Raw genomic sequence first — 130,645 nt, 5'->3', positions numbered from 1 at the left:
CCACAGCATGGACATCTGCACCATCTTCAGATGGTGTGTGTTTGCAAACACACACGCACGCGCGCAGGAGAACACGCGCGGATGCACAGTAAGGCACATGCACAGAGGGGAACACACAGACACGCTCACACACACACACACACACACACCCATCTCCCTCCTCTTTTTTTTTTTTTTTTTTTTTTTTTTTGCTCTCTTTTCTCTACGGGTCGTTTTAGAGTACCTCAGATGTGTCATCAGACACTGGTTTCCGTCTGAACCTGAGGGAAAAAAGAAATACTTGACAGAAAGGTATATAAAAAGAGGACACTCTGAATTTTTGACATTCTTTGCACAGCTGCTTCAAAATGAGTAGGATGGAGAGGCAAGGAAAAGCAACTCCAAGATGCATTTTTGTTTATTTGCTGCCTTTTCTCCCTTACCTCTTTCAGGGAGATGGAGGCTAGCATGAGGCCACAGCTCACTCATCTTTGTATAGAGAGACTCAGTTCAGGGCTGTGAAAGAGGAATAGGCATGGCTAAATGAATTCTGGGATCTGTTCTATTCAGCCAAATTAAAAAAAGGATCACCCTTTTTTTTTTCCCATTCAGATACGGAATGTAAGGTGAAACTCGGCTCAGTTTGTCAGTTAGGTGACATTAAATATGCTTTGAGGTAAATAGATCCGGTAGTAACTGCAGCTGCTAGCTGGTAATTATAATCAGTTGTGTGTTGGTTGATGTGTTCTCCTGGTTTTATATTGTCCCAGCTCACAATTCTTAACATACTTTTTTCCCTCCATCTTTCTTTCTTTTCTTGCTCTCGTTTATGTTTGTGGAATTTGCTTTCTTCCTTTTTTTTTTTGTGGGCAAATATATTGATAAATGTCCTTGATAAATAATGCATCAGAAAACATCCATTTTTATTGCTGCTTACTATCATTCAGCCACATTCTGTGTGACATTCCGATTTAAATATGAATACTACGCATAAATGCTTCAAGGGTGTGTTGAGAACAGGGTAACTCCAAGTCATGACTGCGGACATGCAGCCCTCCATCATCACTGATTGACTACCTCTGCTCACGTAATAATTAATATTCATACTTCTCTACATGTGATCTATCCTTCGATGGCCGCTGACGTTATGGAGCCCATTCTGGCTCAGCGGGGCTAATACTTGACTACAAAAGCCATTGATTGAGGTGGCACTAGAGAGATGAGTATTCTGTTGCTATTTGTAATATTTCACAGCGACTTGGAGGTTCTGTATAGATGCTTGTTTCCTTTGAAGGATGTTTCTCTGGATGTTTCCACAGCCACTGTTGGCTCCTGTCTCTCTTTGTTGACTTTGTCCTCCCTCTCCCGCAATAAACAATCCTCCCAGCTGATAGCATGCCAGGTTCGAAACAATCAGTACTCGTGCCCCTCTCAAGCATGCCAGGCCAATCAAAAGGCAGGAGAAGACAAACAGAACTGTGCAGCTGTCCTCCGAACAAAATGAAGCACTTCCGGGGCCAGTGAGGAGGACCGGGGCACTGGGTGCACCCTAAATGGACCATTGTACTCTCCCAGAAAAACCTTCAGGATCACACAGCACCCAATTGTGGGCCGAGTGACAACCCTCCACCCACTAGCCATACCTACAAATCACACATTTACCTTCACCCCCCCCTCCTACAACCCTTTTTCTTCACTCCCTCCCTCTCCTGGCCAGTGAGACTTGCTTGTATTCTTCGGGGAGGAAGAAAAGACTGCTAGAAACGGATGGAATGGCTTCTGTATCTCCACCCAACCCTTTCTCCAGTCAGCAGCAGCAGACTCCGAGCAAGGCAGACTCTGCATGTCTAGCCGCCAAAACACTCAACATGCCACAGCAGTCTGACTGGGTGTTGAAAGCAGGTCTGCATTTTAATATTCAGTGCACCAATTCATTAACATTCTGTTCGAGCCTACAATAGAAACTGGAGAGGCTCTGACCCTGCAGTTCCCCCGATCAAGGTCAGTAACTAAGAAAATAAAATCTGAATTGCATCCTGGTACACAATTGGATCCTCCAGCCCTGCCATATCCCCGCTTAAGAAAATAAAATTACTACCCCCAACATGATGAACACATTCACTGTGTTCTCAATAGGGGCACTTTGGAATGAAAAGACTGTGCTTCAAAAGTAAAAAATTATTATTTTGATCTCACAATATGAAAGGCAAATTCATCTTCAGGACAAGCATTTTGCAAAGTACTTCTGTCATCACAGTGACCCTTGTAAATTAAGGATTTGTTAAAGTTTGAAGTTTTCTATTTAGGCTCCACCATGCCCGTGCACACTCATGCACATACGGGGGTCTGTAAAGGCACTTACAAAAGCTCCATGAGTTCTGTAGTTCACCCCAGCAGCTTTACAACCCATGCCAACTATGCTGTGCAGTGTCTGTTAAAGGTCACTCACTATTTACATCCTTGCACATATGGGCGCGCACACACACATAGAGTCAAGAGAATAAATCTTGGCGACCAGTCGATTGTGTGATTGGGTGCTGTGACAAAGGGCGAGCATGTCGCTAACACGTTCCCTGTCAGTATATGTGGGCAGACACAAAGCCTCATTAAAATACATACAGAGCCGGTGCTGCTCCGGTGGGTGGGAAAGATGCTCCATCAAGATGTCGTTACAACAAGGCTATCTCCACCCACTGGCATGTATCTCCCTCACACTGTCCTCCCCCATGCCTGGACTACACAATGGCAGGCTCCTTTATAGCCAGTGAGGGCCATTCCCTCCATTCCCAGTGAGGTCAGGGCCTAATCCTCGGGGAGTTCTCACATTGTGTTTTAGCGAACTGGGGTCAAACAGTTTCAAATGAGGGGGTTTAGTTAAACATCTATTAGGCAGGCCCAGTGTGTTGGGGTCCGCTTGATTTATGTGCAAAGCTGTTGAGCTCATCTGTCCCGATGCTATGCAACGTATTGGGCTGCATGTTCCACAAGTCCTGTATGTGTCACTGCGAACAAAAAAAAAAAAATCCCACAGCATACGTCGTACGTTAAATAACACACAATGACCCGATGTTCACCTCAACACATGTCCACCTACACATACGATGTGTCTTCCTCACGGGTTGAGTGAATCTATTTCAAAATAGTGTCTGTCATCTTCTCCGCCACTGAGAGGCGCTGTGCCGGGCAAATGAGGGGGAAAAAAAAAAAAAAAATTAAAGAATAAAAGTTGAAAGTGGAGCTGTGTTGTCAGCAGTGCCGTGTAGGCCAACTGCCCTGTTAGTGAGGCTGACATTCAAAGAGAGTTGGGACGCCGACAACAATCCCACAACCTCCTGCTGTGAGAAGACATTTCGCATGGTGGCCGAGTGCTTTGATACAGCTCTTGTGATCCTGGCTGGTGTGGCTTTGAGAAAGCACGCACACACAGCACAGAGCCCAGGCCATCACCATTATATACCATTTGAACACAGTGCTTTTTATATATTCCAGAATTTTCCATTATTATTGTCATGAAATCACCCTCTTTCAGCTGGGCATTAAATGTGTGTTTGTATGGAAATTTACCATATTTGGTCGCGCTTTGTTACCACCGATATTTTGTTGCATCACTTGTGTCCATTTCTGAAATAACTAAAAAATATATTTCATAGCATCTACGCGGGTCAACAAGTCCTCCAAATTAAACGACCACATAGGTAGTTACTACCTGCACTCCAAAACGACCCATTGGAGTGTAATATACTGCTTTACAAAACCATTACAAATCACTGTAAAAAAAATAATGATCTTTTGTGGCGTGACAATGCTGTGGTCAAGGTCTGGTTAGGTTTAGGCACAAAAATAATTGGTTAGGGTAAGGAAAAGATCATGGTTTGGGTTAAAATGATCACTCGAAACATGGTTAAATGTGGCAACTGTCATCGTCATAACAACAGTAAACACCACATTACAGTTTTTAAAAAAAACGTCCCAACTCGCGGTTGAAAACATCACACTCGCGGTTGGAAAGGGGAAGCGAATAGCGATCTTTTGCAGCTTTTGCCTCCTTTTGCCATCTAACTAACTATCTAACCACCCACCCAACCCGCCTCCTGCTCATAAGGAAGTCACTTTATATTGATGTCATCTGAACTGCGTCACTTCACCGGGTCGTAATCACTACGGTTGCTAGAGGGCGTCTGTCACTCAAACGTAACTATAGTTCATTTTTTGGCCACTGAATTTATGACCCGTAGTGTCATTTTTCTTGGGAGCATAGACTCATGTAGGTACACGAAAACGTAAAGTACTCCCAGACAAAAGACTACTTCATCAAAATGCTCCCTTTTGTCATAACCGAATAGAAAATCATTAAAAATATGGCACTGTTCTCATGTCCCCCATTAATAGCAAGGCTGTCTCTATAATAGCCAAATGTGACTGCAAGCAATATGCAATAATGCAGGTTAGTGAATATACAACCCACTTTCAAGACTAAAGGCAAACAAGCTCCACTAATTACTGAGGCACTATGCAGTCATTTTTCTGAGCAAGGGTTACTGAATGGTTGCCTATTACTTCACTCTCCCTGCACCAAATGCTTAAGATAATGACCATTTACTAATTGGTGCTTATACCTTATATCAGTTCGTGCAGAATATAATTGCAGCTATTATGGTGCTAAATAATCATTGGAATTAGCATCTTTTAGCAAAAAACGTGCTAAATAGAAGTACGCAGCATTTTCCAGGAAGAGGTCTTAGTGTCGATGCACCACCGGTTGATTCATCATTAACTAGAGGGTTCAGGGCAGAGGGAATGCCTTTCCTATCATATTGTGGTGTCAGTGCATCTTCTGCACCAGCTAATGGAGGCACTGATGTAGCACATTCACATCTGTGTGCAGTCTCGTGTGACTGTTCGCGTTTGTGTGTGTGTGTGTGTGTGTGTGTGTGTGTCTTCTTCAGTAGCATATCAGGGATTTGTATATGCGTAATGTGTGTGCGTGGGTGCATGCAGATGTTTGCATGGGCGCGCGCTCGACGTGGAGTGCACAGGCGAAGGGAAGGAGGTCTATATTCTATGCAGATCACGCTCCCCATGCTTCAGCAGCCCCTCCTTTGTGTTGGCCCTTCCGTCAGCTGTTGACTTCCTAAGTGTCTCAGACAGCCGTGTTTCTGTCTGCGCCTCTGTCCACTGCCTTGTCCCGCTCACATTTCTGAAGTCCGCTGACTGCTAATGGCCGTGTCCAGACAAAGAGCCCACTCTGTGGCCACTCTGCGGGGCCAGGCCGGGGGCCAGGGACAACCAGGAGGGGGGAGAGGGGGGGGGGGGGGGGGTCCAGGGAGGAGGAGACGCGGGGAGGGCTTGGTTTGGGAAAAGGGAGGGCTGAAGCTGGGAAGAGCACCCGGCACTGCCTGCCTCTCTACACTCATGTCACGCTTGTGTGACAACCACTCCTCTGTGCTTGTTTGAACTGTCCTTCCCAATTAGCACTAATAAGTCACTCTGTAAGGATGAGCAAGCATAGTGTGCCCAATCACCCCCAGTTCACATACGCATAAACAGATTTGTACACAAAACACAAACACACACATTCTCTCTTCCCCCCCTAAGCTTAGCAGCCCATGAAAATCCCAGGAGCACAACCCCGCTAATAGACAGAGAAAGCCCAAAATGCATCTCGTTCCCTGCAAACAAGTGCCAGTAAAGAGGCAAATTAATGACAAGTCGTTTGAAGGGTTTGCCTAAGAATAATTTTACTCTGGCGTCTCACTACCACTGAAGAATTGATTAGATCCCTGCTCAATCAAAGTGCCTGAATCAATAAAGAGCGGAGCAGGCATGCTCCAGCCCAATTTATTCACAGCATCACTCTAACATAAGAGTCACAGAGAAAGATAAGAAAGAGAGAAAGAGAGAGAGAGAGAGAGAGAGAGCATCCCTGACATGTGACAATGTGAAGGCCCTGCTGAAACTAAAAGCTAGTGTCAATAACAGAAAGGCAGGTGTGCCCCAATTCATGTCAGTGCCATTCATCACATCAGCTCAAATACCTTCCAAGCCTCCATCCGGGGACTCACTACACAACATATCACTTTATTCATCTGAGATTTTGTCTCTAATATACGTTATGTTCATAAAATATGAAACCTTGAGGAAATAATTGCTGTTATTTCGTTTCATGATACAATGCCTAGTTGAAAGAGCAGATGTACTGCATGGCAAAGAAAGCCAAAGAACTCTGGAATAATGACTTCACTTGTGTTTTCTCAAAGTAGAGACTGGAGGACTTAGTCAAGCTCGGCTGTGCTCGGCTGTTTATTGTTGCTGCTTGTTTATTGTCATGCAGAAAGCAGAGGAGGTATTAAAGGCAGATTTCGCCCTTATTTTAAAATGTGGCGCTGAAGATTAGAGCGTTTGCCAAACACTGTGGAAACACTTAATTGATTTCCTTTGGACTGTTTACCTCTACTGTAGCCCTCCTAGAGCCCAGCACTCGCTCGCACACATGCACACACAAACACACACACACATAGAGTACAACCCTGGCCCCATTGACGCCAACACAGGCCTGCCAAGAGCCTCATTAGTATTCACAGCAGTGGCATTTGCCAGCCTGAGCGTTGCCGTGGTGATGCTGCCCACACAAGTGATGATAAATGGTGCTTTCAGCTTCTCTGCCTTCCATAGAGCAGAGCAGGGAGCTGAGGAGTTGCTGGCTAGGACCCAGCTGCAGCCACGGCTAGCAAGGCCTCATCCCAACCCCAGGCAACTGACGCATGACTACACAAGCCCGGGGCTGCTTGAAGACTTTGGGTTCAGGGGAGTGGTGGGTAAGAGGGGTTTGGTGCTGTATGAGTTGTGTGTGTGTGTGTGTGTGTGTGTGTGTGTGTGTGTGTTGGGAGAGGGGGAGGAGGAGGGGGCATGTTGGGAAGAAGTGTGTGCTTGAACTTGTTATTGTTGGCTGGAAAAGTGATGTCAGCTTCAGTGTTTCTCGAGTGTGTTTTGTTCACTGTATTTTTCAGTTATGTGATAATCTGATCAGAAGTTAGTGGCACAAAATATCTCACTGAAAAATGTGTGTATCTCTCAAAAAATTCACCTTGGAATAGTTAACTCTTATATACAGTATGTATATTGTACCAACAAACCTGGAAGTGAAATGTTATTATTTTATTATTTAAATTTTACTGCCTACTAAGTCATGGCTAAATACAATTCATCATTTTAAATTGTAATCATTTTAATATAAAAGTATTTTTTAATTTGCATGTGACACTAACATAACATAAAGTGCCCCCTAAAATTTTATTACAAAATTACCATAGAAATTGTTACTATAAAACATTTTTTAATGATTTTAAATCATGTTTTGGTTGACATTAACATTATACAGAACATTCCATACTATTTTTTTAAATAAAAAGGTCCTACACAAAGGTGTAAGTGTATGAATGTATTCAAATATATATGTTTTTTCATTAAAAAAATACAATTTTAATAAATATATCCTACAGAATTCCCACTGGCTGAGATAAAACAATATATATATACTTTTTGTATTCCATGTAAACTGTGTCTGCAGGTAGGCAAACCTAACACTCACTAATCACTACATACTCAAGCAAAAATAACCAATTATCGTGTGAATAATTGTTTTATAAACTAACTACTCGTCACAGCACAGTGTAACAGATTCAGCGTCTAAATGACTATCTGAGCTACTGCAGGTTGATTCAGTCCCTCTCCTGTTTCTTTTACTGCAGGTGCCACAGCGAGGATTGTTTGAGCCTTAAATCAGCGTAGACAGAGGGTTAAGGTATCCAGCTACACTTGCTTTCCCCGGAGCCCACACATACAGATGTGTAAGCAATGAGGACGAAGAAGCTGGGCTGAAATCCTCTTGATCCTAGTTAAACAGAGAAAGACGGCGTTATTCCCACATTATGGTGCACCGATACGTAGCGCATTAAGGGCCCGGCTGATTTGAAATCACACAGTGTCTTATTAGAAATAGTGTGACAGCACAGATGGACAGAGTGTCTTTATTTAATGCACATGTCTTGTGTTCTCATTGCAAAAAGTCAACATTACTTTCTCTTCTTTTTTTTTTTTTCTTTTTTTCAAATCTAAGTTCATAGAAAATATACACAAGGGCATATTTGATTTTTAAGTTCTCCAAAGATGAAAATATTCATCTTGGAGGCAGAAGAAAAAAAAATTTAATGCATTATGAAAAACTGGATGAACTGCAAAACCCACGTTGTATCAATAATGTTTGGTAGTTTTATTCTTTTTTTTTTTTTTTTTTTTCTCTCAAGGTTTCACAGTTGAGTCAATAACAGAGCAGGTCATTCCTTCCACCAACAACGTCGAATTCAAGCAAACACAATATATCCACTTTACAATTAACCCAAAGCTGGCAATTTGCATTATACAATCTTCTTATGCAATCCTGCTACAATATTCGTGGCAAGGCCAAGTACCTCCTCTTCCTCTTCTTTTTTTATGAATCTGTTAAATTCCAAACTGGGGAGTGAATATATCTGATGAAATTACAGTATTTCTTGCACAGACCACGAGCACAGCCCTCCTTGGTCGAACTTGGGGATGACCGCCCCTTCAAAAGATGGCCTGACCCTTCCAAAATCAAGCCTGATTACCCATCTCTAGGACACTAAGAAGCACCCAACTTCAAAAGGAGCAGAGACAATCACGGCTAGGGTGGGGTGTTCAGAAACCTCAGCCCTGTGCTGTGGCGGTCCAGGCCAGACTGAACGGTCTCAGCCAGGGGGCCGGGGCTATTAAAAGATAAATGTATTTCTCTGTTCCATTATTCATGATGTGAGGTGGTGGGGAGGGAGCAGGGAGCCAGAGGCTTAGCACAGCAGTGGATCCCTTCTCGGCCTCGTCAGGGCCAAGGCCCCCACTGCACCCGCTGCACCCACACCCTGATGCAAGAGAGGGTGAGTCGGATGGGGGGAGTAGGGGCGACAGCTGTGAGTAGAGAGAGGGAGATAGAGAGATATTGCAACAATATGTATTCCCACACACACACACACATATATATTAAATGTCATATAAATACATTTATAACAACTGCATATAATACAAAGATAAATTATGACATGATCTAAAATTTCATATTTTCATTATTTTATTATCATCTCAAATCTGATCAATTCATTTTTTTTAAATCAGTTTCTGCAATATAATTGATTCTGAGTGTTTTTGGCTCTCACTTTCTCTTTCACATTCATCTTATGCACACACACACACACACACACACACACACACACGTATCAGAATCCTGGAAGGAGCATCAGACTGGTGCTGAATAACCTCTCAGCCGCTGATTAAGTAAAGGGTTTGGGCAAATATTTTGGAGACATATTGGACTTCTATACCGGAGTGAATGGAAAAGTGAGCTTTTGTCCAGCTCATCTCTGATCTGCAAGAAAAGCAGATTAGGATGACCCCAGTGTCACTCATTTGAAGATGAGTCACTGTTGAGAAAAGCCAAACACACTGGAGAGAATGTCAAACAGCATCAACAGCTAAGCCTCCTCTATTTGCTGCTGCTTCTTCTTCTTTTTTCTTTTTTTTACTTGCAATTATTACTTTTTTTCTTCTTATACAACCAAATACAAACATGGTCAAATTATTATTTAAATTCCTAAAACAACACAAAATATAGCAAAACAATTCATAATATGTTTAAATTACATGTAAACAAAAATTTAAACATGATGCTATATTTCCTGTATAATATTGACGGTAAAATATATTTTTAAGTGGGGGAAAAAAAAAAACAATAGTTACATTGTGTTCAACAAAAACATTTATCTCACAAACCTCATGATGGGAGAAACTACCTGTTCATGTTTTAATCAAATGCTTTCCAAATTGTTTCATAATTGCCTATAATTGAACACACACTGTGCAATTTTGCTGTTTCATGCCAGTATCTATTTTCTGCACTTGGTAAAATCACGCTGGCATTATGCTCGTCTCAACAATGGCAATCACTGTTATCGCTGGTATTCATTTTCAAACATACTTCCGCAAATCATTTTTTTGGACAAGATCACAAATGAAATAAAAGATTTGAATTTGATTTACAAAAAAATATAACTGTCACTGACCATCATTTTTATTTTTAAATGTAAAATTCGCTGATTTAATTTAATCCTGTGACTAAGTGCGCATCCATTCAGCGGGACCGTTCTCACAAAACACCACCAATGCAGTTCTCATGTCCATTAAAAAGTACTTTTCCCTTTGGCACAAGTGGTCACCATTGCTTATATTTACAAATTTGAGATACATTATACCGGAATAAAATGCACACCAATGCTTGGGAGGAAAAAGACGAGCTCTATGACAGAGTGGAGGGTGGTCTGAACACATCAGTACTCATGACTCCATGCTGGGATCATTTGTTTCCAGACAAGAGGGCACAAGGGTGGGAAAGAAGAATATAAGACGGCCAGGAGATGTGGGAAGGGTGGTGCGGGGCGGGAGTTGGGGATGAAATGCGTGTGTGTGTGTGTATGCATGTGCACTTGGACAGATGAGTGTGTTTTATCTGTCTCTGTGTACTTGTTTATGTGGATCACTATTCTTGCTTTGCCACTTTGCGCATTAGACACAAGAGACAAAAGGCTTCATATTTGTGCTTGCATGTCAAGGATTACTTGTTCCATTGAATGTGTGCCCCCATTATCTGCTTATCACTCTCTGTGCTCTTTAATCTCTTTCTTGTCTCTGCTCAATGGCTTCCTCTCACTGTCTCCCCATCACAAATGTAGCCTTTCTCCCCTTCTATTTTTTAACACTTACAAAACTGAAAAGGCCTGGCCTGGTCTGGGCCACCTGGAAGCACCAGTGAAGCTTTCTCCCAGGCCTGGCTCCCTGCCACTAGCCAGCTGTAGCATTGTGAGTGGCCCATCTCAGTTAATTCCATGCATTGCAATTGTTGCCGGGCACTGTTTACAGCCACCTCCTACTCCGCCTGGGTAGCCTCTCCGATTGTCCCGGGGCCTCCCTTGTTTAATACTGTTTTGCAAGTTATTAAGCCCTGGAAGTCCATTAATCACAGTTCACGGGCTGTGTAAGCCCACACAAGGCAGGCAGAGGTGGGGGATGGGGAGGCACGCTCGGTTTCCTCAATGGGCTTAGACGGTGGTCCATTCAGATCCTTAACGAGATCATTACCACTAACTAAATACAAACCTGACCCCACGACCCGCTGGGAAATTACGTAGGAGCTCCCTGGTGCAAGACATTAATATACACCCCCCTCCAACTCCACCCCTCCCGTTTTCCTGCAACAGTGCGTAAACGCCCACCCCCAAAGTCTCCCAATGCAACCTAACCCCGCTCCCCTACCCCCCCATCACCCCCCACCCCCCTCTTGTCCATTCTCACTTTCTTGCCAATGGACAGAAAACTAAACCTGTCATCAAAAGGGGCCTAATCACTGCTGTGATTGTGGTAAACCAAGCCTGACAGACATTTCACTGAGGCCTCAATGGCCACATCAGTGCCACCTCCCTAGCCAGCCCCCCTTCTTTCTCTCGCTTTCTCTCAGTCCCTCGCTCTCTCTTTTTACCAGGCCTCTGGCCAATGAGCAACAAACACCCGGGGGCTTTTCAGATTACTTGACACACTGTGTCCACTTTTGGGAGGGAGACCACCTGGTAAGCTCATTTTAATACAAAACCAGTTCAGTCTCCTCTCCCTTTTTCCCTACTCCTCTAATTCCGCCTCTCAAGCCAAGCTACCACCATGAATTCTGTCTAATCCAGTGACCCCCACAGAACATTCCTGGTTTTACACTCCTCGGAAGAGGCTGGATTTGGGCGGATTACATGCTTCCAGTTCTGTTTGGAGGCACCTGTGACTGGAAGTGGAAGGATGGACCAACGATGACAGTGAAACATAGAAAGAGAGACAGAGAGAGATCCCTCCTTTCCTCTCAACCTTTCACCTTTCGTTTTCACTTTTGGAATCACGAGCAGTCACCTCCTCGCTCTCTACCTGCAACTTTCCCATTGTGGAAGGCAGGTCGGTTGTCCACAGAGCCCACAGCATGGTAGCTGTGTGGCCCTAGCGGGGCGGGGGTTTGAGAGGGATGACAGAGTGGGAGTGAAGGATGTGGGTGGAAAGAGAGGTTGGTTGGGGGTTCGCACTGACTTTCACTTTAGCCCCTCAGCTTATGTTAAGATGTTGTCACTTTCACCATCTCAAGTGTTGCCACTTCAGATGCCGGAGCTTAGCGTTCGCAGTGTGAGGGGGGGCAAGAGGGAGGAAGTCTGGGAAGATTTCCATTTTAAACAAGCACAACTTTGTCACACTGTCACCTGACTACCATGGCACCCCCTTTTCAGTGTTTCCCAACTTCCTGTCTCCTCTTTGCTCCTTTCGTGTCTCCTTCTCTTTAGTGGCCTCTCTTCATCTTTCTCAAGAACTCTTTAAGGCAGTGTTTCCGCCCTGAATTCCTCTGCCAATTTGATGAATTGTATCTCACAGCCTTTTGAGTTTTGTGGCTAAGGCGCTTAATTGTTTCGCTCTTTTTTTTAAAAAAAAAAATTTTTCATGATATCATGGCAGACGCTTAAGATGTGCGTGTTGTCGTAGATGTGCATATTTTAAATTAGGTGTAATATCCCCCACTTTAATCCGTGATAAGATCTCAATTGTTCCATGATGTGAAATGGAGATGCAGAGACAACCAAGGCTGAATTAAATCGAAATCTTAATTTACCTGGATATTATCCTCCAGTGAAATATAATCACTGACTGAATAACTGGGCACACTAGCAAATTCTTAATTGACTCTTAATGAGTGTCATGGAACATATTCTTCAGTGTAGATGCAGAGATTAGGAAAAGACAGTACAGTAAGCCCAGGAAAAAGAAAAAAAAAATATGAGCCAAAACATATGAACATGACCTCATACAAACATACACACATAAACGCACTCTAATTTTCAAATTATCCACTCTGGAAAACACAACTATAAATACAAAATTACACACAAAATCTCACAGCATAGGCTGGTTGTAGAGTGTCTACCTGGCGCTGCATTGATTGTTCCTCAACACTGACCAATTGTAAGCTCATAATGATGATCTCTGGCATGACAAGTGATTTTAACCTGCCTGTGGGCCGCCCCCGCACCGAGTCACAGATCAGCTGCCCCACGTAAACAAAAACATTAGGAGAGCGTTCCACATTTAAGAGCATGCTAATTACAGTCATTCCCATCTGAAGTACTTTCTGCTGCAATTTGCTCAGATCACCAAACCTCCAATCCCTCTCGTGTAAACAAATAAACTCTCACGCAACAAAGAGATAAAGCAAATAATAAAATAGACACTGGCGCTATCGGAACTCGCTGGGGGCACTGTGTTTGAAGTAGGCTTCAAATAGTATCATACTACTCTACAGTGTTGAGTCCTAGTGTTGTGCACATCCCCAGTGAGGAATAATTACAAGGGTTGTTGTTGATGCGCTCAGGAAAACAAATAATTTACTTTGTAATGGCAGAATGGAGATGAATGCAATCCCAATGCAGAGAAATAAAGAAGTTAATTTTTTTTTTTTGTAAAAAATTTCAAAAACAAAAAAAATATGCATATTTTGTACACACTGTGACACAAATACACACACACGCACACTAAATTATCACTCTACTTAAGGTCATAATCTCATTTCTTTTGACTCGATGTGTTTCAATAAAGAGATTGGATTTAAGCTAACTGATCTACACCCAAAAGGTGTCAAATGAACAGTCGCTTGATGATAACAATTACCCAATTACCACTTCCTACTCAGCATCCCTCCTTATTCATATTTGGTCTCAACCTCTCACCTTGGCCCATGGGCACCAGGGCCGATCCACAGCAACAGATAGGGGGGTTGAATGTCACCTCAGCCCTCTCCAGCCCTCCAGGTGAGTATGTTTCTCCAGTGGTGGAGGAAATGAAGCAAAAATGATGGAGTGTTTGTTTTCTGACATTTTGTCTCTCTGCGGCCTCATCAGGGCTGAGCCTCGCAGACGTCAAGTGTTAATTTAGGGCTCCTGCCGAGCGTGAGCCTGTCAGCGGCGAGGCTTGGAGGAGGGAGGTGAGCTCTTGCAGAAAATGACCCTTCTGGTCTGATTGTCTTCTGGCCCGCAGACTGGCACTGAGAGGAAAAACAAAGACACAAGGAGAGAGAGAGAGGTGGCTGAGTGCTAATGCACCGCGCAGCAATTAGAGAGGTTTACCTGACTGTGTGAGCACAGCACGCAAACACACACAAGGTACACTCAGTAAAGTACCCCCCCCCACCCCCACCCCACAGCCCCCACCCACCCCACCCCCAAAAAAAGCACATACTGCACACTCAGGTAAATACATACACACCAGCTGATGTCAGCACATACACCAATGAAATGAAAGACTGACTCCTTTCGAAAGAACTTATTCGCTCAACAACACACACACATAGACATACACTTTCACCATAGCCCATTCCCAGTGGATGGCTTCCTACCACCTTTTAGTCCAGTGATTAATTGGCCTGAGCTTACGATAGTACAACCCTTTATTCTGTGAAACTTAAACAAAAAAGACAGGCCTCTCTAAAGATTACAGCAGCACATTAACCACAGAGTGAACCATGAAATTGCTTTTTCCCCTCCTGCAGTGTTGTGACTCTATAGTGGTCACTGCCAGTCACGGGAAAAGGTGCACGGGCATTAGTGTTACATCACTGATAGACAACAAAACATGGAGGAGCTTAGCCTACCAATTCAGATCAGCTGACCAGCTTGGACCAATGGTAAAATAGGCACAGGTATGGCGGTGAGAGGAAATAGCCTCTGTCGAGATAATAGGTAGTGCTGTTTTATTCGTCAAAAAGAGTCAAGTTTTTTCCAAGAGAGTCCAGCACATCAAATTCATTGTGATAAAGAGGGTTTAGAGGGCTGTCACATTGGAAGGAAAGGTTAATTCCGTAATTATTTCAGTGTGAAAAATAAATAATATACCCTTTGCCGTTTCCATCATTTCCTAATTCGCTTGGAAATTCATTTTCTTTTCTTTTTTTTCACTCCACCTAGCCCAATTCAATCACTTGAGTTCATCTGTCTGTGTTATGCAAATCTGAGCGGCTGAGATTGAACCCATTTGAATACCTGGTTCAGCTCGTGAGCGGAGAGGCTGATAGAAAAGATGAATTCTTCCGTTTCAATGTGCCTCCCTTTTCACCCAGTCGTGCGGTATCAAGGCTACCTTTTTACATGGTGCTCTCATTTATTTTAGCCCATTGCACAATGCTGTTCTGGCAGTCAAATGTATGAATAAGGAGAGGGAGTCACTCTCTCTCTCTCTCATGCTCTACGGAGAGGCGTAGTCTGTATCTAAGATCATGGACACTAGCAGAGAGAGTGGAGACGGGAGAAGATAATTTTGACGAAGCGAGAGGGTTCATTTGGGGATGAGGATTGCCTAAATATCCTCGATATCTGTCACTGACATTTTTTTTTATATATATAAAAGAGAAGAAAATCAGTTTTAACTGTTTTGTTGGTATATCAGTGGTTTGCTGGAATTGGCAGCTGGCAACATGACGCCCTGTCTCTCTGGTCAGGGTTTTGATTGACAGCCAGCGCGGGGCCTGAGCAGAGCTAAGGCTGGTTTCTTGGAGGCATGCAGACATAACACTATTATTCCAACTTATCCCTAGGAATAAGTCCAGGCAGCCAGGGGCACAGCGGGAGGCTAATAGACTAGCCCGCAGGAGCCCCCCTGAAGCTTGATGCATTGTGTCAAGGCCTTGTCTACTTCACGCACATTAAGGATCACATGCCACAATTTCACAGTACAGCAGGGGGACCGGCCCCCATCCCAGGCCCTGATTGGCCAGTGATGGATGGTGTTGACAGTTACAAGCCGAGTACCAAGTGGAGCAACACAAAGGTCAAGGTTGAAGCTGCCAGTGTGGTCTGGTTAACAATGGAAGGTCTCCATGGTAGGAAAATGCTGTTTATACTAAACACTAACTATGCAGCGTGTTATATGGGTACAAAGGGCTTTAGTCATTTGAAGCCATGGTTTTTGTTAACCACAGCATTTAGCATTTAGGCACAGGGCTACTAAAATCCCTGAGTGAAAACATAATGATCATTAAAAAGTCTCAGAACAAAAGACAACAAAACTGGCAGGGAAAACTGCAAATGGATATTTGCATGAGGAAACCACCCCGTTCCTATTACAGACAACAGTGGCCGTTATATTCTGTGCACCATCACTCTGAGAAGAGGCGAATAAAACAGTTGTTCCCACTGCAGTGTCCTGCAGGAGTGAATTTTTTCAATATAGCACTTCAGGTTGAAGACATTTCTCCTGTCATTTTCCTCCAGTACTTCAGTGTAATTCTTTTTTTCTCTCCCCTCCATTTTTTCCCCGGCGACTGCAGTATGTGGCAGTCTGAATTGTGTGTTATTACCCAGCAGGAGACAATATCATTACCACATATTTGCTGTCAAGGGTCTGCAAAGAATGGTGCTGTCTTGGGCCTCAGTGATCTAACAACCTCACACAGGGCTCCAGAATTACCCACTCCTGGCTGGGGGAAGTCAAACACTACCAGTTAGAGAGGGGAGTGAACAAAAGAGAGGTACCCTCTCTCTCCCCCCCACATCCCCCCTTCTTTCCCTCTCCCTCTCTCGTGAAGATAGAAGGGGACACACCTCCTCTGCGCAAAACGGAGGATGCTATTCTCCCGCGCCTTGATAGAGATATATGTTTGGTTCAAGTGCAGAATGATATGAGACTGCAAGGTAGATGTAGACGGGCTGTATGTATGACAGTCTGTAATTTTAGATAAAGAGACAAATTGTAATCTCTGCGGTGTACTATTAGTGTTGGACGAGTAGCTCATAATTACCAGCACTTGTATCAAGTTTTTTTGCTTGATACTAGCTCTGAAATCTGTGTGCAGAAATAAGGGGACAGAGTGTCAAACTGTGCTCAGTCAATAATAATGGAGGTGTATACAAAATGTGTCAAGTTTCTTTTCCGTTTCCCTCTTAACGTATCACATTGTGACAGGGGTTTCGGCATTTTGAAACATGTAGATATGTCATATAATGTCTTAGGAAAATAGCTTCAGAATGGACAAACAATCCCTTTCATGAAAACTACTATTCAGACTTTGTAACAATGTCTTTCTCATAAGACAATTAGAATTGCTATCATTTCCGTTGACAGCGTACAACAAACAGACCAACAGTTTATGCATACTGAGTGACAAAGCTATCTATTTTCATTCCGGAAAACAGGCAATACACACTCTGGCAATTGAACCACAAATGAGGAGTGAAAAATTCAAACTTCCTCTCCCATCCACCATCATTTACACAAGCCATAGAAATATTTGATTGCTCTTGCATATCTCCTCACACTTAAGGAGGCAGCCAACCAACACACAGCCACGTAAACAGAGTCTGGGGCTCTATATGAGCCTATCATTTAAGAATCCAAGCGAATCATGCTTGCAAACAATCAGGAGGGAAAAGAAAAGAAACTCGGTGAGAGGTTATTCTTCCAGTGCTTTAAAGGTGTGAACAGAGACCCTTATATGAGATAAGATTTGGCCGTGCATCCTTGATACACCTCTGCACTGAAACAAGGCAAGAGTCCTTGGTTTCTCACAACAATAGGGGCCAACACTTGAGAGAGACACATTCATATTCATGAATTAAAGATCTATAGTGAAAAATTATGAGTATGCAGCTTTATTTTTCTTCATAAGGGGTGGAAGGTTTGAAACCTGCAAACTATTTGAATGGCAAAATCATGTCGACTATTCATGGTAGTAACTCAAAAAACAATATATCCAGTATTGTACATTTCGAGTACACCGTCATATCAGAATTTCTAATAAATTAATATTGATGAAATGTAGTGTCCTCATAGCAAAAGAGAAATTTGAATACCAAGAAAGAAAAGTCATATGAGATCAAGCCAATAAAGGAATGGTAAACAACTTGATATTTCATAGTAGTGGAAGGAGGGATTTTCATCTGCAACACAGTTACATTCACTTTATTCACAGGCTTATTACAATTTAGAGTTTAATTAATATCATGTTCCTACATTCACCGTTCTGCAAGTGATATACAAGATCATGCATCAGTCAGATACGGTATCTGACATGATATTAAATTTGAACAGTTACACCTTACAAACAGAGAGCACTCAAAGACATGAGCAGATAGGGTGATATGAAAACGTTTTGAAATCGTTGCCACTAAATTAACCTGATTCTAATAGGATTTGAGGTAGATAACATGGAAAATTACTGTTTTCTTTTCAAGCCAATATACAAAATGGAAGCGCTACAAATTGATTTCTATTTCCTCCCTAGATGCCCTCCCCCATCCACACATTTTCATAATTTGAGATGAGGCGATACGGCATTAATATTCCCTATCTTATCTTGTCACATCCTGAAATTGTTGGAGAGGATATGATTAGCTGAACAATAGCATGAGAAATGCACTTTATGAAGGCTATCCAGGTTTTTATGACAAAGAGAGTGGAGAGGTGCAGGATGGGCCAGGAAGCAGACACGATGGCAGTCAAATGCTCTCATTTCTGGATCTTGATTTGTCACAGCAGGCATTCAGAAGAGCCCAGGATTCGACGATACATGCATGCCCACCGGTGTTGGCCATTCACACATGATTAGCATTTTATTATTGTTTATAGGCCATTTAGGAAGCAGGAAGACAGCCCCGAGCCAATGGTGCAAGGAGGGCTCCAAAGCACAGTGTTTTGGACTGGTTAAATGCACCATTAAGCCTTTTAAAATGAGCTCCACCCGTCAGAGACTAAAAACAAACGTGGCTTTCTGGCTATCAATGGGCACCACTTAGAGGAAACAATGCCCTGTTGAGGCCCACCAGTTTCCTCATCAATGAACATCAAAGATGAATGAGCCCTGGCTGACAGCTTTGTTTTGACTCTGATACCCACAAAGCCCTGCTCAATATCATCCTGGTCCTGCTCCTCTGGGCTGCCCTAACAGGTGCGACCCCTCTTCTCAATGCACCGTTTGACAAGACCATGGACGGGCAGGGGCGGTTGGGGGCTTTGGTCCACATCCGCCTTAATCCATCCTACTATAAAAACACTTTGAAAAACAAACGTTTGTTTGGCCAAAGTCAAAGCCCTGGAGCCTGGGGCTCATCCGTCTGTCTGCCCAGGCTTTCCCCCCTTTATTCCTGGCCGTTTTTGTCAGAGCTTCAACTCTTCCCTGCTCATTTGGACAGGACATTAAACAAGACCCGAGAGGATCTGATTCCCAGCCATTTCCCACAAGAGGAATACATACAGTTACAACAGCCAATTGTTTGGACTATGATAACAGCGCCTGAAGAAGAATAAAGAGGAGGAAAAAGGAGGAGGAGGGGGGGGGGGGGGGGTGTCAGCCAGTCTCACAGACCAAAACATTCTGTAAACAGAAAAAAAACAACCACTGGCATCAAAAGACGCAGAACGCGGATCAAACCTGATTATCATTCACGTTAGTCTTTAGATGGGGAGCATTTTAAGCCGGTTAATTTCTGAGCTCCCCCTTTTCTGCAGTGAGAACTGTGCGTTTTTCTGCCAGTGATAGGCTCCCACTACTTCATGGGGAGATTAGAGCTCCTCCACTCAGGGATATAGAAAGGCCTTCAGCCTGGCAGAGAGAGAGGGAGAGCCAATGTTGAGCATTTTAATCTAGAGTCACAAAGATAAGATGCAATGGCAGATCAATATGTGCTCTATGGTGGCAGCTCCCTGAGAACTTGTCTCTCTGACTGCGTGCTGAGAAGCCTTTACCCTGTGTGCCCCATGGCTTCATTTCTCCACAGACCGGCTATCTGTAGTGACTGTCTCTCAGTGACATCTCACACCGGGGCATGTTTAACCCCAGACGCCACACAAAACAGACAGTGAATATCTAAATAGGATCGCCTGTGAAATTTGCAGTGATAAATCTCTCCAGGAATCACCCAGTTTGAATATTTGATATCACATCTGTCCTTGGCTACCTCAGGGGGCGAGGCAGGTATGATAAGGGATATTCAGAGGAGTGATTAGATAAAAGAAAGCTAAATTCTTTTTTTTGATTGTGAGAGATGCATTGCAATGGTATTTGCAATCTACCATGTCTGCGTGACTGAAGTAAAGTGTATAGGTAACATTCAGGATGCCATTTTTACTTAATTTGCTCTCCTTTGCATCAGTGCGGCATTCCATCATTCCAGTATCATCCGATGCACTGTCAATGTTGAGGGAACATAAAAAAAGGAAAAAAAAAAAAAAAAAGAAAATTCTTCTATGCTTTTGAGATTCCTCATGCTGAAAAGTGAGACACCTTGAACTCCCTTAATTTTCAGCCAGATAAACTGCTTCCACAGCATGCCATTATGTTTTAAGGAGACAGAAAACTCTCATTCGCATGCACTCATACAGACATCGTTAGCACACACAAGTGGGTTACGACTTCTCTCTTTCATGTCGGTTTCCAGCAGCCCACATCCCTCTGTGTTTATCCCCGTCCTTCACATTTCAGCTTCCTGCCTCCGATGATGCTTTTGACATGACTATTCTAAACAGAAACAGATCATTAAAGGGAAAAACGCAAGGTATTGTCATGTTTGTTTGTTTTTCATCCTGGGCAGCAGTTCAGATACGAAAAAGGGCTCGGAGCCAAACTCAGCCCTGACAATTCACAGCAAAAAAAAAAAAAACAAAAAAAAAACAGGAAAGTGCTGAAACAAATCTGTATTTGTGAGCACAATACATGTACTGTAAAAGACAACTGCAGTGTTTTGGGTGAGGGTGGATGCTGCAAGTTGTTTGGGCGTGCGTGCGGGCGCAGTTGCACGCGCGTTTGTGAGTGTTTGTATGCCCGTGTGTTGTGTGACAGCAGACCTCCCTGAGGAGGACTAGCAATCACTCCATTCAGCATCTGCTGCCACACAGCTCATATTGTCATTCCCCAGTTTAAAGGAACCTTGAACGGCTTCAAAGATCTTTTCAAAGCCTTAATCCTAATAGGTCGCGGTTTGTTCTGTCACATCAAAAGGGGGAGAGAGGAGGTAGGGGGAATAATGCATCAGGGCTGGCAGAGATTCTTAAGGGCGGAAGATTGGCAGAGGATTTGCAGTGCGGGGAGGACTGAAATCTGAAATATCGGACACAGAATGCCTGCTGTAATAGATATGAAATAGGTCTTCTCAACAGCATGAAAGGCTGACATTTCCAGAAAGTTTGTCATGAGAAGGCCCTTTTATTCCCCTTCGTCTATCTGCGTTTGTACTGCCACCTTGTCCATAGTGGAAATTCGCAAGTGTCACTCTAACAGGTTATAGAATAGGATTGGACATTTTAGATTTTTTTTTTTTCCCACCTCTTCCCTTTTTTTATTGAATGTTTAGTATTTCCTGTGAGAGACCAATTGAGTCTGAGCCATTTTAGAAAACTGCCTTCTGCATGGCACTCAAGTTAAAAATACACATTCAGCACTTGTTTTCTGACCCTTTGTTGTAGCCAACTGAATGAAAGTTCAGCCTTAATAAAAGGTCCTTTACCATTTCCCGGCCTTATAATATCTTATTACACATATATATGAATCAAAAATATCATTGGAGGTATTTGCGAGATAAGAACGCTTACTTGATAAGCACATATTGCCCTCAGTGTGAAATGCTTCGGTGACACCGGATGATAAAGTTCAAATCAAGTCTGCCAAAGCATATAGTGGGTGTGAGACGTGCTAGACCATAAGTGTCACTTATGTGTTTACTCCTCACCTCCGTTACACTTTATCAGCTCTGAAGGTGTCTCTCATGCATTTCACCTGATCGACTCGGCAGACAAAGAGATCTGGCCCGTGTTTCAACAGTGCACAAGTGTCCAGCTAATTAGGTGCTCATGGGAAACCGAGCATTGATTTTCTGTCAGCGTGTCTGCCCCCCAAAAGGAAAACAGGGCCGTTTGTCTTTTTCTAATGATGCACCATGTGCCATTGATAACAGTGATAAAAACAGGCCAGGGGTTGTAACATAAGCAAACCTGAACACACTATACCCGTGGGAACCCATATATAATGATGGCATTTAATTGTATGTGTATGGGGGTTTTAGGAAATAGGTAGACTGTGAGTAGGGAGAAGTAAACAAAGTTTGTCGGGGATGGAAATGGACTGAGTTGTCTGACAAAAAACATATCTTTTCAGCTCTGTAAAGGCGTGAAATCCCTCTTGTGCTTGTTATTTCACACTCCTGTGGCTCCAACTTGGGCCAGTGGTGGCACGGTAAACAAACAAACACATGTGAATTCACGCAAACCACACACACACACACACACACACACACACACACACACACACACACACACAAGTACGCACACAGTATACTGAAGAGAGGGGATTTTGTCGGAGAACTTACTAATGACCTCACATTTTCAGGATCTGAGCTCACACAGAATATGAATCCTGGAATCACACAGGACATTTTTTGCAGTTCCAATGTGTCCTCATCTTAGCATTACATCTCTAGCATAAACAGAAGCATAATCTATTTTTCTAGAATCATAAAATAGCCAAGGATGTCATCTACTCCCCATACATTCTGTCTGTGAGGTGGGAAACATGGCTTTGCTGAGCACACAGAGAACTGTTATGTATAAATAATGGTTTCAGTATCGTGTTGGACAGTGTGCCAGCCACCTGCTGATCCAACCACACACAGGTAGAGCCAGCCCGGGGTGACACAGGGCTGTAGACATGGGCATTCAATCTGCCAGCAAACTAATCAGTGAAAGGGATGAACTCCAAGCTTATCAGAAGGGGTCATGGATGTAGGTGGAGGAGGCAGCAGTGGGAGAGCAGGGATGTTTTGCACAGCCACAGCAGGGTGACACGGGCCCTAGAATGGGAAAATTCACAAATCTCAATGTAGGAGGTTGAAAGAGCACAACCCTCGAGAAGGTGAAGGAAGCTTTGCTGCCTACCACCCACACATTACCTGAACATGTCAGAGTCTGGTGCTAACACCTTCAGCTTAACTATGATATCATGAAAGCCAGGTTCACTAGCCTTGCAATGGATATCTGGCAGCTATATTATTGGTAATGGGAATTTGGGGGTCTTAATACAGTGTCATAATAGCGAGCGGTGTATATGATGACTTTAAAATGTTCGATTAAGATTTGAAAAAGAGATCCCACCAGAATTACAATGAAACGCGTTGAATCCAATGTCTGGTGCTACAGGAGCATTCTTAAGTATTGCATTGTCTCTCAAGCACTCCCCTGTTAAAAACAACAATTCGTTTTGCCAGATAAACGTCTGCCTTTGAAATGCAAGGCCCCACGTTTGAACAGTTTGCCTTTAAATTCAAGAATGTTCTTTTGCTTCCGCACAGTGATGCGCCGTTGAATGGAGGCATTATTTCAGCTCCTTAACTGATCACCGCTGGAAACCAGTCTGTATCAGCATTTAAAGGTACAAGACTGTAATTTAGGAGGTAATTTCACATCTTAACAGAATCCAATTAAAAGCATGGACATTTCAATTAAACGTCCCCTGGCTTGTCGCTACAGTGTCACACCATAAGTGAAATTGGAATCAGATTACGGGAAGAACCTGAAGAACTATTTTTCAGCGTAATATGGATCACGCATTCCAGATAGAGACCCCTGTCATACATACTGCAGGGGGAAAAAAAAAATAGCCTTTCTTTGCCAACATTAGTAATTTAATTCTCCCTCCTTATTAATTTCACAGCAGATTACCTGAGAAGATACAAAATGCTGTCAGCAAAGAGTTTTAATTAAGTATGGGGTATGTTGCAATGAGTACCTTATGTGAAACTGCTGCCTTATAATGCTCTTGTTTTAATTACTTCAGAGTGCCCCCTCATTAACCTCTGTGGAGATGTGCTCCAAACTACAGTGTGCATTACAAACACTAGACGCAGAAATTGCTTATATCCATACACACAGCTTTATTTATACTGTTACAAATAATAAGTAATGTGGATAATTCAGTATAGGAACACAAGACATGTCCTCATCTTGCTGTTTTGAATATTGTAGATCTTTTTTCAGAATTTCCAAAATAAAAGAAACAGCCAGTATAATTAAGGATATTGTGCTTTGAACTTAACCTTGGTGGCTAAGGGCACTATGACGACCCCTGGTGGGAGCTGTAATCTCAAATTATAGGCTCTTGTTTGTGCATTATTTCTAGAATTTGTTGTTAACAAATGGCACCAATTCTTCCAATATAATCCTTCTAAGAGTGGGCCCAAAATATGTTTAATTAATTAAGTATATTTTTAAAAAAATGTACAATATAATTTTTCATGAGTATTCATCAAAATAGGCCCTTGAAAATCCATAGGTAGTATAATACAAAAAAAAAGGTGCACAAAAAGCAACCTAAAATCCAAAAAGTGTTAGATACTATGAGTCTGGTTGAGTCAAACACAGATTGAGTTTGTTTCATCATTTCGTTTCTTCGTAGCTCATCTGTGTCAAGCAGCTGTGGGTGGTCTCACAGCCGGAAAATCAGAGGCACTGTGGACATTTTTCCCTTTGATCCTTTTCATCCTGAAGTTTCTGAATGGCCCAATATAAATTTCAAAAAATGCTCAGAAAGTGGGCTCCTATTCACAGTATGTGGATGGATAACTGTGCCACTGTCCACCCCAACACCTTAATGTGGTTTAACAGGATACATTAGCTTTTAATGGCACTTAATTGTACAAAAAGGAAATCCATAACCACATAAGGAGAAAAGTCAAGTATTTCCAAGCTCTTTATAAGAACAATTTAGAGCAGACAAGTGCTTTTCAAACCTTGGATTGGAATCAGTCCGACAGGCTGGCCGTGAGAGGAACGGTCTACATTTGTAAGGCTACAGTGCCACCATTTGGTCGTGAGGCCCTCATTTCACCACCAGGGCCTGGCAATTGTCAATTCTAGGCCTGTATAAAAAAGAATAAATTATTTTGTTTTATATTCTGGAAAATCCCATTTTGACATGAATGATCTCATAAAAAAATAATGTCACAGTTGGAACCATAATTGTCCAACCAAGCTATGTTCGAGAAAGGAGTGTCTGCCTCTATAAAAGACTATAAAGTCGAATTGTCTTAGCCTACAATATATGATCTCAAAAATTAGCTGGACTAAAAATAATACTTCCAGGTGCAGGACTAGAGAGGGAAGAAAAAAATTCAGTCCCATTGTTATTGTTGATAGATTATCACAGGTCCATGCCATCTTAGATAATGAGCAATAACCTGCACTTCAAGAACAGGGGAGGTCTGCCCAGAAGGAATGGTGATTACAACCAATTAAGACTGATGACAAAGCACCAACAATAACCCTGTGTGTGTGTGTGTGTGTGTGTGTGTGTATGTGTGTGTGTGTGTTTGTGTGTGTGTGTGAGAGCTTGTGTTTTATTCACGCATCCTTCCAAACTACCCTGTTTTGTGTAATCAACATCTGTTGTGACAGGCAACCTCCTCCTTTCTCAGAATGGCCCACTTCAGATAATGAGTGTCATACCAAACTGCAGGGCAAAGGCTGGTTTTACTCCTCTTTTTTTACTCTTCCTCTTTGGCCTCCGCTCTCACTACTCTCTGTTCCCTCTGCTGTCATTCAAGATCTCCATTGTGGAGAACCTTGAGAAAGAGAGGGAAATGCTCTCACAACATTGTCACAGCTCAATATGTGGGGGTGGTAGATGAAATCAAATACATTCTTGTCTTCTTAATTGAGAATACAGGATCCTATACAGTCAACTCCTAAAAACTGCCAAAACATCCATGTGAACGGCTTTATTTTACTTTTAATTGAGTTATTCAAACATATGTTACTTCTTATTGAGATTTCTCTTGCATTTTCTATGGTTTCTCCCTCCTGTCCTGCTGCATTTATACCCCTTTATTTGTTGACCAGAACAATATATGTCATTGTTAATCAAACAATTAAAACAAAACAGAAACTCAATAAAAATGTGTAGCTTGGTTTGGTTGTTTGGTTTATTTCTCTCAGTCACCATACCAATGGTTTAGGCGCCATCTCCTGGTAAACTCTTCGTAAATTTGGTCATCTTCAGGAGGGCAGGATGAGTCTCACGTGATGTTTTTGTGTCTAAAATGAATAGCCAATATCTCTGTTTATTTATTATCATCTAGAAAACAAAGTCTAAAAAAACAAAAATTACTAGATAATGTAAGATGTAATAATAATGGACGGTGGCGCTGTTGGTTTTATTTCTCTTTATATTAGTCGACATTATCTATCACTAAGTCTGAAAAGATTTCTCAGTCACAAACTTGAATTCCATTTAAACTCTACAGTCTGAGCTCTGTCTTCAATGAGATGTATCTAAAATGTGTAAATAAAATAATTTTGCCAGCTTAGCCTCAAAATTAATTGCCTGCCACAAGACAGATAGGTTCAGACAAGCGAAAGTGTGAGATTGCACGGAATGTCAGTCTAACGAATGCATCCAATTTCTTCAAACTTAAGATTCATCTCAGAACGTAAACACTTCTTTTTTTTTTTGTTCTTTTTTTTCATGATGGAATTTGCTGTCTGCACAACCATGTAGAACAAATCATTTTGAAAATCCATTAAAGTACACTGAACTCTGTTCAATTTGGCATAACCCTAAGTTTACTTGAACTGCAGGAGAGCTCTTCTATTTCATAATTCCCTTGTATTCTTATAGTCATTCATGTAAAGCTCCAGTTTAGAGTGTCAAGTGTCAGCAGCTTGAATAAGCAGTGAGGCTCTTTTACCTTTTTCTTTTTTGAAAGTTACACCACACTACAGTTTGAATATCTAAAAATACAGTTCTCTTTAATCTGAACGTTAACTGGGAGTCCCTGGTTCATTTATAACTACATTGTAAAAATGGGTGAACTTACTCTGGCTGTAAGAATTAGTGGGTAGACACAAGAATATTTCTAGGTTTTAATTATGACAGGACCAGTTTTCTCAGCTGGAGTAAACTACAGTAAGATATAGTGAGGGCAAAGGCATAGGTGTGTATTTTGTATGGCACTAGTCATGCTACAATACAGTATATTGCTGTTTCTAATAGAACACTGGATCTGATACAACACAAGACCTTTTTCACAGAAGATATTTTGATTTGTCATAGTCACCAATAACATAAACGATGACTCTGTTCCATTTAGATGTCCCAGTACGCCATGTCGGTGAACCAGCATGTATGAAACCAGAGGCCCAGAACTGAAACTCCAAAATCGAATGCAGCCATCTTTAATATTATTAATGACACCTGTGCTTGTAATGCTATGATAAGTCCAAATATCTGCAGTAAAAACTTGACAAACTTGAATGAACAAAGTTAAAAATACAAAGGTGCACACATCTTTTTTTGTTGTTAATGTATTTGCAAGTAATGTATTAATGACAAATGCTGTTGTCCAGTTTCTTTTCATGCAACATTGTTCTGCTGTTGAAGTGTGTTAAAACATACATTATAATTTGATTATGGGAGTCTATAGTGGGTGTCTTTTTAACAGTTGTTGCATGTACATTTGCATGAATCTCTTGGACTAGCTGAAAGAGGTAGAGCTGAAATGATTAGTGGATATGTTGATTTACAGAAAATTAATCAGCAACTGTTTTGATAATCCATCATCTGTTTAAATCATTTTTAAGCAAAAATGCAAAACATTCCCTGGTTTCAGCTTGTTATATGTGAATATTTTCATGTTTTATTAGTCTTCCGTGATATTAAGCTCCATATCTTTAGGTTTTGGTCTGTTGGCTGGATAAAGCAAGCATTAAAAAAAAAAATCTCAACTTGGTCTTTGGGAAATTGTTATGGATGCTTTTTTCTGTTTTCTGACATTTATGGACCAAACACTCAATCCATTAATTGAGAGAATAATCGTCAGATTAATAGATAATAGAGATTAACCAACTAATCACAAACTTGTACTTACATTGAAAGAGGGTCACTTTGTGACTCTTATGTCTGTCCTTTTCATATATGCATTTTGTTTCCAGTGATTTATGGGAATAAATTAAGTATAAAAAAGATGTATTACTTAAGGGTAATTTTGGAATATATAATGTTTATCCCCCATCTAGTCTACTTTAGTGATTTTCTGTTTCAAGACACCAGAGGGCGCTTGGGAGTTACTACAACTACCAGACCCCCAACCTCTTATTATCAAATCTCCGTTGCATAAAAGAGATCAGACCTCTCAGGTGGTCTAGGGCAGGTCTACTTCCTGACCCCTGAGTCAAAACTAAACATGGAGGAGCAGCATTCAGTTTTTATGCCCCATATATCTGGAACAAACTCCCAGAAAAGTTGAGGTCTGCTCCAACTCTCAGTTCTTTTATATCAAGGCTGAAGACTTCTCTGTTTGCCACCTGCGATTAAATCAGTTTTGAGGCTTTTCATTCATTTCTTGTTATCCTGTTTAATCTGTCTTGTTCTATTTTAGCTTATTTTTATTTTCTATTCTCTTAGATAACTATTTTTAATTGCATTTAAATGTCTTTTTCTAATCTGTTTCTTTTACATTTTGCCTTGATGCCTTTTATGTTTTATATAAAGCACTTTGGAATTGCCTTGTTGTTGAAATGTGCTATTATAAATAAACTTTCCTTGCCTATAAATCTCTGTTTTAGACTAAAGCTGGCTGCCAGTTGTCTTCAATGTAAAGTTTAGTGGTTCAAGTCCTGTTAGTGCGATCATGTGAGTCTTTCTCAATTTCAGAAAAGCTATGGAGCTTAAAGATTCAAGATGTCGCCACTCTTGATGTTTATTGCGAAATACTTTGGCTGGGAGGCTCCATTACAGAAAAAAATTACATTACAGTATGTAAATATGTATAAAAAAAGACATAAAATATAAAAAGTAATATATATATATAGGACAGAATCAAGGCAGGTTGCATACTCAACCCTTATCTGCTACACTTAAATAGTTTGGCGTTTAGCAAGTAAAGTAAATCAAAGGTGAAGTAATTCATCCAAATGCAATCATCCAAACACTACTGGAAATGCAAGGTGAAACGGTTATAAACAAGGAGGCGTATTCATACAGACCTAATGTGACCACTCCTCTCTGTCAGGCTTCCGTGTTTACACACCCACAAAAAAAAAAAAAAAAAAAAAAAAAAAACAGGACACTAGCGGCGGTCGGACGACATGTTTACCGAGCAAGCATAGAGTGTTGGTGAGGAAAGTGACAGACACACTGGAGGCTCGGTGTATGGTGAAAACACAGGTGATTTCGGCTTCCACGGTTGCATTTTTACAGCGGAATGTTCACTCGAAGGGGGCATGGAGACGTCAAGAAATCTACACAGAAAGTTCTGGACCCAAAGAAGGATGTACTGACCCGGCTGAAACACCTCCGGTCACTGCTAGGTGAGTGAAATGTCACAACACTGGGCTTTTTGATGCTGCATCGCCGTTGCTTAGCTCGACGAGCTAACGTTAGCTAGCTGGCATCAGGCGACAGCTAACGTCAAACAAGGTTAGCTGGCTGTCACTGCGTTTACTTAAAAGGAAGCGAGCTGACGGGTAACATTTTTGCAAAAGTACTGGCTTTGCAGTTTGAAGTGTTTGCCTACACTCCGCCTGTGTTCATTGATTTATTTGACGTAATAATATCAAACAAGTCAGTGTGATGATAAGGCATGGAGGCTAGCTACTGTGTGAGCTAGCTCCCCTTTGCGGCTAACTAGCCAGCCAATGCTAACTGCTGCTGCCTTGTCAGGGCATCAGTCGATGAGCAGCAGATCAGATGCCCACCACAAACCATTGTTTTCATTTAGTCCTTTGTCATCCTGACTGTTTCAGGAAACGTAGTAAGGGCAATTCTCTAGCTCAAAGCTGGGGGCAGCGTTTATGTACTTCAGCTGAAGTGAGAATAAAACCTTCTCCCTATTCACTGACTGAGCTGCTATCGAGTTACTCTAATACCCTAGAGATATTTGATTTGAAAATGATGAAAAATGTTAATGTGCCATTCTGGTCTCTGCTGGCCTTTCTTTCTTTCATCAGACAAGGAAGTACAACGTTTATGACCGTCATAAACCAGTTGTGTAGCCCTGTCTTCTTTCACTATGATAATAGTTATGTTTTACAGATAATGGAATCTATCATCAATACACTTTCAATCACTCACAATGCTCTAATGTATCTATAGTATGGTCTAAATGCTAAATCTACTTTCCAAATACCTTTTAGTAGAAGGCAAAAGACATGCATGTAAAATTGTCAATGTCCATTCGTTCTATTGACTGAAACCAGTTTACATTACTAAAGAAAAACAGTCCAAACAAAACAGAACTCATAACTTAAGTGTTATTTACTGTACGCAGGTACAAATCTTTCATCGCATCCCACTAGAGTAGACTCATTTCTTACACCCCAGATGACCATTAATAGTGTTGGTGACTGGAGTGTTATGTAGGCGTAACAACTATTCTCTAAACCAAAATCGGGTCAGTGGGTACTTTGGGGAAAGTGTAGAGCGAAAGAAAGTTGTCAAGAGGGAATTGTGGGGTATGGAAGAAAACTGCAATTAAAATTATAAGTGCAAACTATGATGTGCTTTCTTCCCAGGATCTCAGTCAAAGTAGGTCAGGACACTAATGCTCTATGCTCTAAAGTATTGCTCTATATCCTCAGACACATTTTGTTAAGCTTGTCTCTCGTAAAGATTAATATAAGTAATGTATTTTAATATGTAGACTAATCAACTTGTCATATTTGTGCCTTGAAAAGACAAAAACGGTTTCTGCTTGACATGTGTCATAGAGATGAAATTGATATTATGGTAATTATTACAATTATTATATATATATATTATATATATATATATTATTATATCTTTGTATTTGTTTGATATTTACCAAAATATTCAAAATAGCATCGTGTACAGGTGTAGTCTTTTCAAAAATACTGCATGTAGGAATCCCAAATAGTTCAAATTTAATGCTGTGACTGGTTTTGACAACTTTCAACATAGATTTATAAAGAACTGTGAACCACACAAATTTCACACAGCTGCACTTCAAGGACAGTTAAGACACTTTGAGGCAAAGCTTGACAGTGAAAGGTGTTGCAGTGGGCATCAGCAGAGGGGAGGATGCGTGCCAACTTTTTCATTGTGATATGTTTGCTTTTATATTGATTTCTTGTACAGAGGCAGCAGTACCCCTGTGTACCATCTGTGCCAGCCAATATCAGCTTAACAGTAGCTTAGAAGTGTGTGAAAAGGTGTTAGAAGTTAATATGGTTAGATTTATTTTTTTTTTCAGATTTTTTTTATGGCACACCTTCAATGTCAAGTCTAGTACAGCCAAAGTGGAGGTCAACACAGAGCTCTGGCAGTCTGCATGTCCTCTGTGTTTTTCTTTCCCTCATGTGCAGTTAAAGATAAGGCCATTCTGTTTGTCCAGCAGCTGATAGTAGGGTTTACGTGTTGATGTCCCTCAACCTCCCTGATTTCACCATGCTTTCAGCTAAGGAAGGATTTCCTCCTGGTGCTCCTGGTTCCTGTGTGGACAGGAAGGAGCGACGAGAGATGGGATGCTTTGGAGTCACACAGTACATTGATTTGAGGGAAATACAGCTTGCCTCTTTTCGTTGCTCACAGTGTTTTGTACTTTACGAAAATGATAAAATTCTTTGTATCAGCAAGAGAAGCATTCACCCTAGATGACTGTAAAATGTCAACAGTTCAAGTGTATTTCAGAGCCATTAAACAAGATTAATGTAGCCTGTGATGGCATAGGATTTACATTATATGTCAGCCTAAACGGCTCAGACTGTTTAACCTGCATGTTCAGTTTTTAAATGAGAGTCGCAAGTGTAGTTTTCCATGATTATTAACCAGACAGATTTCTGTGCAAATGTTGCACAAATAAGAGTTATTGACAGCTTGTTAACTTTGTTTCAGGCCTCCAGATGCATTTTCCGTCAGGCTATATGAAGTTTGATTCAAATATTGTGTTGTCTCATTGTGTCTGTGGCTTTGTAATACCACGGCCAAAAACATCTAGTTGTAGTGTCAGTCGGTATTGTAGTTGAAAGTACGATCTGTGGCCTGGGCTATTTTCAGAGTGGCCCTGTATTGGTTTTCTGCTCACTGAGCAGATCTGTGGGATAGAGTGTGAAAGCTGCTGCATGTTAATTTGCTGGTCATGCCTGGCTGGATTTGGCTGAGGTTGTTAATTACAGGAGCCCAGCAAACCACCTGATCACTCGCTGCTTCTCTCACTGGAGGCACAGACGGCTGTTACTCTGACTCTTACCGGCTCAAAGTCATTCTCATGCTCCTGCCCCCCCCCCCCCCCCCCCCCCCCCCCTCAAGCTCATTCTGCATTCACTTCTTTTGCATACCACTGCTCCAACCCCTCCAAAAATAAGCCTGAAGGTGATGGTCGAAATGCTGGCGTTTTAATGTAGGAAATCCATTTTTTCTGGGGGGAATACCCGTTTATTCTCAAAGGACGTATTTCTATTTTCAACTGCTCCCTCCACAGGGAGGACAGAGCGGCAGGTCAGCTGCGGACCAGTCGGTGCTGCTGGAGTTTGTAGTGTTTCAGTGTCCAGCTCAAAGATGCTTTGCTATCCGATTCCATGATTGAAGGACAAATAACTACATCACCTAATCAACTTGGGGGGGAAAATCATTAGTAGGTACTGTTTGTTTACTCTTGTTCTCTTACAACTGGTGTCAACATGCTCAGCTTGAAACTGTCAGTGAACTGCATAGGAACAACAGTGGCCGTGTGTGCAAGTGTTGTTACTGATAACAGTCATGTGACGCGTGTTTGTTTGTGGGTGTAAGTGTGACAGTTTGCAGCCAAAGGTAATGTTTTTTTGGGTTTTTTTTTTTTGGTAGGGTTGCTCTGCAGTCAGAAAAGAAGAAATGAAATCTAGTGTAATTACATCTTACTTTTGACTGTGTGTGGGCTCTTAAGTGTTGTTGGGGTCAGAGTCAGCTGAAAGCACAGCCGTTTTTATGAGGAAATCACAAGGTGAAGCAGCAGAGGAAACAATGAGCACAACATTGGAAAGGCTCTCAAGAAGGTCTTCTGTGTGGCTGAAGAGAAGACTGAGATCACTCGACTTCTGACTCTCCCCCTTTGTCAAACACTCAGGATAGACTTGTGAATAACTTTAGTATCTTACCATCTTTTAGCCCACACACTGTGTAGGCATGATAGCAACGCTGAATGGCTTTTCTCCAAGTGTAGTTCAAAATAGCAAAGGATCAGAAATGTGTTTTATTAACTTTTTAGGGGCATTTTGAGGCATTTTGTCTTATTTCCTTTTAGACTATCACACACTGAAATTGCTAATATGTATACTACTATATATAAAGGATAAAAATCCACAAGTCTGCTCTAATTATACTTGGCATCATGCAATAACAGAAATACATTATTTTCACCACATTTATTTGCAACATTGATACAGTAACAATCAAGTGTCTCGCTCAAGAGACCAAATTCACCACCCAGTCACAAAACCTATTTGAATCAAACCATAAGACCAGTGTGATTAAAGTTGTGTGAGGAAAAAAGCTAAATACAGGACCCAAAAAAACCACAGTGGATTTATTAGGTTTTTGACATTGGTCAACATAAAAAGACTCTTTAAAGTCTAAGTGAAAACAAATCTGTACAAATTTATTTAACCACCCCATTGGCCCAAATATAAAATGCCCCTGATTTTAGCCCCCCTGTCACCTTTTTGCTACACCTGTTTTTGGATAAAGACTGTGAGATAAACACTTAATCTATACCTGCGGTGGTCTGTAATGCCTGATTGATTGTATGTAAATTGTTGTATAAGTTTCAGTTAAAATCCTGGAACGTTAAAGATTAGCTGCAGCAATTTTAGACTTTAATGCTGCATAATACACACACAGAATTTGAAAGAGCTTGACACTTTTCTTCATGGGTAGAGGACACAAAAACATCAGTATTTAGGCCTTTGTCAGTGACACTGTTAATAGCAATTAAAGAAAGACCGTCAGCCGTTTAAGTTAAGAGACACTTAGATGACCATTAACACGTCTTTGTGATGTGGTCTATTATGATAACAGCTTCTAGCATTATGATCCTGGCTTTAAGCATTTCAGCTCTTGCCCTCAGAAGATTTGAAACAAAGAAATGAGGAATGAGGCAGAGAATGAGCTGTTCTAAACATTCACATTAGGGGATAATGTAAGTAATATAATAGTAAACTGTGAGATACAGCTTTAAGGACACAAAGTCAGATTGACTTTACTGGATGTTATGGTTGTGTCTCTGATTAGATCATTATTCAATGTTGCAGTGTCATTCACATTTCCTGACCAAATCTACCACCCAGTCACAAGCCAACATATACCAATACCCATATCTGTGATAAGCCAGTACAGGCTGATAATATTATACTGCTGATATCATTTAGGTTCGACTTGAGGAATCTGGGTTTGCCTACGTATCAAAATCAAAAGGAAGGCTGCCTAACTGTTTGTACTGACTGCCTAAAATTCATTGGAAGGAGGGGGAAAAAAATGAACACAACACATCACACGCATAGACGTCCCGTCCCCTTTCCTACTTAGCAAGGAAAGGTTGGATGGTAAAATATGAGGACCTCATCATTTTACGAAAGATAGAAGGAAGGAAGTATTTTCGCCAGCTCCCGTGAGGCTTTGATAGTGTGCAAACGGCGAATACTGACAGGATGTGTTGTTTAATCTCTGGTATAATGTCTGCAAACCTCAAGGACGTATAAGATCTTTAGAAAGACCATTTTAAGAAACACTCCAACATGGAGTTACAGATGCTAAAGGGCCAGAGGCTGGTTAGGAAAGGAGGTGAGACTTCTTATATAACAAGCAGCATTAGTCAGAAAGCTGATCTGTCCACAAACTAGTATGTTACTGTAAGCTTGAGTTGTTTTTTTTTGTTTTTTTTTTACAGTTGGATTAATAAAACTGTTTACTGAGGAAGTTAGGTGAATAGCTGCACGTGCTAAGAATAAAGGGGGGAAATTGGACTCTCTTACTCAGGGACTCAACTTCTGTCTACTCTTATTCCTGCTATTAAGGTGGCATGTGTGTGGCTTCCTCTAAACTGGCAGCAGCTTCAAGATAAGCATTCGGCAGTATAAAGAAGTCCTGTGCCACAATCCCTGGGCCAATTAGAATTGCAAACTATGCCACGATAAAGCACGGTACCAAGCTATGACATATTATATTTATTACTGCTGCTGGAACAACACACCTCATAGCGTCTGATGGGCTCTTCCTGGTATTGTGTTGATTCCAAAGCACATTCATAAAATGATAATGGCTATTTGTCAAATCAGTAACATGTCTCGTCACTGTTAACATACAGTTAAGAGATTCAGCAGGTATCTGTCTATGGTTATGCACAGGTACCAGTACAATGGTCAGACCGTTACACTCCATGATGGGGCTAAATGTCTACATTTGAAATGTAGAGTATTTGAATCGTCTATTGCTTTGGTATTTGCTCCAGAAGGCCAGTTGAGTGTTTTATTACCAGTCTCCATTTACCATCAAAGAGAAGACTTTGTAATGGGTTAGAGCCTTAAATCAGATGGCAGGTCTCATGTCCTTACTTATTTGCCCTGGAAAAAAAAAGAATGTCACTAACTATTTTATAACTTTTACTCACTAAACACTTTTTTAACCTAATTTTTTATTTCTTTGTCCATTATTTCTAGAAGGACTTCAAGCTATCTGATTTTAAAATGAGTTTTTATTAGGCTACTTATTGAAACACATAACTCAAAAACATAGTTAACCTCCAGGATGTTTTTATTTCTCAAAACTGTACAGAAAACATTGGTAACGTTCTTTGTCTTGTTTTTCTGTTTTCAGTCTGTGGTATTACTGTCATGTGTTTCAGAGCTCCTTTAAAACCCCAATTTCAAATATGATATAAATCACATGGTGCTGAATGAAAGGCTTTTTTCTTTTAGCTGCTGGCCTGCTGGAGAGCTAGAGATAGGAATACACACCAGTGCTCTGTGTTCTGCGGTGGATGATATCTGTGTGATTTTACACAGCACATGAAAAACCAGTTTGTCTAGTTATACTGTTTACCTGTCCTGCTTTAATAATAGCCAAACCTAGCCCAAGACCTGCAGTTTATTGTTGTACTGTTTCTTATCAAGAGCTAATCTCATAGTGGATTTTTATGTTTTTATGACACTTTTCTTAATGTTCAAGCTCCCGTTAATCTGCTTTGGGTTTCCAGGTTTAAAGCCAAAGGAAAATAAACACTTAGCTTTGGCTTATTAACAGCTTACTACAACAGAGTTGTTACAGAGCAAATTTGAAGTTGGCAACACCTGTATAATGTGTTATAATGTAGAAAGCAGATTAAAAAATCTTTACAGTACTAGTCAAAAGTTTGGACACACTTTCTCATTCAACGCTTGACTGGTAGTGTACATATACACTTGTTCTGTTTTTCCTCTAGGTAGCACATTTGTCTTTCTTTAATGTGTTCCCTTCTGTGAGCCACCAAGTGGTTAAACTTGTCAATGAAAAATCGACCTCTGAAAATTCTAATGCAAATAGAGTGTTTTAAAGGGGCAGTAGAGCGTCAGCAGTGTGGGTAACATTAGGAATTGAAATGAACTTGTGCCTTTTGACTACTTATTTACTTTATGATAATTAGGGCCAGTGTTTCTTCATCTTCCCTTAACTCAAATAATAAATGCTTTAGGCCTGCCTTTCTTTCACCACAAACTGTCTGTATTTCACCATCATAAATAAACAGACAGAAAAAACCCAAAGTCTCTTGCCAAAGCTGCACCTACTGTACATATCTGACCTGGTGTTATGGTGAGTTGTGAAACAATTGGAAACAATGGAGGAACTTACTATCTTGCTTCACTGTAAATTGAAACTGAATTTGACTTTGTTCGGACTTGATCTTCAATTTAGCAAATTATCAACCCTCCATTTAAAGGACAAAAATGACTAGATGGAAACAATCGACAGGAAAACCAAAGTAACCTTTTCTGTTTGTAAAAGATGGGGATTTCTGCTACCTGAAAAGTGAGAGTGAAAGTTGCCAGTTTAGCAGCTCTTCGGCGCTAAGCTGCCGAGATAAGCCACTCTCTAATGTGTGAGCTCAGACTGGGATAAGGTCAGGCTTTGCCAGTTCTACCATGACTGTTTCACACTGTGCTCTGTGAAGACCCATAGGCCCCAATCTGTTACACAGCTAGACGCTGACTGCAAGTCGAGAGGCATTCACGCAGCGTTTGGCACACTGGCACCATAATGAAATTATGTGCAACAAAAGTGTTGCGAGTGCTGGAAAGACCCTTTTCATAATGATTACATTTCTTGGATTTGTTTGAATGCTGTGGTTTTTACTGAACCAAATCATAAGTAATATGATGACAGTCTGCTGTAGCATCTATTCTGAGCATCACATTACTTTTTCTTTACAAAGCTGTTGACATTTCATTGTATAGATGGGCACACCTTATATGAATTGTAGATCATGCTGTGCCTCTGTTGACTCCGAGCTTGGCTGCATTGCTTTAGCCCGACAGTATGTTAATCATTCTCTGTGAATACATTGCTCAGAGAGGATGATATACGGCACGGCTAAGATAGTTATTGATGGTCCTCTCCGCTGACTAGCAGTGGCAGCTCTAAATCAGCCAGCCCACTGCAGTGTCCACAGTTGCCCTTTGCTGCACACTGAAAACTTTATAAGCTAAACCATCTCATGAAAAATGAGTCTCTTGTCAATACTGATAGAGAAAATAAGTGAATTGGCTCCATTCAGCCCCCTGATAAGGAGCATCAATTTAGCCCAGTGAGTGCTGAATTGTGATTGACAACTGGAGACTGGCACAGCTTGGAGCACATTTAACAGTATTAGAAGCAGCTGTGTGTTATCAAGGCCTCAAATGAGCTTCATGCTACCTGCTATCTATTGTAACTCTGTCAATGGCATCATGTGACAAACTTGCTCTCCTCAGCTGGTTTCAACAGATTTATGGTTAACCTCCTTTTCACTGTGGTCTAATGTGTGACTCCTCACCCGGCCATGGGCCGCAGACCACTGGCTGTAGCTGATGTGACTGTTTTTCTACATATCATCCTTATTTTCTTTTGTATCAGGTTGTATCCTGCAGTTGTTGTTCTGTTTTTTGTTGTTGTTGTTGAATAAAAAAAGACAAGACAGCACATAAAATTCAGTGTGAATGTGCTTGGCATAAAGAACAGAGAGTTTCTTCACAGCTAAGGTGTTGACTCAGCTAAACAGTCTGTCACTAGTAGCCGTGTCAGCTAACTTACCTTTTTTACGTTAGTGATCATGTTGCATAACTTAAGAACAAGCAGCAAAAAATGTAAACAAAATATTTGTCTTGTGTAACTTTCTTTTTCTAAAATAGTTTTTTTACAAGCCAAGCAGGAATTGTCTTATTTTTAAACAGCACGTGACTTATAACTTTTAAAAAATGAATCAAATAACAATAATAATTTAGGAACCAGTCAGTATATTTGTGTTTTTTTGTGTAATTTTTGAATGCTCCCATCAGTGGTTCTTTACTTGCCCACTTGCCTAGCTACCTTCAGTGTGCCTTTTGGGGTCTCCCTCATGTATAATCCCCACCATAAAAAAAAAAAAAACTGTGTTTAGTCAACCATTTATGTAGGGAAACACCATACATAGTGCATCCATCAGCTTCCACATTAGCTACCACCTCCTTCTCTTCTACGATGTGTTGGCGCCCTCCAGGCATCCCTCTGCTGGGACCCTTAAAGAGTCCTCTGTGTCTTTTCTGAACATACTGCCAAAGAAAACGTATCAGTCTTTTCTCTCTCCTCATCTCCATTCTGGCAAGAATATAGTGCACCTGCAGTGTTAGCTAGCTAATGCTAATGAGGGTGAGTCTGATCAAAGGCCTGATTAGACTGTGTTTTGAGTATGACATGGCATATTAATGATTCTGCTGCAGGTGTTATAAATGGTATATATTGTAAGTTTCCCAGGGGGTTAAATATGGTTTGAACATTAAATGTGGATTCACTATTACTGCATGTGTTGTATGTTGAATGTGTTTGAACAGGGCAGAGTAGCCTGATGTCTGGTTTTGATTGTGCAAATATACCATAGGCCTCAGCTGACTAGATGACCTTCACCCGCTTGGCTAACAAGCTCAGTTTCTTCAGTGCTTGCTGGGCAAACCCAGTTTAAAGTCAGTATATTAGAATAGCAAGCAACAGAAAGAGACACTAATTATTCATTAGAAGCTTAAAATTATAATGCGTCGCCCACCAGATGGACAGTGTCCTTCTTTCCCTGGTTACTTTATGTGAAGTTGTTATGCACTAGAGGCATGTCATACATAATACTGTGTGGGACTCAGTCGAATCCACCCTTTTACCCTTCACCCCAGAAATCACAGAGACAGACCCTCAGTGACGCGATGACATCTGAACTATCAGAATTTGATGTTTATCCAGTCAGAGGTTGGAAAATAACGGCATAATCTTTGCACTTTGACATTTGGGTGGGATATTTTTCCTTCGAGTTTTTTGTGAGAATGACAGCGAGCTGATAATATCTGCCTCCATAGAACATTTTTCAAAGGATGCTGTGATTTTCTGCACTCCAAAATATTACATTATGGCCCTCAGCTCGAGCTGCATGTAATTATTTTCCAGCTGGTCTTCTCACTTGGGGGTGGAACATCTGCCCTTCCCTGACAGTTAACAGGAAACGTATCACAATGGAGAACAGTGTCATCCAACCCAAACCTGTCAAGGCTGGTCTGTTTGACATGTGTTTATTAAATCCACCAAAGAAGATTGCAGATCTGTGCATCATTAAGTTATTACAGTCAGTAGTATCAAGACCATTGTTCATACAATTTTTTTCGGTCGGTTAACTATAAGGCTGACTTAATTATCCCCTTGCAGGATAGTCAGTTTACTGTAGTCTAGGCAGCTGATGAGCACTGAGTATGTAGCTTCAGTCAATAAGAAGTAGTCTTATCAGATTTTACAACAAAATTGACCCCTGGTTTGTTCTGTCACTGAACTCGGCTGGCTTTTCTTAGTACCCCTCCATTTTATGAGTTCTTCGCCACTCCCAGTGCTTGTGTGTGTGTGAATAAGATCATTAAGTGTCGGCCCTTAACTTTGCTTCCTCAAACAGAGGGTTTATGAAAACAAGAGAACCAAGCTATCGGTTCATTCTGCTGCAGCCACCAGTGTTAAAACCACAAGGTTTCCTCCCACCATGCCAGCTCCTTTGTGGTCACAGCTCTCTACAGCTGCTGTTCATCCAACAGTGTTTTTCCTGTCTTTGACACAAGAGTTTTGCAGGCGGAGGGGTGTCAACTGAAGGACACAGTTGTCTCGTTGGCCTCAGAGGATCTCAGTGTCATCTCCTGCATTCCCAGGGCCCAGAGAACAGGTTCTATCTCTTTCTGTCGGCACGCTGTTACCTGAGAAGTCAGTGAAGCCCATTGACTGAAGGGTATCGCCGCTCACAATGCTGTTAACCTTTGTACAACTTCATCCTTCATCCTTTCAGCCAAACCTCTACAAAAAACACAACCTATTACAGAGAGCCTGCAGATCATTATTAACACAGTATGTCATCAGTAACTGCCAATTCATGTATAAATCTTATGCATTACTGGCTTTAATTTATAGCAACTAACAGTTCACACAGTTCTCACTCATTGCTGGCTTTTATAAGGTTTGCTATAGCTGTTTACACTCATTACCTTTGGACAGCTTTTCATTAGTGCAGCTTCCACAAGTTAATCAGAGACAAAGGACCTTACAGTGCTTGTGTAATTATCGTATTTTAGGGGTTGAGCTCACATGAAGTGCACTAGACAAAAAAAGTGTTGTTAACTTTTATGCATTTTGTGTAATAAAATTGTGTAAATATTTAACATGATATTGTCCCGTTTAGTACGTATTGTCTGCATTAACACAGAGTAAACAAGTGGCTTTGCTCACCTCTTACATACTGTATATAGCATGGACAGTAGGTCTGTTACTACTCGGGAGGCTGAGTGTCTTGTCAGCCCTTTTCCAAGAAGGTTAGAGTCCACCTGAGATTCTTGCTCACTGTCAAGAATCCTCTGATCTTTTTTTTTTTTTCCCTCTTCCTCTCCCTCCATCCGTTATGCTCCAGTGACCAGTTAGGCTTATTTGAGCAGATGGAGAGCAGTGAGTCTGACGGCTATAGAGAGGAGGATGACGAGCTCTGATGCCTCTGTGACATGCAGCACGGCATATGAAATGTTCCCCACCCCCAATCAACTCACGCTACCAACAATATTCAAATTAAGTGACATCATTATTTTACAGACTTCCTCTCTGTCTCTCTTACACACACATACACCATTTGCACTGATGAGGCCTGTTTTTATTTTGGGTAATTCCATTTCTTGATTGTTTAATTAAATATGTAATCTTGATGGGTATTAGATACTACATCTTAAAGAGACATTCTTTAATACTGGCCTTTTATTATAGAACAAAGGCCAAAGCTATTCCTTACACATTTGATCTGTGTCTGTTCTCTGAGGGATTTCGTGTGAATGTGTGAAAACATGAAGCGAGTCGATGGTTATTTGGCTCAAACTTGTTGTATGAGAAGAGCAGCCTCTCACTGATATGCATGATAAACATACTCATGCTTTCTCAACAACAGCACACACTTACACTGACCCTAGCACCCTCCATATGTAGTTTCACTGAGCATTTTCTCCTCCTCTCCTGTCTTTCTGAGCTTGCTCCAGCCAGCCGTTCAGCAAACCCTCCAGCAGAGGAAAAATGAACCATGCAACGGGCCAATATGGGTGCTTTCGGACCCTGACCCTGGGGTACTGGTGTTTGCAATGCTGCTGGTCCTCAATACCAAGAATAGATGTATTGCATAGTCACATTTAGAACTTAAAGAGCAACCCTCTGTTTGTCTGCTTAAAGTGACATTTTTGCCATTTTTACAAATAACATTTAGCAATTAAGTAACAGTTTTTGTCTTTGAGAGGTGTTTTCTGGGTATACGCTCTAATCAGTTCTCGTCAGCTGGCTGCACAGTATCCCTTGGGATTTTTGGCCAGTAGGGTTGTTTTGGTACAGCAGAACAGTTTCTCATTCCAGCTACCTATACTGAAGCCTGGCCAGTTAGGTTAGCTGATGCTGCCAGCTCAGAGGTAACCCCAAAAGAGACCAGCGCCTATAACAATGGGAAGAAACCAGCATAGTTTATGTTTATCTGGTCACCATGTAAGTGGTGTATGCATTGTGTGTTTTTCAGCCAAGCAAGAGTCTGATAACAAAGTAGCCACACCAGTAGTGTTACTTTACCCCAGACAAGCAGACGTTGCCTACACCCACAGCCCCCACTTCTGGTGTTGGCTGTTGCAGCTCATGCCAGAGGAGAGAAATGCTGTAGTTTTAAAGGGACTAAGGCAGTGCATGGTCAATCATTACTCCTACCATTAAAGTTTCCTTAAAGTCTGCAGTGTGTGTGAGTATGTGTGCGCTCATGTGTGTTACTCTTAGTGCTTTAATGTGAATTGAGCAGACATGATTAGCTTAATGCCAGGAGCAAGGAGCATTTAATGAAGTGTTACTTGATTTGAGAGAGAGAGTTTGAGCATCGGATGTGTTCAAGAGACAGTGGCTATCTATATTTTTCATTGTAGACTTAGACACTGGCTACCTGTGAGTTGTAGACTTTTAAGATGTAATTGATCGCTCTTAAAGCACATCTGTATCCAGCTCCTAGTTATGTTATAGACCTCTTAATTTTCAAAGAGCCAGCGTGCCACCTGGGATCCTCAGATACTGCCTTGCTGGTTTTTCCCCATGCCAAGGCTGAGCACTAAAAGCAGTCATGTTTTTGACCCGATCTGCCCGTTATGCATCTTCATTATCTTTGCTTAAATCTCAGGCCAAAGATAGGTCATCTGAGTCTTTGTCACACACTGCATAATTCCAGCACTCCCCATGAGCTGGACAGCTTCTGGGACTCTTCCAGTTTGCCATGTGTTAGAGGGAGAATCGCAACAGAAGGTGAATCTTAATTGCTGTTATTGTGCCAGGACTCCTCCTGGCCTATATTTGATTATTCAGACCAGACCTCTCTCAATACCACGGTTGAATAAGTACAGGAAATGATAGGGCTTTTTATTACATGAAGAATTTGGGATTTTGTCAGTGCCAGTCGGTTTGTGTGCCACTTATTTCCCCTCATTACTGGAACTATTGCAGCCTGAGCCGGTGTGACCGTCAATGTACCTCAGCCTGGCCTCCATCCAGACCATCCCTTTCCTTTCCTAAAAGTCTACATGAGATAATCCCTAAATTCATCCAGGTAGAGATGAGAAAATAACATCCTAAATGAACCTTTTTGAGAAAAATGCGAATTGTCCTGCAAGCTGGAACACCAGTATGAGTTGGCTGAGTGTGTATTCAGTCATGCTTTTGCTTTTTAGTTGAAAGTACAGGAAGTTCACTGGCAAATTGATGAGATTTAAAAATGTAGTCTGAAATTATGCCTTTCTTTCCACCTAAAGCGGTATGAATTTTGGTGGGGGGGGGGGGTCATTTAGACTGTATCACAGCATCAACAGAGATGGGGTCTTTTACAAATCTCAGCACTTAGGGACTGTGAGATTATTAAATTGAGAGGTAAAGTTGTTTTCTCAACACCTCCAAAAAGTCAGTTATCATTCAAATGATGATTACAGGTGAGGGGGGAAGTTGCGCAGGGTAAGGAAGTGAAGCAATTTGCCTCAGTTTTAAAACAGATGTAATCTGCAAAAGGGGAAACAAGTACAAAGTCAACAGTGATATTAAAGTGTCTCTTTGGAATGAAAGGGACAGCGAATAGGACAGGTAGCAGCTTTAAATTAAAGAAAGACACTTAAAGGACTGTTGGGAAAGGAAGACATTTGCTGAACATTCAGGCGTCTAAAAATAGGTTGGTAAAAGATTTGTAGTGACACTTTTATTCAGCCTTCTGTATACTCGCAAATCTTGACATATGGACACATACAATTAACACGCTGACATAGATCCTTGTGCAGCTGAACAATATTGACAAAATCAAGTATTACTATATATATCAATGAAATGTGATGACTGTTGATTATGACTAATGGTTGATATAATAAACAGAAATTTCTGAGAGAAAATCATCTAATAATTAAGCTTTTATTATTAGGAAAACACTACTTTATTACTATTTACCACAATATCATGATTCTAGACAAAATCTGTTCTCATATCGTAATATCTCTGTATTTAATGTTAACGCCTAGATACAGATGTAAGTCTCATTTGACAACCGGCTACTATCAATATTAGCAAATGTTCATTCAAGATTTCATCGTCAGTGTTTCCTTTTTTTCCCCTTTTTTACAGAAATCATTGACAAGAGTGAACTGAAGGCATTCTTCGAGAGCAACTGTTCGCAGATTTATTTTATCTTCTATGAAAATTTCATTACACTGGAAAGCAACTTAAAACAAAAAGGTGAGTGCAAGCTTTTTTGTGTTTGTTTATTTCTGTAAATTGCACACTCACAGTCAACGGTGGTTCAATAATTAACCCTTTCCCTGCTCTCTATGGTATGTAAAGGTTTATTTTTCTCTGCCCCACATTTACAGAGCAATGAGTATAAGGCCATAGAAAAACAATTTCTGGTTACGTCCAGTGTATCTGTGTGTTCACCCTGCTTTTAACATTGTCACGGGTGGGGGATCCACTCCCACTGGGAGTATGCTCTCATGGTAACACAAGTTGATTTGAATAAGTGTTTACAAAACGGCCCATATCATTGATACATTATTGATGAGACTAATGCAGTATACCTCCTGGTTATATGTTTAAAACTCAAGTACCTTTCCTGTCTTGCAGGGAACAAATCTCAAAGGGAGGAGCTGGACTCTATCCTCTTTATTTTTGAAGTAAGTCATCTTGCTTTTTCTGTGTCGGTGTCTTCATCTCTAATCTCCACTGATAGCTGCTACAGCCTCAACCTGTTTACTGAACTCTGCAACACTGGGGTGGGACCATAGTTTCCATGGTGCTATACTGCAACTCTCACTACTTCCTGAATTTGCCTCAAATAGCCTAGAAATCAATTGGAGGTTGTACAGGAAGGGGAAAAAAAGGCTCAGCTTTCAGATCCTTTCTTGTTTTTACAACCAAGGCGTGTATTCAAATCAGAGGAGGTATGTTCTTTTTTTGGCGTGTGTGTGTGCGCAACACGGTCCTGGCCCCTCCCTCTGTTTTTTAGAGCACTCTTCTGTTGCACATGCAGGTTAAAGTCCCCTACCTTGTTTTCCCACCTGACTGCAAAGGTAGCTCCAGTTTCCAGTACAAACAGTCAGCTCTCCAGTTACATTTGCTCAGGGCAAGGCTGTAAGGATGACAGCAGATCCAAACGAGGTGCAGTCTGTTTGTCCCTCTTTGTATAGTATGTCTTGTCCTAGTTTTTCTGATCACCTGGGAGTGTGTTGGGAGTGTTCCCTGCATTATGTCAAACATAAAGTAAGTCATTCCAGCTAAGAAGGCATAGAAGAGGATCCTTAACTTTGGATTCGGGCCCACTGCCCAATTCATGAGTTTGTTACAGTAGCTGTAGACACCACTGTAGTCTGCCTTTTAGCTATGGATTCCTAATTTGGTAGCCAATCTATTTTTATATTATCATGGTACATTTTGGCTCTGTCTGGGTGATGCATCATGTACTTTGTAGTGCATTTCAGAGCACGCATTACATCCAATTTATTTGATTGTCTGTGTTGGCAATCTTTTTTTAGAGTTTAGACTCTATTATTTGAGTTTGTATCTATGACCTTCTTAACCCGATGTTAGCAAGATAATATTGTTCAAAATAAAGTTTTCATTGAGATCGGTTCACCCCATCTGTCTGAAAGAAGAGAAATCTAACTAACTAGGTTTTCCTTCAGCTCTTTCCACTCCTCAACAAGATAGTCTCCCTGCCTGTCCACACACATCCAGTCATCTGACCTGTAAATAAAGCCCGGATTCATGCCTTCTACATATTTATGGAGTCATCTTTTCAAAAAAGAACTAATATTGAAAGCAGCTTAACCCTCATTTGTCCCCTTTTAGCCCCTGCCTGTGACGACGTGTGCTTTTACCCGTGTACTGAGAAGATAAGCTTGCTTTGAGTGGAGTGTACAGGACAGATACAGGGTTGCTTTGATCCCGAGCTCTGCTACACTGAGCAGACTTTCTCTTTACGCCGTATTAGATTAGACATGTCGTATTGTATGTGGTTGTGAATATGATATCAATGGATACATTTGTGCTCACAAACATGCACTACTAATATGTATCATGTTATTCCAGAGGTTATATTATGTAACACAGTGACATGACGAATGTAGTAACAGACAGACTGATTTGATATTTCGAGGCAAGTGGATTGTGTATCCTAATCATTTTTTTCTGCCACAAACACCGTTAAGTATATCCTATAATGTATTAAAACTGGTGTCATTTCTATCACGACGGCTTCTATCTCAACATCTCCTTGCAGGATAATGCTTATTGTAAATGTGTGTCATTAGTTTTAGTCACAGAAGTCCACCAACCAAAACATAAGCCCTGGCAGCCTTTGTCCAACAAGCCTCAGAGCTGTGTGTACAATAGCTATGAATGGATGGCTGTTGGGACATAAGCTATTTTGCAGCTTTGTGCTTTGTGACACACTTTAATGCTGTATGACAGGTTAAGAAGAACAACACAGCTCAACATCACTGTCCCTCTTTTTCTGTGTAAGAATTTCCCTGGAAAGCCACAGTTAAGCCAGGCAGATAGGGAATATGGTCCCTCGCACTTTCCATCACCTGGGTCCCTCCTTGCATTCAAATCTGGCTGACATATACAGTACATGTCTCCAGTGTGTGTTTGCTTTGAGCTGGCTATGTGGGGATTACGTTGCTGTCATGATGAGGTATGTGACCCCTTTTTCACGGGTTGCTATGGGGGAGTACGGTCCCCCATGCTGAGCCGGTTTGAGTAATGGATATCTAGAGGGGGTAATCTTTTGTCCCTCCCCCTAAACTCTGCTGTAACACTCCACCCCCACCGCCACCAGCAGCCATCGCCATCCCCTTCCAGGATCTCTTTGTGTCTGCTGCCACGAAGGCATCCACCACACAGCTTGTGATGCTGCACCGAAACTGACAGATAAGAGACCTGATCCCTGTGAGAATGCAGTAACATTGCTGTATGTACAGTATAGAAAGTCCATTCTCATACTCAAGATCACCTCTTGTTTAATATTGCTCTATTGTAGACCTGTGTGTCCTTTTTGTAACACATAAACCAGACCATAACCACGTCATTTACCATTATAATATAACAGAAAAAGATCTGTGTTCTTTTTTTAAATTATAGGTTCAGTCTCATTGACCTAAAATGAGAAAATATATGTATTTTTCTACAACACACTTAAGTCATCAGTACTAATTGTTTTTAGAAGTTACCTAACGAGTTCATTGGAGACCTGTGTTCAGTGAAGGTGTGACAAGTATTTTTAAGTTAAATACACTTGTATATGGAACTTCTTGTTAGTCAATATCCTAGTAGCAACTGCCTCATGAAGACAAAGGAGGAGCATTCAGACAAATCAGCAATATTTATTAAATAAAATAAGAAAATATCCAATTCTGAATATCTCTAAGACACTATAAGGTCAATCAGAGAAAATGGAAAATACATGGCACCTCTGTCAGTCTGTCTAGAACAGACCATCCTCAAAAACGTAATGAGAATGGAGGGAGGCCACTGGGACGCCTATGGCAACTCTGAAGGAGCTACAGTCCAGACAGCTGAGGTGTATACAACAGCTATTGACTGGGTACCGGACCAGTTGCAGATTAATGGCAGACTAACAAAGAGAAAGCCACGGTTCAGAAAGACATGGCATCTTGCCTAATGTTTTCCAGAAAGCACATGTGCAACTCAAAAGTCGATAAAGGTTTTATAGTACGATAAGACCAAAATTGAGGTTTTTTAGTGATCATATTAAGTGCTATATTCGGTGTAAGCCAAACACTACACACCAGAAGACACACATGGGAATGCTTGAGCGCACCGAGCCTGAAAGGCTTGTGAATGTGGAGGGTTGAATTCTACAAAAGCACTGCAAATTGGAAGAATGCCCCCAAATGCAAAGCTGAAGCCTAAAACAAACATCTTTATATCTTGTCTGAGTCTAGACTTCAGTCCAATTGAGAACTTGTGTCAGGACTTGAACACTGCTGGTTTGCTCATGGTCCCTGTACAACTTGACAGAGCTTCAGCAGCTTTGTAAAGATTGAGGAAAAGGTTTTGTGTACAACTCTGATACAGACCTATCAACATAAATTAAAGTCTGTATTTGCTGCCATAGGGGCCTTAAGTAGATATTGACTTGAAGGGGTCGAATGTTCGTGCAGTCAAATTGTATTTGATGGATTATTTTAAATCCACTGCAAGTTTTACAAACATCAATACTAGGCAGGTGTGTGAAACAATGCCTTTGTCGTTTGGTCTATCTCCTTTTGACAGCCATTTACTATTGAATTGGACTCAAGGTGCATTCTCTAATTGTCTCTTATGTCGCCTCTTGCTGCTGCACAGCAAGCAGATATAAGTACGTGGTGAGAAAGGTACTGCTTTAGACGACCAGTCTGTCTGTGTTCCCGTGTGACTGTAGATGACCCCTCACTGTCTGAAAGCAGTTCAATCCTGGTGCCACTGAGGTTGTGGGACAAGTTAAGGAACAGCTCTGGGACCATCAAAACTCAAAGGGAAGTCTGTGCATATCCACTTCCCTGGACTTTCTCTCCAGGATATAACCCCACCACGACCTCTCGCATGTCATCCGGATCTGAATCAGCATCCTGAATTCCCCTTGTCATCCATTTTGCAAAATCATCTAGATTTGAGACTTGACTGACTGAGTTGCCATGTGGGTAAATTATTAATTCTAGTCAGCCCTTTTCTTTTTATCAAGAACTGTGAATTTAACCTTATTCATTGGCAATGCATAAGCTGGTGTATTTTGTTTGAAGTGCTGAAGAAGACCTTTTTTTTTAAAAAAAAAATCACTTAAAATCTCAACAATGTCTTGGCCAAAACAGCAACACAGTTATCTCACAGAAACCACAACAGATTCAACATACACAGTAAGCAAAGGAATTAAGAAGAGGAAAAAAATTAAACATAAAGAGATTTACCCATTTAAGTCAGGCACTTAACATTTAAAAATGAAGACCAATTAAGGAGGAGTGAGGCATATTATTGTCCACCTGCCACGGCTCATGGCAAACAGACGATTGATTGTGACTGATTTAAATGCCACACACTGAAATGCACCATTAAATGCTGTGTGTGTGTAAATGGTCATTACTAAGTAGGTAATTAATTACACAGTGTCACTGTATCATGCACAGCCATCAATAGTTCTCCTGTCTTTTTTCCCCTTTTTCTGAATGGTATAATAGGCACATATTCTTCTTGATCCACAGCTTTCATGGAATCACTGAAAGTCTGCATGCTGCCTAACATGTTTCTGAGAAATTAACCCAGGGCCATTAGCTAAGTGATTTTTCCCTCTCTCTCTTTCCTCTTTATGCAGTCCTAGTTATGACTGACAGTTCTCCAGCAGGGGATTTTTGGTTAATGCATGAATGCAAATCTACTGAGTGTAGCTGGGGCCTGCACATGGAACAGGTCGAGTAAATCTTGATGTCTGACGCTGCGCTTTAACCTTTGCTTATGTTTAGTCTTCAAAGCTAGACTGCATTTTACAAATAGTTTGTCACAAGCATGAGTGGTGATCTGTCAACTTTTGATGCATTCCTAATTTTAAAATGTTTGGCATGCAGTTGAGATCCCATTTTCCCCTCAAAACAATTTATGCCTGATCATAAAAGTAATTTCATGATGGACTTAGAGCAAGCCTGCTGCAGCTTTCACATAAAGCAAAGAGGAAAACCTCATGGCTGAGCCAACAGGCATTTGGAAGCCTGGGAAGGAGTTTGATTGCACTCTGCTGCTGCCACCTACTGGCGTCAGAGAATCAAATCATCTCCCAGTGATCCAGATCATAGTCGAGGGTATTTTGGTAAATAATCCCAAAGTAACTTTAAAGCAATGGAGCTCAAAGGCATTTAGGCTTTAAGCTGCATTGTATTAGAGATGTTACATGAGATTTGCATAGTCAGCTTTAATTTTCCAAGGCCTTTACCAACAAATAGTGAGGGCGAGCTAAGAAATTTGGTTAGCATGTAAATAGGTAGCCTGGTTTGGTCCACACTGTTTGGATGTACCTTACAAAGCATTTTAAACAAAGCAGCTGTGTAACTGAAGTCTTTCCATGAGGCTTAGACCCTTCAGTGAACTGATTGTGACAGAAGAAACATGATTATTATTTTCTTATTAGCAGAATTGCACTTTAATTCCTTACACTATTTACTGTATTTGACATTCCATGTTTTGCCCATAACTATTGTGACATTTCATTGTTGTGATTTCTGCTCGTACGTCTCATGTTAGTAGGTTTGCCTAATATTAGAAGTTTAGTGCTTTGTGGCTTCAGGAGATTTCATTGTCCTCAGAGGGTTTAATCATCTCCGCGTCGGATCAAAAACCATAACAATATGTAAATGTCTCCATTTCTTCCGAGAGTCCTGCTTGTCTGTCACTGCCGTCAAAAAGCCCTTGTGGACCACCTCTGGGAGAAGTGTATTCTGTGTCATGTTCAGGCCCTGCAGCTGGAAACCTAAGTGCGGATCATGTAAATGCGTTAAGGCTGTAGTTGTACCACAGTAATGCCCCCATCTTTATGCTGGAGTATGGCTGCAGATTAGAGTAACTCCACCAACCTCCAGTCCGGCAGACTCTGCATTCGCCCTGTATCAGCCAGTAAATTCCTCATTGTTGCGGCTGCCATTCCGGCTCCACGGGGAGTCTTTCTTAGCTAGCTTCTCCATCTCATTCCCACTCTCCCTTCCTGGTGCTGTGTAAGAGAGAGAAAGGAGGTGTTATTGTGTCTGCACACACACACACACACAGGGAAAGGCTTAAGCAGGCTACCCCGCTGTGTTACTGCCGAGCATAATGTGTCTGCTGCCCCAAGGAGACGGAGTGAAGGAGGCCAACGAAGAGCCTGTACGGAGATGTAATAATCCCATGTGGGATCAATAGCAAGGTGCAGCCACACGCCTGCATACGCATATCATCATGTCTGTGGATAAGAGAGAAGTTGAACGGCACAGATAATCATCCAGTGCCCCTTTAAAGTGATGTATGTCTTTCAGTATCTCTGCTGTCACTGATAATGACAGGGATTTAGTCTCAGAGGACAAGAAGGGAAAGTTAAAGATGGAACATGACAAGGGAAGAAGGAAGTTGTTGACAACTGAGACACTCAAAACAGGAGATGACTTCCGGACAACCACAGCTCATAGCATAATGCGGTGAAGCACTAAGTGACATAATGTTATCTGATGCCATCTTTCAGAGGCATTTTACTGTGAGTATATGAATATTTTACAACAGAAGATGATGATTTGGTCATCTAAAACAAAAGAAACAAGCAAACTAATGTGTACATTTTATTATGTAAAAACTCAAACAAAAGGAATATGAAATATTGTCAGGTATATTATTTAAAAACTAAAAATTTATTTAGTAGTTTCTCTCTTCTCCCATGCCACAAAACGATGCTCTATAGTCTGTACAGTTTTCTCTCACACTCTGTCATTCTTTTAGTCTTTTTTTCTTCTCACTCGGATGCTACATGACACTTTTTGGCCAGAGAGGACTAAAACAGGTTTTTTTATGCTCTGTATCCTTCTCTTTTCTCACTCTCCAGGGCAGATGAGCTTTTTATCATGCCGGCCAGAGTCGGTTGTCTGGTTGAATGGGTCAGAGCTGCATACGTATAGCAGCAAAGAGCAGGCTTGACCTCTACATTACAATCATGAAGTCTTATTGGGTCAGTGATTAGGATTTGATGAGTAGTGAGCCATTGGGGCATCAGTTGCTCACAGTGCACTGACTGTTAACGAGCCATGCACGCATGCACGCACACACCTGCCATCCCCCAAGCCCTCTTTTCCATCTCTCCAGAGGGGCTCAGTTAACCTGTCGCCGCATTCAAGAATAATGATAGGCTGCTGAAAGGTTAGAGCACTCTAATTGAGTTGTAAAGCGGTTGTTGGTGAGGTGATGACATTTCACAGTGCTGTCCTGTGTCACAGGGACCTGCAGACATGCAAGGCCAAGTGGAGGGAAAGGGCAGGAACATTGCATTCCATAAATGTATACTGCTTTGACCAAACGGTGGCACTTACCAAAAACAAAGTCAGTCGTTTCCTCCTTCTTCTTTTGATCGACCATCAAATCAATCATTGTAAAGCCTGGAGCTGGTCATTATTGAGTGACTTGATTAAAGAGACTCTAACCTGATGCAACCTCAATGCTGTCATTATTACTCAAAGTCGTCAAATTCCGCCATTTTTTTCTGGCTCCAATTTTTTGATTAACCTAATCATAACTTTTGCTTTTTTTTTCATCAGAAAATTCTACAACATCTGCCTGAGAAAATCTACAACCGGTGGCAGTTTCACAGTATAGGTATGTACTGTAACTCTATGAAATACTTGGCACTACCTTGAGTGCTAACCCTTGTCTCTCTGTTATACCTGACAGGTACTTACAGTACCAGTCAAAAGTTTGGACACACTTTCTCATTCAAGGGAACGGGAAAGTGCGTCCAAACTTTTGACTGGTACTGTATATACTGTGTCTTTCCTCCTTATGTTTCCATAACCTCTAAGATAAACCTTAGGACAAAAATGTCACCTCAACCATGTCTAAGCCTTCCATAATGAAGAGAAAATAATTAGTCTTAGAAGGGAATGTAAATGGGAAATGCAAATGAGCACTTCATTTGAAATGCAAATAAGTAATTGAATTATGCTGGCATGATTTCAGTCCCGCACAAAAAGGAAAACCCTTGCAAGAAGCGATAACCCCAATTATAACCATTGTTTGTCAGCCGTTGGCAGCTAAACAGTCTGGGTCCAGATCATTGCTGTAGATTGGCCTTCCCCTCAGGCTTGTAATTCCAAATACTAAAGCTCATCTCAGGTTGGATGCCCCAGACAAATTCACTGTTTCCTAAGTCACTGGACAACAAAACATCAGAGGTTTAAAGCTGCCTCTTGGCCTTTTTCCTGAACTCATATAGAATTTCCTTTACCGCTCATCAGTTCACGTGTCACTGGTCAAGATGCTATGCTGTCACTATGTACTTCCGGTGTCCAACATAACGTTTTTTTCCCCCACTGGCCCACTTGGCCAGTAGATCAGAGTTTTACAGGCCCCTTGTATATTTTCCCTGGCCCGGCAACCAAAAGATGAAAATAACTGTGATTAATTCATTGTATACATAATACGTACAACAGTGAAGTTCCCTTTAGATTTGGTTGTTTTCCTTTATATAATGTTGATATATTACACAAACATGCAAAATATAAAATTAGGCACATATTGGATCAGTAAATGCATGCTGTTTTTAAATGTAGGTTTCTCCATATTTTGTGTAAAGCCAGAGAGTATGGAGTACATAGCGAGAAGAGAGCAGAATTCACGATAAGACTTCAACGAGTACGGATGACCTTGATAATAAACTCTTGTTTCAAGAACTGAGACTCTGCTGAGAGATCGTCAGAAACGTACACGTCAAATCGGAACGAGAGAAAGAACATAATGGCGTTTGTTTGTGTGCGCGCGTGTTCACTCCAAGCTCCTTCTGTCTGCTTCCACGAGCTACCTGTCCACTACAGACATGGAGTCGAACTGTAATGAATGAATGAAAAGGAGAGATGCAGAGGAGGAAAATGAAACAGAAACTAAGAGCGTCTGTCTCCGCAGTAAATCATCTGTTGAGTGTTTGATGGTTACTTATATGTGCTTTAGAATGTAACCGCCATGAAACAATATTCCTCTCATTCACCGGCTTTGTTCTTGCTGCTACCGCTTGCTCTCGGATGTGTCGGACCCTGACTCCTGCTTTGAAAAATATGCAGTGCTTGTTGCGTGTCTTGAGTTTTAATTGAATTCTTCTTTTTTTTCCCACTTTTTTTTTTTTTTTTTTATCAGCTATTAACACATTCTACCAGACCACATGCTTCCAGTAGCATCGCTGAAAGCATTTCTGTGCCCTGTGACTAATTCCTTGTGGTGGGTAGGGTAGGTCAAGAATGACATGAATGAGTTTTAGTGGTTCTCTTCTTTTAGATGAGGATTGCAAGGTCACAGGTGTTTGAAGCAGACCATTAAAAGCTGAAGAAAATCTTCACACCTTTTATCATCCTCTAGTATACTTACTTCTGCCGACTTTCCTCTTTCCTGAGCCCAGCCTCTATGGAATTATTCATCGCTGCCGTTATGTGTCCAACATAGAAATATGACTCTGATGAGAGGAGAACAATAATAAAATATAATGATAACAATAACAAGCACCAGACGCACACAAACAGATCAGCTTTGCCAGACTTTCTTAACCAGCTACTCATGGCTACCACTTAAATACGTCTGGGTCAGATTAGTCGGTTTAAAAAAAAATCCCTCATTAAGATTTACATAATCTTGGAGTAGCTTGACGTTTATCCCAACGTAACCCAAGTTTTAACCCTAATCCTAAACCTAAAATCACTGAGTACAAGCCAAAAAATTGCTTCACAGCCCCGCCATGTCCTCATAAGAAACGCTGTCTGCAGTCTGTCACGAGTATGTCCTAACTCGCACACACAGACATCCTCCACTCAAGGTATTTAGCAATCAGAGCAATGTCTCATTTGATTACAGCGGAACCAGATTGCCTCCACGAATGCATGTCGCTGCCAACCGATGTTAATTTTCATCAGGAAAATGTGAAGCCTTGCCACTCTCCCCACTAGTTTGTCAGGACCACCCATCAAGGTCAATTTGCCTCAGTGGAGATGACAAGCAAGTCCCTCCCTATCAGCTTTACGCTGTTCTTTGTGTCCGTGAACATCAGCTGTAGGACGTCTGTTGAATATTTTGGGTGCTTTTGTCTTTGACAGTTGCTCTTCTTTTTGCGTTTGTTCAGGTTCTATTCTGAAAAAGCTTCTACACACTGGAAATTCATTCAAGGTAAATGCTGTTTTCACATCAACGAGATATCGGGGGGGAAAAAAAGCTCTCATCCAACATATTTCTGTTCTGGCCTCTTTTGTATATCCTCTCGTATTCTTTAATCTTTTCTCACCCTATCTTCTCCTGTCTAGATCCGTTGTGAGGGGATCCGTCTCTTCCTGCTGTGGCTGCAGGCCCTGAGGGACAACTGTGCTGAGGAGCAGTTCCTTATCTTTGCCTGTCTGGTGCCAGGATTCCCTGCTGTGCCCTCCTCCAGAGGGCCCTGCACCCTTGACACCATCATTTACAACCCCTTCTCCAACCCCCCTGATGGTGAGGCAGGGCAGACTCACATGAATATGCATGCTTCTACATGAGCATATTTACACTCAGTGACATTGATTTTGAGATGTTTTTACAGCTTAATGTGATTAGGGTGGTCGTCGAAGTCATCCAAAAGATACTAAACTGATATCAGACTTTTTTTTTTTTTCCTTTTTTAATAAACACATATGGCACTTAACTCGGGTCTTTGTGTCTGTCAATCTGAGCAGCCAAGGTGGTGCCTGAAGAGATTACCCCCCTGGTTCCGGCTGTGGTAGGAGAAAAGGTTGCAGATGACCAGACGTGTTACATCCTCGAAACTCTGCTCAAGTTCATGGTTATCCAGGTAATAACTATGTTTGCTTAGGAGATGCTACGCAGCTATTTGCCAGATTATGCAGTGGCTACAATATGGTTATCATAACACAATCTCAAGTTTGAATCCTTTGTTTATAGAGATGGAAAGACAAATGTCTGTCAGTAGTTAGATGGGTTAGGTATAGTCTTGATGAAAACTTCAATGACCCTGGATTTATCTTTTTTTTGCCCTTTCCACCTCGACGCATACTTTGGCTACAAAGTGTAGCTGTCGTCATAAAGTTGTGCAATTGCTCAGCTAGTTGTAACCCCTGTCTTGCACAACAGTAAGATTAAAAACCAAATACAATAGCAGTCAAGTGTGTAAAGTTGGAGTCTGTTAATTTAAAGCCCAGTTCAGACCAAAGAATCACAATGAGACGAGTTGAAACTCGCAACTACTTCGCAATGCACCAGTCTGCAAAACCTGCCACTTTATACCAATGCGACTAGACGAGACGGTGTATCATCTCCATTGCAACGATTCTCTGTACTACCGTTCTAACTGACAGTTTTTCAGGCTTCTTTTTGTAGCTGAATATAAATTGTAACATCTTAAAACATAATGATGATAGTGATAGTGAGTTACTTGCTACAGTCGCATTTCTAGAATTGATGAACAGCGAAAAAACATAAAAATGAGAGTCGAGGCTCTCCTTTCCTCCGTCCAAAACTCTGCCATTTCAATCAGCTGACAGTTTGCTGACTTGACCTGCTGACTTCGCTACGAGCTGATTGGTTTTTGAAACAGGTGATGTGCCTTAAATTCTAAAACCAGTCACTGGAGACTTGACAAACTGCGAGCTGAGACGGGCCAGTTCACACAGCTTCAACTTCTCCCTGCAACGTTCTAAAATGGTTTTGTCTCGTCGTGAATCTTTGGTCTGAATGGGGCTTTATGTGTACCTAGCCCAAACCATTTCCCCTCTGTTTACTGTTTGTTAGAGGAACCTTCAAACTATTGTGTTGCAAACAATAAACTGTCACTGACTTAGTGATGCTGGAAGTGTCTCTTCTCCCTGTAGCCTGACCTTGTCTGCTTTTGTGTCGTCCGCCAGGCATCCAGTTTAGAATGGAAGAACAAAGAGAACCAGGACACAGGCTTCAGGTTTCTCTTCAGCCTGTTCAAGAAGTACTACCTTCCACATTTATTCCCCTCCTTCACCAAGCTCACAAATCTCTACAAGCCTTTATTAGGTAAGATAGGCATACAGTATATATTTGACCTCTCGCTGAAGCTTTTTCACAGTGACTATTCTGTTACTGCAGTATTACACACACTGTACTTGAACTCAAGGGCTGCTGTTTGGGTGTTAAAATCTCAGTTTGACAATTTGTAATGTTTGCTTATGTTACATTTTTGTGTCAGTAAAAAGCTTCTATTCAGCAAACTAGTATATATATATATATATATATGCCTACTCTCTATACAATTCATACTGCAGGCTCTCTTCAGCGCTTCAGGTCAAACATAAAGAAAATGTCATTGAAAAGTAGCAAAGGCAGTATTAAGTGAAAGGAGTAGACAAACTGCAACACATGGAAACAGCTTTGAAGCTTCGAGATATTCAGCATGACACAAACCTTTCTAATATGTGGAGCCATTATTTATATATTTACCATTTACCACTGAGTTATAGATCATTACATACACAAATACCTCTTAAACAATGTTATTTTAGGAACAGTATTTTACAGTCACCCTAAACTTGATGAATAGTTTTGTTTAAAAGAAGAGAATAATGAATTTCATGTGTGTTGTTGTGATATTGGACTCATGGTAATATAATCTAAAAGACAAAAGGTTTAACAAGTAAGCAGGTGTAAATAGAAAGTCAAATAAAAATCTGTTTGTTCAGTTCCTGTGGCTTTAATTCAGCTGGAAAAACTTTAAAGCTTCACAGACATATATGTGGAGTTGATTTTTAATCTCTCTCTCTTTCTCGCTCGCTGTTTTCTTTTTGTCCTTTTCCATCTTTCACTCTCATCCACTCTTCTTACTGTGTCGCTCGATCAGACCTCCCCCATCACAGACCAAAACCCTTGTATGTGCCAGTGACGCGGAACAATGAGAGCACCTTCTGCACCAGGGACCAGTACCTGGCACCCCGTGTGGCCTTTATCACCTGGCTGGTCACCTTCTTCCTGGAGAAGAAGTATGTCAGCAGTGCTGCTGCGGCGCAGAGCGCCAAGAACGGCACCGAGGTCATTCCCAAACTCATCCAGGTGAGCGCGATAGTACCCTTCTGTTGATTTCTCATTCTGTCATTGTCCAGGGAGGAGGTAGACTGTTTGTATCAACCCCCCTCAGTACTTGTATCTGTATAAGGATAACTGGGCATGACTACAAAGGACAATGTATTTTAAAAAATACTCTCACACATGTATCTATAAATGAGAAGTCACAGAACAGTGTGTTTCAGGGGTTGCAAGTGTGTAGAAATATCATGTTTTCACATGAACTTCTTTTGGAGTACTATAAATAACAACTTGTGAAATTCACACTCACATTTTGTGCTTTGAAATGTGAAGCAAGACATACTGTTGGACAAGAAGTGTGCAATCACAAACAAGATCTGCTCTTAAGTCTGTATGTAATGAGAGTAGCAAACCTGTAGAATACAATGTACTAACAAAAATATGATTTTATCCTTATTTTTTGGAGTCCAAAAACAAGCCAGCCTCTAAAATGAAATGACATTTTGTTGTTTTCAGTGTAACCACAAAGTTCTAACATCACTGCCCACAACATCCTGCAATCATGTAATCGTAATCAACAAGACTCATGATCTCTCAGCGATTATCATTTATCATTATTTTAACAGTGTTTAAAAACATATAGTGAGATTTTTCAACAGTACTGTAGATTTCTTGTTTGTGATATTTTTGAGCATTTGACAGTGAGAGCAATTATAGAGAGAAGAAGAAGGGGAATGAAATGCAAAACTAATAGTGTTGTGATTCGAAAAAAGGTGAGACTCATTTTACAATAACGCCTAATACAGTTGCTCATTCCCCATAAAAAGACATTAAAACACAATCAGTCGAGAAAAGAATTCCTAGTCAGTAAGACTCTAGCGACCAATTGTTTAACAGAGCGGGCAGCCTGTAGCATACTAAGAGACTCATTTCTCACTGACACTGTGTCTCTGTGGTGCCCAGACTGTCACTGCAGGCAGTAGCAGCCAGGAGAAGGAGAAGGATAAGACATCAGATGGGGATACGAACGGGCCAGCGGGGGAGCCTGAGAAGAGCCACTCCAACAGCAGCACGCTGTCTGATCGGCGGCCCAGCGATTCCAGTTTGTGTAGCATTGAGGAGGAGCATCGCTATGTCTATGACATGGTGCATGCCATCCTGCTCTCCACAAGGGACAATGTGAATTTTGTCAACGAGGTCTTCCACCAGGTACAGATGAGAAACTGTATCCAAGCAATATTACTTTATTTGATGTTATATAAATAAATGTCATTAGAGATGCTATATCATATATATCACATTGGGTCATGATTATAATGCAGACTGGATGACTTCTCTGCAATAACTTGTGCTATGTTGCCCTCTGCTGGCCATTTGTTAACATTACTTAACGGTCCTTCCTACTGAACAGGCTGCTTGTGAAACTATTCAAAACACTGTTAGTTCAGCTTGAATGTCCATGTCCCCACTCATAAGGCTTTCCTGCTGCCGTCCTGCGAGGCATCAGCAACCAGGAAGGTGATCAAAGTGTACAGGAAGTGGATCCTGCAGGAGAAGCCCAGCTTCATGACAGAGCCTGACAAAACTACACAGCAAGATGAAGTGGATGACAGCTCTGAACAGATACTCAACACAGAGAACAACAGCATTCATGCACAGGTGAAGACTGCTGTTATTCTAAGTTCAGTTTGACTGAAATGATATTATTAAATAACATACTCAGCCTTAAATCACATCATAAGCTTAACATACTGTGGTAGTCTGAAAACACCAGACATAAACAAGTTAAGATCATGCCATTTTTTGTCTTAACAACATGAGAGGTCTTCTCTATCATAGGTATAGTATGAGTCTTAGTGTTTTTGCTTATTTCTACTGAGTCATAGCCTGGCCTTGTCTTTTACCAGATGTTGGAGAGTCATGGTCACAGACGGACATCCAGCTGGGGGAGGACCTACTCATTCAGCAGCGCCATCAGTCGAGGCTTCCTCACAGAGGCGCAGAACAGGGACGTCAAGGCTGGCATCCAGCCCACACTACAGGTGTGTCTCTATGTTCAGAGATGTGTTTTTATCCTGAGATCACAGCATTTGGTGTTTAGAATGAGCAATACTTACTGTATGCACTTTTTCCTGTTTTTACTGTTGTCTTATTTACTATACTTTTACTATCTGTTCAGCTTAACTTCTGTCTTTATGGATCTGTATGTGTAGGTGTTCCTGACCAATTCATCCAATGTGTTCCTGCTGGAGCCGTGCCAGGATGTACCTAAACTCCTGGATAACCAGGTTGAGGTGTGCAAGTGTGTTCTCAGCATCTACCGGCACATGATCATGGAGCACACGATGAACACACAGACATGGTCAGTGAGATATTCAAATACACGACGGGAGATCAGTTTTTGTCATGTATTCATTCCTGACTCTGACTTTTTAGATTTTCTTTTGATTGATTTCATGATCACTCCATTTTTTTATGGTCGTAAAAATATTCTATATAGATGACAAAAATATATATTCTGTCTCACTGTGTGTTCTGCAGGGAGCAGATGTTGCAGGTACTACTGAGGATAACTGAGGCGGTGATGAAGAGGCCACAGGAAAACCAAAGAAAAGACCACTTTGCTGAAAGTTTGGCCTCTATACTCTTCAGGGTATGTCTGCACTTGCTTATGCACTGATGCTGATGCACAGGATTTTATTACTCAGAAAAAAAGAGGAGAGAGTGAGTGTGAATGTCTTTTCAGTACTCATGTTTACTCACAGTACACTTACAGACAGTACAGAAAATGAACATTTAATGCACATAATTCTATGTAATTTCATTCATGAGCAACTGCTACAACTTGCTCTGAAACTGTATATATACAGTATATATACTGTGTGTGTGTGTGTCTTGGATGGGGCATTTGACAGTAAGGCAAGGAGACACTATACCAAATCAGATGTCACATCTTATCAGAGGCTGGAATTCATCGCTGTAACCCTTTCTGTCAATGCTTATTCATCTCTTGTTGTCTCATCCTGCATTCAGACCATCATCGTGGCATGGGTGAGAGCCAACCTGTGCGTATTTATCTCCCGGGAGCTATGGGACGAGCTGCTGGCAGTGCTGTCGTCTCTTACCTGCTGGGAGGAGCTGGTGACAGAGTGGGCCAGCATCATGGACTCGCTGACGGCTGTGCTGGCACGCTCAGTTTATGGCCTGGACATGGCCAGCCTGCCTCTGGACAAACTCAGTGAGCAGAAGGAGAAGAGGCAGCGAGGACGTGGTGAGGGGGAGAAATGGGAAAAGACGGGGAATTGGGATGGCTAAAATTTGGGTGAAAAAAGGTTTGAAATTGGAACATAAATCCTGTTCACTTTTAGCTGAGTCTTACTTTACTCTTTACTTGGAGCGAAAGTGGGCAGATTTTACACATCAAAGTCTGTTTAAAGATCTTGGGGGGCACTAATGCATTTCTGGAAAAAAATTGTATGAAGCCTTTTGTGGCTCCAGAGCTGTGTCACTTAAGACAGGATTGGTTGGTCTGAAGACTTAAAGTTTGAAAATGAAAATAATCTGAGAGTGTGGAGTTAGAAAGAAGTGAGTTTACCAGACCTCTGTAGCCCACTGCTCATTTCTACTTGATGCTAGTGACACGAGGCTACATTAGCCACTACTAGCATAACACACCCGAATCTCCAGCTGAACTGGTGGTGGCTGAGTTGTATTATGGGTAATGCAGGCACAAGGTTTTTGTATATAAAAAAGACAATATCTCTGGTTCAGCCGCATCATTGTTGATCCTTTTTGAAAATATAGGAGTGGGCAGCGAAGAGGCATACATGAAACAAGGGAAAGATTGGTATGACATGCAACAAAGGTCCCTGGCCGGAATCAAACCGGGGACATTGCAGTTCGGTGGCATGTGCAGTAACCATTCGGCTACCAGGGTGCTCCTTGATGCTGAATATTCTAATTGCTCAGTTTTATATCATTAATTGAATATATTTTGTGTCTTGAATATTGGTCAAACAAAACAGATTTTTTGATACTACCACTAGTACTTGCCAAAGTCAGAAATATTTCAGTTGCTACATACAGGAACTTTAATTTACCAGTGAGCTCATCCTTGTTCAGATAATACCATGGTTCACACAAGTTTAAGGCAACACTGCACAGCAATTACTGTAGAGTAGGGGGGTATTATATTGTTAGACAGTTAGCTGCTGCTAAATCCAAATATAAAGCTGATTATTACTGAAAAATGTACACTAAGTGACACCTCAGTACTTAGCAAGTGTTGTTCTCTTTATGTCAGGTGTAATCCAAGACTCCCAGAAGGCAGCAGCAGTAGCACGCTCCTTTTCACTCAGTTGGAGGAATCAAGGGGAGCAGGGCGGGCCGGGAGTTCAGGAACCCATGAGGATTCGCTCTGCCACCACATCAGGAGCTCCTGGTGTAGAGAAGGCCCGTAACAACGTCCGACAGAAGGCCTCTGGTAAGTACCTGTGATATAAAATAGTTTCTATATTAGCTGCATGTCACTCTACCATTAAATTAGGCCAAATATAATGCAAAGGGATATGCTGTGTAAGACCCTCTATATGTGTTTTCAATGCCTTATCTATGCTGTATTAATCTTCTGCCTTTGTGTGGGCTAAGAACACAGCACTGATAAGCTTCTGGAGCACAACGTCGGGCCTTAGGGTTTATCAGATGTATTGACTGCATGTGAAAGCCTTAAGATGGGTCCATGTATACGCCAGCCCAGGTGCCGCTGAAAGGCCTAACACCAAAGACAAAGAGCTCCAGCAGATGGCCCCCATTGTTCCCCTCACATGTCACTGGCCAATGTCAACATGTTTCCATGTCAGCTCGATTGCAGGCGTACAACACAATCCCCCGACGGCATGTCAAAGGCCAGCTTTGGACACTTATTGTCATTAGTTCAATTCAGACACAGCAAACACCCCTTATCTGATGGGAATTTGGCAGGCTAATTATAAGTTGAGCTGGAAGGCAGTAGAGTAGTAACTAGCTGCAATGCCTGTCTCGCTTGTCTTAATTTTGTCTAGACAGAATCTTAATGTGGAGGATAAAAGACAGAGACGATCCCTTTTCCTTTCCTGGCCTTCCGCCTTCCCAATTACCACTAGCGATCTGAAATGACGAGCTTGTTGAGCTAGGAGCAGGTGTATTTGTGCCTAAGGATGAAGTCTTAGAAGGTGTGTGTGTGTGTGTGTGTGCTGACACATCTATTATGTGTCTTGTGTGCATGTTTATGCACCTATTCAGTTGGTCCGTTTATTTGTATCTGCGTGCAAGCAAAGATGGACATTAAACACAACCGCTTCAAATTCCCTTCCTTTTCTTTGGCCTAATTGGATTTCTCCCACATTGATCTTCAAAGGCCCGACAGCCCTCCTCCCTACTCCTCAAGAGAAGACCCACACATCAATTGCACGGCAGTTTTTGATAGTTTCATTAAGAGTGTAATTAATGCTCATTAATATGCATAAATGGGACACAGCGGCAGGCTGTAGCAGAGACGATGTATCTCTCTCACTGAAAGGCGTAATTAAAGTATGCTGAAAGCAGAGAATAGAACTGTCCTCTTTCATTGCTCTCTTTGAGATTAAGCCTGAAGTGCTATCCAGACACAATGGCAAAGCCTCAGCAATGACAACTGTCAAAACTTGGCCGTACTTACGCATGCAAATACAAACTAATATTGTTCTGAGATCTTGTCTTGATAATGGACAAAAAGGCTGGATATTTCATCATGGTACTCATTAAGCTTCTACAAGTACAGAGACCCATTTGAACCAACTCTCACTCTGCCATCGCTGGGATAGTTATCGGATTTACCTTTACTAATTTGTGTCTACATTTTAATATCACAAGATAATATAATCTAGACGCAAGTAAGATAAAAATGTAGTAGGTATAGTCTATACATGTATATCTGTTCTCTCCTGTTCCAAACACATAAGAACTAATTACTCAAGCCTAAGAAATAAAAGCTGTACACAGCATGTGTACCTGAACGCAGGGTTTTTAGAAGGTTAATGAAAAACAAGTGTAAAGTTACAACTGACTTGGCAGAGCAGTATTTCTAAGGGATAAAGTTAACTTTATCCAAAGGTTTATATGAGGGTATTGTTGTGTGACTTTTAATTTGATAGATTTTAGTGCCTTGTGTCATATGACTCCACATGGAATTAGAGGAGAGTACTGGTTTAAACTAGAGCTCGCCCAGTAAATACCCATATCAGTCAGTATCATCTTACTGCAAACAAATGAGTGTTGGTGAATAAGTCGTAACAAGAAATTGCAGTACAGAAATGAAAAAGATACTTTTGAGATAATTCAGAGAGAATGTTGCCATTACATAGTTTGTCCACCAGAGAGCACTGACGATTTATTTTTCAGCTGTTAAATGTCCCACTCAATTCTTAAAAAAAAAAAAGATTGTTTCTAAAAATGTTTATGTATTTATGTAAAACAATATATTGGCCCATATATTCTCATTAGATTTTTTTGAACAAATATAACTATCTGCCTCAACAATCTGTTGACAGAAAAACAAAATTTGTTTTTCTGTCTAAAAATTGCAGTGTCATGTGTCATACACCAATACACATATACATCCAACAAATTTCTAGTCTCTCAGAATTTACTGTTTCAGTGACTCAGTCTGAGTTTGGTTTCATTTTTTTTCTTCAGTTGTAGATCTTATTTATGATTTATTCACATAACCTCAGTTGTAATATTTGGAACTGATCGGTTTTCAACAAACACTGGATATGATCATTTATGTCAAACTCTGCTATTGCCTTGCTTTATTTACTCTCCTGATCAAGAATGCATTTATCAATGGAAGCAGCTATGGAAGCAGCATTGTAGCATGCTGTACTTTGCTGTCATTGAATACTGTCTTCTTCCCTCTACTCTTTCCTGTTTCCACTTTCTGTTTTCTTTTCCCCTCTTCTTTCTCTTTCCCTGATGGAAGCTAAGCGAAGCCAGTCCATCAGCAACTGTGTTCATCTATACGAGGCTTTGCCCACTACTAAAAGCGTTCCTATGCTGCTCCACACTGTGAGCTCTTTCTTGCCTGGTATCTCTTCTGGTAATTCTGCTTGCTCTCACAGACTCTCAGGTAAAGTGTATTCTGAGAGCTGCATGTATTTGTGTGTTTGTGACCGTCACCCTTCCTCTTCCATCCGTCTGTCACTATCTGTCATACGCTGCCAGTTTCTGTGTCTGTTGTGACAGTACTCGGAGCAGAGAGGTTTATGCTTTAACACAAATTTAAAATTGTCTTGTGGGTTGAACTTGCTGAAATTTTTTTTTAAAAAACTCTTGGGCAGCCCTTCTGCTGTTTTCAACGCGTAGGAATATAGTGTATAACACGAGTGTCTGCATCACCACTGCATGTGTGCATGTCTTAATGTGTCTGCAAATCCCTTAACAGTAACAAAATACATATTCCTGTGTGATTCCATTTAAACATTGCATTTGTGGTATGTGATTGGTCATATTGCACAGGTCTTACTATGTGTCCTCTTTTGCCCTGTCCGTCAGATGTGGAGGAGTGTCAGCTGTCAGAATGTGGGGCAGAGGAGGAGCTGGGAGGCGGAGATAGCCCTCTGCCACGTAGCAGCAGCACCTCAGACATCACCCAACAACTGTCTGACACTTTACCAGGTATATACAGACGCAATTCTAATTTTATTTCTCCATGTTTCTTGTTTGATCTTGATTGAAATTACACACTTGCCTCACATCAGGATTGTGTTTAGATATGATGTAGCCCTGTTACATGTAAACAGAGTTTACATCAGACTTTTTTTTGATGGCCAATGTGGCTGTTAATATTTCAGAATTCCAGCCATATAGAACAACTACCAGACATATGTTTAATAGCTATATAATGCCTATATTTAAACAGCAATAAAACACAAAAACACAAACGCTATGATCCAACAAATGTATTTTAGTCAGCAGAATGAACTCTTCTCAAACTTTGCAAACTGAGCAAATAGGCTACAGCAAAAAAAATAAAACAAATAGCCTCGCTATTATTAAGTTAATGCAGCCATGCGGGCAGCCTGCAGCTGCAGCTCTGCCACTATCTCCACCTGCCATGGTCTCCCCAAGCCCACCTCTCACCAGGGCCATACGGGGAAAAGTTAAACCTCATACTGATCAACAACATGTTATTTAACCGTGGAGCTCCAGGCTGATTTGTTTGTTTCACTGTGCCAATGAGGGATGTAACATTACCTGAGAGAAAACGGTAGGACTTTAGGAGTCGTGTTAACTGCTCTTGAGCCAAAGTGCAAGACTGTTGCTGGAGTTTGCAGCTTTAGAATCTCGTGGCCACGCTTAGTCACCAATCTGACCAAACACTCAGTGAATCTTTCAATGTCTTAACAGCAGAGGCAAAACCAAACTTTTGCAAAATACAAGTTTATATTTAAGTTGTCTTGGCAACATATCTTATAGGTTACACAATATTAGCCTATTTAGTATGCTATTAATGAATTTATTTATTTATTTATTTGGCAATCGGTGTATTTCCCACCGGACATTTTGGCCGTCAATATTTTCATCTGCCGGACAACTACACATGATACCGGCAAAAAGCCGGCATATGCCAGCTAATGTAAACCCTGCATGTAAACTATCAGGTAACTAGATGAAAAGAGAAAACATTAGTCGCCAGTTAATCACGTATACTTTAATAACACAGAGCAATCCAGCACAGTTGCACAGTTTTTGTTGACATTGGCTTCAGATATTATAGCTCTGTAGGCCATAGTTGGTGGATGTGGTTCTGGAGTATGTAAATATTGTGCATTTTAAAATATTTGTTGAGATGTTACATCTTCTGAAGACTCAGTTTTATACAATATATGAAATTCAACATTTAACATTGAACTCTTTATCTCTGCTGTTGCATTAGAGTAATTAGAGACTATGTATAATGTTTACAACCTCTAGAGATGTTATGGGCAAACAGGGTATTTAGGATGCACACTCATTTGGATTGTAATGCATTTTTGCCAAACCAAAGACATAAAGCTCATAGATAGTCAGCCTGTTTTTAGATAACTTTATTTTGTTTTTTTGTCCTCTTTGTAACATCTCCTGTGGCACTCTAGCCCAGAAGAGAGAGTACTCCCCTACTTCCTGTGGCTCCGATAGCAGGACATCTGAGGGAAGAAGAGAGAACAGTGAGCCACCAGTGGTGAGAAGAACCATCTTGTACTTTAGTGATATGTCAAAATACTGAAAAAGAAAATAGGATTTGTGCATGAAAGTATCTCTTCTTCAATGTTTGTTTCTGTGTTCCCAGATCCTCATCCAGCGGAGCAGCAGTCCAGCTGAGGCAGAGTGCAATTCTGACGGACACACAAACTACACAAGGCCTAAGCTCAGAGAGAAAAGTTAGACATTACATCACTTATTTTTCAAGAATGATAATGATTCTGATATTTATGTAGCTATGTTTTAGTTAAGTGTTTCACATGAAGAATTGCTGTTTTCATGCCTCCATGCCGGCGACAGCCATGGCCAGAGGCATTGTGTTTTCGGGGTGTCCGTCCATCCCGTTCTTGTGAATATATATGCCAGGAATACCTGGAAGGAATTTCATTACATTGAGCACAAATGTCCACTTGGACTCCAGGATGAACTGGTTAGATTTTGGTGGTCAAAGGTCAAGTTCACTGTGACCTCAACAAAACATGTTTTTGTCCTTAACTCAAGAATTCATATGCTAATTATGACAAAGTTTCACACAAATGTCTAATAGGATAAAGTGATGACATTTTATATCCAAAAGGTCAACTTCACAGTGTCATCATAATGTTCTGCAAAAACAGTGTTCTTGCCTTATTCATCGCCATAACTCAGGAACAGAAAGGGAGATTGTGACCATATTTCACATTTGATCAGATATTGAATTGGTGACACTAATCTTGGGTGCCCACCTTGAAACTGTGGTGATTGTATAGATCTTCTGTGCAGCATAGAAGGGGTTGAAGATGTGTGTGAAGCATCCACGTTTTAGGATTTGTAGCTTCTTTGCAGCAGCATCCATATCTGAAGCTTTGTTTACTGTGATGGCTACAACTTTGTGTTCTATCAAAATCAGCTTTATTGGCCAAGCATGTGAACAAATACAAGGAAAATACACTTAATACCTTTAATTAGTCTGGACAGCTGTGGGATGTAAACTGCAACTTGACAGGTTGATGGAGGCATACAACTGTGAGGCAGTATTTCTTGTTTAATTAATGATCCATCAATTAAATCCAACATCAAAGTACCAAATAAAGGCTGTTTTTTGCAATAGTTTTTCTTACTTAGCTAGTACAAATCTAATACTTTTTGTGCCCGTTGTAATCCTTATTCACCCATCTTTACCAGGTGAGAGTTTAAGTAGCGAGACATCCAATGGCTACCTCAATGAAGCTGAGGTTACCTGGCAGGCCTTTGATGAGGAGGCTGACACTCAGTCCACCCAGTCGGCCCACATGGACGTGACAACCGACCCCCAGAGCCAGGGGAGTCTGCTGCTCAGCCACAATGAGGCTCTAGCAGGTACAGAACCTGATAAGAACTCATCCCTGAGCACCTGAAACATATTTTCACACTGTATTTATTGCAGATGTCAATGTATTTTGACGTCTTTGTATGTCTGCGTTAACAACAATTTTTTTAGGGCTAATAAATATCCTTAAACACACCCTTAAAAATATTTAAGCTGACCATGACTTTAATATAGGACTAGGGTGCTGTGATTTGGAGCAGGTTAATACAGGGTTAGCTGTAGAACTGTAGAATTTATCCCTGTTAAGGCTTCACGTTTTGTGAATTAAAACAAATTATCCTTTGCCGAAGTTGTTTGAAAAGCACACAAAAAAAAAGCTACTGGGGGCAACTAGACGGAGTTGCCCACTAAGAGGGTAAATGTCGATGTAGAATTTTTTTTCAGCTTCTTGGTTCAGTAAAGACCGTTGATATAGTTGTGTTTATTAAGGGATTAAATCACGCAAAGCAATCGTTAAACTATAAGTTGAAAGAGTTCAGCAGTTCTTCTGGTTCATCTGCGGTGACCTACCAACCCCCACCCCCATCATTATGGAGAGGTTGTTCTTACCCCTTCCCACCCTTGTATGTGAACTTTTGTCTGTGTTGTCCTACATCGTGATCATCATGAAGTTGTCAGTCTCCCTCCTTTGCCCCTGTGCTCCCTTCCTCAAACTCAGTTTTATACCTTTCCCCTTGTCGTTTTTAGGTCCTGAGTGTGCCCTCCCTCCCCACTCTGCACCCCCGTCCTACCACCACAACCACTACCACTACCCCCAGAACCCCCCCGCCTCACCAGCCCTGCTGGTGCACACTGAGTGCCCGCGGGACTGCCCCCTGGACGACACCATGCATCAGTCTGTCTTACACATGCCACACCACTTGGGTACTGCTTCCTAGCTGCTACTCATCATATAGACCAAAGAGTCCTCATTTACCATTGACTCTCCATGCTCTATATTTTTCAGCCTTACTTGACTTCCCTTTCTTACATTATACTTTTCCATGTTTTTTCTTCATTCACCCATCTGGCAGATCCTGCTCGGTTACTTAATTGAATATATAGAACTATTTTTTTTTTCTCCTTGGAAAGACAAACTAATTCCTTAATATCTTGATTTAAACAGCTGAAGGAAATCACCAGATCTGCTACACTCTCACAATCCATTTCTGTGTCTTTTTCTAGGCCTTTAATCCCTCTGCTCACCATCATTCTTCTGTTGCCCACTAAGTGGCACTGTCCTCCCACAATTCAACCTGACTTCATTTGGGTGTTGCATGTGACTTGTGCCTGTTTCCCAAAAGTGTTTCAGTGCTTTGATCACTTTCAGTGGACAAAGATCTTAGTGCTTGGACGCATTTGGGAAAAGGCACAGTGAGACTAAGGATTTGGTCAACAGGCTTTAATATTGTTTCTCATTTTTTATGTGTTTCAAACAAGTCTGAAATTTTAAACTGCTTCTCTGAAAGGTGTTCTGCATTTGTTGATTGAATCCCATGTACTCAGAAAAATTAAGGCTGGCTCACTTTGTATTAGGTATCCACAGCTACAAATATGGGTGTCACCAAATACGAAGTTTATTATCTGACCCAAAACACCCCAAACTCTCTTCTCTCCTTCCCTCATGTCTTCAACCATGCAGACAGCAGTGAGTGTCTGGCTGATGATGTCAGCATCATTGCGGGTGGGACCCTGACTGGTTGGCACGCTGATTCGGCCTTTGTCCTATGGAGGAGGATTTTGGGTATCCTCGGAGATGTCAACAGTATCCGCTGCCCCAAAATCCATGCCAAGGTCTTCTCCTATCTCTATGAGCTCTGGCACAAGCTGGCCAAGGTAAGGTGGAACGAAAACCAAACCTACATGTGAAGCATTTCATCTCAAAAGAGGAAAAAACACACACCCACTCTGGCAAAGTGATCATTTGCATGATAGATGAGTAGATTATTAGTAACTGTTCAAATGATGCATAATTTCAAGGCCTTTGTAAAACATAAATTTTTGATACGACTAAAGTTGATTGTGTGCTTACAGATCCGAGACAACCTTGGGATCAGCGTGGACAACCAATCGTCTCCTCCCCAGCCTGCCTTCATCCCTCCTCTCCGAATGCTCGCCTCTTGGCTCTTCAGGGTATCAACAACACATAGCCACTGCAGACAACACTCAGAAAACAACAGTCACATTAATGAATACTTTGAGGCATAAGTTGAATAATGTGCAAAAAACAACCAAGGAAGTGAAAGAGTGTTATAGTTAAGCATGTGTACAGAATACAGAATAAATGAGGATTCTATCAAAATTTATAGGAAATTTAATGTTGTTTCTGTTAGCCAGATCTATTGTCATGTCTTAGAAATTATAATCCAAAGCATTTTCATATGAATTATTTCTGATTTAGTCATCTCTTACTAACTGATCGAACGCTGCATTTACATCAGATTTTGTAAACAATATCTAGTCGGGGTTTCCCTGGGAGAATCCTCTAATATGTTCGGGGAATAATAAGATTACTTCCAAGCAGCAGCAGCAACAAGAGTTTGTAATAAACGGGACTGAATGGCAACAGACACTGACTAAACAGACAATTCAATTAGCAGTATGAAATCATATTGTATCAACAAACCATAAAAACAAGTGATACACCGCTCTAAATTTTTTACTTTTCCTCATTGATGGAGAAAAGCAGCCGCGGTCACATTGAGTTCACATTTGTTTGAATGGATTCCATGGGTGAAGAAAGTTTTCACTGTAGAAAATAGTGACAAAATCAATCACTCCTGCAGCATAGCGGATGTTACACATGTCTTAAACTGTTTGTAATAATATCAACGTTTCTCGTTCTCTCCTCCACAGGCCACCATGCTACCAGCGGAGTACAAGGCTGGTAAACTGCAGGCCTACAAGCTGATTTGTGAAATGATGACCAGGCACCAGGATGTCCTCCCCAACAGTGATTTCTTAGTGCACCTCTACCACATCATGCACAAGGGCTTCATTAGCGGCGACCAGGTACGACCAGCAGACGGCACCAGTGAGGCTGCCCATTGTTCTTTTGTTCAGCACTAGATGGCGCACCAGTCAAACCCATGTGATAGATGTGAACCGATTTGATCTAAATACTGAATTTGTTGTCACCAATATTGCCAACTACTTTTTTCTATGTTTTCTTATAACTCAGTGATTCAATTTCACCTGTTGGCTCTTGGTGTTGCTCAGGTAAACTCTTCAAGCATGTATAGAGCTACTCGAGGTATTTCAACATCAACTTAAGGAGTGTTACTGACTGGAGTGAGGACAGGGGTCATATAGGTGCACTGCAATTTATGATTGTTGAGGCTCAGTTTTGAAAACTGCCTGCCAACCAGTGGTGATGAAGAATGCTACTGTGTTTTGGCATCTTCCACTTCCTTTAGCCACACCCTTCCTCGTATTTAAATCTGGCCTAGCTCCACTTCTTCCAGACGAAGCCGAGTGGAGATGAATGGAGTCCCCCCCCCCCCCCCAAAAAACAAAGAATGGGGATAAAAGTGTGAGTGGGTGGAGGTGCCGGGGTGTTTTGGATGCAAGTGTGTGTGCGTGTGTGTGTGTGTGTGTGTGTGTGTGTGTGCGTGTGTGTGTGTGTGTGTGTGCGTGTGTGTGTGTATACCCTCCTGGCTGGGTTTCTTTTGCGCCTTGGCAGTGCGACAAGCTTATTAGAATGTTTTCCATGTCGTTAAATAATGTTTTGAGCCCCTGCCGCGTATACGTGATTAATTAAGGATTGACGTCTGTCGCGCTCCGTTAGACTGACACATCGGCCAGGGGCCCAGAGTAGGCTGGCCTGCCTGCCTGCCTGCCTGCCTGCCTGCCTGCCTGCCTGCCTGCCTGCCTGCCTGCCTGCCTGCCTGTGTGTGTGAAGGAGCGGGAGGGGAGCCTGGAGAACGTAGTGTAGAGTAGAGCAATGAGGGGGGCACGTTGAGGGACGAGGCAACATTCTCCAGCTTTTGTTGTGGCTCTGTATAATGCGTCGGGGGGCCAGAGCCAGGCTGGCCACTGAAGCATGCTCAAATTGGCCGGAGAAAAGAGTCCTCACGCCACACAATAGAGGACAGCCGCACGCCTGCTTAACATAAGAAAGTGGCTCTTACTCTCCCCCTCCTCCTTCCTCTCTGCCTTCACCCCCAACCCACCCAAAAAAGGAAAAAAAGCATATACTTTTATAAATCAATACTTACATACCCTTTTTTCCTCATCTTTTTTACATGCATTAATTCTTCAATTACCTTTTGTGATTAAAGTAGCCGCCAGTACAGGCCGGTCTGCAGATTATTTAAAATGATTGTGTGTGCATGTAGTGAATTATATAGTGTATGTTTAGTTCTAGCTTTTACATAAATACATTATATTTATTATTAACTTAAAATACTCACAGCTTACAGGTTCAACATTTTTTTTTTAGACTTACTGTTAATCAAGTAATAAAACCTGTTTTTCACTCCCATGTACTGTAGACAACAGGGGGGGAATCCCAGTGTAAATCCTCACCATTAAATTCAACGAAGCTTAGAGGAAAATGCCAGTTCCCTTGGAGGGATTGTCCTTACAACTGACAGAGTGCCAAGGTCAGGGCTGTTGTCCCAATTGTCTGTCTTTCTCTGGTATCATAAAGGCATGACCGTGCCACAATAGCAGTAATCTATCTAATAGGTCTACTGTCTGGACTGCAATAGTCAACAACATATTTTGTGAAATATAGAGAAGTACATACACATATTTTTTTTTCAATTATTCACTTTGCGTGAGTGAAAGAAAACATGAATCAGTCATTCATATACACTTATTAATCTGGCAAGGACTAACATAACATGCCAGGTACAGCTAGATAAACAGTTTTTCACACCTGTGCTTTCAGAGTAAAAGCAGCTGGTCCTTAACTCTGTTGATCTTATCACTGCAAAAAGGGAGGTCTTGTATAATTTATTTACTGCCGGATTAAAATGTGACAGTTGACCCCTAAGCCACAAAATATGGCTGTTGATTAAACTTCACACCTCATAGTTATGCAGGTGGACTCAGCTTGTGAAGGGAAAATCCCAGACAGTCATACTTATTATGTTGGTATTAATGCACGGCTAAACTGGAAATATTCAGGTTTAGTAAATGAGAAAAAAAAATTTCCGATAACATGCAGAGTGATGTAATGCCGGAGTGAACCCTGTCACCCCAAGGGCCAGCAGGTGGACAGCGTGTGCTTTCCTGCAGATGAGGCCAAATGAAAAGGTCTGAGGTGGCTTTATTCAGAGTTACGTTAATGCATCTTTTGTTGATGCAGGGGCCATTCCTACTGGCAGCACAGAGCCACACGCAGGGCTCAATTCCCATTTCTATACACACACCTCAAATCAGGTTCCCTCTACTTACACATACAATAGAAAACACTTTGCATTCTACATTTGTGGCTTCCTCTAAAATGCTCATTTCAAGCAATCAAGCAACAGTTTGCTGCTTGCTAATTACCTCTGACTGCACTGCACATTATGCTTCAGAGGTCAATTACCAACAAAATGAGGGTAAAATGGGCCCTCAATCCTAAAGCTCTTCCCACCAATTTTCCACATGCAGCGCATCGTGTTGGTTTGACTTCCTACTTATTGCCTCGGCGTGTTTATTCTATTCCTCCTCTGTTCACCTGCATTCTGTGTTTGCCAAAGCTTCAGGTGATTAATGTCGTAGATAGATAGGTGGTACAGTACTGTGTGTGTGTGTGTGTGTGTCTGTCTGTGTGTGTATTTGAGAGAGAGCGAGAGAAAAATTGTGTGCTTGTATGTTTGCTAAGGTGCCCTTTGGTTTAGCTAGAAACAGGCTGATGTTTGAACTGTCCGATTTGCACAAGTTTATGGCCAAGAAGGCAGGTGTTTCTAGTGTGGACCTTGCCTTTGTACACAAATATGCACGCGCATGTCTAAGATAAGAGCGAGAACAATCTTTATGCCATACTGAGATGTTGCATTCTCATACCTGTATGTTTTTTTTTTTCAAAATGTGAGTATTTCTTTTGTCAATGAAGAGTAAAATAAATCGACTTCTTTGCTGCAGTTGTACCATCTAAATATAGCACGAAAAACACGTTAACAGCTTTTGTCTAGCATGGTATTACCTTGTACATACTTGAGCAGTTTCTGCAGAGCACTCTGCAGTACAGCATATGTCAATGTTGAAAGAGCACCCATCTGCCACTGAGCCGCCTGTACCTCAGCAAAACAATACCTTGTCTCTGGCTTTAATTACAGGTTTGCTTGTGTGTGTGTATATACATTTGACTCATGAAAGTTGAGGTCTTTTGTTCTCCTCCTTGTTATCCTCTGTGAACAATCCATCTGCTGCCCCTCTCTCTCTCTCTCTCTCTCTCACTCTCTCTCTCTCTCTCACTCTCTCTCTCTCTCACTCTCTATCTTTCTTTCCCACTCTGTTTTTTTTGTCTTTTAGTGACATGTACTGTTGAGTGCCTTACTCTCCTCAACACACTTAAAATGCTTAGCCTGCCTGTCGGAGGAAAAAGCTTTCTCTCTGCCATGTCTCTCTCATTGTGGCCCATTTACAAAATATTTCTGTTACTGCTTCCCTCTGGGCGTACTAACAGACCCTCTGCTCATACTAAATGCAAAAATCCCATCTAATTAGTGTGAATGCTTGTCAGCATTCACACTATTGTTCAAAGCTTTATTTATTATTCTTCCATACGTTTTTTGATCACTAACTACTTCTGCATACTTTCAGCTACAGAAACCATTCAAATATCAAAATGTTCAGCTCTTTAAGGACATTTATGCCATGACTTTTCTTCGTTCTAGCATATTCCTGTGATTTTATATAATTTTTTGAAATATTAAAATTTATAATGAAAAGTCTATGGGGGGGTGAATGTTTGAAAGTTGATATCTCAAACACTAAAAGTACTAAAGTATTCATACTTAATGGACATGTGTCCCATGTAGAAATGCTCAACAAATTCAAATATGGTACCAATAGCGCCACCTTGTGGTCAGTTATTAAGTTTTTTTACGTTTTGGCTAATAACTCATGAACCGTGAGGCGGAGCAAAACAATATTTGCACAGTGTGTTCCTTGGACGATGTTGATTCAAGTGATATAGGCCGCACCCATTTGCACCTGGAAAAATTTTCCACCATTTTGGATTTTTTGGTAACCACATTTTTTGCTTCACATATTTCATATAATCTTCACCAAACTTGGTACATACCATAATTCGGTGACCTTGAACAAAATATATGAGTTAGTTTTTGGGTATCACTTAACGTTTGTCTGTAACTGGTTACCAAAATTTTGAAGGCGTGGCCTGATGCACTTAACACCACCATACTACTTATTAACTGCCATATGTCTTAAATGTAATATCCCATGGTAACTAAATTCTGCAAAGTTGTACAGATGCCGAACAAGTCTGCATCATTTGATACAATTTCACCTCTAGGTGGCGCTACAAGATTTAAAAAACTGCTTGCAGAGGCAGCAGCGTTTATTCCGTCCAAATACTACTTTCTGCATTTTCAGCAATTCTTTGCAGCTCTCGGCTCTTGAGGCTAATGCCTTTTTTGTTCCAAAGTGTTTAGCAATTCAGTACATCTGTCTGAAATTTAATACAATTAATTTCTTCTTTCAGCCTTTTCAGGCAATTCATGTCAACTTCTAGTTTTTACAGTGTTACAGTTTAGCTTTCAGCTTTTCAAACAATGTATTTCAACTCTCAGCTTCTTTAGATAATGCAGCTCAGCTTTCAGTTCTGCCAGTTTTACATTTTTCAGCTTCCAGGTTTTTCAGCAGTGAAGTGCAGTGCATTTGAGCTTTCAGTTTTTTCAAACAAAATTCATTCAGATTTCTGCATTTTCAGCAATGCTTCGCGATTTATTTCAGCTGTCAGCATTCACACGCATTTTCTGCAGGAAATGCATTTTCTATTACAAACTGTACTAAGAGATTCATTTTTGTTTTCAGATGGATGATAGCTGTTTATTTCTATATAAAGTCATTTATTGTTGATGTCTAATAACAGAAATATCAATGAGGAAATTGTTGTTTGCCTCCTATTAACATTTATGTGTTTGTGTGCACGCTTGCCATCAGGATGTTTTGAACACCATCATCCGTTCCTGTTCCCCTCGATTTTTCTTCCTTGGCCTGCCAGGCTTCACCATGCTGGTTGGAGATTTTATCACTGCTGCTGCCTGCGTTCTCAGTTCTGACTCCTCAGAGGTACAAACACACTTTTACCATTCAGATTTACAATGAAAAACAAAATGGAATCTGAAGATATTTTCTAGAGCTAGGAAGAATTGTAAATAATAATACATACATAAACATTTCAGGAATTGGATTTTTTTTTAGATGACGAGATGCAAAGTATTTGTTCTGGAACAAGGAATTAACCCTCAACAAAACACAAAAAACTACAAAATTCCTCTAGATACCTGTCGATCTTCATTAACCATAATATTTATTCACTCACTTGTGAGTGTTATGAATTAAATTGTCCCCTTGTAATAATTCTCTTGAATATTTTAGGTTTTTTCCATCAAAAAGTTGAAATTGTTTTGTGAATTCTGTTAACAATAAAAGGGAATCTGAGGGATGAAATAGCACTAATATTTGAACCTTCTTTCGTTTGTTAGGCTTGTAAGAAAAATCAAGAATGCAATCTTCAGGTGTGAGAAGCCACCTTTCTTATTTAAACGTAGGACTGAGCAACTATGACTGAAAAGACAAATTACTTAGCTCAATATTGCATCGTTATTCATCATGATTATTCCTCCACCTTTGGGAACTAGATATGGTTATTGCACAACTGACATAAAACTAGCTTTAGGATCATATTGTATTATACCTATTATTACTTATTTAAATAAAACTTGATTTAAATGTACAAATCTTGAACTCAAAAAGCTGCAGTTGTATTTGGGAAGTAAAGAGCAGTTAATTACAGGCGAAACAAATGACTGTGATTAGTTAGACCATTTACCTGTGAATAGAAAATGTTTCATTAAATGCACAAGAGCAAAGTGTTAATATGACTCTCAGTCATGTTTAATTAATTATGGAAAGCAACATGTGATCACAGTTATTATGGTCTGAAAACAGGAGGCGATGTCGCCTCTGTCGTGAAATGAATGCAAACAGGTGATTTCTGCGAGTCCTCCTGCAATTTCCTGGAATTTTATGCTGATATACATTCACATCAACACACAGGCTTGTGATGTAAGCTTTTTGCATGACTGTGGCATGATTTGGAGCAATTAGCAGAGATTATGTTGACCAATAAGATAACCACTCCTTGTTAAGTCATTGCTAGTGTGTGCAGATGCAACCTAAACATGTCTCTTACTTCTCTAAACTATATAATATGTTAGGCTCAGTTTACAGGAACATTTTACCATCAACTGTATGTTTCTCATAATTTTAGTTGCCAGATAATTTTATACTTCCCAGCATACAGTCATTGTCTGATTTTGGGGAAACAGTTGCCCATCAGATGCAACAAGATGCGCTTTAGAGCTGCATTAATCGAGCATTAAATCAGTCATTTTGCTGTCCATCGCCTACCAAGAGTTTCAGTTTCACATTAGCAGAATCATGAATAAAGACACAATTAATTCTGCTGGATCCCTCCAATCCTTTTTCCCTGGATAGTGGGTTTCCTCTTTCCTGGAAGTGAGTTGTTTTCATGTAGCTTGAGGGAATTAATGATAGCATGTTTTTTTTTTTTTTCCTTATCTCTGCCAGGCTCCCAGGATGGAGGCTCAGACAATTCTGGGCTCCTTAGTGTGTTTCCCCAACCTTTACCTCCAGATTCCAATACTGAAGACTGTGTCTGGCTCTGACGACGTTGTTGTAGGCAATGAGGACATCAAGGTAAACAGTTGATACATGGGGAAACTGTAATGGCATTAAAAAAAATGTGGAACTGTTAGTGGATAAGTCTCAAACAACAATGGTTCTCAAATTTAACAAATTAGACCACAGAGATTTTGTCCCCCATCTGATTTTTGATTTTTGCTTTTAGATATTTTATTACAGAAAGACCAAAATAGTCACACATTCTGTCAGTGTGTTACTTATTGATGGAATTATAGTGAAAATAAATTATTCCCTTTTTTGACGGGGACCCCCTGGAACCCCATCAAGGACCCCTAGGGGTCCCGGGACCCTACTTTGAGAACCACTGATTTATAATATAAAGAAAAGTCATTACTGTAAGAGTTTGTTACATTTTCTACTAAAATGTGAACATTAGGATCTTAAGGGTGATTTGACAACTGAGTTGCATGTTGATCATCATTGTGTGTGTGTGTGTGTGTGTGTGTGTGTGTGTGTGTGTGTGTGTGTGTGTGTGTGTGTGTTTTCTCATTCAGGATTATCTGGTCAACATCCTGCTGGAGACGGCAACAAAGGAACACTGTGAAGGGGCCAGGTATGTAATGAGTTTGATATTAATGTGTATTTTCATGCATGTGTAAAATAAGCATGCAATATTAAACAGCATTTACTAACTATCATAAAAATTCAGTGCAGTTGTTTGAAAGATAATTTCAAAATTATTTACTGGGATATTTTTGTGTTTTTGGGTGAATAACAGTTTTCTGAAAACATTTAGTCTAATTCAGCTCTATTGTTGCTGAATGTAAGTTTGTAATTGTGTCATTCAGGTGTATTGCTGTGTGCAGTCTGGGTCTGTGGGTATGTGAGGAGCTGATGCAAAAGGACATCCACCACCTGGTCAAAGATGCCATCAACGTCTTGGGAGTAACACTAAAGGTCAGTGACCCGCTGAGGCGAGTGAGCTCCTCCATCGCACCGTATACAGTATCCGCTTGCAGTTCGATACCTGCGAACTTATGCGTACAATGTACAAAATACAGCTGCACATCTCTCATGAGCTTTGTCGACTGTCACAGCTGTGCCATGAATTAAATTTACTTCTGTAATAGAATAAATCACTGATGGCCACAGTGTCTGTAAATGAATAGATACAGGAAGTCTGGATTTCATCACAGTGTTTTTTTTTTTTTTGTTTTACCACACAAGCCCTACAGTGTTTAGCTCTACCAAAAATGATAGTTGATTACATAAAAGGACTGCAGAACAATTTCAACGTAGTGAGGGGAGAAAAAGTGTGAGAATAAAACATATCCAGTGATGTGACTCATGGGTATATTTTGGAAGAGCCCTCTTTTCTCTCTGAGTGAAGAGATGCAGAGAACCAGTGGAGGCTGTTTTTTGTTTTTTTCCTTTTTTTTTTTTTTCCATGGAAAAGGGTTTTGGGCGGTGGCGTAATTTCCAGGCTGCTCGCTCTCAGTAGATGTGGGCCAATTTAAGCAGCTACATCTCCCAGCTTCCTGTTCGAGCAACCCCCCTTCTCTAATGGAGCAGTAATCACTCCCCTGTACAACTTGACACACAGACTCAGCCAGCCCCAAAATAGAGGGTATAGGCTCGGTGGGGGATCTAGGGGGAAGAGTGGCACTGAGAGTCTCTTTTCTAAAAGCAGGTGCTGAACTCTCAGGGCCCCTTTTTGTGTTTGGCCATTTCTGCACTCCCCACATTGTCTGCCCTTGTTACATGTTGAGAGGCATTCAGCTGGAAGAAATGGGAAATTCTATTTCTCCACAAAGAATTTCAAATCACTGAAGAAATCCACATTTGAAACAAAATTGTCAACAGCTCAATTCTTTCCTCCAATAAGTCTGGAGAAAATGGTTTGAATTGGAAATGAAATTATGCTGATTATCTGCACAGTAGTGAAAAACTAAATTTAAGGGAAATTACTCCAAATTTTGTCACAGTCAATGTGTGCCTAAACTTTTCCTCTCTATCTTCGACATTAGCAATGTCCCTCTTGCTTTTTGGAATTAAAGTATTTGGTGACACAAACTCAACAAGGGAAAAAACTAACCTCCCAAATCATAAGTGTTACTTTTACGATTTGATAAGATTAAATTTAATAACTTTGAGTTCTGGGAATTAACAAATATTAATCCTTAAGAACACACATCACAGTTAAGACATTTTGTATATATATAATTATTGTGTTTGTGTGAATATATGAAGTACTTTCCAGTTGAAGAATATATCATGCTATATCAGCTTTTACCTTCTTGTCCTGAAGATATCAAGGAGAACATAAACATTATAAATGCTATAAATCTTAAAAAATGTTACTTCTATTGAAGTTGCAGTGTTTTGCATGACAGGCAGATGAGGTGTCCCTGCTATTGTTTTGTTTGTATCCTGATTAATTAAGTCATCATTCAGTCATTTGAGCAGCACAAGATTAATTAGAATTAGAGGATCATAATGATGAGGTTAAATAACTACACCTTGTGCTTGATCTGATTGTTGCTGAATCACACTGCGAGCAACTTGATTAAAGCTTGTCCTGGTTTGACAGATTGCGAGTGTGAGAGAATCCAGTATTATTTACGTATACATGTTTATGCAACCGCAAAGTCGCAAATACAATGGCACATCATCATACTTTTGTTATTGCCTTTTTCAAATTGTTAAGATTGAAAATGGGTGGGCCGGCAAGCGTATATATTTGGTTGCATGGAAATAAACAGAAGAAAGTAAACAGAATTGCTTCTGAGACTTGGATTTCTCCAAGCGACTGTCTTCATTCTGCCACCATGAGGAACTGCTCTCAATAAAAATCACATTATTAGAGAAACAAGCAAGCAAGAATATCCGATGATGGCCAGTGACAGCAAAAAATCGGGCCGTGGATATCTTCACTCAGCCAGCAAATGATTGTTTTGCTCGCAGGGTGAATGCTTATAGTGTGAGAGTAACAGCAACGTTATCCAGGCAGTCGAAATAAAAACATTCCTCTGTACATTTAATGTAGAAAAATACTGGCTTCATACATCTAAATGTTTTTATCTTGGTTCCTTGTTGCTTATTCTACATGGAGCCAAGTCCTCCGCATCACTCATCAGTTCTTGTCCTGCCTTCTTGTTTGTTTGTCCAGTTCGGGAACAAAGCAGTAGCTCAGGTAGCCTGTGACGTGTTTCAGCTGCTCATCTCTCACTGGGAACATCTCCAAAGGTTGGATCCCACTCTGCCTAAGAAAATAATTGAGGTAAGATACGCATACACTTAACGTGCGCACACACACAGTTAAATAGCTAGTAGCCATTAGCGGCCGGTGAGAACATATTTTAAGAAAGAGAAATTCTATATCAGTTCACTTAAGCCTTTAAATGGAAGTCTTACATGAGATATTACTCATGCATATGCATACTCTACATCCTGTGGCATCACATCCATTTTATCACACAGCCCTGACTCAGCTGATGAATGGGGAGTGTGTCATCCAATTATCTTTCTCCTTGTTTTGTCCCAACACAGATCTTTGTGGCCACAATAGCCTTTTTGTTGCCAAGCGCAGAGCACTCAACAGTGGAAGCAGACAAAAAGGTACATGTTGGAAAGGAGGGGACATGAAATGGCTGAGATCTAAAGGCCTTTGATCTATCATGTAGGAATGGTGCATTTGCAGAGGAATGTTTTGACCTAAGTGATTTGTTCTCTTCTATTTTCCTCTTTACCTCCTTTTTATATATGTTTCATATGTCTTTGCAGCTGCTGTCCATAACCCTTTATTTTTCTGGAACAGTCTCTCCCTTTTTTTTTAATATTTAATATTTGTGTCGGAGTATCCTTTAAAATAAACCTTCTCTTTTCTTCCTCATTCCCTCAGTTGATGGTGTCACTGCTGCTCTGCCTGTTGGACTGGTGCATGGCCGTTCCCCTGAGTCTGCTGCTGGAACCCATCACCATGCCTTCGCTGGAGGCCCCACTACTGGACTACATCTACAGGGTGGGTAGCCTCACTGGCAGGTTAGAGGTGGGACAAGCTGAGTCTCACTCAGAGACGACAAACATTTAGCAAACCTGAAGAAAAGCCACTTTTTTACTACTGATTGATCGTCAGTGTCTTCCAAAGTCTACATAGCCTATACCAGCAGACGCAACCACTTCAGTCTTGACACCTCCAACCCCCACCCCACCCCACCCCAAAGACTTGCCACTTTAATTAGGCTCACCTCCACCGTGACCTCATGACTATGCCTCATTTAACATTATAGTGGCACAACAGCACAGCGCTGAGGATTGCAATTGGCATTTATCATATGCAGAAAACCTTTGTTTTGTAATAGCATATACTGCATTTGTTTAAAAAAGACAAAATATTCAGTATTCAATCTATTTTTTCTGTATTTGTCCCTCTAACCATCTATTTTATGGTCTGACCCTGAGGATGAGGGCCAAGCTTCAGGCACAAATGAATGAGGTATTATTCATTCCCTCCTGTCTGGGCAGATGCGGTCAACGGCAGATCTTTGTAAGGATGTCACCCCTGATAAGAAATGGTCCAATTATTCAAACAGGACCCTTTGTCCATTTGATAAGCTCAGGCTATAAACGCTTGTCCTGGAGATTTGAATGGAATATGTCTTAATATGAGAGCGACTGCAGCTGCTATGAAAGCAAAAACAATTAGGCATGATTGGTTGTCTATCAGCACACAAAAGGCACGGCCCCTTTGGGTTTCATTGGAAATAATATGTTAAGCAAGGCATCACAAGGTGTGACAATATTAATGCAATATCAAGACTGAAAATCTATACATTTCCACAGACATGTTGGCTGCTAATTATTCTCAACACCACACAGAGAATAGCTTCTCTAATAGAAGAAATCTCCCTTTTATTCCATCACCGACCACAATGTGTCACTGAAAAGGTAGCTGCTCATCAATTTATTTTCCATGATCAACCTTCCTTTAATCACAGTTTAATTTAAAAAGCTTAAATTCTATTCTTTACAAAGCTATCAAACAGTAGCACAATACTACATATACGCTATTAAAAACTTTTGTCATGCTCTTCATCCTGATATTGAGAAAGGCTGTGTGTTTGGTGACTAGCAGCATGCAGATCACTGGAAAAAGCAACATTGCACTAGACCTCATTGGTTCACTGGAGTTCTGCTCAAGCTTCTCCATCTGCTCTATGTGCCTGCCTCAGCAGCCAGCTGCACCCTCTGTGTGTGTGCGTGTGCATGTGAGTGTGTGTGTGTGTGTGTGTGAGAGAGAAAGAGAGAGAGAGCGGGAAGATAGGTACATTTGTGCATGTCCACTCCAGTATGTCTCTGTTTGCGTTTTGTTATTTGATTTACGTGTGTACATAGGCGTACTCGCGTATCCATACAATATGCGCCCCTCTAACTATAGTATGCTTGTTTCACTGTGTGTTACCTTCCAGGAACTGTTGCTATGCGAAGTGTAGTCACTTAGTTGTCAAGCACAGCCGTGGGTTTTCCCCCTCCCTCTCTGTCTCTCCACCTCTCCACAGAGGGAAGCTCTTTGGGGCTTTGGTGTAGCAGCTGTTTGGTTCAGGTCTTTTCAGCATCAAGCCTCCAATCCCTCCCCCATGCACCCAGAGGTCTGTTTGGTAGAATCATCCACATACTGTCTACATTGCCCCACACAATACTGTTTCAGATGGCAGGGCCAGCCTGCCTCTTCGAGCGTCTCTCAGCCAAGTGTGAGCGTATGTGTGTACTGAATGGGATTAGCCTTTGCATGGCTTTACCAAGTTGCTCTACTCTGAATGAGAGGCCCCCCTCATTTACATACATTAGGCGTATGTTTTGCTCCCTATATACAGCACCTTACCTCCACTCAGATTATACAGTATACAGGTGTGTTCGGGTGTGTGTGCACGTCTGTATGGTTGAGTGTGCATGTTTGTGGTGGAAGCTGAGCACAAGGATACAGTCTTAATTAAATCAAACAGTGTAAACCTGTCCAATGGCTGTAATCAACTGCCCCAGTGCGCCTTATCTAGCCCTGCCAACGGATGCTCTGCCATCTGTTATGTAGATCGATACACTCACACATCACAGGAGAAATGGATTAGTGGCAATAAAGACCCTCTTTTCTCTCCTTTTCTCCCTCCCTTCCTCCATTGCCTTATGATGTAAATGGCCATATATTCCCCTTTCATATGCTCCTGGATCATGTCAGTCTAGAACAGGCCTGCAGGAGCGTCACTGTACATCGTCTTGCCAGACACCATCATATCTAATAGGACGGTGTCTTTACAAATCAGAGTTGAAGTTTAGTAATCAAAATGCCTCTCAGTGGCATACTGTACAATAACTAGCCAGGCACACAACATCTGGACATAATCAAGTCCTTCTCCTTTCTACTGTTCCTCAGGTGCTGCACTGCTGTGTGTCCGGCTCCACCCTCCACACCCAACAGAGCCACTACCTCCTGAGCCTGTCAGACTTGTCCACTGAATACGACCTCATGTTGGGTCAGGTTAAGAGCTTCGAGCCGCCACCCTCCCAGACAAACACCAACGACTTCGGTAACTTGCTCACCGTGGCTGAGGGTAAGGACACATGGGTGTGGCATGTCTACATTCACAGCGGGAGGGCAAGAGCCATCCTAATGCCCCTTTTTACTACCTGCTGTGTGCCAGATTGCACTAGGTTGGCAAATAAAATGATGGCGCTGCGTTCATTAGGAGTATAGTATGTGTGCATGTGCCCATATGGGTACGCATGCATGAAAAAGTGAAAAAATGGCTGTTAATGGTCACTGTCAACTGTCACCATCATAGCTTATCTCCGGATCTTCTTTTCACGTGCTGCTTTATTTTAGCTCCATACTGTACTTCTTACAGACCAGAGAGACATATATTAACCCCCTCCCCACCCCACCCCACCCAAAAAAAATCAAAAAAAGATAACAGGGAAAAGCAAACTCTAAGTAGCCCTTCCATTTGGAGCCTCTCCATTAAATGTCAATATCTTATTAAAAGTATGAAAAGGAAATCAACCATCACAGGGAATGGAATGTTCGCATTAGTGCTCAGCCCTAGAGAGAAGACCCATTATGGGGTTTAGATAAAAATGTGATTATTTTTTTTCCCTTTTTTGTGACCTTGTGATTCCATTAGGCAATGTATTCCTCCCCCTCATGTCCTCAACTTCTGAAAAGTCCTTTGAGCCCAAATACAGGGCGCATATGTCTACTGAAACAATGTAAGAAATCTGAACAGTAGTTTTTTGCCTGGAAAATTTCACCACACATCTGCTTTTCGGTGCACAGCTGCACAGAGTCTTAGTAGAAATAACAAAACACTATCAAAAGGGCAAACCAAAGAGTGCCGGCCTAGTTATATTCATGCCCCCACCTCATATTGATCAAGTCACATCAAAGGGCCAGCGCATCTCTAATGCAGCTTGGCCTGCTTTCTAAAGAGCTTTCTCCACTTTGATGGGGGATGATGGTATTGATAGCACTGTCACAATGCAAGAGTGCATCTTCTTGTTTTTCCCACATCACTGCAGAATAAAGCACGGCATGCCTTTCACTTGGGAGTAAAAACCCGTGCATTTACATAAATGCAATTCACTAAGTAGAGTCCTATTCAGCAGCCTGTAAAGATGGTGGTTCTCATTAGCACTCGGCCAGTCTCAACGCTTGTCTATTGTAAGAAGACTCAATGGGCTTTTCAAAGTTGTCTCCCATGATTAGATGCTACCTACTTAGAGGTGTGCTGGCCAAGCTATTGTGAGAAATGAATAAAGTACTCCTATTAGTAATCATAAATGAGATTTGGCTTTGTGTAAGATGAGCTAACGGAGATGATAGCATGTCTACACACAAATGTGGGGTTTTTCAAATATGGTTAGAAAAGTCGGCATTAGAGGTACTGTATTATAAATGATAAAGCAGCTTTATTCTAAAGCCATCGATAACTTTTACCATTGATCACTTTTTAGACTGTCTCACATGTATTTTTCTTCAGTGATTGTCTCAGCCAATAATCAGTACATGCATCTTCCTGCCCCCATTCTTTCATCAGAAAAGCGGCGTCGTAACATGGAGCTGATTCCTCTGACAGCGCGGATGGTCATGACACACCTGGTGAACCACCTGGGCCATCATCCACTGAGCGGCGGCCCCGCCCTCCTCCATAGCCTAGTGAGCGAAAATCACGACAACCCATACGTGGAGTCGTCGGAGCTCTCCTCCGAGGTCTTCAAAAGCCCCAACCTGCAGCTATTTGTCTTCAATGATACCACGCTGGTGTCCTACCTGCAGATCCCCGCTGAGACCCCCACTGTCGGACAGCCCCCCCACCCTTCCTCCCAAGTGCGCGTCATTGTCCGTGACATCTCGGGCAAATACTCGTGGGACGGCGCAATCCTCTACTGCACCACCCAGGAAGACTCTGTCGATATGGGAGTTTTTAATACAGTAGATCGCCCTCTTTCTACCACCACTACGGTCACACACAGCAGAAACAAGCCCACCTCTCCAGCAAAGGGACCTTATAAAAATCATAGCTCGATCTTGGACTCTCTCTCTGACTGTTGTGACGAGGAGGAGGTAGACGTTCTGGATAAGCTTTTAGAGGACCTGGGTCACAGCAGCCCAGAATGCTTACCACAGCCACAACTCAGGCTCAACCAGCCAGCCTCCTCGCCCTGTGGCATGAACCTAGAGCAAGAGAGCGCAATCCTGGAGGCCATTCTCCGTCAGACTCAGCAGGAGGAGGAGCAAGTGAGGAGGTGGGATGCTGATGTCAGCTTTCGGGCCGCCAGCCAGAGAGAACCTTCCCACCAGGAACCAAAAGCTCCTTTCTACTTCTGCCGGCTGCTGCTTAATGACCTTGGCATGAACTCTTGGGACCGGAGGTATACCAACTAAAATTGGCTATGATCATTGCTCTGGGTAGCCTTATACTAGAGAGAGTAGGAGACAGACGGAGGTTTTGAGAAGTCATAAGTAGTCTCTCACTATGAATTTTCATCATTCAGTCTTCAAACTACATCTTACATGTAACCAAAAAAAAAAACCCAACACAAAATTGATTTAAGAATAACCTCTGCGGTCTGTTAATATTAATTTTTGTATCCTAGTTACTTCACCTTTATCCTCAAAGTAACTCAGCTGTTGGCTTGTTACTCAAAGAGAGAAAGAGCAAAGTTAAAAGCACACTGGAGTCTGGAGCGTCTTAATCTCCTCTCCACAGGGTAAAAGTGCCCAGCTGTTTTCACTAAGGTCTACCTTGCCGAGCCACATCTTGCAGTGCTTCCCTGTAAATTAAAAGCTTACACCTCTTAATGGTGATGGCGCAACGTGCACACAGCTTGTAGGAGATTGCTGTTTGCACCTGTGCCTTCTTTGCCTCTGTTAATCTTGACCGCAAAACAAAAACTTTGGTTGAAAACGATTTTGTTAACAATTCGCTTGTAGATTATACCACTTTAAAGGCTGTTCATTGTCACCCTAAAGTTTCCTAAGTTATGTTTTGTGTACAGAATTCAAAATACGATGTCTAATCAAGACTGTTTTCATCAAACAGGAAAAGCTTCCATTTGCTGAAGAAAAACTCCAAACTCTTAAGGGAACTGAAGAATTTGGATTCCAGGCAGTGGTAATGCTTTTTTTTAAGTTAAAACTGGAAATCGATGTAATTTCGTACCCTTTAGAAATTAGGTTTGTCTGAGATACTAATACCACTTATAAACCTGCCTCTACGTAAGTAAACTGCTTATAAGTCATACAGTTATTCAAAGCAGCATCATATTTCCTCCATCCCTCCCTCCCCCTCCTCCCTCATGATTTTCCTAACCTGTACCATCTCCTGTTGATCACAGCTCTGGAAGTCTCTCAATATCACTCTCGCTGTCCTTCTCTTACTGCATCTCTCTTAGTCCAATCAATAAGTATTCCACACATTGCTAATGACAGGAGCTCTTTAAAGGACCTCATTCTCCCAGATGGCCAGACTTGGTTGGGCAATAACAACCTGTGCGCAAGCATGCAAAGTGTCCTAATTCTACCCCAGTACGATGCACTGCCATGGCAACAGGAAAAAGTAGAGGAGGGGGCCTTTGCTGCCACTCTTTTTAATATTATGTTTGTGCTGAAGAGATAGTGGAAAAAATTTGCAGACAAACTTGGTCTTTCACATTTTTCTCTACTCTCCTTTTATTGGACAACTGGATTATTCACAATTTGCCTTGATAAGCAAGGTGTACTTTCAGTCATTGGATTCACACTCAAAGCATTTTCTTCTGAAGTGGCTGAAGTAGTGAGAAGCTTTTCAAGCTCTGTTGCATTTATAAAATTGGCTGCTGTGTTGTTCTTTTTAGTATTGACTGACTATATGTTTCGCTCTGTAGTCGAGAGACGCACAAGATTGCTGTGTTCTACATCGGAGAAGGCCAAGAAGACAAGTGCTCCATCTTGTCCAACAGCGCAGGCAGCCAGGCCTATGAGGACTTCGTATCTGGACTTGGATGGGAGGTGCTGACAACTACACCTTCAAATCAACACACATGTAGCCTAAATATACACACATAAATGTACAAGCTCACTTACAACACACTAAATTGTGAATGTATCCCTCAGGTGGACCTGGCCACACACTGCGGCTTTATGGGCGGCCTCCAGAGGAATGGCAGCACAGGTCTAACAGCTCCGTACTACGCTACCTCCACCGTGGAAGCCATCTTCCACGTCTCCACACGCATGCCATCTGATTCTGATGACAGCCTCACCAAAAAGGTAAGAAGTCCGTTATGTTTATGCTCATGATCTGTTCTCAATCTCTGTATTGATGACTTTTGACAATCTCTGCCTGTCTCTGACATTTGGATTATTGTAATGTGTATTGTATTACTTGCACACCTCAAGTGCTGAGTATGTTAAGAAAAAGAAGAAAATACCACATTGACTGTTTGATGCAGTGAAATGGCTACACAGTCCTTCCTGCCCAGAGCAGTATAGTGAAACTTGAAGTACTACAGTATAAATAACATAGAACACACAAAATAAAGAAAATAGCAGTAAGAGTTAAGATGAATAGAAAAGGTTTTTAGGCCTTTTTTTTTAAAGAGTCTAGGGTCTGTGCTGCCCTCAGATGGGTAGGAAGGCTGTTCCACAAGCATGGTGCAGCAGAGCAGAATGCTCGATCCCCCATGGTGTGGAGCTTAGTACTGGAGGCCCGGAGGAGCGAGATGCTGGCAGATCTTAGGGTTCGGGTGGAGGTTTGTGGTATGATCAGTTCAGCTCTGTGTTAAGCTGTGATCAGGAGGTGTGACTCCAGAGTGTGGGCATTGATTAGTGACCCTGGCCAGGCAGGCCTGAGGAGTAGAGAGTCGCAGGCGCGTGAGTGAAGAGAGGGCATGTGCCGCTGTGGTAATGACTATGATTCTGCTAGCCCCTGCCCCCCTCCCTGTGTGCTGTGACCAGGGCCTGGATTCAGCCATTAGCTCTCCCTGCTAGGGCAGGCGCCGGCCGGATGCCGGCAGGATCCTTTTATCCAATTCCTGCTGCCGCCACAGGAGCGATCGATTGGGTTCTGCAGTAGGATTCTGAACTGTAGTCCACCAGTAGCAGTTAGCACGAAGAAATGAGCCGCAAGGCCCCTGCCCGTGCTGCCAATCTTCTCATACAGTACCCTGCTGAGAAGGGAAATTCATCAGGCTCTCCTCATATCCAACCCTTCTCCAGTCCTCCACTGACCTCCTCCCTCTCCGTTTCACAAATAACCCCCCTCCTCATTCCAAACCGATGCCGAACCTGCGCTCAGTGACCGCAAAAAATTAGTCAAACTGAGTAAAGATCTTGACTTTTGCCGGCCAGAGTGAGGCGCTGGTGGGGCGGCCATGCCCAGAGTGGAGTGTGCTGCCACTCCACTTTCATTCATTTTACCAGGAACTTCTGTAATTGCTCATGCTCACCTTGCACAGATCTGCTCACCAGCCACAGGCCGGACAGAAATTGGCAGGCTGGCTGCATGCACGGATGCTTCAGAAGGCGATTGGGAGGAGGGGGGCAGCGGGAAGAGAAAGTGGTATGAAGAATTGGAATGAGAAACAGGCATCGTCTGTTTCCAAGTAGGATGTTTCCCTGTCAATTTAAAAATAACACTTTTAGTCCAGCAGTCACCCACTTTACTGGCTGTAACCATAAAGGCATACTGTGGGGCAGAGACGGATGAGGGAGCTCTCGCTGGGCAGATTGCCTGTTTGAAGTTGACGCAAGGGAAAAACCAGCTAAACCAAAAAGAAAAGAAGAAAAACCATGAATTCCTCAATCCAATTGTGGGTTATAGGGCAGTGCAGGCTGCATCAGTAGCAGCTGGCTTCAGTAATGCGGTTATAGAAGCGAACTGCAGGGTTGGGGTCAGGCCATGTAGACCGTGTGTTTGTGTGTGTGTGTGTGTGCGTGTTTGTGTGAGAGAGAGAGAGATAGATGGCTGCCGTAGCTATCACACTTACCCCCAGGCACCACAGCTTAACTGGGCTGCTGCAGGTTGTTCTGTGGTCCTCTGGTCTGCTGTATCCATGTGTGTGAAGCCCATTGGCTGGATGGGAGGTCAAAGAGGGCTAATTGGACAAGAGCCTTCGACTTGAATCGCATTTTTTTTTTTAAAGAAGTCTCAAACATTTGGATGTGATTAACAAGGGAGTAAATAGATTGGTGCTGAAGATGATTGACTCGAGTATAAGCATCCTCATTAAACTTGTGATTCAGCTCATCCAAATGCTAATACCTTAACCCAAATTAACACCCCAGTGTTGATTGTGTACTGCAAATGCATATTCAACATTTTCTCTGAAATCGTCCCAGTAACTGACCTGGTTGGTACCTGCTGATCCTTGGACAGACAGACTGAACTGGCGAGCACCAGTAATCAGCATGCCGTGGATTTGTTTAAGATTACCGTATTACCATAATTAAGGGCTTATAATAGAATGTGCTAATTGCATTTTTGGTGGCGAGGGCATGTTTCTTAATGGCTCATTAGGCCCCCAGTACATTGGCAGATGTTTTCTTCTGAGTAGAGGCTCACTTTTCAGTGTCCATGATACCCCAGAAAAGAGAAGGACAGCTTGATTCAACATCGTTGAACTACCAGCTAATAAGTGATCTACACCTGTCAGAGAATATAATATGGCTGTGTCCATCTATTTTACTTTGGAAGAGAGGAAAGCTGTTTACCCATTTCAAACTAGCATCAGTCAATTTCCTGTCATTTAAGTGTATCTTCTTGTCCTGCCCAGTTTCATTTGTGTTTCTGAATAGAGTGGAAATGGGAAGCAATTTAATCTCTGATGGGGAAAGTTAATTGGATTTGAATTATTTGGTTTTAAAATGCTCAATTTTGTGCATTTTGACTTTGCAATTTGAATTTGTAATGAAAAAGCTATAAAAAGAGTCAAAACCACAGCCCCAGACCCCTATTTAAACCATTGTTTTCAAAGTTTGTGATTTAGCTGTAAGCAGTCGACTTGTTCTCGCACCTGTCATTTTACAACAGTGCTTATAATTCAAAAAAAAATCATAAAACATTAAATAAAATGTTGTACGCAGTTATAAAAGCCTCAATTGACCTGTAAGCAGTAAACAATAATTTATTATCAGTATTCCCTTCTATATAACTCCTATACCTCTGTTCACTTCTCAGCCTTCTGAAGGTGATGTGGGCCCAACATGCAGACTGGATAAACCCAGTGACATACCCTAATCCTGCTAAATTTGTGTTCCTGTCATCATCACCATAGGGATGAAAATTACCTGCACTCGCCAGGCACTTGATTAGTCTGATTTTGTTTGTTTGGCAGCTGCGTCACCTGGGAAATGACGAGGTGCACATAGTGTGGTCAGAGCACACCAGGGACTACCGACGTGGCATCATCCCAACTGACTTTGGAGACGTGCTGATTATCATCTACCCGATGAAGAACCACATGTATTTCATTCAGATCATGAAGAAACCACAGGTAAAAGTCACTTCGTTTTGTTAAGACCATCATCAACAATATACACTCAACTTGCATCAACTCATTGGAAGTGTAAAGTTATTTTTATTGCATGTGATAATTATTATTTTTTTGATTAGCGTCTTTTTCCTTTTCTATTAAGATGGCAAATAAAGTGTGTTATTTTCCAGGCACAACAAGCAAGAAAGTCATGCAGATTATTTTCAGTACTGCACAAATTTCCAGCCTCTGCTCATAAGTTAAAGCAGTCCTTTCTTCATGTTTCCCTGTGCAGACTTTCCTGTTAGTTTTATGGGTTCTTTCGCCTGCCTGTCTGAAGGCTCTCAGTTTCCCCTACTCCAGCGGTGCATTATTACCCACACTGTGGGTATGTGCTCTCAGAGATGGTTACTATCCTTTCTTGACTAGCTTTCATCTTGGCTACTCCATAGTACTGCACTCTGTGTGGCCTTCTGGAGGGTAGTGAAATTTCTCTGTCAGAGAGCAGGCTGCCTTCAGATGATCAGATATATCCACAAAACTATCTACATGAACACGCTGAAAACATTTTTCCAGAATATAAGCTTTTTTTTTTATTACTCACTCAAGGTATTGATTTTCTTTTTTTTTTCCACATAATTTTCTGAGAGATGACTGGGAAATGCATAACAAAAGCAAGAAACAATAGAGTCTCAGTTTAGCTTTTTTGAGGACAGTTTGAGCCATAGCCAGCAACAGCCCGAAATGACCTACCATCCCAGTGGATAAATGACTGTAGTGTTCCTGTAGTGATTCCAGTGTTAATAATGAGTTATTGATCAAATTGCTACATTTACAAGGTCCCTAATGTTCCTCTTTTAATTGGAATAATAGCCCAATCAGAATAAAAATGCCTCATGTAACCACCTCAATCGGAAGAGACTGGTCCGAACCGGCCTGATCAGAAAGAATTTCCAAATCGGGTCAAGAGGGGCGATGTAAATCTTTGATAATCCGTTCAATAGGTCAATATTAGTGCCTAATAACCATGTAAACCCTTAATCCAATCATTTCTCTCTGATTGGAATAAATATATTCTATCTGTGCATGTTTGCCCCATGTGGGGGTAACATTAGGTGACATGATGGTAGAGAGAGAGAGTGTGTGTGACAGAGTATTAAGTTACCAGTATATATGTGAACGTAGCAGTGCAGTGTGTATAGTTTAGATTATTTATCAGTGAATAAAAGCTACAACCCCTCAAGACACAAGCCAAGTTCCCATGTCCTGCTTGCCACCTGCTGATTACAGTGAAGGGGGTTAGCCCAAAAGTTAGATACAATGGGTTAGCCTAACCTGACCAGTTCACTTAAGGCGGACTGATTTAAGGTTGACCAGCTGTTCTCATTGTGACAATCTCAGCCGCTCCTAAACAGAGAGTGGTGAAATGTATGGCTGCTGAGTCTCTCCCCAGTTTTGCTCAGTTCATGTAAACACTAGAATATATTAGATCACATCCCATGTAAACAATTGACCCAAAATATTCAATCAGAATGATTTCAATCAGAATGAAAAAAAGTGTGCATGTAACTGCAGCTAATGTTTAATTCTTCGCTATGTTTCAATAGTCATAGACCAGCCCCATAGAGAGTTCACTGTGTTTTATTACTATAGTGGGCTGTGTTTGTTTCATATTGTATACCTGATTACAGTATTTGTTCTTGTCTTTTATACTATACTTGTTTGCTCTTGTACAAATTATCTTTACTACCACTATTATCACTATTTCAAAATGATTTATTAAGACTGAGAGAAAGTGTTTTGATTGTTAATGCACTTGATTTACTTAATCCAACGTCCAAAATCTAAATTTAACTAAGGCCAAACAGGATCTTGATACCTGCAGGTTAGTATTCTTTCAGAGAGTAAGTCCAACTTTCCCCATTAAGGACAAATGTGCATTAAGTTTAAATATTTCAGCAGTTGCAGGTAGTTCACAAATAAGTGCATAAGAAAATATTTAGCCGGTATCCAGCAGAGAGTTTCAAATAAAGTAAGCCTCTAACACAGTTGGGACAAGGGCAGAAGACAGCTGAAGCACTCCACCAATGTGCCACTGTGTGTTGTGCCTCCACTGTGTTCTGCCCCCCCCCCCCCCCCCCCTTATCACCCCATGCAGGCCAGTGAATTTCTCCAAAATTCTTAAACTTTAACTGCTTTCACCTCCTAGAACCTGTGAAGGTATCCATGTAGGTTTCTGATGTTACTTTATGCAGTGTTACACCAGGTTCCTTGCAAGAAATTAAGTGAATTGTTCTGTATCATTTCAGTTTAAATTGTATATTTTGACTGGTTATTATATTCCCTGAATTACCAAGTTGAAGACAGCAGGACCTTTCGGAGAGACTTTGACATTCATGTCAACTTCCAGGTCAACGACCATTGAGCTGCAGTGATTAAGGGCCCCCTTCCAATATGCATGAACAGACGCGTGTACCCACACACACTCGCACGCTGCCGCTAAAATGTATTTTGCCCCTTTGTATTTGCTCGGTAGCTCAATATGAGTGCATTGTTTAGTATTGATTGTCATTTTAATTTCATTTACCTAACATTGATTCGCATTAGATATGTGTGGTTGTCATGCAAAGTTAGGTAACATCCGATTTCATTTTGAACCCTTGCCCTAAACAGATGGAGAAACGGTTGAAAAAAAGAAGAACAAAAAGATTTTTAATCAGTCCTTCCTTATTTTTAAGCACTTGTATGTCCAATGGCAGTACACAGACTAAATTAACTTTGGATCAGTGTGGACCTTTTAATGCCTCATGTTCTTATTCTTCTTACTTTCTCAGGTTCCTTTCTTTGGGCCTCTGTTCAATGGCGCCATCGTCACTGGGACGCTTCTGCCAAGCTTAGTGCGGGCCACCTGTATCAATGCCAGCAGAGCCGTCAAGTCCCGGCTGACTCTCTACCAGAGCTTGTATCCTTTACTACTCATGACTTCTGCTTCATTTACTGTTCACTACCCCATATGGGGACGGCTCATCAGAGGAATGCAACAATTTTTGAAAAGCAACCACTGATACAGGTGAGATCATTAAAGGTTGTGAATTACATTTAGCAGCATTTTTTATAATGATTCCAATAGATGAATAACACCACTGAGCTTACATTTTTAGCACCACCAGCGCCCCATTTGGGTAAATTCACTGAGACATGTGGCGTGCTTGTCATGTCAGCCAACGTACACAGCTGAGTGCTGACACTGATCTTTATGGGCTGTCTGATTTACATACAGCTATTAGGCCAGGGCTGTTTCACAGCCTGGAGCAGCATGGGAGGTTGTGTGGGGCTGTTTGGGGTAGGAGCACAGATAATGTGTCATCATCTATCACTACCATTTTATAGAGCACAAGGAGAGCCAAAATAAGAGCACCATCAACAAATGCGTACAAGTGCATACAGATACAAGCGCACACACACACATTGATACATACACACGCTCTCATCCCTCCACCCATCCATCTAACAGTGTGCCGTTAAGAGCCTGACTCCAGCTGTAGTTGTCAGTTGGTTTAAAGGGAGTCTAATCACCAATGGAGATGAATTAGCATGTGAATGCCAGCAGCACAGAGTTGGGGGGTGAGATGGGGGACAGAGTCGGGATGGCCCCTGGAGGGGGAAACCTGATCTCTCTTAACGCCCTGCTCCTCCTCGGACAGCATGTACAGCATCACCACACCAGAAGCACGCTGCCCCTCTGGCGGTTGCTATAGAAACCTCCCCCAAGGAGGTTTCATTTGGGTGGAAGAGTAGCATCTATTGTTTTAAGACACTGAGACATTTTAAAAAGTTGCCATTTCTTTTAAATAAATATCAGGTCTTTGTATCATGGTTATTTACAACAAAGGCTTTCACTCTTTAGACACATTACGACATACCCTGTGTATGTTGTTTACAGTTGGGTGTGTAAGTATGTGTCTGCCTGTATGCATTTCACAGCGCATCACATCCCCTGGTCCCCCACCCCGATATCAGGCCTTGTCTGTGTGTCCCCAGGGGCATCCTGAGTGACAGATGTCTGTTACCCGACGCCAAGTGAATTAGCCCAGTGTGACTCTCAGTGCCGAAGGGGGGCCAGCCACAGGCCTGCCTGCCTCAAGAGCCTGAGGGGCGGTGGGGGGGGGTGGAGGGGGTGGAGGGGGTGGGCGGGGGGGGTGGGACAGTACCGGGCTTTTGCCAGGCCACAGAAGCCTTTACCTGGCATTCCTTAGCAGAGGAGCAGACAGCACAAAGGCATGATCTATGAGAGGAGATAAGCGCTGCCTCTGGAGTTCTGGCACTGATAGGCTGCCAGGCTTCACGCAGTCCAAGAGAGGAGATGAATGAATGTGCCAGGCAAAGCACACTGCCAGCATGAGTATCTGCATGTCTGTCTGTCTGCTGTTTGTCTGCCTAGCTAAAGGAGCTTGTGAACAGAGAGGAAATGTATGAACTACTGACTGAACACAGTGTTAAGTTTGGTGTTTGCCATGTGAAAGCGATATCTGTGTTTTTTTTTTATCGTAAGACAACTGATATCACAGAATGTCCTGACTGACACAATGTCCAGCATTGGCATGAACCATAAATGAAACCAAGTCTCGAGCGGCAGGTGCAGTTCCTCCTTTATATGCTTTCATCATTGGATTTGCTGTCGTATTGTAACAGCCTTTTGCACTTCACCGTCTCCAGTCGTCATTCTTCTGTCTTCTCAGGATATCTGGCTCTTTATCTTTCACAGGTTGGAACAATGACCAAACCTCTCTTTTTTTTTCAGGATGTGTGTTTTTGTGCAAGATGAAAATCCTCATCCTTAGTTTACCCCTTCACAATGCCTTAACAATCCACAGTCTGCTCTCTGCCTGTGAGGCCACTCTCCAAGGTAATTAGTTGAATATTTCTTCAAAGAGAAGCTATATGACCCCCGTGTGTCCAGATAAAAGGCCAGTATGGCGCTGTGGTCCCCTCTCTCGCTCCATCACAAGACTCGAGAGGACTCCAGCAGTCTGCTGCAACGCTCACAGGATCTCTCAGGCTAATAGGATTTGATATTGAAAAATGACCACCAGCAACATTTTCAGAAAATACACACACGGATAGTCCAAAAGAGTGTTTTTCAGATAAATACTCCCCCCTTTGCTATCTGGCTGTATTTCTCCACATCACATCCTCTGTCTCTCTTTTCCTCCCTCTCTGATTTGTGAAATCTCTGTAGTTCTATTTGTTTTCTCGCACAGCGTCCAGCTCTCAATGTCAGTTAGAATTTGTGTCAATTTCTTCCTCATAGACATCCTATCACAAGCCTCTCACAGACAACTCATAATGTATCATCTATTATTTATATGCCTGATGGAAAATGCAGCTGGTCTGGCTTTGTGGGTTCTAAGTGTATTGTCTGCAACTAGTCCACCCTTCATAGCTGCTTTTTGAACACTTGTGACCACAAAATGTAAAATTCTGCAACAACATCAATGTTTATGAAACCACTCATTTTTAATGATTCATCAGTAACAGATTAACATAAATGGTCATTTGGCGCCTCTATTAATGGGACTTATCACTGTATGCAAACATTGTATAACATATCGGCTTGAAAGAGACGAGTTTGTTTGTGTCACCTGAACCCAGGCTGCTGCTGGATGGCCTTGCTGTCTGCTGCCATTTACTGTATCATGAAGATCCTTCATACTGTCATTGTAGAATAATGTCTTTATCCAGAAGCTAGGATTCATTTCTCTCTTCAACAAGCACTTGAGTTTGATGTGCCGTCCATCAGTCTTTGTGATGGGGGTATTGTTAAGGGTAAAAACTGTCTGCGTGTGTGTGTGTTGGGGAGACGGCAAGTTTCTAATAGGTGAGACAGTGCGGAACTGACCTTGATTCATAGACATAGCCTCCCTACTGGACAGAATCAATAGCTTTTGCACACTGCCCTTAGTCCCCATCCTCTTCTCTGACACACACATAAACACACACACGCTCGCACACACCCAGATCCATCTCCAGGCAGCGATCAATAACCATAATCTGTTTCTGCCCATCGCCAGTCATGCGAGCCAGGCTTTTAGGTGGTGTGTGTGTGTGTGTGTGTGTGTGTGTGTGTGTGTGTGTGTGTGTGTGTGTGTCTGTGTCTGTGTGCAGTTGCAGAAAGATGAGAGGGAGGCTTGATCCTTCCAGTGGAACCCAGAAAGCTGCTGAAGTCTGTCATGTTCCCTCACAGGCTCATGTGAGCATATCTACAGTCCCCCAGCTCCACAGAATGCCCAAAACAAGATGTACATAATTTCAGTGGATGGTTACTGACAACATAATGCATATGATATCCTGTATGCACTCCTTTGTGTGCTGTTACTGCACCCTCCCCTCCACCCCCCCCCACCCCACAGACGCCATCATAATTATTACAGTCGCTGCATTGACATTCTGAGCAAGTTATTGTCCCACTCCCTCACTGCGTCTTTGTCCAACGCCAGCTCGTTCTTTTGTATACTGTAAGATTCCTCACCTAGCGGAGATGAAAGTGCGCCTGTATGCATGATAGGGTGTCATGAATAGGATCTGCCATGTTAGTGTTGTCTCACATGAATTATTTAGCATCGTTGATAGGTCTAATTTGCCAGCTGTTGTGCCATAACTGTCGGCAGTCTCATGGATAATACTCAGCAGTCTATATCACTGTGGAACACAGTGCTTGACTGGGCACAGTGAGACGCCAAGCTAGTCATTATATGCTGGGTTCATGTTATGGTCTGAGCTGATATGAGTATAACTAGCCAACTTCCTGTTTATGGAAAACAGGGCTCTCAAGTGCTGACCAACTGAAAGAGCTAGCAAAAATTGTCCCAAGTTATTTGTGATAAAAACAGGAAAAGTCTTAAGAAATCACTCTGACTTGTCATGCAATGGATGATATTAACTATCCAGTAGCGTATCCGTGTTACTGGATGCAAGCCCTTTAGTTGGAGGAGGCAGTTAGCTGATTTGGGGTGGGTAGGTAGTTGGGGGTTGGGTTAAAGGCCATTTCTGAGTTGAAGTGTTCCTGCTTGGTGTTGGCCAGGGTGGTTTGGGTGGAGGCTGGCATTGGCTTTGATAGAGCGGTTGAGAGTTTACGCAGTATTTGGGGGGCTACAGAGAGAGGAGGGGTCTCTCCCCCACTGAATGTTTTAACCTAATCCCATTATCAGTGTAGCGCACTGCCTCCCAGCTCTTCCCCCTCCTTATCCCTACCCCCTCCCACCCCTCTCTCCAGCTGACCAGCTGTTCCTGCCGGGACTCACGACAATGTCCGATGTGTTCAGATCACTGAGTACCCCCCAGCGCCCCCCCCCCCCCCCCCCCCCCCCCCAGCCCTCCTCCTCAACACACACACAAATACACAGAGCGCAGCCCATGCACAACCAAAGCAATTGCCTAGCCCATTGCTGGAGCCTAGGAAGGGCTAGAGGGAGGAGGGTGTTAGTTAGGGGAGAAGGGGGTAGCTTTGGGGGTGAGGAGGGGGCAAGCACAGGCCTGTCAAACCAAGAGCCCTGACTCAGGAGGCAGGCCAGCTCGGATGGCATATGGCGTCTAGCTTCATACAACATGCAAAAGTATTCTCTCCCTTCGCCCCCTCTCATCCACTCCCCCCTCTCCCTGTCTCCCTCCCCTGCTGCTAATGCAGAATGACTCATAGCATTACTCATTTTTTTCCTCCGTAACCCCCCCCCCCCCACACACACACAGACACACACACACACACACACACATCAGTTCCTCCTCCTCTTGCCACCCAGCCTGTAACAAAAGGCGTCCGCTGCATGGCACCCACACCCTGAAAGCCCTGGGGGCCCAGCCCAGCCCAGCCTGCACTCCAAGGTCTGAGCTTCATGGGGGCCGTCCCTTTTAAACACAGGTAGAGCAGGCGTGGAACCAGACGGCCAACAGCAGGGACCCAGAGCCCCGCCTGGGGTACCGCACACACACTGCTGGTGTCAAACTGTTGTGCCTGTTGGTGTGTTTGTGTTTGTATGTACACGGAAACTGCCTTTATTTTGTTGTGCATCTGCTATTACGAAACCACCGTGCTTTGTGTGTGTTCAAGTGTGTTTTTGCATGTGTGTGCACCATGTGTTGTGTCTCACTGCAACCTTTCTAACACATAAGGGGCGCCTTTGTTTTTATTTGCCAATTTAATAGCATTGCTTCCTTCAAGTGTAATTTGAATTTAGCTGGATAATTTCAGGTTTATCCACATTTTGATTTATTTTACTACACTTAATTATTGACTTTTATTAAAGCACTATGTCGTGTCACAGAGCTTTCAGTAGCCAAAATAACCCAATTTTTTATACAGCCCATGAAATTATAAGAAACCACAGAATTTCCAACTAACACAAGTAGATGCTGCATAGCCTAGTGTAACCCAAAGAATGTCATGCTCTGTGTATTTTTAAACTTGAACCCCCACCCTCAGGCCCCTCCCCTTCTCTCTCCGTCTGTTATGCATTCATGTCTGACATCTGTCTGTTTGTGAGCGGCAAAGTGAAAGCCAGCAAGACTGCCAGTTTTGTGTAGGATCACCGTCTCTGTCCCATCCCTAATTCAGACTCAGTTACATAAAAGAACTTACAAGATAGTGATGATTTTCTGTATGTAATTTGATAACTGTTAGGTATATGTCAGTGTTAGGACATATCAGTATTTTCTGTATTTGATATATTTAAATTCCATTGCAATGCTGACACCATATTAATACAGATTATTGGGGGATTTTCACTAAAATTTAAGATAAACTCAAAGTGCAGATCTCATTCGTTTAATTGTTTACGTGTAAATGAAAGAATATATCCCCATAGTACATAGAAAATTCAAGTTCTGTGCTTGTTTCTAAAGGTCAAATAGTAAAAAAAAATGTCATCACTGTTAGAAATTACAAATCTTCAAGCAACTTTTTCTAGTTGACACAAACTGACTTTTCAAAATACAAAGCATGACAGTACAAGTGCCATTGTAGTGAATATGTCATTGGGTATCAAGTTTAAATTTGATATATTTGATAACTAATTCCTAGTTGTTATACATCTCTGATGTCAATAACCACATACGTTTTTTTTTAATTAACTGCTTTGTCTGTTCTTGAAAAAAATGTTGCTTCGGTGTCATAATGCAAAGTCTAATTTCTCCCAATGCAGGGCTCAAAAGAAGCTAATTCTTACAGATTGAGGAGGCAAAAATGATAGTATGGTTTTAATCAAATATAAATTATTTATAATTTATTGTAAATTATTTTGCAGACACTTGGACGTGTAGGCCTTAAAGTGAGTAATCACCCCAAATTGGCTACTAATACTGCATGTAATGGAATGACTGTGGTTAGTTTGGGTGTTAACACTAATCAAGACTACACCCTTGGAACACTGTCTGAAATAACAAAGAACTGTCTTCACTAAATATCAACAAAAAATGAAATGATTATAGTGACTGTTTTGCTAATAGGTCATTGGTCGCTGTCCATCAGCCAAAATACCCTGACCTCAGTGTCACCACTGGACTAGTACAGACTGCATTGCTGTTGAGAGGACATGTTCATTGTGATTGATGTGTGGTGGTGGTGCTTCTATCGCGGGTGTAAAAACCTGTCTGTCTGCTTTAAATGATTAGCATCCAGCTAGCCATTCCATCTGTTCCCCCTAGTCCTGTTTAATTAATGAACTTTCTTTCTCCGCCCTGTAGCCAGCCAGCGCAACACTAAAGCAAAAGCTGTTAGCCCTCTCAGGTTATCCAAATGGATGTGTGTTCTTGCCCCCCTCTCCTCAATGGGTGCGTTCTCATTGATTAGTTGTGTTTTGTTTTCCTGTCTTTTGTCTCAGGGTTCTTGAAGGGAGGGTTAATGAGCTTTCCTGGCAAGCTGTAGCGCTTGGAATCCAGGGATAAATGGGAATAATTTTGTTGTTGTTTTTTTTTTTTTGTTTTGTTTTGTTATGTTTTTTTTTGTGATGGGCTTGGCAGAGATGTGAAGCCTCGTGCCACCATGTGTGTTTGCGTGTATGAGTGCGTATGTGAATGATAATGTGTGTTTGTTTGGATGTGTATGAATGGCTTTGAGGCGGGGGTGTATTGCATTTCATCCCTGCTGGTGCATTATTCCTCTTCAGAAGCAGGGAATCTGGAACACTCTTTAACAGTTGGCTCTGTCACTATTCATCTTCCAGCCATCTCAGCAAAACTCTTGTCTTGTCCTCATTTTACCACCAAGTACTCTCTCCCTTCTTTTATGTCCCTTCTTCCTTCCGTGTCTCTTGTTACAAGGCAGTGGACAGCCCTTTGTCCAGCTAAAGCTGCCCTCTTTTGTTTGCGCGGCCTTTTTTATCCTTGTGCTAATCGCCATGGTCGTGTGCCTGAGTTGGACCCCATATTTCACGCTCAGCTCTCCTTTGTTTGACACACCGCCCCTGATAAGAATCCCAATTCTAGGGCCTCTCTGATATTGAAATCCAACAGCGGCGTAGAAAGAGCCTTCAATCATCCATTATCTGTGCTCCAGTGATTACCATTCAATCTCCCAGGGTCCAGGCTCCTCATCACCAGCCCCAGAGCTGAGGCCGTCCCCTGAAAGAACCCGCATCCCTTAACGCCTGTGTCACATTCAAGCATATCCATAGATATTTCTGACGCCGTCTTGAGACAGCCCCGCATTGAATGCTGCTGGGAAATGTCACTGAAATGTCACTCATCATTCTCCACTGGAATCTCTTGGTCTCTGATGTGGCCTTGGGTTTTTGGGGACTCTTGTGAGGACACCTTGTGACATTATTGGGTTTCTTTGTCCCTAAATGGCCATTAAATTTCCAATTCTCTTTTTTGTTGGGAGATGAGAATTGCTCTTTTTTTTTTTTTACATAAGACTGGGCTGCTTTTAATGTCACAGACTTAATTGGCTGTTTTAAGAAGGAATTAGTTGATTATTTATAAGTTGCACATTAATGCCTCTTTAAATGGTTCAAAGGCAGTGTCTGCTCCTCCACTGGCCTGTGGCCATTGTTCCCTTTTAGAGGATGTCCTTGTGCCTCACAGCATTTGCATTTTTGCACTAAATGGAATTTTCTGCATTGACAGACAAGGCAAGGCAAACAAAGCAATAACAAAAACAAAACATTTAAGTATGCATCGCTGTGCATTGTCTGTCTCTTCTTACAGAAAGCAGCCTTTGATGTGTTAATACTGATAGTCTGTTTTATTGTCAAGTGGCGGTTGTTGCTGAAAGAGAAGCACTGAGAAATATTGGCTAAATCTTCCTGTGTCTCTCCACTGCAACAGGCTGTAATAAAATTGGGTTGCTGTCAGACACAAAATGTTGTTGGTTGTGGAAGCAGGCCCAAAACATTTTAGTGGTGTAACTCTCTTATCTTAAAAATCTGTGAGTCTTTGTCATACAGTGTAAGAGGATTGAGGATTTATACAACAGATGATTATCATTTTACTGTTTTCGTCATTCAGGCTGCTTATTCCTATTGTTTTGGTTGAAATGTAAGAAAAGCTTTGTGCTGTAGACATCCACTTATCCAACACTCTATGTTTAGATACACAGCAGCTCTCAGTACCTTTGTTTAATGTAGTGTACACATCTTCATTAGTTATGTATAGCCTCTAATTACTATTGATGAGGCTCTAGCTGATTTGGGTACAAATCTATAGCTTTTGTTATTCTAATGAGTGTTATTTACCCTCAGATCTCCAAGCCAGGGGGCTTTGGAATGGGGCTTTGTGCAGGCAGATATAGCCAGGGCAGCTCTAGCTACACCCACTTGTTTTTGTATCTGCCGACTTTGACAAAATCCAGTTTCCCTCCCCCCACATCATCACCCGTCTGCATGGATGTATAGCACTTCCCGCTCCTCCATCTGTTTTTGTCCACCCATGAAAAGGTCCATTATAATCTGCAGGATGCACAGTTGACGTGCCGCAAGCTCCGCTTGAGCCAATCAAGGCAGTGCACCGAACTTAGGCCACGAATCCAAGAGGCCCTAACACCTCCCCCAAGTTCATTTTGATTAGCTGGGCTCTCTGTCTGAGATCGTCAGTTGAACAAGTTTTTATAACAACATTGTCTCCATCATCCCTTTTCCCTATAAAAGCTCCCAGTCTGAATGGGGCTCTATGCATGCCCACTGGATGATGGCAGGCTCCTGATTAACCCTGGAGTGACTAGCTAATGTCATTGAAGGAGGGCCACCTGGCTGTGAGACTGTACAGTCAGCTGCCACTGAAGGGCCAGAATAGGAGACGACCAGGTGTTGGGCTCCAGCCCCCCTAATTGTTGCCATGTAATAGCCTGCTTGACTGCACAATATAGCCTAGGGGCGAGGATTAGGAAAAAGCTGTTGCCAACACAGAAGTCCATTTTCTTTTTCGCCTAAGGTTTTGTGTGTGGGTTTCTCCCAGTGTGCATGCTTATGTGTGTATACATATATACATCGCCCTTTGCAATCCTCATCATCCATTACAATTACAGCAGGTAGAACGCAGGGCCCCCGTTCTGGCACCCAGCCCTTTACCCACCCATCACATTAATTCCAGACGTACACGCTATATGCCTGCTTTCTGATTGGGAAGGGGTTGGAGTAAACCTTCTATCCTCAGTAAAAGATAAATGGGGGGGGGAAAGCTGAATCTAAGAAGGACATTTGACACTAGTTGTATGTACAGCTGTTTGCCTGAAAGTAACTATTCTAGACTTATTATATGGCTAAAAAAACTTAACAAAACTAACTGCCTCGTGATTTTTGCATAATTTACTCCTTGACTCTTCAACAACATATTCAGTCATCATGGTTATTTATAGCATTTTGACAAAATTATATCAACAAATTGGCCAACAGTCTGGTGTCTGCATATGTACTTTTTAGAGAAGAGTTCATACCTCATTGTAACCATAATGGCATTGATTGAAATATGTCCAAAATGCAAATATGAGGGCAAATTAAATCACTCTTGTCCCCCTGTAACTAACCCTCGCTTCCCTGTGCGTTCACCACAGCTGTGATCATATGTAACCTAGCCCTAATCATTATCATTCCCGCTAAATGCCTGGCATTTTGCATAAGGCCAGGAAGCCTAATTGGCCCGATGAACCTTTTCATAGAGGGGGCAATGGAGGAACAAGAGACTTCATCTGCAGTATGTCTTGGCAGGGAAGCAGACAGAGATGCTTGGCGTTAACGCATCACAGTTATTCTGTTGCACATGCCACAAGCATCATTAAAATTGCAGAAGCCTCTGTTCATTTAGTTTTAATATTTCATCAGTGCTTGTCTGAACAGTGTTATCATAGGGTTAAAAAAATCAGAGCCATTTGGCATGACCCAGAGTTGGCACACTGCTTGTACGATTGCAAGTGTCAGACTGGTTTCCTAGATGTGTCAAATAGATTATACAACGTCAAGGTGCTTCGATGGCCACTGTGCTTTGTGGTGGTACAGGTGGGCCGAACATGTTGGTGGGTGGAGTTGGTGTGTGTAGCTGTAGAGTCTGTGTAATAATTACGAAGCTATAAATTTCATCATGCAGAAGAAAGAAGAGGTGAAATGCTTCATAACTAATCAGATGAATTTCAATTCAAGACCGGGGTCCAGCGTGCCCTTCCTTGTTCCATCTTTGACTTTTTATTAAAAGTTCAAATTAAGATCAGATAGATGCCGCGCTTCCCTGTCTCGATTCTAAACAATTCAAATAGCAGGAACTGTAGCAAAAAAATAAGACGAATATTCACCTCAGATAGCTCATATGATGCCCACCTTTGTCCTGACCTAATAATGTACCCAGAAGGCCAAGGCATTCATGTCACTCTGGTCATCATCACTGACAAAGGAAACCTTCAGAGAGAACTCTCACCCAGACAGTCACAGAACTGTATCTGTTAATCTTCATCCCTATCAGCCTTTTGTAGCTCATCTTATTATGACTTTCTGTTAATGCACGGTGGAGGCCTGTGTGACTGTCTGGCTATAATGGGCCTGTGTTTGATTAATCATGTCGATCCATTGTGTTTCACATCTAAGGCTGCTGCGTTAGTACTCATCAATGGAGACCAGAGTCCTTTGAAAAGGAGATTGGTTACAGACTCAGCTCATCTGAATACACAAGCTCAGTAGGCTTTGATGGTAGTCATGTTGTGTCCAACTAACCATGCTACAACAAATTATGATGTCACTAGTGATTTTGTTGCTATCTTGTTTCTCTGAGGTGTGAGGATGACTTCTTGCTTTATCATTTATAATCTGTGAACCCCCAACAATCAGCCGGTCTTAACATACTTTAAGGGTCAACATTGACTTTGTTGTAGGTGCTGGTTTTATGATTTGTCGTGGAGCAGAAATCGATTTTTAGTGTCCCCCAGAGGAATGGTGGGCTGCCAGAGACTTGGTGTGCTTGAGAAAATGGGTGACTACTTCCTCCAGTCAGCTCATAAATAACCTGGTCATGCCAGCTACCAGACATCAGATTTTGTCTGCAGTTGTTGCAAAACCTGTGTGAAATCACTGATGGGCAGTGATGATGTCACAGGTTAGGAGTGATGTCACAGCCATAACTCCCCATCCCGCTGTCTGAATGCCAGATGGACGGTAGAGAGGTGTGGAGGTTGGAGCTTAGAAGCGCTTGCTGTGGGAAAGTCACCCCTCAGGAGGTGTCATTAACCCGGGCTTACTGTTTGACCCGACTCCTTTGGGGCTCCTGAGCTCCAGTTTCCTGGACCTGCTCCTAATTAGGCTACTTGTTAAAACTCTCCGAAACCAGCTAGTCCTCTAGAGCATCTGATGTTGTGTATGTCTATGCACTCCCAGAAAATGGACACACAAACACCTCCACTCATCATAATGCATCTGTAACACATTGAGATGTTTTCTGTCCTGGTGCTGTGTCTACAGCAAAAAGCTGTTTAATGAGACACCAAGGTTTGAGTAGCTGCCATACAAAAAGGGAATTGGGACACACACACATACACGATACAATCACCCTACTGGCTGGTTTCTGTCACACACGCTCTCACTTTATCCATCTCAATCTGTTGTTCCTTCCCACTCTGCCATTATTCCTGCAGCCAGCTTTATTGCCACATTCACTCTGTCTGTCCTTATCTTTCTTTCTCCCTGTGTCTCTCCGTCTAAATGTCTCTGTCTTACTCCCCTTTTTCCCATAATCACCTCACACCTCTGAGGGCCTCTGCTGAGACGAGCTTCGCACCTTAGTCCTCGCTGTGACAACAGGTACCGCTGGCACTCATCGCCCGGCCTCTCTCCAATCAACACCTGCTCTGCTTTATCCCTCTTTCTTTCTTTCCTCCTTTCCATCTTAACCCACCCCCCACCACCACCCCCTTCTATCCCTTTTTTTTTTGTGTCACCACCAGTCCTTTTCCCCATGTGTCCTCTCTGTACATTTCCCTGCCTCTCTGCCATTTTTCTGCCTCTTATCTCCTTTTCCATAATGAGTAACAGTTCTTCCATATGCAGTTGAAATCATTTCTCCATACCAATGCCTTCTGGAGATGGTACTGCAATTCCCTGTTGATTTAAACTTGTTCATGCTACAGCAGTCTGCTTTCATTACCTCCTTTGGTACCCAGTATAATGACTGGTAATAACAGCCTGTATGCAAGTCATTTGACAGCGTGTCTTTGAGCTTGCTTTTGCCACCATCATTTTTCAACTTGACACTTTTTTCCTTTTAGCAACTTGTTCGCCACCTAAGCAGGAGCTTTAACCCTCAAATGTATCCATAGGGACGGACAGTTTTGAGTGATATCCAGCTATACTACCATTAGTGTACATGTGGTATGAGGAGGAGGTGGGGCACTATGCCTTTAAACAAAAAAAAGTAACAACCACATCTGCTTTTTTTACCCTGCTTGCACTGGCACCCCGGCACCACTAAGCAACCCCCCCCCAATCCCGTCCTCTTAACAGGCCAATTATGTGACTGCTGGGAGTCAATGGCGCTGTGAGCTACTCCTGAGCTCCTCTCCTCACCAAGGTCAAGCTGATTGGCCCAGGTTAATGGGCAGATGTGGGGCTAAGAGAGGAGGGGGTCAAGCACCTAGAGGCACCCTCCACCTCATCTCTAAACTGTCCCTCTTCACCACAAGAGCCCCCTTTACCACCAGCGCTTCTACAAACAGGATTAACCTTGGCTGCTGCCGTGGAGGCCCGAGGAGCGTAGGAGTGTTTTTTTTTTTCCCAATGCATAGTAAAGATTTTTTTAGAAGTTTTTTTTAAATGTTCTTCAGGTAAAACTGCCAGAACCATAAGGTGTGATGGTCAGTCATGTGTCCTCTAAGGTTGATGGATAATGTAATACCTGTTTTTGTCTAGGTTGGATGAAATTGGTTTTTGGTTTTTTTGGTTTTTTTACTGCTGAATTAAAGTCTTCGTTAGATTTTAGTCAGCATTCCTTCACAGATAGTGTCTCTCAGTGTAGTAGCTTGTATGTCTCTGAAAGGGATATGGCATAATACTCAAAATGGGCTTTCTGAACTGTTCTGTGACTCAGTTGCCTGCCATGTTAAAGCTATAGCTTAGGATCTGAACCCTTGTTGCCACACCCCCTTTCTTCCAACTGTTTTGTCTCTTATTATTATGAAAAACACACTAGTTAACCAGAGAGATTATGGCCTTTAGCAGTGCACTATAAGAAACTCAACATGACAAGGGTACTCCGGATAAAAAAAGGTGGGGGCAGTCACCCTCCCTGCACCCGTAGTCTGACTTCTGTGACTTAGAAGTGGATAGAAATGGAGCTTGAGTAGTGAAATGTCAGTATGGGGCATCTAAGACCCCTTCTAATGCTTCTTCACCTAATCTGGACCTTCGCCCCTGAGCCCTGCCTTATAAACAGATTAACTGTGTGTGTTTGTGGCATTACTTCTGTTCAAACAATGGGCGTGGGAAGTATTCAGATCCTTCACTTTTCCCACATTGTGTTGACTTTAACGTCAAGTTTTAAAGCTGATATTGTTTTTACACATTATTTTTACACTTTTTTGTTCTTTAATCTTGGATTCTTTGTTTGATATCCTTCCAACCCTTTTTTTTATTGTATGGAGATTATATGTTCTGTCTGTCCATAGATTTTTATTTGGGGCTCTGGTCTGGGGCTTTGGCAGAACCTCTCAAGGACAGAAGTCACCGAAGCCACTCTAGTGTTTTTGAGGCTGTGTGATTTAGTGTAGTTCCTTTCTGAAAGGTAAATCCAAATCTCACTCTGAGGCTGTATTTGTTGTGTTTGTATTCTCATAGAGTGCTACTGCAACCAGTTTACTTCACTGTTGGGATTCCGAAAGGTTTGAGTGATATCTTGTTTTCTCCAGAAATTGCACTGGTGTTCAGTTGGCATTCAGACCAAAGAACCAATTTTTTGTCCCATTATGCTCACAGAATCCTTGAACTTCCATTTGGCAACTCCAGATGGGCTGTCACACAATCGTCGTTGGGTCCTTGTTTGTCTTCTCACTAAGACCTCTGTTGTCTGGTCACTGAGTTTGGTCGAATGGTATAGTAATGGTAAATTTATGTATTGCTTTTGAAAAGATAAGTGTAAGTTAAGGTAAGTGTGGGACGGATGGGAAGATTCACCAATTCACATCAGTGCACCGACATAAACGTTGATGCAATTGCCCAGATTTAAAAAGAAAAAAGAAAAAAAAGTGTGCAGCAGATACAATTTGGGATGAACTCGCAATGCATCGTTACATACATCTTTGCATCAGTAAAATCTGATTTATTTACATATAATTATTAGCAGAGGCCCTATGCCTTTATTATGTAGAAGTGTGACCAATAATTTGTTATTTAGATTGATTCCTCCTCTCTGAACTGTTTCTCAGGCGCGCTAGCATGCTACAGCTAAGTGGTGTACTGCCAAAATGTTGAGGTTGTGCTCAAAAAGTTCTGCATGTCGGAGTAAATGGATTATTAAACTATTTTGACAGTAATTGTTTGGGTCACGGAGCATACGCATGTGAATTGGAGACAGAGAACACTACACTACAAAGGACTTATGAAAAGGCCTGTTTTAGAAAGGTCCAAGTGGTTTTTGTAGAGGTCAAAAAGAAACAGCATAAATGAGATGCTTACTGATTTGCAGTACTAAAGAAACAAATAAGTCAAGTAAAAATCTAACTTCTTTTAGTTCATTCATTATTTGCTCTATGCTTAATAAAAAAAATCACTCTCTCTACCATATTGAATTGCATAGCATCATTCTTTTGCATCACGTTGAATCGCATTGTATCACATTGAATCAAATCATGTCGGTTTGCACTTCATCGCAATGGGGGTGAATCGTATCGCATTACCAATCATATGTATCTTATATGTATCTTATCATTGGCAATACATCGGGATGCATATCCCATCAGCCCCAGTGATGGAGATGCACATCCCTAAAGTGTGGTATTTTTTTAACAAGACTTTCAACTTCAAGTATTAACCAAAGTGATAGTAATTTGTGTTTGTTGAACTGAGAAAAAAAACAAGGTGATCATATACATATTTCTAAAAATGTGTTCCTGTACATACTGCAATAGAGATACAGTATATAGATATTGTATACACAATAATTTCAAAATCGGCTTTGAGAAATTTATAAGAAACATTGTTTGGCCTCAAGGACACACACAATGTGTTGTTGGTGAAAAAACACTGAACTGTTTACATTTAGTGTATCTTTAAGTAAAAGAGGTGAAATACCCTCTGAGGCCATGATGCATAAACATCCCTGCTGGCTGTGTGTGTTTAAAAGCTGAAGAGTGTGTGTCAGGGGCCAGTGGTGGCGTGAGGCCTTCTGTCAGCAGGAGCACTGAGGAACACAAAGACTGAGGCTGGATGGTCAGGATCCTGCTCTCCAGGGAGACACCAGATCAGAGGTCAACATAGGCTCTTTTGGGGAACCGTGTGTGGGTGGAGGGTGTTAGTGAGTGTGTGTTGTGCCTGTGTGCCTACTTATGCACTACTAACGCCTATGTGTGAGCATGCGTATGTGTCCGCATGCGCTGGGCGGGGTTACACAAGGCACAAAATGGATCCCAGTGGACAGGTGTTTTCAGGACAGGTCCCTGTGGACGGATAGAGGAAAAAAGAGAGAGAGATGATGATGAGGGTCGGTGGCGGTTGGCCGATGGGGTCCAGCAGGGATGGAGCAGCCTGCTAATGAAGAGCCATCTGAGGCCTCCATTCACCTTGAACATGGGCCACTGCAGCTGCCCTGACCTTGGCTTTGATCCACAAAGATGCTTGACCCCCACCATTTCCCCAGAGCTAACCCCCCTGCCATCTGGACAGCACACATGCATATGTATACATATGTGCACACACCCACAGATACATATGCATGTACACGTATGTTGACCCATAGACTCATGCACATATGCCTTCACAGGTATGATGTTGGACTATCTATCTCTGGTGGTGTTAATTCAGTCACACGTACCATTTTTTTGGGGGGGGGGCATGCAAGCTGCGTGTTTTGTTTTAATGCATAATTAACCTGTATGTTTGTGTACTAGTGTATGTCTAGTATGTCTAGGAGTACAGGGCTGCAGGGAACAGGGTGGAAAAGGACCATTATCCACTAAAACCATTATCCTAAATGTGTAAATGTACTTATTAGATTTGATTTGTGCTTTTCTCTTTGTGGCTACTGCTCCCTCCCACATTCATAACTCCCTAACCGCAACCTCCACCTCTCCAGACTAAAGTTGTTACGTTACATTAACTCAGACCTGGGAGGGGTTTTTTTTCTCGTTACTATCCCAATAGTTGCCACGCTCCATAGACATTACATTGGTTTCCCTCTCTTCTCCCTAATAGGAATGCAGCCGCTCGGAACGTAGGGGTTTCCGTGGAAATTCCCAAAGTGGCGCAACACACTCTCCTCCCGCACACCAGCTTGTCCGCCTAGTTCAGCTGTAAATGACAGTTATGTCACGGATGACTTGAGTTGCAGTCCATCTGTGGAAATGTAGACCTGTCTGCATTTTCCTTTTTATATTTCATACCTTTCTTTATGAGAATGTTTAAAGCACAGAATATTTTGAAGCTTTATGTGATACAGCAATATCAGAAAGGCTTTCATAACACATTTTCAGAGCGTGTAACATGTTTTGAGATCCAGAGAAGATTGTCGCAAACACGAAGCTTAACCAGGCACTGTAGAGCAGTGGCTGTAGATGATTTTTTTTCCCCCCAAAAGTAGGTCACTGTCAGTGCGTTTGGTGTCCATGACATGGACATAGTCTTTGCGTCACTGTTCTGGACGTGTCACTTGATTAAGTTACTGCATGGAGGCAGCAGCATCTGTGGGGAACAAGCTGTGCCCATGGCTTGGTAATTAGAGACAAGCAAAAAAGATGAGAGAGTGCGAGAGAGAGAAGGCAAGATTACCCCTCACTGTGCATCAGGTCTGATTTCTGTGCAGCAATTTTTTTACCCACAGATAGCATCGTACATTTACTTAAGTGAGCTGATTACGGCTCTCGCTTTCACTCTTCCCCAAAATACCTTTTATTAGTCTCCCTCCCTCACCACCTGTCTTTCTCCCTTGCGGCCTGTCATATATTTCCCCTCGTCTTTTGATAATTCTACACTATCTCCCTTCATTTTATTCTTTGAAGGTTTTTTTCTCACCCACTATAATCCATTTGTCTAACTCGGATAGAGGGCAGCGGAAGGAAGTCGTGGAGGAGAGGCGTGTGTCAGAGTCAGAGAAAGAGCGTCTGCTCCAGCTGGAGTCAATATTTGCTTTAGGAATCTCAATAACAGGCCTGCAGTCATCTGCATCTCTGATAATGGACAGCCATATGGCTCTGTTGACCCACGCTGTGCCGAGGTTCTCTGTCTCTCTCCTCATCCTTCCTTGTCTTTCATTCGTAGGCTTCCTTCTAACTTCTAACTCATTTCTTTTCATTTACTCCTTCGTTCACACATATTTGTCTTCCACTTATCACCTATGTGGGCACATTTCGTTCTTTTACAAACATCCTTTCTTTCTGTCTGTCATCCATAAAACCCTGGATATGACCCACCACACAGAGCTGTGACCCAAGTTACCATGGCAGCAGAGCCTGGGATGCCCACTCTTTGTCCAACACTGTTTCCAGCAAGTGACAGAAAACAGTGACGTTGCATGTCTGGCTATGACTGGAAGACAGATATAGAGCTCAAGAGGGAAGTGCTTTTACTACTTTAAGTCATGCTGCCCTGCATACATCGTTTGAATGACGATGTTGGCCCTGTAAAGAATGGTAAATTACATACAGTATATTAGTTGACAGGTCTTAGGGCCTCCTTAATTTTTTTTCCCTTGTCTTGCCATTTCTCCTTTCTACTTGGAGTAGAAATGGAGTGGGGAAATATTAGGTTTTTCTCTAATGGATCTCTTGGTGTTGTGTCCTGACAAGGGCTCAAATTTTGTGTGTTAATCCAAGACCATCATTTTGCAACAAAATGCCAAAAAACACCTTCACCAAACAGAGTAGACTCCTCTAGCTTTTTACATAGAACAAGTTTGAAATTAATGTTTTTCCCCCCATTGTTCTGTTACTACAGCAAGACTTAAATGTTTTTGTTCATAGGGCATAGAGATGAATGCATGTGGCATTTATACAAGTACACAAACTAATCCTACTCCCCATCTTCCTCTTTTTACCCTGTCCTTATTCTGCCCTCTGTCCATCTCTGTCTGTCCCTGTGAGATGCTTGGCCATCGTACTCTCTGATGTGTCCCGGCTCAGGTGCCCGTCACCCCCGCTTTGCCACGCTTCCCTCAAAGCCATTGGTCATGTCTGCCTTGGCCCCTGCTGTGGCGGCATGTGCCCACAGCAGGCCCCCTGCCCAGTCACTGTCTCGTCCTATCTATCTAACCCAGACCAGAGCCTCTCGGCCCAGTCCAGCCTATCTCAGCTCAGCCTGGTTCAGCCTTGGCGTCAGGAACAGCCCAGTGCCACTCCACCCTGGCAGTCATAATGAGACGAGGGGAAGGGGAGGAGGGGGGGGGGGTCTCCGTGTTGAGCGACTAGAGCTGTGTGTGTGTGTGTGTGTTTGTGAGTGAGAGTGCATGTGTCTGTCAAGCAATTTGTTAGGTGTCGTCTGTCAAGGAAACACGGCCACAAACAGACAGCCATGAGAATAATCAGACTCATTGTCAAACATGGACACACACAGTTAAATCTCAGAAGTGCTCGCTATCATTATGCCATCAGACAGACCTTTTTACTCCAAATGAATGATTGCAGATTATAGTACGGAATTGCAAAACCAAGTCTTATAAGCTCAACTCCAATAGTTTCCCTTCACCATATTTTACCCAGCACTTGCCTCCATTCCACAACAGACTTAGCACAATATATCTATGATAATGATATGATAATGGCCATCAGAATGTTTTCCACCCTCACCCGGCAGCCATTTTACAGGCTTTATTTATTTATTTATTTATTTGTGCTTTTTCCCCATTTCAAATCCGACCATCCATCCTGCATGCTGGCTGCCCAGGCTCCAGTCGCTGCTTGTCACTCTGAATTTCAAATGGCTCCAATTTTCCCCCTGATGGCACGGAGAAGTGCCAGGCAGCGCATCGGGGAGGGTGGTCCTAGACATGCTGCCTGCAGCAGGGGTTCTATTAGAGAGAAGAGAGGGACGAGAGGGGGGAGAGGAGAGGTTTGGAGCATCACACCAGTAGTGATGTATTCTTTCTTTCTTTTTTTTTTTTTTTTTTTTTATGATTATTTTGGAGACTGCTTTCTCATTTGGGGCTATGTGGCATGGCTGATTGTTCCATCTTTGCTTCTGGCTGGGTTGCAGATGGTGGGGCTGCCCTGACCAGTAAAGCTGCCTCTCGCTCCCCACAGCTCACTCACTGACAGTATCAGTGTATGTGCAGTGCAGCACTGGAAAAAAAATACCCATTTGTAACTGTTGCTGTGATTTGTTCCCAACTGTGCTATTTGCAGATGGATGTTTTGATGAAATTCTGAAATGTGATTATTTTGTGAGAATTTAAATGACAGGTTAAGCTTAAATTAAATTGATTGCTTTTGTTGTTTCCTCTACAACATGCCGTTATGTTACATCCCTTAACGAGAGCCAACCAGCTATGAGGAGCGGGCGCTCTACTTGGAGGCCATCGTGCAGAACCACAGAGAGGTCATGACCTTTGAAGACTTTGCCTCGCAGGTCTTCTCCCCGTCTCCTGGCTATCCGATGAGTGGGACAGGTGAGAAATTAAGCACACTGCACCTCTGTCCTCCTTTATGTTCTTTCCGCTCCATCTTTTTTTTGCCTCTTTTTTCCCCCCCCACCTCACTATTTCTTCATTACGTTTCCACTTTTTCCTCTTATGCTCTCATTTCCTCTTCTCCATCACCTCTTTTTCTTGCCGCTTTTTCCTTATCAATCTCTCCTCCTCCTTCACAACACACCTGTCTGTCCCCATCGCCTCCTCCAACCGCCCTCCCTCCGCTCCGTTCTCTCCACTCTTCTTCCACGCCTACGCTCTCTGATGAATATCAAACATCAGGCCCCGGCTCTTCACGCCATCCGACTGACTTCAAACACTGCTTTCTCCCACTTCCTCAAGCCCCACTCACGCTACTTTGTTAATCTCTTCTTGTTCCGAACTGCATCTTTCCATGCAATTACTTTCCTATGAATATAACCAACCTTGTTAAATGGCGGTTGCAGAGTGCACGTTTGTATGTGTGCGCGCGCACGTCTTCATGAGCTCATTCACCAACACTTAAGAGATCCAGCCGACAAACAGCAGGTTGCGGATGTCAGCACAGTGCTCTTATCAGTCTATGATGAATAGAATGGAAAACGTGGCTTATCTTGTTCTTCCTACTTGTACCAGCTGTGATCGATCTGCAACAGCACTGAAATCAATACAGGATTGCACTTTTCCACTCTATTGGATCCCGACACACATTCTGTTTTGACAAGGAAAGCACTCCACAATACCACACCGTAGACGTCGTGTCATTTTCAAATCTGTCAGCGCTTGTTTTATGGGTCCTTTTAAAGTGTATGTAATGTTTTCGTTGTGTATGTTGGCATGTGAAAATTAACTGTCTGAATTTTTTTGGACTGTGCGCTTGTTAGTGTGTGCGGGACTTTAAATTGTGAGACAGCAGGTGTGATATTCAAGCTGTCGGAGACCAGCAAGTGGTGGACAACTACATTACCATACTGCTTGCCCATCTATCGTGCTGAGGTGTAAAAATCTCCTCAAACTGACCTCCAATCATCTCTTTTCATCCTCAGCACCGAACCTGCTTTAAGACTGAGGATGAGGGGGTAGAGTTAAAAAAAAATAGATACAGATACAGTGGAAAGAAAAGATCAGAAGTGGGGAGGAAGTGAGAGCGTGTGTTCTAAAAAAAAAAAAAAATACAGAAAGTAAAGCTTGTAATTGCCCATCCTTCTCTTAGTAGATGTGGTGGACTATTTCAACCATAGGTTCCCTCCGCTGGGCAGAGAGGGGTTAGAGAGGTTAGTCAGGCTTGAGAATAATGTTTCACAGCATGGGACACAGGCTGTGGCTAATGTGAGAGGCTGTAACATAATGAAGTCTGTGAGGCTGCCGTGTCACCCTCGCCGCTGCGGAAACTCGTTCTGAACGGTGATTTGTATTTCTCCGGAATCTACGCTTGTAAATAGATTAATTGATTAATGCGAGGGTGCGTGTATGCGTGCGTCTGTCGATTCATATTTTATCCAGGACTCACTCAACCTGTAGGTGTACTGTAAACAGTCACTTTTTTTTGTAGGTGAACCAATATAAGAGTTGTGTTGAGTAATTTCACAAATCATCTTTCATCCAGCAGTTTTCTAAAGAAGGGAGAAATTGGGCCACTGGAGGGTCCATCTGTGTAAAACGTGAATGAGAATCGTTGAAATCTACAGAACTATATTTTAATTCTTTTGGAACACACACAATTTCCAAACGTAGCGTATTTGTAAGGATGAATTTTGGCAAAGTAAATATGAAATTATGCAGGAGATCTAGATTCTTTCTGTTTTATGTGGGTTTGAATATTTCACTGCAAGGAGCACATAGCTTCACTGAAGTGCCGGGACAAGCAGACACAGAATATACCGTGTATGTATCATACAGTTTGGAGTAAAAGGTTGGGCTTTTTTGTCTGGTTCTTTTTTGTTTGTTTGTTTTTTTATTTAAAGAAACTTATTGTAGAATTATACGGGAAATTCAAGAATTTAAGATGTCAAACCTGAGGTTTCCATAAGCAAAAATGTACACACCATGTGTGATGCAACAAAGTTATTTTCATCATCCATAAATCTGACATCTGATCATTTTCTTGATTAATCGTTTGATCTAAAACATGTACAATAGTAAAAAATGCCATTCATGATTTCCTAAATTCCAAGTTGATAATAGTCAGCTTGTTTTGTTCAAGCAACACTCAAAAATTAAAAGCAGTCAGTTTACTATCAAAAAAGAAAACCAGCAAATATTCACACTTGAGAAGCTGGACCCAGTGAATTTTTGTATGTTTTCATGTATTCTTGTCAACTGTATTTGCAATATTTCCAAGCTACTTTGTGGCTAAGCTCTATTTTCTAAACCATGACCATGATGTGATGTATGCTTTAGGCCACATATATAATGTGTTTAAATATCTTTTATCACTGTAATCTATCATGCCTGATACCACATGTACCATTAAACATATAGCTTCAATGTGGCAGTGATGGCTGGCTGACACTGCTCCTCATTGTCATCCTTCTCAAATGTGCTACTGCCCTCCCATGCCTTTTGTGTGTTTGTGTTTGTGTGTGTGTGTGTGTGTGTGTGTGTCTGTGTCTGTGTCTGCGTGTGCTTGTGTGTGAGTTTGTCCATTTCATCCTGCTCTGGCTCCCATTGCTGCCACTAACATGTCATCCATGCTCCATGACAGCGTGCAGGCGTTGGCCGGGGATGGTTTGGGACATGGAGTACCCCTGGGCCAAACTGGACTGTAAGACTCTGCTTGCTTCCTCCATACTAGGCATGACGCCCAGCCACAGCCCACTAACATCTATTCATCCATTTAGGTCACTATAAACCCCAGCACCATCATCAAATAACTTGGGTTGCACTTGATTTAACTTTTTTGCATCAGCAAAGCAGGTCCAGACTTCAATTATCCTGCATGCTAAATGCTGTAAAGACATTTAACCTCATCCCCTCTCCTGTCAGTCATCCATCTGTATACCTTCCTGGTTTGTCAGTAACCTCCACAGCCTCGTCCTCCATGAATCCTGAATGCAACCTCACTCTCACCCTGCAACTTCAGTCCAACATCACGGCTTCCTGCATGAGCTAGTCCATCTGTCATACGGACCCAAGACTCCATCCTCCGTTCTCCGTGACTCCTTGCACTGCTTTGCTCAGTTTTACTTTTTTTTGTTTTGTTTGTTTGTTTGTTCTAGAAACTTTTTAAGAGGAATGATGGCAACTGAGAAAACCGTTCTTCTCTCTAGTGGATAAAACAATTTAAAATCTCCAATGAACTGAGGTGCCCCCACACCTCTTACTCTTTCACTCTAACACTCTCCAGCTGTAACATTGGTGGTAAATGTTTCTCGGCCTGTTGTTGCCACGTGAACCGGCCGCCATTCATGCTTTGGATTTCAAAAATTGTCTCACTTTTGAAATCTGTAAACGGGACAGATTCATCAGGTACCATCTGACATTATGGCTTTCAAAGTATCTTTGGAAAAAGTGGCACTTGTTGATTTACTCATCACCCAAAATCAGTTAACCATGTCTTACTTTGAAACCCTCCAGTGACAACTAACCTCGACGCCACACACGCTGTCTGAACGTCGCTCCGCTGCAACCTCTCAGATTACTGACTAATCAGCAGCGCTGTGTTGTGTTCCTCTGCAGTGTGGTATGGTGTGTGTCCACTACTCTCTCACATGATGCTCTACTCTGTTTTTCCTTTTTAGATTAAAAATATCTTAAAGGTCCAAATACTGTATATGACGAAGGTAAGCCCCGAGTCAGACCGGAAGCTTGTTTTCGTCCAGCGGCCTACCTACCCCTGCTCATTCACTCATCCTGGCTGTTTTCCCCCCTACACCTCCTTTTTTTTTCCACTCAGTACTAACCAAGCTTTATTTACTGAGCGCTCTGACAAAGGGAAGGGGGACAGAGAAACCAGGCTGTTTATTTGGGGGGGTGTCCTACTGTTTAGGCCAGGCTGGTAATTGAGAGTGATGCACGGTGGGGACAATTAGCACCTGACTAAGTAGCAGCATGAACAATACGGCTACACTTCTGGCCCTCGCTTCTGCATGTGGCGCGCCTTTATCTCTTCCCCCAGCAAACACTTTTCTCTTTTCTTTCTTTCCTTTTTCTCCCCCCCCCCCCCCACCCAATCCCTCCACCCCCCTCATTTCCTCCTGTTGGAGTGTGCCTGTTTGCCTGGGGCAGACTCTGAGACTAACACCTGCCACACTGGAAGACGTCTTTGTCATCTAAAGCCTTGTTTGAACTGCTGCAGAGGGGACCAATGGGATAGCGGGGCCATTTAAAGACTCTTTGTTTTCTCTCTCTCCTTCCGTCTCTCCCGTCTTCTTTTCATCTGAAATTAACCTCGGTGTAAGGTAGCTCGGGTTGAGTAAGGAGGAAATGCTGGGTTATAATGACGATAATAATGACACATTAGCCTCTCGCTCTTTTGGGTCTGGGTTATTTTTTCACTCAGGAACTTGCTATGAAAATGAATTTTTACATAAGGCCATACAGAGTAGAACGTCATTTAGAAACTGATGCAACCGCAGTCATTAAGTGCCACAGTGGGAGTGATGACTGTTTAGTGCAGCATGTTTTAATGGCTGCTAAACGAAAAGGGAAGTCTGTTGAGTGAGTGGTGAACTGTACCACACTATTGTCTGTGTATATTATCTTTAATGGATTGCTCTTCCTCATGTCTAACATGTGTCTTCACCACAGATGCAATTAGAGTTTGGTTTCTAAAACAAAGTGTTTACTGTAGGAATGAGTAGAAGAATACGGGAATGCAGAGTTTGTTCCGTCCATACGGCCAGCCCACATTTTTAGCCAAACCCGTCCCTTTTTTTTTTTTTTAAATATATATTCATATGCAGATTTGAGAATGCATGTTCGGACCCCCTCACCTCCCCTCTAGCCGTTCACAATACACACACCCAATGTTTCATACATAGCCCAGCCTCCTCTCCCTGTGAGCAGCGGCTCTGGATGCTGCCGGTGTCCACTGTGCTGCTGAGTGTCTGTTACTCCAGCCATCTGCCATTCCTTTTAGCCGCTGCAACTTGAGATGCCTCAGAAAAAAAATGGCAGGAAATAAAAGGATAGGAAAGAAAATAGGCAACCAGATGCTATCTCGACAAAGCAGAAAAGTTGTTTAAACTTGAGGCATGGGGCAGAGGCGGAGCGGGGGAGAGGGAGGGGGGGAGGGGGGGGACCCCCCCTCGGTTTGAGTTTGGTCAGGGGCACACTGAGGAAGTCAGGGCGATGTTCACAATACTTGATTGTCCTCACCAGCATTTCATGCCCACCTCCCGGCTTATTACTGTTTGCCATCCCGTAATCATGGATGTGAAGTTTTTTGAAAAAGGACAATGTTTGACAAAGGGAAGGCTCCACATGTTCACAACAAGAGCATAATGTGTAATTTTATTTTCATTCAAAGCATTCTGCTGTCACACTGCGTACTGAATACTTTTTTCTTTTTTCATCCGTAGCTACAAAGGTTACCTCTCATTTTTTATATCGTATAAGCATCTCGAAAAACTGTATTGGGGGAGAAAGGCAGCGTCTCTTTTAACAAGCTTTGCTTCTCTACAGCATGTGAAAAGGGCATGTAATTCCTGAAATATTTTATTTCTTTCTCAAATCTTTATTCTAATGACTTCAGGGGTAGAAGAGACTCAAAAATCCTGACAGTTGTTTTTTTTGTACAGTTTGCATTGTAAGTTTTATGAATGTTGGTGAAAAAACCTATGAAGTGGGAAATCTTTGGTTGAGGGAGCGGCCACGTGCATGACAAAGCATGCTGGGATATGCAACAGTCACACAAAAGTCCAATCAGCCCTTTCCCACGTCTGACCAGCTTTGTCTCTCTCCATCGACTTTTTTTTTTCTGTCTCTCTACAAACTCTCCCTCCATCTCGCTCCCAGGCTCCTTCACCGGCAGCACGAGCACCGAAGCCAGCGCCGTCACAGCGACGACGGACTCTGTCGACCAGGTCTCTCCCACCATGCCCCGTGCCACAAAGAACCGAGTTTCCGGAAAACTCCGCCGATCAGCCAGCGCTATAAGCAAATCCTCCAACTGAGCTCTTCAACCCGTCCCCTCCCTCCCCCTCCTCTCCCCCCCCTTCCTCCTCAAGTGCAGCCTTTAATCTTTTCTCGAAGAACCTCACACACCCAGCCGTGACTGCAAGAGTTTTTTTTTTTTTCTTTTTTTGGCGTGTTTTCTTTTGTGTCATATAAACATGTAACTAGAGCATATTGCAATTTTTAATTTAAGTGGCAATCATTGATTTTGTTGATACATTTCCATTCCCAACTGCTTCGAGATGGACATGAGACTAAGCTATTTATGTTCATCCTCATGGATTCAGCTTAAGAATCAGCAACATAGGAAGACTTGACTGAAAAGTCTTAAAGCAACCTGTGATAAAAATGTCTTTTTTTTTTTTCTCAATTTCTAGTGCAGCCTTGATTCACTAGAAAAAATAAAAAACAAAGTTCTTACTGTAGTAAGGGAATGGGAGACTGCTTTACCCTGTTTCTATATCTCATCTATGTCAACACTTAATGTAACAAAGCACTGAATGACACAGCTGTAAATGGCATCATGCTAAAGCTGCACAAGAGATTGGTTTCCATTTATAAATGTGTCTGCCTTCTTACCTCCTTTTTGCATCTGCCACAACCTTTCTGTGACAAAGGCACCACTTCTGTTGGTGACAGGACAATGTTGAAGTCTTCAGTCGTTTTCCCGCTCGTTGTCCTGCACCATCTTCCTACAGCGGAAAAAGGAGGAAAGACTGATGCACGAGGGGGGGAATACCTCCCCGCAATGATTTGTACTCACGACACTACTACACAGACTTCCCGGCTACGGAGTCCCTGTAGTACGTGCAGTCGGAGGCTTTTTAATTGTTTTGAACCCAGAGTGGACAATCAATGACATCTTTCTAACTTGAGCTGAATTGAAATTTGTTTTTGTCTTTTTGTTTTTTTTTCTGTTTTTGTTTTTTTTATCACTCTAATTTTCCTTTTTAAATGAATTCCGATGGATTGTGTCACGATTTGATTTATGCAACTCTGCTGGAATGAGAAAAGACTGCGTTTGTAATTGTTTTCTGATGTCGTTAACATAGGCTCATGTCCGGTAATTGAATAAGTTCCTCCTGTCTCTTTCCTCTGCTATCAGTTTCCCTGTCCTGTGAAGCTGAGACATTGACATTCCAACGTTCCCACCAACGTTTTTGCACTCACTGTCGTTGATTAACTAGCGCCGAATGTTTCTCTCTGTTCTTGGATGTAAATTGCTTTAAGTTTTATTTGCTGATGTCTGTTTGCTAGATGTATATAGAGAGTACTATTTGATGAATTATTTTGCTGTTGTTGTGTTGTTTTTATGTGTATTCATGTGCTGTTTAGAGGAGGAATACTGCCAGAGCCTCAGGTGAATCTTAACTCCATGCACTGGTGTGTGTGTGTGTGTGTGTGTGTGTGTGTGTGTGTGTGTGTGTGTGTGCTTGTATGTGTGTGTGTGTGTGAGTGCATGCATGTATGTGTGAATTTCTGAGGGAGCTTCTCACAGTGCCTGTGTAACGTCTTGTCCTCTTAAGATGCTGTCCCACACCACCTCCGCTCCCCATAATCAGATTTTAGCCTCTCCTCTTCGCTGCGTGAGACAAACCATGGCCGCCCCGCATCACATCTCCTCGTTAGCAGTCTAGAACAAAGCGTTTCTCTCCCCCCCCCCTGCAACTCTAAAGGTCAGTGTCTCATGCTTCCCACAACAACAACAAAAAAAAAAACAACAACAACAGATGGATTTGGAATCGCGGGGTTCTCTGTTTTAGTCTTTATTATAGGTGGTGCGCTGCTCTGTCTTTATCTGTGAATGGAATCAACTCCTCCTCTTTCCCATGATCCCTCTCCCCATGTCGCCTCCCGAGGCCACAGGAGTGGCGGCGGGGCTGGGTTTAGGTGGCATGCCAGAGGGGAACTCTTAACAGCCTTCCTAGCAACAGCCAGGTCGGCGCTCTCACTTCTCCAACCTGCCTGCTCGATTGTCATGGTAGCCAGGTGTTACCCCCCCACCCCCCTCCACACACACACACACACACACACACACACACACACACACACACACACACTATAGACTCACACCCTCTGAGGGCTCCACCCATGATGCAACACTATCCCCATCTGTTGCACTACTATGCCTTACTTTCTTCATGCTCTCCTGTCATTTTCTTCTTTTCTCACATCTCGCCTCCTCTTGTTTGTTCATTCCCCGAGCTGAAAAACAGGGAATCCGAACAGCAGGGGGATGGATGTGGAGAGGGTTCAATCCATTTTTGTGCTTTTTTGTTTTTTGAAGAATGTATAGCTATATAGGCCTGGATCACATCAATGTTTGTTTGTTTTTTTTTAATTTCCTCCCCAAAGTCACTTGAAGGAACCACCCAGGATGTTGATCTAAAGATTGTAGCTTATAGATGATGTCTGTGGAAAAAGGAGTCACTGCTCACCTTTTGGTGGCTTAGTCGCTGGAGATGATAGTTTGGACCAAGATAAGGATTGTGTTTCTTATATACATGAAGAAAATGAGCTAGTGTTAGTCCTAGTATGTTTTTCTTTTTTCTTCTCGTTTTAGAAATCCTTGTACATTGTGTCAAATTTGAGGGCTTGAGCTCCCTCCGAATATAAATATATTAATGCCTGTAATATAATCTTTGTATAAGAGAAAGAGGAAAAAATGCTTGAAGATTTCATCATTACTTGTCAACATATCAAACTGTTTTTAACGACCGAAGTCCTGCTATCTTTATTAGAAATGTGAAAATTGAAACATTTCATTAAATCAATTTGAAATTCTACTTTTTTTTCTTTCTTTTTTTTTTTTTTTGTCCCTTTTTTGTCCCCTCAACAACAGTAATTGTGTAACCTCAGATTTTGTGCAGTAGCAGGTTATGTATGTGTATGTGTGTGTGTGTGTGTGAGAGAGAGAGAGAGAAAGTGTGTGTGTGTGTGTGTGTGTGTGCACTGACATGATGGTGCTGTTACCATGGGCTTTCTGACCCTGGCCCAGCCGTGCTAGCAGCAGCAGCAGCAGCAGCAGCAGCAGGGGTAACCTGACCCTCCTCCCATCTGTCTCCCCTGCTGCTCAGCCCTGCTTAGGGGAGGCCAGCATAATGGAACCTTACCAGGAGGTACAGGTGCAATGGTTGCAGCACCTACGGGTGCCCTGCCTCGCCTGCTTCACATAAAGACGCAAGAAAAGCACTTGACCGTAATTGGAGCCCTAAAGCTGTGTGTGTGAGAAAGAAGCTTAATGTTACCTCATTTTCACCCAGCTCAGTGTTGTTTGCCTCAATCATTGACTCTGAGATAGTTTACAGCAGAACAGGCAGGGGCTGGATGCCCCGGCCCCTCTGAGGATGTCTTTCTCTGTGATTACTACCACTCTGTATGATCCCATGTGTTACACTGCTGGCTGGAGTCTATTTTCACACTTCAGAAGCTCTCTCTCTGTCTTGATGTATTGTCACTTGCCTTAAGGGCGAGTGACACTCATTTTTAAAAGTTTGTGTTATTCTTTTTGGACAGGTGCAGAGTATTAACGAGCAGGAGGAAAACTCTCTTCAGTAGCAAGAAAGAAAAAAGACTCAGGGAGCTCATGTCAGGTGATTTTTGTATCCTCATACCAGATTAATCAAGACTTGGAGTAAAGGTTGAGCCACAGTGACAATGCCCTGATGTTAACTCCATGCTGACAGTATTTATCTCAGTCTGAGGTGACACAACTGGAAGCTGCCTGCTAAATTACAGCTGACTTAATGCTTTACAGGTTCTGGAGGTCAGATATGAAGCCAGCTGAACTCTGATGTGTCCTAAATCAGCTTAAAGCTAGAAAAAAAAAGAAAAAGAAATCGAGCTGCATTAGTCTACCGAAGCAGACAGATGTTTTACTGCTCCAGAGGTGAGCTCTGATCCACCACCTCTTTGTCCTCCTGCCATGTCCTGACATTAAGGAGGGAATTTATGATTACTCCCTAAGTGCTTCTTCTATGGCAGCGAAACGGCGTCTATTGAGCCACTGGAGCTGTGATTTACAGCAGTGGCCCGAATCAGTCTGATAAACGGGGAATCGAAGGGTTTGTCAATGGGGGCTGCTGAGGTTTCTTTTGCCTGTTAAGGACAACTAAATAGGGTCGTGACCCGGTAGAAGAGAGATGGAGGAAGTGAAGTTACTGACATTGTCAAAACTTTTAGGGTGTGAAATTAAACCCAAGTCTTGCTCCCCGGGAGGCCCGCGGACCCCAGTTTGGGAGCTTGAACACACCTGCTCGGGTTAATACTACGCTTCTTCTCTTGTGAAACTTTCATTTATCTACATATTCATGAAATAAGCTCCTAAATTAGCCAATAAATGGAATTCATTGAAATATTTTAATACATCTCTTGATGTTTTAATTATTTACTCTCCGGATAATTGCTTCAATTTGTGACCTGATAATAAGACGTCTTTTTTGCAATATCTCAAAAAAAAAATACTCATCATCATATTTAATTCCAGTGTTTTATTCTTTCCCATGTTATGTTGGCGTGATGCTGCCTGGGTGTAACTTTGGAAATAATTTGTCAATGAAAAAGAACTGTAGAAGCATAGCAGGGGCAAATCAAAACCAGGCCCAGAGAGCTAATGATTTTAAAATGTAATAAAAATTAAATGAGGTCACTAAACTCATTTATATGAGTAATACCAAACTCCGTCTTGAAATTTGGTGATTTTTTCGTTCTGGGGGATGAAGTTCATTGGCGCCGCGGGCTGAGTCTGAAAAGTTAAACCATCTTGAGACCATGTGTCCTTTTGAAAATATTTTTTTTTTTATTATTTCGATAGACAACAACGATATACACATACAATCAAAGCGCTATAAAAGCCAACATTTAAGAAAAATAACTTGTCCTTAAAAAAGATTGCATCTAAGGTAAGAGCTTTACGTTTTTTTTTCTTTTTACAAGAGCTGTGGAGATTGAAGATTAAAACCCGACCCACGACAGTTATCACAACTCATAAATTTGATCCCCCCCCCCCTCCTCCCCCCCAAAAAAAAACAAACAAACAAAACAAAAAAAAAACAATAAAACACACACACACACACACACACACACAAAAGAAAAAAACATTTTGGCTATACGACGTGTAAACTGCCAGAACGATTCACAGGAGAAAATCACAACAAACACAACAATAAGTTACATAAAATAATTAGAATAAATAAATAAATAAACATATGATGAAAAATATTGCAACAATCTTCAATAATAATAAAATATGTGCCAGCATTCAAAATTAAAACAATCTATGTTGACTTTTTAAGGCAGTTATACAGCGGGATTTGGATGTGTATGGAGGCTATTTCAGACTAGGCTTATCTGTATACTAAAGGCATTTATGGTTCTACTAAACAGGGAATGCTTCAGTCACTCTGTTTTTTCTTTTTTTTTCCCCCTCTCTCTCCACCAAGACAAAGTTGATCATTTTTGTCTTTCACAAACAAAGCTACAGTGATAGAGCAATCACGGTCGGTGTATTCAAAAAAAAGGCTTCTGATGAGGGAAAAAGGATTTCTGAGAATTTAAGACATTTCTTAGGTCTAGAAGCTATCATTGAGCACATGTGCTGTCCTAGAAAAATACCCTTTAACAGTCAAACTAACGCTTTGTACTCTTTTTTTTTCCTTGATAAACTAATTTGAGAAAGAAAATCTCAAAATAGGCCTATATGTAATTCAAATATAGAGAGAAGCATTCAACAATCACTGATTGGCATGGAAAAAGACACATCATTAAACACCACTTAAACATCAAACCGCCCTGCCTTTCATTGGCCTAAAGTTATGGCAGTGAGCATCACGAACTCTTTATTTTTTTTTAACTCCAAAGCCACTTTTTTTCTCTTTCTCCTTTTTTTTTTTTTTTTTTTTGAAATTCCCCTCCATCAAAGGCACGAGTTTTGTGTTGTCTTTAGCAGGCGGGGCGCACCGGCATTTGGAGCAGGATCACCTGCCTGTTCTCCGAGGGGTGGCACTTGTTTATGTGCCTGGTGAGCCCCGGCGAGCTGTAGAGAGTGGCGGGGCAGTATTTGCACGGGTAAATCTGGGAGGAGTGCATGAGGCGCAGGTGTCTCTCCTGGCCGGCCCTGCTGGTGAAACTCTCCCCGCACACCGGGCACAGCAGGCAGTCCACCGGGCTCAGATTGAGGGGGCTTTGGTTTGAGACTTCCTCTGAGGATGAGGAGGAGGAGGAGGAGGAGGATGATGATGATGATGATGATGATGCTGAGGAGGAGGAGGAGGAGGAGGAGGAGGATGGTACAGGAGCCTGCTCTGCCGCGCGGTCGCTGGTTTGAAACCCGTGCTCCTCCAGCACTTTCTTTTGCAAGGCCTGGTGTCCCATGATGTGTTTTCTTAGGTATGCCTGTCGCTTAAACCTCTTCCCGCAGAATTGGCAGTCATATGAGCCATCTTCAGAGCCCGACTCGGACAGACCTGGACTCGGGGTGTCTCTGTCGCTCATGTCTTTGGCTTCGTCGGAGACTGACTTGACACCTAGCGGTGGCATTTTGGCCATTTCAGGTTTGATGCCCTGTGCGGGTGGCATCGCAGGTGCGCCGGTGGTCCTGGGTTTGTGCCAGCGGCGGTGAGAGGCAAGGTTGGCAGGGCAGCTGAACATCTTATCACACTCGGGACACCGGTACTCGACCCTGACGATGCGGGAGCACTTGTGCTGAGCCAGGGAGAAAGGATCCGCGTACGCCTCCTTACACAGCTGACACACAAACTCCCCCAAAGGCTTGTTTCCTCCGGAGGACTGCGCCCTCGGCTTCATCTCCACCGGCCCCTCTTTGATTTTGAGACCGAGCACAGGAGAAGTCGTCACCTCGTCTTCAAAGTTGAGTTTTCTAATGGCTTTGGGTTTCTTGGGGGCGGGTTTAGATTTACGCTCTGGACCGTCAGCTGCGGGTCTTTTGGTGCCGACCCGGTTGCTTGGTGCCGGGAGGCTGCTGCTGGTGGTGCCGCTGCGGCTGCTGTTGCTGGTGCCGATTTTTAGGTCGACCGGGGCGTACAGGAGATGGTCCAGGCCGGAGAGGGAGGCAGGTGTCGGGAATGACTCGGCAGAAATAGGCGAGCCCAGATTGAAACTTCGCTCAAAATATCCCCTGTCGTGCTCCTTGCTGATGGGCCGGGTGGGGCTGTAGAGGGCTTGGCACACCGCCTCGGGGTTGCCGAACTGTGCCGGCTTCTCCAGTCTTGGCACCGGCGCGTCAGCTGCTGTGAAATCCGGCGATGCTGCGGCGCGGTCCGGACTGGACGCCACGGACATCGGCGGGGAGGGGTCCGCCTGGCTCGGCAAGGCGGCTGGGGTGGGTGGCTCCTGGAGGTCATCTTCGTCTGACCGAGTCCTGTAGGAAACATGTGCAGATTTCTTGTTTCTTTTTACCAGGAATCCTTTGGGCATCTTGGCGAGTTACAGCGGAAAGGCACTTCGGGGAGGTGGGTGAAGTCTCGAGTATCCAGGTTTGTTAAAAATATGGCAACACTAGAAGCTTATGGGACTTTATCTCCTCAGTATATCGATCCTTCTGTTGCTGAAATGTTTTCGTCTCCAAGGCATAGCTCCACTCTTTTTATGCCGGAATGATGCTATTGTTCTCGCCCCCCCTGTTGCAGCATCCCCGACCAATCAGATGAAACCAAGATCCCAGTGGATTTGATTGTGGGAGGGCTCAGAGCCTGGGTTTGGTGGATTTCGTTGGAGGATGTGCAGATAGCTTAGCAGATGTACTGGCGGTTTATTACATTAATGTGTGCGCTCACCCCCCCCTCCCCCGACAGAGGCACACGCCGGGACCCTCCTCTTTTTACGGTCTGATGGGCCCCTATACAAATGCACACGTGCCACGGCTTTGTGGCTCTCCTCTGGGGGGCCCGGAGCTGCCAAAAGGAAATGTCCGTCACTGCCACAATCATCACAATTTAGAATTAAAACGAGGATAAGTCAAGCTTGGTTAAATTCAAACCAAAAGCAGCAGTTTTACTCGATTTATGCTGTGATGTTGTTCAAAGAGACAACTCCCCTAATAGACAGCTATAAAACCATCCCTGCTGTCCAGATTCTCCGGGCTGTTTTTGCCTCCACATGTTGTTTATTTGTTACATCCAGCCTCTTTTACGCACGAACTTTACGCACAGTGCGCAGGCCTACCAACAAACTAAATTCCCCTGCTTTTATAGATCTTTATTTTATGATGTCTTAAATAAACACTGTAGAGGGAGTGCTTCTTTATTTTAGGGCACGTGTCTGTCTCGGTAGTTTAACTCGACATATAAATCAGACATCTCGCTGCATACATAAGTAATAAGAAGGCCCTCTGGTCTTTGTGCACAATAGCCACGTCTGCCCGTGCTTGGATATCCCTGTCTTTTTTTTTTTTTTTTTTTTTTTCGTTTGAAAGGCAAATTGACCTCTTAACTGTGAAACGGGTCTTACGGCCAATCTGGCCCACAGCTAGACGCGTGCTGGGCGGAATCAGTGCTCCAGACAAAGAAGGCCGCAGCCGAGGCTTGTGTTGCAAAATGCTGCACAGATATCCAAAGCTTAAAATGTTGCTGCACAGTCTGGAACTGATGTATGTACAAATGCAATATGTGCTCTCGATAGTTTTATTTAAAATGGATGAAAAAAGGAGC

At 42.1% G+C, this 130,645-nt stretch overlaps 2 protein-coding genes and 1 long non-coding RNA gene across 6 annotated transcripts in view; 2 read left to right on the top strand and 1 right to left on the bottom strand.

Annotated features, from left to right (window-relative positions):
- LOC122998194 overlaps positions 1–27,705 on the top strand; it is a 68,344-nt gene extending 40,639 nt beyond the window's left edge. The window contains exon 3 of the long non-coding RNA XR_006407364.1: positions 27,234–27,705. This is a non-coding gene — a long non-coding RNA (uncharacterized LOC122998194). The remainder of the gene's footprint in view (positions 1–27,233) is intronic.
- A 1,295-nt stretch (positions 27,706–29,000) lies between these two features.
- On the top strand, positions 29,001–124,765 carry ralgapa2 (Ral GTPase activating protein catalytic subunit alpha 2). 4 transcript variants are annotated; one of them, XM_044374756.1, is made up of 41 exons: positions 29,001–29,451; positions 44,501–44,611; positions 44,996–45,045; positions 52,687–52,744; positions 55,248–55,291; positions 55,426–55,606; positions 55,828–55,943; positions 57,013–57,151; positions 57,972–58,180; positions 59,117–59,362; positions 59,630–59,812; positions 60,061–60,195; positions 60,367–60,515; positions 60,695–60,806; positions 61,187–61,424; positions 62,457–62,636; positions 65,151–65,297; positions 65,723–65,845; positions 67,306–67,391; positions 67,500–67,590; positions 68,576–68,749; positions 69,447–69,623; positions 70,381–70,574; positions 70,773–70,871; positions 71,595–71,750; positions 76,863–76,991; positions 78,516–78,644; positions 79,145–79,203; positions 79,439–79,547; positions 81,760–81,870; positions 82,140–82,208; positions 82,492–82,611; positions 85,018–85,195; positions 86,678–87,512; positions 88,184–88,255; positions 89,007–89,130; positions 89,236–89,391; positions 92,457–92,615; positions 95,429–95,556; positions 115,741–115,862; positions 121,821–124,765. In XM_044374756.1, the coding sequence occupies exons 1-41, from the start codon at positions 29,346–29,348 to the stop codon at positions 121,976–121,978; spliced, it is 6,162 nt and encodes a 2,053-aa protein (XP_044230691.1). In that variant the 5' UTR covers positions 29,001–29,345; the 3' UTR covers positions 121,979–124,765. The 4 variants fall into 4 exon arrangements, with proteins under 4 accessions (XP_044230691.1, XP_044230689.1, XP_044230688.1 ...); XM_044374754.1 differs by lacking the exon at positions 65,151–65,297 and adding an exon at positions 119,603–119,644 and having other exon boundaries at positions 29,002–29,451; positions 121,821–121,875; XM_044374753.1 differs by lacking the exon at positions 65,151–65,297 and having other exon boundaries at positions 29,002–29,451.
- A 2,013-nt stretch (positions 124,766–126,778) lies between these two features.
- On the bottom strand, positions 126,779–130,080 carry insm1b (insulinoma-associated 1b). Its single transcript, XM_044375422.1, has one exon. It carries the CDS (start codon positions 129,411–129,413, stop codon positions 127,920–127,922), a length of 1,494 nt encoding a protein of 497 aa, XP_044231357.1. The 5' UTR covers positions 129,414–130,080; the 3' UTR covers positions 126,779–127,919.
- Positions 130,081–130,645: the final 565 nt, after the last annotated feature.

Source organism: Thunnus albacares, chromosome 15, assembly GCF_914725855.1.
Source record: "Thunnus albacares chromosome 15, fThuAlb1.1, whole genome shotgun sequence".
NCBI lineage: Eukaryota > Metazoa > Chordata > Actinopteri > Scombriformes > Scombridae > Thunnus > Thunnus albacares.
This window is presented reverse-complemented; position numbering and strand designations above follow the sequence as displayed.

Excerpts from the sequence above, each read along its gene's own strand:
- ralgapa2 (XM_044374756.1), top strand. The coding sequence starts at position 29,346 with ATGTTCACTCGAAGGGGGCATGGAGACGTCAAGAAATCTACACAGAAA. Across the intron at positions 88,256-89,006 it reads AATTTGGATTCCAGGCAGTG|TCGAGAGACGCACAAGATTG; the intron begins GTAATGCTTTTT and ends TTCGCTCTGTAG. Across the intron at positions 115,863-121,820 it reads CTATCCGATGAGTGGGACAG|GCTCCTTCACCGGCAGCACG; the intron begins GTGAGAAATTAA and ends TCTCGCTCCCAG.
- insm1b (XM_044375422.1), bottom strand. The coding sequence starts at position 129,413 with ATGCCCAAAGGATTCCTGGTAAAAAGAAACAAGAAATCTGCACATGTT.